Here is a 144,179-nt window from a genome sequence, read left to right on the forward strand (position 1 = left end):
ATTTACTGCAGAAGAAATCTATTGCAAAGAAAGTGTCTTCTGTAACAACCTATTCAAAAGCACAAAAGAAAGACAAAGTAGCAACCCAAAGACTTAATGCATTGTTTACAAGGCACATAGGATGAAAAAGGATTAAACAGAAAGGAGGAACAAGGGGACAGAATCACAGAACCGCCAGGGTTGGAAGGGACCTCAAGGATCATCAAGCTCCAACCCCCCTGATACATGAACGGCCACCAATCTCCCCATTTAATACTAGACCAGGCTGCCCAGGGCCCCATCCATCCTTGAACACCTCCAGGGACGGGGCATCCACAACCTCCCTGGGCAGCCTGTTCCAGCACCTCACCACTCTCTCTGTAAAGAACTTCCCTTGACATCCAACCTAAATCTTCCCTCTCTCAACTTAAAACCATTTCCCCTTGTCCTGCAGTTATCTACCCTTTCAAAGAGTTGATTCCCCTCCTGTCTGTAGGCTCCCTTTAGGTACTGAAATGCTGCAATGAGGTCACCCCACAGCCTTCTTTTCTCCAGGCTGTCCTCCAGAACAAGCCCAACTCCCTCAGTCTATCTTCAGAGGGGAGGTGCTCCATCCTCTGATCATCTTTGATTAAACAGAAGGATGAACAAGAATTTGTTCAAACAAGCAACTTAAAGGTTCCAGCCCTATCTACAGAGGTACAGGTCATCTAGTTACTAAATAATATATTTTAAAAAATTCTGAATATCGCTCAAGCCTTTCAGGAGTATTCTAGAAAAGTCATGATGTTATCAGACTTGTATTGTAAACTAACAGGAAAACCAACTGGCTTCAGCCCTAAGAGCTCATAGCGTGCGAAGCAGCACATAAGTAAATAAGATTAAGCTTGACTGACGCTGCAATATTATGACATGTACATAATACTATCTGATTTTTCAGACAGCCATCGTTGCTTTTTTACTGTTCCTTAAACTCCCTAAACCATTAATAAGGCATGATACCTAGTAAAAGCCTACCACAAAGTACTACATCACATTAAGCAGAAAGTTTCCCACTGATCTATTTACAAGCTGGTCATTCAAACACTTCTGTATGAAGTTAGACAGTGTAGCTCTTAAAAAAAAAAATAAATCTATAACTGTTGGACACAGTACAGCTTAATAACAGAAAAACAACACACAGTTTGCTTTTCAGTCTTACCTCAGCCCATTTAAGAATACAAGTCATGCAGAAAGCATGACTACAGTTCTCAGGAAAACCAATCTCCTGTTCCAGAAGGCAGTTCAGACAGATGGGGCACGTGTCACCGTCATGTAATAAAGTAGAACAGGAACAGCTTTCTTCTGTTTCTTCACCTGGTATTATTAACATTCACACTTAGAATTTTTGTCTGTTTTTGAAACAAAGTCCTTGTAGATTTCAGTAATAAGGTAATAAAATACAACCATATTTTATTAGAGAGAAGAAAACTAATCAGATTTTCAAGTCTACTGCAGTCAATGTGCTGACAAGAGGAAAAGTTACAAGCATATATTCCAGGTGAAAAATATCATACAACATTTCTTAGAATGCTGTGCCATGATTTGCCATTAAAACAAAGGAAAGTTAGCCCTAGGACTACTACAATTAGGAAAGCATCACAAAGTATTTCCCACTGATTATGAAGTCATTTACTTACTGCTCTTCTGAAAGCTCCTCATATAATTCACTGTATTCACAAAATACATTACTCCAGCATATCATCTATTCATCTCTGCATATACATTCTTTCCCTTCAGTTTTCTACTTTAAGAACTACTTTAATCCAAACATCCTCAGATATTTAATATCTAATAACGTACATTTAACAAAAATGGAAGCATTTTTTATTTATATTGGAAATAGTTTTATAATACCAACTGTGACAAGAACCATTCTTCAATGGTTTTCACTCTAAGTTAATTATTTTTTTAATAACAATTGCCATTCCTATTTTTGCCCTGCTATTAGAAATCAACAAGTGAAATCCAGAATTCACAGGAAAGGACAAGTGCACTTCAAAGGCTGAAGAAAAATATTATGTTGAAGCAGTGGTTACGTTTACACAACTTTCAGAACAAGCAGCATACCAATTCAGGAACAAATTCAAAATCTAACCTTTCACAGCTTGAACTTGAATAATACAGCTCGGATGCTTTTATACACAGACTTTACCTTCCATGCCTTCGTGCTTTTGACCTTCTGTATCTTGAATGCACTGCTTTTTGTTCCTCATCTTCTTACAAAGTAGTCTGGAAAACAGAAACAGTTTACACAGTTCATTTATGCTGCAACTTGAAGATAAAAATGCCCACTATGGAAATAATGAGCGCTCTCAATTTCATTACACTTTGTAGAGTAGAAACACACAACATTAAGAGTCAGATACACATCATTTACACTGTTTGCCTTTTATGAGTATCATTAATGCTGTCTAGCAACTGATTCTTCCAACTTTAAAACTGTTTTTTGTGCAACAAATGCAAAATTTTTGCACATTTTAAGACTGCCAACGCTGCTTTAACTTTTGAAAGTTAAACACATTACCAAGATTCTACGCAAATCACTCCGTTTAACATTGCAGTAAATAACCTACTTAAATTGTCCTTCATAAATGGTCGAAGCAACCAAATTAAGTGCTGAAGAACAAGAAGAATTGGTTGCTTTTCACCCCTAGCATCACAGCAGTTGTTGCAAGGGAGCAAAATGAAAGCAGCTTGTATTTGCTTCCTTCTTGCTTTTGTTTGCATTTGGAACTATTAACATCCAGGAAAGAAGGGAGAGCTGTAATATCAAATAAGAGACCATTTCACCTGTGTTTGTCAGTGAAGCAACAGGAAAAGCAAGGACCATCCTTTTAAGAGGTATCCAAAGGAGTTGTATGGAAGAAGAGCATGGACAGAAGATCCTTCAGATCCATTTCAAAGAGGTTGAAAAAACTTGATATACTGCTCAATTAAGTAGCAAGTGTGTGTTCTTTGGATGACTTCTCTACAACATGCAGAATGAAATACGCTTGGAAAAACATTTACACTGAGGTCTGAATCTCTTGCATTTCAAACCCTGTGGTCACACTGGACATTCTATAAGCACCTGAAGTTCCCATCCAACAGCTCTACAGGACCAGCAACTTTGTTCTGAACTTTATAAAGCTTTTTATATTTATTATTTAAAAGGACAAATTAAAGCTTCACAAATGACTGAATGACAATGAACAAGATTTACTATATAAGCACTCAGACCTGAGGCAAACTTACTGGTATCTCAAGCCCTGCCCTTTAACAGCTTTACCAGAAAAAGCAGGAAGAGCTGAGAGCATCACCATCACATTTGTCAGCTAAATCTCTGTTGCATAAAAGCTACACTGGTTTTTTGCTTTGCTACCTGGATATCTGGTAGTGGGAGAGGCAGAATTTGCCTCCTAAAACTTTTCTTCTGATCGAATCTTTATTGTTTGATCTTTGCAATAGCAAGTGTTTTAATGATCCCTCTTAAAAAAAACAAAAAAACAATTGAGAAATGAGATGATTACAGATAGCCATTATATCACACATTCCCTGCTTTTGTAGGCAGTCCAAGAAATCAGGGCTCTAATCTATGTGTCCCAAACATAGTTCACTAAAGAAATGGTCAGAACTGTGAAACTAATTAGAAATCTGCAGTTTGAATCCTAATACCTAATACCATCAATGCTCCCACTACAAACTACTTCTGAAATTCTCCCCCAAAGGATCACGTTATTCAAGTTGGTGGGGAGAAGGAAGGAAGAATAAAACAAAAAAAATCTAAGGAAACGAACAGTGGTGCATTTATAGTGATATAACAACTGACACATGAAGTCATCATACTTTTGTTTCTTTTCAGGACTTTCTCTACACCCAGTAAACAAATTGCAATAACTAGATATAGACATCCTCCAGTAATGGTCTATGGACCCGTCTAGACAAAAGTAACGCTTGTTTATTTTAGAAGGAGGACAGAAATCAACATGGCCCAACAAAATCTCCAGTAAGCAAGCACAAAATGATGCCCAACACGAGTGTATTCTTGCTGCCTTAGGGGACAAAACTCAGGAAACATTTGTATATGATCTCTCAATTTAGACACATGATGCATTTGAACTTAGAGGAGTGATCTGTTTTGACTGCTCTGTTTACATAAAACATTGTATGTTAAAGAGAATGTCTACTACCTCCATTTTCATTTAATAACTCAAAACAGTTCCAAAGCTGAAACAATAATCAGACACTCGTGCAATGTATGGGAACACACTTGGTTTAGAAGATGACAGTAACATCCTCTACTTTCATCTTTTTTTGGGTACTATGAAGCAGGGCTCTGTCCAGCCCTATGCATTTTGATGGTCTTTAAGAAACCTTGGAAGGTTTAAGACTCTTCCCTCAGCAAGCATATTTTTAATGGAAAAAGCATCCTGATAATTAGACATGTGCAAAAACAAAGTTCAGTAAGTCATGATAGGACACAGAGCATCCTCTAGATATCTCCATATGGACCCACCATGATCTGCGGACCACTGGAAGGCTGACATCCAACTGCTGATGAACATCTTAAGAACTTTCGCCCTGAACCATCCTAGAGATGGGCTGAGGAAATGGCATTTCCAGTGGCAGCTGAACATTTGAAAAGCTTTTCACCTATCACTTAACACTACGTATCCTGTAAGAAGAAACTATTGGGTGTTCCCAAGCATACATCAAGAACCTCCAGTTCTCTTTTATTTGGAAAAACTTGCAAGTTGTCTATAGTACCTGGAAGGTTGATGCGTTTCAAGTGACACCACAGTAATGTTGTTTGCCCTTCAATAAATGAGGACTGAACTGGGAATCCGGAAGCACTTATCCTGGATTTATTCCTTTTTGCAGAACTTCTTAAAAACAGAACCAACAGGCACTCTCAAAGGAGACCTTATAAAGAGGATCTTTACTTATGGTCTGTTTGACTTGCACCTTGCTTTCATTCACAAGAGGAATGTCACAGAACCAACAAACACAAAGAGAAAGCAAGAAACCAACTCTAACGAAGAAACAGCCCTTCTCTATAGGTGGTTTAAGCCTATTTATGTAGACTCAGAGTCTAAAGAATCAGAGCTATTCAGGCAAGGAGACACTGATGATTTAAAAAGTCCATCCAAACCCTCTAAGGATACAATTATCCAAGACAATTAATCTAAAAGCTGGCAGCCACCAAAAGAAGCAGCTCTGTTTCTCACCAACAGTGATAGTGAGCAGGCTCAGCTAACTAAGAGCCAAACGTGCCAAAGAAACAGCAAAGAACAGAATGGATGAGTGAAAAGATAAAACAGGACCTTCTCTTCTGATGGCAGCAAGGTGCTGGAATAGCTAAGACTTGTCCAACTTTCTCCCTAGAAGGATACACCCATATGGCCAACTCAGTCAGGAACTGCAACGGGCTCCCCAGGGCACCGATCATGGCACCAAGCCTGCTGGAGCTCAAGAGGTGCTGCTCAACAGAATCACAAGCATTAACATAGCTACTGGGACAATCCACACAAACACTGGCATTTCTGCAAGGTAGGAAAGGTATCATGTTCGACCAAAATCCCTAAAACCCATTCTCTTTCAAATATCCATCAAAAACACACTGAAGAAAGTTACCCTATACACCAGTACAGACTGTGCTATCACACAGCTGAGCCTCACTTTATGAGGAAGCTCATGAAGTTAAAAAAGTGCCAACTCTGCACCACTGGTACATTCAGGCTGACCACTGACTACCAAGATGGCCAGTGCTTAGCTAAACCTAGTTCACAGTCTAAGAACTAAATGAAGCTAGTCCTGTTAGCCAGCAAGGAAAAAAAATAATTTTGGAAGTTGTAACAGCACAGTCTCATTTCATTCGATGTATATATTCACAGCTAATACCTAACTTGTAATTCAGAGCTACGTTATATCCCTTCTGGTTCTTCAGCCAAACTTCTCAGGTTTGTAAGAAAAACCCCTTTCTGCTCTGACAGGCAACAAACCATGCTGTAGCCAAGTCTCTGGCAGCTCCTGAGGATGCAGAAGTATTGAGGACAAAAGTCACAGATCTTCCCTAGGCACTGGAATAATGCTGCTGCAATAAAACTGCCATTCATAACACTGCTTTCCAGAAGTGTTCTGAATCAAAGACAAATCTCTAATCTTCACAGAAATTTACAGCTTGGCCCACATCAGCTCTAAGACAGAACAAATGCTCCCTGGGTTTAATGCGTGTCATGGAGCCACAGTTAATTGCCCACATGCAGAAGCGGGCTCATTTAGAGTAACAAGGATGAACAGAAGGTTCTGAAGACTAATACAAGATGATGAAAACTATATTCACAGAAGTTAAGACTGTTCCATTTTGCTTTCCAAAACTATTATTTTCAATACTAGGCAATAAGCATTATACTTGTTCCATATGCTGCTGACAGAACACTCAAGCACAGTGATAGACATAACAGAAATAAACAAGCAGTAGAAAACAGGCCACGTAACACTCTCTTGAAGTGTACAAGTCAGCAATAAGGAGTTTCTGCTAAGTAACCTATGACTAAATTGTGTGAAATTGAGATTTACAAATAACAGGAACTAATTGCATTTAGATACTACTGTTATGGTGCACATAGCTCAAGCAACTACACCAAATCAGCGCAAACACTTAAGTCTGTCTCTTGCTGCTGGAGGTCCTTAGCCACACGTACACTTCTGCACCCAGCAGGGTTAGTATTACATACCACAGCCAGCAGAAATGGCTCAGTCGTTTCCAAGAGCAGTTAAAAAGTGCTTTTTTTCTACCCGCTTGGAAACATCAATATTTTCATGCTTTCCACCAGAGAGCAGATACGTGGCAGTAGGTCACTGAGGCCAAGTATATTCTTGCCACACAAGCAACTCTTCCAAACCCAGCCATGTCAAAAACCTGGAAAAAAAATAAAAAAAAATCTACATTTACTCAAACTTCGTTAGTCATTCTATTTACTTTTCCCCCATAAACTAGATCCGTGTTCAGCATACACTACTAACTTGAAGTTCCTGTCCCATTGCTACACTGCACACGCAACATTCCCACAAGATGAATGAGCATACTTCAGCCAGTGCTATGGCAACACAGCAGGACTTGCTGCAATCACTTCTCTGATGCTAAAGAAACCAGGAAGACATCTTTATGTTTCTTAATAACATCCTGAACACACCCAAGGAGCTGGACTTAAACTGCAGGCACGCAGGAGATGAACTAAAAAGACCTTGCAAAGACAGTGAAAACTGGAAAAGCTAAGGCCTTTCAGCTGTAGAAGGAAAAAGGATTGCAAAATTCATACAGACACTCACACATAAAGCTAATACAACACACTAGAATTATGAAACCCACCGACTCACGTAGCATTTTATGGATTTACTTCAATGGAAACATGCAAAAGACTGCACAGAACCATACCCATGCTCTTGTTAGAACTATACAGAACTGAGTCCCCCATTAAAAGTCTGCTGCTCTTTTATTTTAAAGATCAGATAAAGCATTTATGATACCATATGCTCTTTTAGTAGCTATGAAAAGCTGAGTTTCTGTAAGAAGTAATTTCAGCTTGCAAGTGTTCAGACACTGATTTAAAAGCAAATCAAAAAGACAAAGAAAGTAACATGGCCATTCAAACACACGTTTTGCCTCACAAAGCATGCTCTTAGAAAAATATTATGTGAAAGCTAAGATATCAAAAACACAGCCCTCAAGATCCTTTTCACTTTGAATAGCAGTATTTTATAAGCATAGGTCAAAGACCTCTTATAAATCTTGCACCAGAAATGCTTTGCTTTTGGGAATAGGTGTAAAAATAAAGAGCTTACAAAGGTTTTTATCATGACAATTGAAACGGCTTTGAGCACCACTGTATTTTGCAGAAAATCTCCTATGGTATTTGTAGAACAAGGCATTAGATGCCACTTGAGAAGTAGTAAGACAGATGGGGAGTAAGCAGTTGCAATTACTGTTCACTTGCTTTCACGGTTCTGACTCAGTGATCACTTTCAAGATAGTTAAAACAAGCTAAAAAACGCAGCTGAATAGAAGGAGTGTGAGAAGGTTTCCTTGATGCTGATAGCGACAGACAAAATGTAACAGGAACTATTTGCCATGCAAGTGGGAAAAGCCAGACCTGAGCATAAAAATCTACATTGAAGAATCACAATTATATTGATCTAGAGTGAAGGACATACTTTACCTTCTTTGCTAAGATATCTTAATTTGGCAACATCTTGAAATCCTAGGGAGTTCAGACCTAACAGACAGCTTTTCAATTGTTTCACGGGACTTGCAATTACTTTCTGTTACACCTACCTGTCCACAGGGGCCACCACCTTTTGTGTCACAAGTAGCAAACTAAGAACATTCAAGAAAAGCTAAAACTGCACAGAAGCGCTTATTCAGCAGCTGTATAGAAAGCAGAGTATTTCCTCCTCTCCTTCCTGGATCTTCACAATCACCCAAGTAATTTGTTCAAGCAGTCCAATTAACACTGCTCATCTGTTGTGAGAACACAAGCACCGAGTATCATTATGGCTCCATTTCATTTCAAGTTTTCCACTTCTCCTGTGGAACACCAAGGGTAGAAAGAAGCGTTCACTGCTGCAGCACTGTGTTGCTGATAAAGGTATGGATGGACTTATGTGAGAACTTGAAATCCACCAGCATCTGGATATATCTTTGTTGTTAGAGCTGCCAGTCAAACAAAAGCCAAGTAGGAACACAGGTGTTAACTCACTTGATGCCAGCAATAATTCCGAACACTAGGAGCATCAGCCAAGTTGACTAACTCACAACAGTACTTCTGAAGGAAAATCCACAGTTAAGTGGTACTTAAAGTCAGAGCAAGTGCATTTTAGTGGGAGCTCACCAATCCTTACATCGAGTGCACTAAGACAGCCATTACTGCTAGTGCCTCACAGAAGTGATCAGATACTGCAGTTTGCCACAGCACTTGGCTTCTGGAAACTGCTTCTAGAAGACCTCTTCAGCATTCTACTTGATACCACGGGAGTGAAGAAATATGAAATAATCTCAAATGTAAGAATGCCACCGGCCACGGAATGAAATTAAAACATTACCTGCACATGTTTGCTGTGATGGTAGACACTGCACACTGGTTGTTCCATATACCAAACTGTGACCTAATGCACAGACCATTAACCAAGTTATCCTCAAACCTCTTTAACCACAAATACACCAGAAGCAGACAAAAATTTGCTTTACAGAAGACCGACCAAATAATACCCAAAAAGTTAAAACTCAAACTGTGCGCACTCCTGGGGAAGAAGGGTAACACCAGTGTTTCATCAAGACAATTTGTGAGAAAGCATTGCTCCATAAAAAGAAAATGGATGAAAATATTCACGTCAGCACTACATACACAAATGTAACATGCAGATACTCACATACCTATGGCTGCATGCATAGTTGTTCATAGCTGCATCAAATATAAAATATATTCTAATTTTGCCTACTTCATAGATAATCAAACACAGTATTTTGATCATCCTTTGTCATATCAGTGAACAATTCTGCCAGCCTAAAAATGACAACTTCCACATTTGGTTAAGTTTAATTAGCTTCTCTTAAGAATTTCAGTTGGAGAAACAATCAGAAGTGTCATAAATATAAGCTGTAGGAAAGCAGTATGTTTCTAGAAGTAATGGGTTTTAAAAACAAACAAACAAAGAAATAAAACTCCAAAATAAAAACCTCCTCACAGGGAAGAACTGTTGGTTGGATCTGGTACGGGCTACTGAAACACAGATTGTGCATATTCAACCTTTGAGAGTCCCTCCAACAGTCACTAGGCCTCTGGCACACTGCCTAGCCTATGTGTAGAGATGGGATGGATAGCTGCAGAATAGCAGAGCAGCACCTTCAAGGAACACAAAGGCAAACAAGCGTTCACCTTCCAGCAGCTGCAACCCTCCAGTTTATTTCATGACCACAGCCAAGTTCCTACCCAAAGGAACCATGCGCGTTTGGTCCAATCCTCAGAGCCAGCAAGAGATGTTCACAGCTTGTAAGCTGTTTCTGTAGCCTCACCACTGGCTTGAAAATAATCACCATGCTCATATCCTCTCAGCACGAGCTCACGACTCTTCCAGGTAAGGCAGATACATACAGATGAAATAAAGTGTACCAACGCTGCTGAAAAGCCATGAACCAGCCCTTGTTCTGAAGTACTCTTTATGTAACATGCACATTAGAAACCTCTGAGATTTACAGCTACAGGAGAAACTTTAAGGCATATTATCTCCACGTTTGCAAGATAGGCAAATAAAGACAATAAGAACAGTTCTGATATGTATAAAAGCTATTTTCCTCTTCAGCAGTTTGGCAGATAAACCATTTTAGAATTCATTCATACAAAATGTTGCACTAAAGAATCAGTTCAGATGTCAGTAGGAATTAGAGTGCAACTTATTTACAGCAAAACTGAAGTGGAAGGACATTATATAGCAGACTTTAAATAGGTTTTACACATTTTACTATGTTCAGCATGATGGAAGACTGAGAGCATTCCACAAAGAATTCCTGTAACAGGTAAAAACACGTTTGTAACCAAAGCACTCCATATCACGAGCAGAACCATCTACAAGGCAAAGGCCAGAACTCACACACATGATGCTATTCAAACTTCAGTCAGGTGAGAGCAAAAGAATCTTTATCTCCTGGATGTTTCAGAAGGGACAGCTATATAACCACAGAACATAAACTTACATCTTCATATTGAGGCTAACTCAACAACCATCACATACTGTGCTTTGAGCACTGTACACTAAAGCACAAAAACCTCACTAAATTCCTAGAGAAGCATTCCCAATCTTGAATACGATCTGAGCCTGAGATAAAGTAGTGATTTCAGCTTTACTGTTTACAGAGAAGGTCTGAAAAACACTCTTTCTTGATCTCTCTCTCACCAAAGTAATTTTCTGTTTTTGTAAAGACAAATTTACTGTCCATTCTGCCTACTCACGAGTAACTTTAAAGCAAGTGAACCATGGAAAAAATCCTGTATATTTCTTATTTGATCCATTTACCACTCTAGAACTTACCACATTAGCTATTGAAGAAATGTGCAGAAGCCCAACATTGCGACTTCATGTAAAAGCCTAAAAAGCCCTTCCCCCTCCCACATTTCATCTCCTCTGAGGAAAACAAACAAAAACCTTAATATTCCTAAAATCTCTAAAAGAAGTCACTGGAATCACTTCCAACTCCTCTCCACAGGGCAGGAGCATTTTTGTGCATTTCTAAATACGGCTTCCCGGTTAAACAACAAAAATAAATGCTTAAATTTTGATTTAATCAATTAAATCGCAGCATTTTTAAGTCACTTTGCCATTTCATTCAAGGAAATCACTGCTTACGTTAAGAAGGAAAGAAACTATGGTGAACTGACTAGAGACTTTCCCATTGCTTTCCCGTGACAAGAAGCTTTGGATGCCCGCCGCTTCACTAAGCTAAACTACCGCTCCCTACGATCCAAAGGAGAGTTAAGCACTCACTACATTAACGATTCAGAAGTGTAACACGAGCCACGAAGCTAACAGGACTTCCCTTTAAGGTCACCCGAGCCCCAAATCCTTAAGAAGGGTTATTCAGTCAGCAGAGCCGTTCCGATCCGTTCAATGACTACGGCTTGAGCGACCATATCGGTTTGTGCACGTTTTCAGGAGGCGGTTCTTCCCGGCGGCAGAGCCCAGGCACTGCTCTTAACGAACCGCTCCGCCCTCCCGCCTTATCGCGTTCTCATTAACAACTCGCGGTCGACTCGCCGCGTGACACAAAAGCATCATGGGAGGGAAGGGAGCGGGATCGGCCTTACCCGAATTGTCCCGTTTCAAAGTTACCAAGGCGGAGACGGGCTGTCAGCGCGGAGCTCCGTGCAGCCCGCCGATGCCGCTCAGCGCTCACGAAGAGCCGCGAGCCGCACACCGCGTTCCCCAAACGGGTCCCGCCGCTCCGCACACAACCGGAGGAGCCGCGCCGATGTCGGTCACTCCACGCAACTTCCGCCAACGCGCGCTCCGGGCCCGCTGGCGGCACACTTCCCGCCGGACCGAGGAGCTTTGTTCGCCGCTACGCTCCACGTGAACCCGCCGGGGGCCGCTCCTCCTCCTGCCCCGCCAGCACTCCCCTCCGGCCGCTCCGAACAGGCAGCCCCGGGGCGCCCCTTTGTCCTCCCGAGGTCGCGCGTCCCGTCCCGAAGACCCCGAGAAGGTTCCGTCGGAGCCGTGCTCGGGTCCCGCCCCCCGGGCCGCGGAGGGAGCGGGCGGGCTCCGAGCGGCGGTGGAGCACCGGGATGAACCCGCCGCTGTTTACCTGGCACCGCGGCGTCCTCCGGGGCGGTCACCACCATGGAGCGGAGGCTCCGCTTCCCCCGCCCCGCGGAGGGCCGGCAGGGCCGGGGCTGGCTCAGCGGCCGCCGGGACACATGTCCGCGCGGCCGAGGGGCAGCGCCGGCGGGGGCCGCGCGGGGGCGCTGTTCTGCCGTCTTCCGCTTCGGGAGGAAGTGAGGAATGAACAGCGTGGCGGCGCGGCCGAGAGAGCATTATGGGAAAGGTCCTCCAGCGCCACTTGAAGGGGGGAGGGGCGGGGGACGGAGGAACACGTGACTCGCCGCCTGGTGGCGGGCGGGGGCGCCTCCTGCTGGCGGCGCGGGTTCGGGGAGCAGTGCAGTGCGGAGCAATGCAGTGTCGGAGTGCAGTGACGTCATCTGAGCGCGACGCGTGAGGGGCGGAACTGCTCCTCCTCCGTGCCGAACATATATATGTATCTATGTATATGTATGTATGTATATGTATGTATGTATTGGTATATGTATACGTGCATTTAATAACAGCGGATCTGGGCAGCTGTCTGATGTGGCAGACTGGGACGAAGTCCCCCTGGGGATAGCGGAGGTCTCCATGTGCTGAGTTACATGGCGACGGCTGTTGAGGTACACGAGAGCTGTGACAGGCCGGGTACAGGGGCTTTTGGCTGCCAGGCTGCCGGCTGTGTGGTGCTAGGCAGCCACCTGTCTCCGTGCCAGCGTGCTGGCGGCCCCTGGCGTACATACAGGGCTGCTGAGGGCATGCTGGACACGTGGCTCCTGCCCCATGCCTCCCTTGCTGAGAGCATGGCATCGTCAAGCAGAGGGATGTCCGAGCTGGTGTGGGTCAGTGCACGGTCCAGGGCACTGGTGTGTCCCGAATGACCAAAGTAAGGTCTGCACTAGTGTATGTCCATTGGCGACTTTAGTTGCCATGATTACTGACAGAATATTAATTAAGGATTATCTCAGGAGAGCTTGAGTTAAGTCACAGCAGCCTGCAGGGACAGTGTGTAAGAAGAATTACAGAATGAAAGGAAAAGACTTTTCATTAGCAGGCTGCAGAGAAATGTAATAAGAAGCAAGACTGTAGTGATAAGTAGGAAAGCACAGATGGAAGGAGAAAGATAAAATGTCTAAGGTAAATTTGACTTTAAGGGTTATTAAGGTTAATGAATGCTATCATTTAAATAAAGGAACAAGCTATTTTGAAGGATGGGATGAAAGAAATCCCCATTGCAGGTTAAGAAAGATGACTTTCAGTACTGCATTTTGAATAGACTGAAATCTTGGAAGACCCTCAGACCAGGCACTGAAGCAATTAAGAAAGGGGAATAGTAGGGGAAATCAACTATGTCTTTGATTAGTTGGTCACTGAGGTGAGGTTTGGTTGTAAGGAGGGCATACTATACAGAATTGCTGCATGTTTTTACTTATTGTTGAATTTTTTAATTAAAATTACTACTAAGTCACTTGGGATTCAGAGATGCGTTGGAAACTTTGGTATTCACTGTTTCTGTCCCAAGTCAAAAAGACCTTGCTGTCATCTGCTCATGGTGCACAGATCATATTGCACAGAGGAGTCAGGGAAACTGAAGAGGGGTATCTGTGTGAGAGAGGAATGCAAGAACAAACACTCATCATGTCTAAGGTGCTATCTGTCCTTTTTTTTGATCTTTTGATTGTGTATCTTACATGTGCAGAACACAGGCATCCCTATCCTTTCCAGCACTGACCTTCATACCTACTCGTACAACTTCAAAATATATTAGTTGAGCTGCTTTGGCCCTTTCTCATCCACCTTTGGAGGTACGTATTGCACATACACACACAATTTACAATTGACAGAAAAACCTGGGACTTTACTGCTGGCAGCCTTGACTTTTTATACATGTCCACAAAGTTCCAGCCCTCAGAGGTTTCCAGTCCTGCTGGGGCTGAAAGATAATGCTCTTTATTTGGATGTCTGCTTCCAGAACCAACTTGTCAAGGGTGAGAAGGCAGTCAGTTCTGCTAAAGAAGGAAAGAGTGCGAGCTGTGGCTCCTTCTGCCTGCTCTGTGCATGACAAAAAGTAGAGTGAGTAGTTTAGGTTTTGTACAAGTAGAGGGTTGTGAACTCTGATTTTCTACTAACTCGTGCAAATCTTATGGTATAGGCACATTCGTAAATTTATCAGACTGCACTCATTCAGGTACTTGTTAGTATTTTTCTTAAAAATTGAGAAGGGAGAGCGATTTGACCTGAAGGGGTAGATACAATAAATTGGGAATAAAGGTGGACAGGAAGAGAAATATTAGGCTAGGACAAAGTGAATAGCTACAGAAGTAAATCATTACAATTTTGATTAGTGGAAAAACTGGGAGCACCAGATAATTAAGTTGTGTTACTAGATGTATCTTTTATTAAAATGAGACTCTTACTTCAATAATCTTATGATTTTTTAGCCAAGCTTATGGTTTTTTTTTTACAATTTCATTTTCTTTTTCACACTTCAGAAGTGGTAAAAATGCAGTTTCTTTAGTATGTTTGACCTGCTCTAAGCTTAAAATATTCTTACACTGATGCTAGAGATTGTCCGTAATAAAGGTAGACACCACAACTCATAAATCCTTTCTTAGATTGAAGCTGGGACTAGTGAAGGCAGCTACTACTACCAATTGTCTTTTGTAGCTAGACTTGAGTATAACTGTTTTTGGTCATATTTTCTCCCCCTGTGTCTTTCTAAGAAGGATGGGGGGAGGATGTAGGATGTGAGAGCAGTTTGGTAGTCATCTCATGCCCTGCCAAGGTCAACCCAGCATAAGGCACATATTTTTTAGAAGTAGGAGTCCCCTTTTGTTTGTCCTGTTTTGGTTGGAGTATGTATTCTGGATACATTTTCAGAATTTCCCTATAGAAACAAGAACTAGGAACTTGCCTGAAGCTGATTTTCTTATTGACTGTTCTCTAGCAAGGACAGCTTTGTGTGGAAGATTAAATGGAGCTGTACTCATGCTGCAGTTTTGAGAATGGATAGAAAGCAGATCAGTCAGAAGGACACTGGAGGACATATGCAGGGCAGACTTTGTGAATGATGTTATGACCATTTGGAGAAATGGACAACAGTAAGTGTTTCTAATATATAGGGTGACTCTTTCAGAAATAAGAGTGGTATTAGGAGGAGGGAGGGACATCAATGATGGCAAGGAGATTTTGATAATAATATGGTATATCAAGAGGAGGTGGTGCATGAAGAGAGCAAGCATGAAGCAGGGCATGGTAAAGACTGGGACTCCTTGGACAAAGTAATAGCTATGCATGAGTGCAGAAATTAGGATTAGCATGAAGAGCAGAGGGGAAGATGGAAATACTTGTATTTTTGTGTTGTAAATTTGAAATATTAACTTTAAGTATTCTTTATAATTGAAACAATCCTGTGCCGCTTACCATTTACATACTGTTGCAGGAAAGGCAACTGACCTTACTGTTATTACTTTCTCAGCGTAATAAAACAGAACGAGCTTGAAGTGGTATTTTTGGAGACTCAAAGCTTCCAGTACTACACTGTGTCTCTGAAGGAGATAAAGTGAAAAAGATTTAAAATAACAGATCGTTCTTCCTTTTGAGATTGATTGATGAAAGCTAACAAAATATTCCATATCCAGGGAACGAAAGAACCATTGATGACATATTGTTTTGGCTACCTCTTTTCAGATACTCATTCGAGCAAAGAACGTTTCATCTATTTGGCACTTGTATTTGAACTTTTGAAGAGTGTAGATATATTCAAATGACATTAAGAAAATAAAAGTCTGTAGTGGACTTCGAGAGTTTATTCAGAGCTCATTTACCCTTTCTGCCCCCGTGTAGAATCAGCTATGATTGCTTCTCTGGTTGCTTCTCTGTTCAGTTTGTGCTACAAGACCTCTTGAGGTGGACTCTCTCTTTCAAAACTTCATCAAGCGAGCAAGTTCTCTGGTTAAAAATTTCCACTTTCAGACTAATTCATAACCTGGGTCCTTCCCTTTGCATCTGAAGCCCAAAGTTTTAGTCCTGTTCACGATGGCCACAGGGAACAGATTGTTCCTTTCTCTTTGTAACAGATTTTTACCTGCTCTTAACTTAAAATTTCTTCTCAGTCTTCTTCTTTTTATTTATTTTTTTATTGGCTAACTGGCATGGAAAGGCCTACTGAAGTCAAGTACATCAGTCTTCTGTCTCTCCTGTCCAGAGGGCCTCATACGCTGCTGCATAATGAATTTGTCATTTGCGTAACATTGTGTGATGTTTGTTTGTATCTCAGTATCTTTGCAGTACTTACAAGTGGGTTCCCTGATGACTTTTTCCAGACATTTTCTGGAAATCTCTTTTCTTCCACTTTCCAGGAATGAATTTGGATCATTGCTTCCATTTCAGGCTCAGCTTTAGATTGCAGTTAGATACCACTCAAACAAACAAAGAAATTAAAAAAAACCCCAGCAACCCTGGAAATAAGCAAGGTGGTGTATCTCATTTTTCTACTAACGTAGTATTCTGAAGTCTTCTGAAGTATTCTGTTTCTGGTACTTGAATTCTCATTGCTGCTTAGGGAATTTCTAATTTTGGTGTTCTGGAGCATATGTGTATATATTCAAGTAAGTAGGTTGTGTGTTCTGTTTGTCAATATGCCTTGGATGTTTGGCTGCAGTGAGAAAAATATTTCAGTTATCATTCTTTACTAGTACTGAGCTTTTGTTTGACTGAGATACAGTGGATTTTATTTATTTATTTATTTATTTACATGCAGCATGTCTTTGCTTGTAAACTTTGTTGTTTGGAAATATAGCATAAATATTCCATGAATAAGAGAATGAGTCAACACATACTAATGAGGAAATAAAGACTTCTGCTTTTTAGTCAGCAGGAATGCAAAAGGCTGGCTGGTCTGCAAAAGATAGGTCTAAAACCCAAAAAAATCTTTTTGAGAGAATAGCTAATTTAGTTAACTTTATTTCCTTGTATTTTTTTTTAATAGGGACTGGAAACATTTTACAGTTGACAGAGCTATCAAACCTTTGGTTCACTCCTCATTACAAGCCTCCCATCTCACACAAAGTACTCATCCCTTTCAGACACTGATACTAGACTTGTTTTACTAGCACAGTATTCATTTTCCTTTTTTTTCCCCTTTTATAATTTTTTCTTATAACTCATTAGAATGGACGAATCAGCTACTTTTGATTCTACTATTCGTATTTGAACCAGATATGTTTACCATTTAGTAAACTCAATACAGAAACTCTGTTGGTTTAATCTTGGCAACATTCATCTTTAGAAGGATCTGATAGGTGGGATAAAATCAGATAAGATTTGGCAGTACACATTTCAGGTTCACAATATTTCTGTATAGAATCATAGAATCACCAAGGTTGGAAAAGACCTAAAAGATCATCCAGTCCAACCGTTCACCTATTCCCAATAGCTCCCACTAAACCATGTCCCTCAACGTATCCAGGAGCCACGCACTGGTTCCTTAGAGTTTTCTGTTCAATTAAAGTTATATTCTGGCTCTGAAGCTGAAGAGGAGGATCTTGGACAAAAACCTAGAAAACAAGACTCTCCCAGTTCTCTGTGGATAGCAGCAATCCTTTTATACAGGATCAGAGGAATTTTGTAAAGCTGTTGGCCAATATTTTCTTCTCTGTATGCCAGTCAGTGATCACACTTCGTCTGTACTGTGGAGACGGATTGGAATCCTCTGGAATAAACTCCACTGTAGAAATGAAAGATATTATTAATGGCAAGATTGAATATCGCAAAGAAGAAAAGGTTTCCTGTGTTTAGGGCTATGAGGAAACAGGATGTGAGATAATTAGCCATAATTTATAATATATAACCATATTGTTTCCTCAGGAAGAAATGGGATGGGTGCTATCCTGTCATGGAGACACCATTCTTTAATTATTCCAAGAGTTCCCATGAGCATTTTACAAATATTCTGGCAGTTAGCTGTGACAAACCACATTCATTCACAGTCTTGAAACAAAAAATGCGTGGAGCTTTTCACATTAGCATCTAACATGTACATACCCTGCAAATTCTAACAAAAACCCAACAGCGCACATTTTAGTGAAAACAAATGGCATTCTTATCCTCTTTCAAATCATGTTTTCTAATCTGTGGGATGTTGACCTGTCTAAATTAGCATGCCGGACTGAAGCTGAACCCCTCAATGCAATGCTTCTCCCTACAAACCTGAACAGGCATACTGGTTTCATTCAAACTTGCTCCAGCAGGTTGTGATAAATGTTATTGAAAGCCGTGGGTGTGACTATCAGCCATCTCTTGGAAGAACCATAGGAGATAGCTAAGCAAAAGCCAAGTTAAACTCAAATCAAAGGCATACATGGACTTGAACTCTTTGGGTGGAGAGGTTTTGCTGTGCTATGTTTTGAACCGAGCCCAGAGTGTGTGTGTGAGAGTGAAATGGTGGTTGAGTGGGAGCAGAGTTAATCAGGAATGGCAAGGAAAAGCTGAGAGTACAGCTGAAGTATTTAGGGAAGCAGAGTCTTTCACATTTGTGCAAATAAATGGAATAAGCAAAAATGTCACACCAGATTCCTTACTCCTCTATCAGCCTCTTCTCACACAGAGTTGCAAGATCTCACACTGTTATCCACCCACTTTCATCAAATTGTATAGCAGTGCATAACGCGTGGGTCAACCACGACGTACTTCAGGAAAGCCTGTGATAAATCCGGCATGAGACACATGAGCAAGCTGTACATTTTGAAGCTACAATATTTACTAGGAACTGGGGGCACTACCAGCTACAGAGGGGGATTGCACGTTTCAAGCTGTAACTGTGATTATGATGACTTTCAGATATAGCCCAAGAATGAGCTATGTGACTGCAGCTGCATGGGTCGCTCCTTCATAAAATTCGCACTCTCAAAACATTGAGGAATGCCACAGAATATCAATTTCTGCTTTCTTCATACTCCTCTTTCTAAAAGGAGTAGTTCATATTTTATGTTTCTAGTTTCTTCTCTTTTTTTTTTTTTTTTTTTTTGCATTAATCTCTGTGTATTATTTACTTAAATAGTAGCTGATTAGTGTTTTTAAGATAGATCTTTGTGCTTTATCATTTAATACTATTTAGATATGCAGCCTGGTGAGAATTGGAAAAGGAATACTCAATTTTAAATGACCAATTCCTAATATACTTCATATAAGGTTTTGTCTTTCCCTTTTTTTTTTTGACAGAGGAAAATACACTTTAATGTTTTGGTTGATGAGGGACTAGGTAAACTATGCCTTCCTGGTGTATCTTACAATACTGCAGCTATCTAAAGCAATTGTTAAGTGTCAATTCATCATTTTTACTTCTTTAGTTCATGCCTTTATTAGAAATGAGTAACAAATTAGTCATGTCTGGGTATTACTATGGAAGTGACTCCTTCCACTGGTTATCTGCACTCTCTTACATCGATAAACTTACAAAACAAAAATTTCCCCCCTTTTTTCTCTTTGTTTATGTACCCTGAGGGATGAAAACATCACATCTATCAAGATCTGAATCATTACTGGATAATATTTTAACACTAGAATTTAATAGCTGTTTTACTTGAATCAGTATTTTTGTACTCATACAAAAATCTACATGATTTTACATTTTAAACAGATGCAAAAAGGTCAATAGTTGATATTCTACATCACAAGTCAGGGGGGGTTGATTTTCTGATCTTTTTTCTTAAATTAACTTCAAGTGTTAGGAACACTCTTCTGGCCTTTGATGGTTCTACCGCAGAAGAGCACCATACACTTCATTTAAAATGCTGAATCTTTAGCACAGACTTCTTTTCTCCAAAATCTTGATGAACTACTACAGTTCAAAGGTGCTCATAAAAAGAAAAATAATAATCTGAGTTGAAATTGTTTTCTTCCTCAGTTGTCCAGCATTTTGAGTCTTGCAGTATGATTTGCCCTTCCTTGAGATTTTGACTGCACTCGACTTCTTCAAGTTTCCTGCTGTTGCAGTTCCCCTGTTGAGGAATTCTGTATCTGTGGCTCCAATTTTTAGCAACAGCAGTAACTGCAGGCTGAGTGGGAGTCTGTGAAATTCAGCATGCAGTGCCAACTAGATCTTGTCTAAGGGAAGTTACAGAATCTGATGTACAACCATGTCTCCAGAAAATATATCTGATACAAAACGTACCTTGCCTTCCTGTCTAAGATGTCTGTTCCCCTACAGTATCCATTTCAGGATGAAACATCAAATCAAATCCCAAACTGTTCAACATTTTACGTTAATATACAGTGTGATTAACAGGTTGAAACATTGATTCTGCTGACTGTTATGGGATGATAATCATAAAATCATAGAATCCTTAGAGTTGGAAGGGACCTTTAAATGTCATCTAGAGCAACTCCCCTGCAATGAACAGGGGCACCACAGCTAGATCAGGTTGCCCAGGGCCTGATCCAGCCTCACCTTGGAAGTCTCCACGGACAGAGCTTCAATCACATCACTGGGCAACCTGTTCCAGTGCCTCACCACCTTCACTGTAAAAGAATTTTTTGTTGTATCCAACCTAAATCTACCTTCCTTCAGCTTGAAGCCATTCCTTCTTGTTCTTTCACCACAGACTCTGCTAATGAGTCTGTCCCCTTCTTATAGTTCCCCTTTAGATACTGAAAAGCTGCTCTCAGGTCACCTCAGAGCCTTCTCTTCTCCAGGCTGAACGGTCCCAGCTCTCTTGGCCTGTCCTCATAGGAGAGGTGTTCCATCCCTTGGATCATTTAGTGGCCCTCCTCTGGATGCTCCAACAGGTCTATGTCTCTTTCTCTTCTGTACTGAGGACTCTACATCTGGATGCAGCACTCCATGCCTCATCAGCGCAGACCAGAGGGTTAGAATCGCCCCCCTTGACCTGGTGACCACATTTCTTTTGGTGCAGCCCAGGATACGGTTGGCTTTCTGGGCTGTGAGGCACATTGCTGTCTCAAGTCCAGCTTCCCATCCGCCAGTACCCCCAGGGCTTTTTCAGCAGGGCTGCACTCAATCTTTTCATCCTACAGCTTGTATTGGTAGTGCGGGTTGCCTCGATCCAGATGTAAGATTTTGCATTTGGATTTGTTGAACCTCATGAGGTTCACCTGGGCCCACTGCTCAAACCTGTCTAGGTCCCTCTGAATGGCGTTGCATCCCTCTGGCATGTTGACTGCACCCCACAGCTTGGTGTCATCTGCAAACTTGCTGAGGGTGACCCCACTGTTAGTGTCATTGATGGATATTGTAGAGTATGGATGTCAGAAGAAGGAAACACCAGATAAATAGAGGTGGTAATATCCTCTTTGCATGCTTCACCTGAGTTGCCCAGCTTTATCTGGAGGTTTTTGGAAAAGGTATTCCACGTTCACTTTTGGTAATGCTGGTACAGGTGGTGAGGTAGTAACGAGGAAAAACAGTTGTATTACATTGTTTCTCATCAGAGATGGCTTATTTCCTATTTTTACTGAGTCTGAGCCTCTGTAGTCAGGCTGTGGATTCCCTTTGGTGATTGCTTGGGTCTTTCACAGAGAAGGCAGAAAACACCTCTAGTTCAGTGTCACACCACTGAAAAGAGTAGCTGTTCTGAGAAAGCAGTTCTCAAAGGACTAAGAGATCATTTCCTAAGTTAACTTCTAATAGCTAGTTTTAAAGTGGTGCATGTGCCTTTAAATTCATTCTTTAAATGAATTCAAATGCATTCTGCAGATGTCAAGTTCTAAGCACAACAGGCAGCAATCCAAATTGCTAAGTTAAGAACAAAACTTGGCTATAACTTTAGCAAAAAATAATAATCAGTTCAGACTTTGGATTGTTTGCAAACAGTTCACGTGAATATATCTATGCCAAAACCACCATCATCACATTTTCCAAACAGTCTTTATATCATTATTATCAAATATTTTATGTTGATAACTTAATTCGACATTAATGATTTACTGCACCAAAACTGGGCTGTGTTATTGCAGTCCCTAGGCAATAATACCCAGATGATCACCCATAAATGGCAGTAGAGTCACCCATGGGGTTGCTAGCTAATGGTCCAACACAAACTGAAGTGCTGTTAGCTATCTAATAAACACATTTTTCATAGCAGATTTGCTAGTAAGTACAGCACTAAAAAGAACATTCCTTAATCATATATAATACCACCAGTATATTTTTAGAGCAAAATAACCTTTATACTCAAAGCATTTAAGTATCCACTCAACTGAAAGTACAACTCATTTAATACACTCTAAGAATATTAGTACAGTATGTTCAAAACTCTGTTGAAATAAATAATTTCTGGCACTTCCCCCCAAATAACTCTTCAATGAGTCCATGCTTGTTTGCAGCTGCTTGTGTTGGCATTATGGAAAACAGCAGCTAGGTGGAGGAGTTGCTAATGCTACAGTGATTGAGCTAAAGCAGCCAGCGTCCAGGGTGGAAGAGGTCCCTAACTTTGTGCACTGCAGTTGTGTTGAATCACTGAGATTACTCACAGGATATAAAATTGAACACCTAAGTAATTATTTGTAGGTCCAATCACCACAAGCCTCAGGGCTGTTCTAGAATCTTCTGTGTTTTTCTGCTATGGTTACAGACAGCAATGATTAGCAATTAAGCTAGCATTTATTTTCTGTAGGGCTTTTTCCATCTGAAGTATCTGTATCTTTTGAATTTTAAATGCTAAGAGATCTTACCAAATCTATGAGCACACGTACACCTGTAACTAATAGCTAAAAGTGGTAAAATAAGAAATCCATAGAAATTCAGTAAGTTGGGCACCTTCTGATGCCCCCCTCTGCTGTAGCCCTGGGGGCCCCTGGAGCCAAGGCTGCTCCATGTACTGAGGGCTCTCCAGCTCTGCTGCTCTCAGCTCTGCACAGGAGAACAGCAGGACTACCAACGTACAAACCTAACACCCAAGCAAGTTTCACAGGACCTTTGAGAGGAAAAATAAATTCTGGGGTAATGTCTGAATGGAAAAGTTTTTTTCTTCAGTGGAACCAGGAAAAAAAAAACCACAACAAAAAGCCAAACCAACAAACCAATACACTCCTAGGTTACAACTACTACGTCATGTCAAAAATCAGAAGGGATCTGAGCTATCAAACCCTGTTAGCTAGCAGCTATCAAAAGAACCAGAGTTATCTGAGTTATTTTCTTAGTCCAGAATCTTGCTGTTACTGCAAACCTTTTCAGGTGGAGTGTCTACCTGCCCTCATTGCCTGCATCAGTCTCTTAGTGAGACATTGCCCTTCATGATCTGATCAGTACACTGAAAATATCCTTCTAACATGCACGGAATTGCTGTGTATCAATTTATTTCTTAGATAAAATTCCAAGAATTGTGGAACTGGTTGAGGCTAGCGGAGACCTCGGGGACCAGTAGGTCCAACCCTGTTCAGCAGGACACCCAGAGCAGGGTGCCCAGGCCACATCCAGGTGGCTGCTGAAGATCTCCAAGGAGGACATTCCACAGACTCTGGGCAGCCTGTGCCAGTGCTCCGTCGCCTGCACAACACAATTCCTTATGTTCAGAGGAAACCTCCTGTGTTCCAGTTTGTGCCCAGTGCCTCCTGTCCTAGTACAGAGCAGCAGTGCAAAGAGGCTAACTTCACCTTTGAACCCTCTCTTCAGGTGTTTATGGACACTGATGAGACATCCCATGAGCCTCCTGCTCTCCAGACTGAACAGTCCCAGCTCTCAACCTCTCCTCATGGGAGGGGTGCCTGTGTTCTTCATCATCTTTATGGCCCTTCATTCGGTTCTCCCCACTATATCCATGTCTCTCTTGTACCGGGGAGCCAAGAACTGGACCCAGCTCTTCAAGTGTGACTTCACCAGTGCCGAGCAGGGGAAGGATTGCCTCTGTCATCCTGCTGGCAATACTTTGCCTAATGCAGCCCAGGATACCATTGCCTTTCCATACACTAAGGGCATACTGCTGGCCTGTGTTCATCAGAACCCTGGGGTCCTTATCTGATTTTGAACAAGTACAGGAAAAAGAAAAAGCCATAAAACTAGATGAGCGTTTTTATAAATTTCCAAATTGGAAGGCTGGATAGCTAAGTAGATCATATAAATGCCAACCTCTCAGGTTAGTGAGAAGGAAATGTTATAAGGTTTTAATAAAACAGAAAGCTACATTTCTGCTGAGGGAGCACATCATATATTTGTAGCTGTTAATAACACTAAGCTGTTATGGGAAATCAGTAGGGACTTGCTCAATTCAACAATAAATATGTGGTTGAGTCCATACTGTAGGTGCAACAGATCTTATGTTTCAAGCACTGAAGTACGCTGCGCAAAAGGAACATTTTAAGCACATAGTGTTAGAGTGATTATTTTTACCTACCAACCTTTTCCAACTGCTTTAAAACCTGCAATAGAAATGTTAAGGAGACTCAAAATACAACTTTGTACCTTTTTAACAAAAATGAGATCCAGCACTGAGACTGCACGTCCCTAGCAGGAACAGGCTGGCTGCTCTTTGTTCAGCCCACCCCTCTGGAATAACTGAAGTAGGTTGTAAATTTTCTAGCCCTGCAAAGGCTATGTTTTCTTGATGTAATCTTCGCTACCACAACAACAAAGCATGAGCTCACATGGGAGGTGGGTGGGATGCTGACTGGAAGGGCGCTGCTGCCTGTGAGAGCAGTTATTGTCTTGTTGTCCACGTTTCCAAAAGGATTTCAAGAATGGATAGGGAACCAATTTAAGGATGGAGTTAATCTATCAGAAGATAGCTGTTAGCTGCTGGGTGCTCCCTTTTTTTTTTGTTTGTTTGTTTGTGGTGGGAGAGATGGGCAGCTCTGCAGCTGCTAAGCCATTCACTTGCTCCTCGGAGGTGTCAGGGAGTGATCTGAGCAAGCTGCCCAGTTGTAAGTGAGCTGCTCCAGTACTGGGGGATGCTGCCTAGAGTGGCAGCATGCAGGGATTTCTAAATTAGAAATGCTGTTCCCTCAGGCTCTGTTGCTGTCACAGAGAGCACTGCTCAGCTCTCTCCCTGTGAGGAGGTGCAGCCACCATGAGGCCTTCCCTCAGCTCTGCTCTGGGCTGAGCACACCCAGGCACCTCCACTGTTCCTCACATTTCTTGCCCTCTAGAACCTTCACCATCTCGTTTGGGTGCTCTCTAACAGCTTTATGTCCTTCTTATACTGTAGCACCCAAACCTGTGCTGGAGGTGAGGCTGCACAGTACAGAGCAGCATGGACAGCCCCTCCCTTGCCCAGTGGGCCTGGCGCAGCCAAAGCATGGTTGGCAATGCACAACAGTGTATGAAGACCAAATTGTTCATTGTAATTACTAAAGAATAAGATACTTTCTATTCTGAATGTCTTGATTTCTAGCTCTAAAAATGTTGTTGAAGTAGCTTGCTAGGTGTGAACATTTGTGCCTGGAGTCCTTTGTACAAGCTCCATTCTGCTATGGAGTGCACAGCACAATCAACCTTGAACACTCCACAAATGCTACACAGCACTCTGGGGCAACTGCTCAGCCTTGAGGAGTTTTTTAATTGTGAGAAAAGATGCAAAATCCTCTCTGAATAGGGCCTTTTTTCCGGATGGGTGTCAAGATGAGGTGTGGGAAGCCCCTTTCAGACGATGTTTCTGGGTCAGCTCCCTCAGATCAGTTAGAAGCAGCTCATCGCATGACTCGTTACAGCAGCTGCAAACTGACCGCATGGTGGAGCCAGTTCTACGGAGACGAAGGGCAGAGCATGCCCTGAGATGTGGCGGCGTGCAGGACAGGCTGCCTCCTGAGCTGTCGGCAGGTATCCTGCTTCGTGTCTCCCACAGTAAGCGACCACAGGGCCTTCGGCCTTTGATTTTGCAAAACCAGTCTCCTCTCCTTTCTGGCTTTCTGCAGGCTGCGCATCACTCATCTCTGTCTTTCCCTTTTTCCACACTCCTTTCTCTCCTCCTTCCACCAACACTTCATTCTACAAGAGGGACAACTCTTGTAATTGCTGGGGTTTTACTCCATTTATCTTAAAAAAAAAAAAAAAAAAAAGATGATGGTTATCTTTTAGACAGGGTCAAAGGCTGCAAGCTGTGAATGAGCACAATGAGCATCCCTTAGGGAAAGGGAGTAGCGGAGATGCTGTCAATTCCAAATAAGTGGTGATGCCAAAACTTCACAGGGTCAGGCTTTATAGGACCAGACATATTTAGCATTTCAGCAGTACTGTAAATGAGGATGTGCATCATTATTTCCTGTGATTGTCAACCCTCTGATGGAACTCTTGGTATGTGGTGAATAATATTATTACAATACTGTACTTTCTTAAACGCAGAGAACATAATAAAGTCCCACCCACAAAGGTCAGATACATCTGACTTGCTATTGTTAAGAGTTAAGAGGCTTCCATTTACACTAACAATAACTTGTTTAGAAAATGAAGTCAATGAATTTCTTGTTTTTGTGGAAGGTGTCATTTTACTACAGCAGGAACAATGGAGTTTGTTTCAGGAGTCAAACTAAAAATAGAGGACAGATACTATTGGACCAGCTGGTCATTTAAGACATCACAGCCGCTCTGATGAAATCAGTGTAAGTACTATTTAAATTGGTCTACTACTGGTTCTGTATATTTAAAACAGGTCTATGTATTTAAGGGATGATTGCTAAACCAATTTTATATATGTTATTATGAAGGAATTGAATTCTAAAATTCAGTACTATTAGATGTTTGCTTGCTCATTTTATCACAGCAGATCAGCTTAGGCAAAAATCTGTGATTCATTTTTATGACAGTTTTGCTGTCTGAAGCTCTTGTAGAAGCCCAGTAGTGGTCCACTGTATTTGTATCTAGCATTGCATTGGAATATTTGTGGGGGTCAGAAGAAGAGTTTGAACTGTCACTACAAATAACAACAGAGTAATTATTCATGGAAGGGATTAGGAAAAAGCAATCTCTATTTTTTTAACTGATTGTTTGAAACACTTTAAAGCCCTCTGTCTATAACTAACTGTCTATAACTCTGGGTTTTACTGATATGGCCACTTAGACCCAGATCTTGATGGAATCATAGAATCATCAAGATTAGAAAAGACCTTCAAGACCATCAAATCTAACTATCGACCTGACCTGAGTCCCATCGCTAAACCACGTCCCTTATTGCCATATCCACATGGCTCTTGCATTTCAGTTTTTAAATCTAGGGCAAGCCCAGTGTCCATGTTTATTATTAGGAGCCTAAATCTCCTCGTGGAGTCAGATGTTAGTCCTGGTAATGCAAACACATTAATCTGTACCTAATTCTGTTACTTTGAATAGTCTGGTTGTTGAGCTATGAAGGAAAAACGGTAAAAAACAAAACTTCTTTCTCACTCTTTAAATAAGAAAAGTAGGTTGAAAGCTTACAGTGAGCAGTACAGAAGATGTCAGCCAAATCCAGACTGACTTATCACTGAACATCCTGTGAGAGGATTTAGGAATCTACTGTGGCTGTGTGTGCATTTTATACAACTTTTCTTTCATGCTCACATGTGAGAACCACATCAGCTCACATTACTGTGTGTGGTAGTGATGAAAGTGCTGTGTATAACCAAAGCAAAAGATTTCAGCAGCATCTGGCAGCGTTAACAGCAAAGCTCAAAAACAGAGGAAGAATGAAGCCTGAAAGTAACTTCCATAATTACTGTACAGATCTCTGCCCTTTTTCTTCTCAAGCTGGAGGGGAGAGGGCAGGGTTCAGTACAACATTAGAATGAATCTAAATTTTGTTCGTGATTGATTTTACTGTCTTACTTACATAACGCACCTAATCCTGCCTCTCAGCTCTGTAAATCACAGCCCACAGCCTTATTCTTAGGCATCAACTCAGAGGATCATGATGAAAAGAAAATCTCATTACTGATCAGCAGAGCAAATGATACAGAATGGAAAGAGAATTATAACTTTGCTACCTAGATTGAATTGGTTTTATCTTCATTTTTATCCTGTATTAATTCCTACACACAAAAAACCATAGTGACTGAGGGCAGGGGAATGAGGTGGAACTAGGATAAAGTATTTTTTCTGACCAGACGAACCCAGATCTTACATGTAAGGTGTGGAATTAGGGAGCAGGGAGCCTGAACAACATGTTTATTCCCACGTCCCTAGCTAAACCCACAAATAAATAGATATTTGCAAAGAGGTATTAAACTCTCTGAAAGAAAGGTCTTACGAATATGTCATGGCCAATAATAGCAATGTGAGGCACTTTAAAAAGATCTACTCTTACTTATTGTCCTAAGAAGGAGCTGAGCTCTTCTGACAATTCATCCTTAAAGGGGAGAGACAGCCTTTGGGCAGTCTGACCTCGCTCACACTCCCTTGTCATAGGGGAGGTGCGGGTTTGTCTTTAGCTTTTTATGTGGAAAACAAAGGCAGTTCTGAAAATACTCACAGGGCCGGGGACTGGCCTTGACTGAGCCATCCCTGCACTGAAAACAGTTGAGGTTTTATGCAAACACTTGTTTTCTGAAGGCAAATTTGCGAGGATAGATGGTGAAAGAGCATGTGGGGAGGAAGTGGGATGTAAGAGAGAGGCATGGCGATTGTTCGCAGGACCCTCAGAGTGTTTGGGAAGTGGTGCTGGCCAGGTCTCTGCTATCCTCCAGCCATCTGCACCTTGAGAACAACTCCCCTGGGTGAAGCACTGAGCTTAAACATCCTTTGCAAACTTCAAGGGTAAAGGAAAGGAGAATCTCCTAGTGGTGTAGCACCGTCTTGTGCACGCTGTCTTTCAGTGAGAGCTTCATCCACCTCCTGGCAGAACAGGGGCATGAGACCATTTCTCCAGCTGGCAGAAATGGTTGGAGGCAATGTGACAAGAGAATGTGTGGCTCCATCTCTTTTTAACCATTAGGAACCTAGTGTTTTGGAGCAGTATCGGAACAAATGTAATCAGGAAGGCCACGTGAAATTAATTTCTGTTTAATTATTCATTGTGTATCTCTGTGCTGTACTGAGGAAATCATTCAACCTCCTGCAATACCGAGTTACTTTCAGCTGCCTTCCTGAAGGTAAGCATGTGACTCTGCTTTCGATTGCTACTGTAAATATACAATTATTTATAAACTACCTCACAGGGACCATATGGTCCCCTTTTGAATTAAAAATGCACAGACGGAGCTGAAAAAATCTGTGAAAGAGAGGCATAGTAAATTGATACGTAGCATACCATCTGCTTGCATGTGCGAGTGATGTTATAGCAAACTGCAGGAGGCACAGCTAAGGCAACAGTAGAGAGCCAACTCCTTTACAGCGTTTGAAGATCTGCCGGTCTTCTTCCTACTATCAGTTTTGTGTTGTCATTTGCTGTGGCGCTATACCAAGAGGGCCATATTGGCTAACTTCTGCACACTTAGACTAATACCCATCTGTGGTTTCCTTTGAGTGTCCAATGAGCACCCCAGAATCAGGTTTCAATTGCTTTGATTTTTGCAAGGCTCATGAAGCACACTGGATATCACCAATCAACCAGGCTAAAATGTAAGATACTTCTGACAGTGCTTATTCTGTAGAACAGCAAGAAAACCAACGTAGAACTTCTGAATTTTTGAGCTATTTTCCATACAGAACTGAAACTTCTTTTTTTTTTCACAGATGTTGTTAAAATAATATTTGCATTAGTTCTCACTTTTGGCAAAGGACCTGTAAAAGCTGCATTTCTCTGTTTTTATTATTGTTATTTTGATGTCATGGTACTATAAATGCATGTGTCAAATGGAAGTAGTTGAACAGAGACTTTGCCATGGCCATTGTTTTTGACCACACAAGCTGTGGTGTATGATCTCTTGTGTGAATTGCTGGCAGTGTAGGTAGGGGGTGGCTCAACAAAAGCAAAAGGGCGTGAAGGAAACGGATGAAATATTGTGGCTTTTATTATGGCAAGCAAAGAATGGGTTGGTTGACCAGCAGGACAGCCTGCCCTGGCACTGGCACTGCACACCTGGCCATGGTTTGGTGAGCTGACTCAGCACTCATAGCACGTCACTTCTGCTCTTGTGTGGGTCAGAAGTGAGACAGGGGCCAAGGAGGCAGTACAGCCTGTCCTGCCTGCTGGGAGACATGGCCCCAGTTTGTGGCCATCACTGGGGTCTGCGCTGCCCCTGCGAAAATCCAGCCGTGGTCATGTCTCCCCAGGGAGGGGAGGTGCAAAAGCATCTCAGAATTTTTCATAAAGGCTTAAGAAAATGGTAGTTTTCAATAAAAAGGCACATGGAGTACACATTTCAAGATAGCAACAGTGCACATTTAATGAGTTACAAAAAAATATTATGAATAATGTTAACACTGATATTGTTCAATTTCATTCAAGTTGTTCAGGTTTTGACACTGAAATTCCAACCACAGGACGGGGGCTGAGTCAGACAGAAAAGAACAGAAGAGTAAAAAGGGAAATATAAATAAATGGAGCTGCCTTATTCTCTTCCACTGCTCTCCTTGAGTCTCCCAGCCGCAGAGCAGCATCCCCCTTGCCTCTGGGCACTTTCCTCCATTAGTGCCTCTCTGCAGAATACAGCATACATGTGGGCACAGACTTCACTATCTCTACTGCCTGTGCACTGAAAGTGGTTTGAGACCCTGTGCTGAGAAACTGCATCATGAAGTGCTGAGAAAGGAGAGTGGCACATTACTAAAAATGAAACAGTGTTCATCAAGAGACCCATATTTCTATGCGTAGCTTTCTGACCCTCTGCCAGTCCTTCAGCCAATATTAAAGTTATGCGTGCACCATCATTTTCCTTTTTCTCCCTTCTAGGCTTCCCAGGTGACAGGCTGCTCACTAAGGCTCTACAGGGCCGGTTGAGCTCCTTTGGCCCTGAAGCAGCCAAGAAGGAAGACAGCCCTTCTGAAAGTACCATCTGCTGACTTGAAATAAAAAATGCAGCAGGCACCCACTGTCTTGCGGATTGGTTAAGGCCTTTACAAGTAACATGAGCTGGGCTGCTAAATGACACGCACGCATCAGAGTTGTGCTATGACTGGGTTTTTTTTCAGCTGTCAAAGCAAAACTCTTGATGTCTCTTATTCCAGACCTAATGCTATGAAATATGCTGTGTGTACCTCTGAGGACTGCACTCACCTCTAGTTTCCTTTCTGGGCAAGATGGGTTTGTCCCACAGTTCAGCAGAAAGTTGTATGCTGCACTTCCTGCATGTTCAGATACAGAACAATAGTGCAGGAGGAGATGCTCCTGGTGACCTAGTTTAATCAGTGCTGAGGGCAGAAGCATTTTTCTACAGCATGCAGCACTGTGATCACCAGCCTTGTGATCTTTACACCCACACTTCCTCAATAGAGCTTTGGAATAAAGTTGCCCTAAAAGATGTGGAGGGAGCTCCTTCATGGACTGGTGCTGGTTTGCATTCCTTCTAATATTTTCCTTAGCAATGCACCGCTGCTATCCTTTTCTGATCGCTATCCTGGCATTTGTTGATTCTCCACACCTCTTACAGGGTCAATTTGGATAATTTTTCATTTCACATCAAGGTTGAAACCAATAAAATATAAATCCTAAGCATCAGTAAAAGACACGAAGACTTGACTCCTATCTAACATTTCCCTCTCCCCCTCTAAAAGCAATTTGCCTGTACCTTAGCTCTGAAACCCCTTATGGCAGTTCTTTGGCAGTTCTTTAAAAGCCCAGTCCAGGGCTTTTAATCCAATCATGTAAAACTAAGGCTGATTCAGCTGACCACAGCAACATCAACCACTCTGCAGCAGGCTGTGTACCTTGGGAGGTCTGTGGAAGTGATGCTCAGGTATAGCTCTGTGGATTTAAATAACAAACCAGACTGATCCCTTTCAGGAGTGTTCTTACCACTTTGGGGTGTCTGCTGGTGGCTTTTGTTTCATGAGCTCTGTACCAACACAGCATCTTTGTGGCTAAGTTTCTTTATTACTAAAACTGAATACTCGAAGTCACATCTTTGTTAGGACCTAATTAGCTTTCTTTGAAAATATATAGCATTTGTACATGGCTGCTGTACAGCTAATCTGGTTTGTTGTAACTAGATTATGGGTTTTCTGCCTTTGGCTAATCCTGATCTTCCTGAGACCAAAAGTTTGCTGGGCAGAGCAGTGGTGAGGACATGTGAACTTTCTTGCAGTTTTCAGCTGCTGGACATCCCAAAGTTAGTACTTCCCCAAAAGGGCTGCAGAGGTATTATGGGCTGTGTGCAGGGACAATGCTTCCTTTGGTATCCTTCAATGACATAGTGGGGTTGGAAACACTGCAGGTTCTTCCGTGTGGGTAAATACCCTTCCCTGTGGGTAAATGCCCTTCCCTGTGGGTAAATGCCCTCATCATGTCTGTCCCCTTGAGAAACACACAGCTCTTGGGGCTGGCTTCAGTGAATCTCGCTCCTTGTGGGTGTTGTTTACATTGCTCAGCTGTGCTAACCGCAGTGTTTTCTCAGAGGTATGTAAGGAGCTTATTGCAAGAGGGTTTTTTTGGCTGTTAGTTTTGACCTGTTTTGTTTACTGTCATCTGAGCTGTTTGTAAATACCAAAATCAAAAAAGTCTTTCCAATTTTAGACAGATGAGCCTAAGCAGTGCTTAGATGCCCTCAAAGGAAGTGTAGGTTATTTCTGTAATAAACAAGACTAATGATCTCTTGTGCTTTGTGCTTGACAGAAGGTTGTAATGTAAATATGGATATGTTACTACCTGAATGAACTGATTTATATTTGACCTCTCTTTTTAGCACACTTGTCCCCAGACAAGTCAAAGACTTGTGTGCCTGTTGTGCTATAGGACCAGTCACTTGCTTTAGGTGCCTGCCTGGGGGTTGCAGATCCCCAGCTGGCATGCATCTTTTGCTTAGCAGGGCTCATGATTTGCTCAGTTGCAAAGAGGAAGAGAGAAGTGCTGGACTCGCCCTGGTGTGCTCCAGAGCAGGCAGGGATGCATGGAAGCACCAGTCTGTGGGAGATAAGTAGGTGGTGTCTGAGCTGCCTTCCTGCTCACCAGAGGCTACTCTGCATCTCAGCAAGACCTAGCTGCCCTGCATGAAAGAATTCTGTTCCTTAGCTCAGAGTAAAGGTGAAGGTTTTATCCCCTGTCTGAATGACCTTGCTCCTGGGTGGTATGGTCAGTGATCAGAAACAAATTAATATCCCAAGTGAAGATGAAATTTCTGCTTTTGTGGTGATCCCGAATCCATACTGAAATAATCAACACAGCTAAGTGTCAGTTATTCAGGCTTTTTCATCAAATATGATTGGTTGCCCTGTACCAGAACTCTTTAAGAAATCAATTTCTCTTAGTACCCCTGTTCCCCACTTTTGTTTCATTAGCAGTAGGGCTTGTGGCTTCTGGTTAAAATTATCTGCCTGCGTAAAGCAAAGAGGTTGACCCTGTTTGTTCTGCCCAGAAAGGTGCCAATTAGTGCTCCACTAGAGTCAAAATTTAACAAAGGGTTGAATGTTCCTGTTCCTGTTGCTCAACAAGATTGTTTATCAATTTACACGGAGGCCACACTGCCTTTTCAAAGTGCTGCTGGAGGGCTGCCAGACGTAGTAAGAGAGACTGCTTTCATTGTTTAAATGCCACTGAATACAAGAATGGCAGACTGATGCTTGTTTTCCTTTTATTTTATGATGATCTAATTGCCAGATATATATAATTCCTCATTACGGCAGGGAAGTTGTTTCTGCAGCATCTGGTACTTCTCTGATTATCTACAAACGGTATCTGAAAATTAATAGGAGATCCAGCTTTCCTGTAAAAGTACTAGTGGGAGCTGTTGCCTGCACAAAGCCTGAGGAGACTTCAGAGTGCACGAACTGCCTTTGTCAGGGAGCATATAATTTTTTTTTTTACATCCTAGGAAATTACAGGCTTTAGTTACGGCTTCAAGAAATGTGTTCTACAAATGTTGTAGCATCTGTATGTTGCTGTTTTTACTGCAGTCGTTGTGCAGGTCATTAATCTGATCTCACGTCGTAAAAATTTCTCCACCCTCTTTATGAGTTTCTTTGTTATCATAACACTTTCCAATACCTTGGCGTCTAGCTCCTCTATACTCCATTATAATTACCCAGGGTAGAACAATGCTTTTTTATACTTGTCATGTATTTTATACATGTCCCACTCCTTCAGTGGAGCTGCTGAGTGCCATGTTTGCCACATTGCTGCTGTGGGCTGAGCATCCAGGAGCGTGGCTAAGCTCTGCAGAGCTGCTCCCAGAGGCTGGGAGACATTTGGCCAGCAGATCCTCCATGCTCTGGGCTGTGTGTGGAAGCTTGGCAGTGCAAAGCTGCCGCCTCATCCTCTTCCTACTGCTCACTTGCAGATGGAAAGGGGTTGGGTGACAGCCATGATGTGGTGGCAGTGGTGGTGGAAGTGGGAGCAGACCAAGGAGGGAGTAAGCTGTGTTACAGAGCATACAGACAAGCAAGGACAAGGGCCCTTTGTGTGCATGTTAGGAGAACCCACTTGCATGGATGCCAGATGCCCACCAGTTCCACTACAGCTCCCAAAACTTGCAGCTTATTTCTGATGGCTGTGTGTGCAGTGAGCAGAGGTGAGACCAGTTTCCATAGAAACACAGGGGAAAGATGAGGCAGCACATTGGAGGTGAATGCTGTCTGATGGAGCATTTTGGAGCTCTATCAAAGACGCTGGTCCTGCTAGGCTGTACCCCATTCTGCATGGGGCCATGCATGCTGAAGGCCACAGCGAGACCCAAAATGCATTATGCCTGTGATGAGGCACAGGTCTGCTTCTTGCAGATCCTGGGAGCAGAGCTGGGAGAGTGGTGCCTGCATGGAGCCCCTCGCAATCCTATTCTGGCCATCCTCCATTGTAAAGTGGAGAGAAAGCAGTATTTGATGCTCCTACAACTGGTACATCGCTTTCATCTCTTCCATCACTGCCAAAAAGCTCTGCACAAAGCTTGATCTGATGCTGTGTAAAAAAGAGAAACTGCAAAGGGGAGTGTTGAGCAACCTGAGCTGTCACAGAATCACAGAATCAAAAAGGATGGAAAAGACCTTCAAGACCATGTAGTCCAACCATCAACCTGATCTACTGAGTCACATCCCTAAGCCACGTCCCTTAGTGCCATGTCTGCACATCTCTTAAGTACCTCCAGAGATGAGGGCTCCCTCTCTTCCCTGCGTAGCCCATTCCAGTGCTTGAACACTCTCTTTTTGAAGAAATACCTCTCACACCACTTCAGACTGTCCTGGTTAAGGCAAGGTGGTGGCAGCTCTGCCCGGGGTGCAGGGCCAGACTATAACAGGCAGTAATGAGACAGTGCAGGGCTGCAGCCTCTGCCTGAACAGTCCTGTCTGCCTTGTGCCCAATGCTCCCTACAGTGGCAGGTGAACTCCTTCAGGCTGCCTCAGAGTGGGACTAAAATTTGTCGCACGTATTCTGTCACCTGCTGAGATTTTGTTATGCCTGTGGCAGCTGTGCTTTTGTATGTTACGTGTGTATGTGTCCTTCCAGTAGGATGGGAGCTCACTGAGCCTTACTGGAAACTCAGCAGTTTTTGGGAACATACCTGATCACAGGTCCCCAGAGGTGTCTAGGAAGGAGGAGCTCACAGGACATGAGCATGATCAGAGCCTGGTGCATTCACAGGGTATGGCCTGCAGTGATGCTCTCTGCCACACATCAGACAAACATCACTAGCTTTTCACAGCTGCCAGTGGGGCTTGCCTTCTGCTGAGCCAATGCACTGCCAACGAGCCATGACAAGCAGGGAGCCAGAGCTATGGCCGCCTCTGAGGAAAGAACTGGAGGCTTCAAGCTGGGAAGTATATTCCAAGGAAGGGACGTGGTTCTCGTCTCCAAGGTATGTTTTGGTTTCCAGTTCTTCAGGGCAGCAATGCCAATGGGGCCAGGCCCTTCAGCCAGGCAGTGCCATGGAGCAGCTTTGCTCTACAGACGGGCTCACTGACGTGCTGCATTTGCACAGGGGTAGGCACCCAGCCCATTGCAGTCTACTTTCACAGCTCTATTGTCTCAATTTTGGTCGAACTACACCTTTTTCCAAGAATCCCACTAAGCTCATGTTTTTCAAGCAGTAAGCCATGGCAAGGATGAGGCCTGCTAAGCCAACAGCGCTTTCTCTTGCCAAAGCTGTGGCATTTAGCAGTGTAATACACACAGGCTTCATTGTCTCTAACAGTAACTTGAAAGTGAAATGCATGGTAGGTAATGTCTGTGAAAGACAGGTACTAGGCTGCCTGAAAACTTGTGTAAGAGCACTGTTAATGTTAAGTAGGGCCTGTTTCGACCAAGGCACAACTGAACACGAAGCAAATGCTGCTGCAGTCCTATGGAGCGTGAGAACAAAAGCAAAGACCACATTCAGTTTGTCATGGGTTTGTGACTAGATAGGTTGGAAACAGGCCTGTTACTCTTCTCAGCTTCCTCCACACTTATCAAGGCTGGTGTGAGCACTTCCAACTCTGGGCACAGTGAAGAATGAGATGTCTTAATAGTGGCTGAATTTAGCTTCAGCCTGAAGACCAGCTGCATGAACATGAACTGAAGTAAGACTTCAACCAAATGGGGGGGGGGGGGGGGGGGGGGGGGTGTCTCTCCCTTCAGATGGGGCATTCTATGCCCAGGGAAAAGGTAATTTTCCTTACTTTTTGTACCCCCAAGTAGGGAATGGTTAGATGAACTCAGACATCTGGCCAGCCACAGGGATTCATAAAGACTAAGGAAAAGATAGCAATCAGTGGCTAGGAAGGAAGCTGCGTTCTTTGGTTTTGGGTGAACTTGAGGCAAAGCTGTCAATCTGCACTGCAGAAGGTGACAGATGCTTGCGCTCTTCTCTACAGGCAGGAAGAATAGAAATACAGCTTCTTCACTCCCTCTACTCCAAAAGCCATTCTCCTGAGCTTTAAGGCATAGTTCTGAGGTGACTGCTTTGGTGGGTAGAGAGCAGAACCGAATGGTATGCCTGAAGGGGCCAAGATATTGGACCAGGTCAGACATTTCCCTGGGTTTGTGGACCAGGCAAAGACTTGTCAAGGATCTCCTGGAACACAGATCCTTCCATCATTTGTCAGAGGGGCTGCGCAGGCTGCATCACAGACACTGACTCCTTCAGACTCAGGGCCAGGGCTCCAGCCAAGGGCTCGTCTTGTAAGTGATCACTATAATCTCAACACTATTTAAAATTTGTGGTCAAAGGCAAAAAGTTAGCATTTTAGACCTCCTTAGGCTGTGACAGAGGCACTTTGGCAGATCTAGTCAGAAACACTCAGATATCTTCCTCATCCTTCTGCTACAAGTTTCTGCCTCAGTAGCACAGAACTTAGAGCAGGGGTTGTTCTATTCCAGACACTGTTTTGGCATCTAAGCTCAAACCCAAGTACAGGAGCCCTTATAGCTTTACACTGGAAAAGCCTGGTGAAAGTGTGGATATCCTTCAGGGAATGGACAGAAGGAAACACTGATCAGTAACTCTGTTCTGTGGTGAATCTAAGTCCTAGCTTCAAATCCCTCTAAAGCTCTGTCAGAAATGCTGATCTCCATCGCCATGTATTGTTGTGCTCTATATTCTGGTCTTATGGAATTGGCTTTGAAGAGCTGCAAGCCCTGAATTCAGTGGAAACACTTGCATAAGAGCTGGGAACACATCCTGTTTAAGGGATTAAAACGATACGCATTCATCCCCTTCAAAGAATGACTATAGCCCAGACGTTAGCTTAGATCACAATTTTAATGTTCAAAAACTATAGAGGTAACAGAGAGATTACAGAACATAATACATTTTTTTTTTTTTTTAGTTTATTTACACACTGAAACTGAAAACTGCATCATTTATTTGAACATGAAGAGCACAAAGTATGATGATGATAGCAGGAGCAAAATGTTACCAATCACTCACTTGAACAATCTATTAGAGATGAGCTCGTATTGAATGTACATCACTCAAACTGTATAGTTAACACTGGGTTTGGGTGAGCCTTAGCGTACCTTGGGATGCTATAAACAGATTTCTATAAACAAGTTCAAGTCTTGTGGAAATATACCTTTACAGTTTGTATTTTGTTGGCTGTAACAGTGAAAACAAAACGTACTATTAATTTGAAAAGCTCCATAGAAGTGACTGCATGTAATTTTTTCCTCAAATTTGTGCTCACGGTGAAAGCAAATGCTATTTCAAGTTTCATTTTCATCCAAGATAATAAACTAAACATGGAAAGAATACAATTATTTTTAGACGCACGTCTCAAGCTCTGCTTTCCATCAATCCTGAAAAACACATTTCCATGTTTTACTAGCGAGACTCTATGCCTGCAGCACCAAGGCTGCACTCCTGTGGAGGCACTCTCAGGACTTACACAACTGTGGTTTCCTTCCACCCCTGCACCCCAGACACGCAGCCATCCCCTGAACAAAATGCTGGTGTCTGCTTCATTATACATACAAAGCCATCCCTGTGCAGCTGATATCTCCCAGCACAGGAGGTGCTAGTGTTGTGGTCACAGATAGCAGGTGCCTGAGGCCGTGGTGGGGAGCTGCGGGGCACAGGCTAAAACTGCACCAGTTGCTGTGATTGTCACCTACCCTGGTATGTGATACTTCATGTCTCAACTACGTTTTTGCTGGCTGAAAAGGAAGTGCATAAGTCCTTGTCTGACTTCTATCTGTACTAGTTGTCTTCCACGGAATATAGATACCCATGCCTGAAAACCAAAGTGACATAATGTTAGGGCAGGTTGCAGGCTGCAGCTTACTCTGCTTTCTGCATAAGGCTGTGTCAGCGTGCTGCTGCCACCTGACCTCAGCTCAGGAACTGTGGGCACTAAATGTGCCCTCTGTGCTAGGAAAGACTTGCTATGGAGAAACCAGGGAGATGTGCTGCAATTAGGCCTAGCAATTTCATTGGACCTTTTCTGGTTTTGCTTTTTTTTTTTTTTCTTCTTTCTTTCTTTCTTTCTTTTTTTTTTTTTTGGTTTGCTGTTTTTACATTAGCAATGTAATTATAATTTCAAGTTCAGGATTTAAATTGCCAACTCTTGGGAGAAAGGAAAAGATATAGATTTTGCTAAGTCTGAAGCTAAAGCACTTGTATTTCTATTAAAATTATTCTTAATATGCAGAGCCTATCTCAACACTTATATATCATAGGGGATAAACAACTGCAAAAATATACAGCATCCTATTTATTTACAATATATATATGTACATAAAAATGAAATTTCCTACAGTAAAACACAACTGCATAGATTTGTCTTCAGAAACACAGGCATGTGTACAATTTGTGAATTCTAGACCTTTCCAGCCCTGTACTTTTTAATAATCCATTATCTTTTCTTTTTTTTTTTTTTTTCACAGTTTGTTACAGAAATCCTTACATTAGATACAAATAAAACATTCTTTGTGTACCTTATAGGAAATAAGGACTTTCCTGATGCCAAGCTGTTTAAGCGAGCAGCCTGGTACCAGGAGGTAAAGCCATCTCATGGAACTGCTGATGGACCTGAATACATTCTGCTGTGCCTCTCTCCTAAAGGCACCGGGGTGAGACATTAGGACTGGAGGTGGGATAACACCACATGGAAAGAGTTTTGTTTTGACCAAGATGCTCTTTAGCCTTAATGTAAGGTTCAAGCAAAGAAACGTATTAAATTAATGACGAGCTAGAGATACCACTGCTTGCAATTGTTAATACTCAGAATCAGAGAGACCTGTGGTGCTTCTGCCTCGTAAGGCAGATGTACAGACAAAACCCATGTAACATCAGAACTGCATTTGCACAAATGACTTGTTCCAAGGGGAGCATAAGCTATGGATCTGTATGCAGCTCAGGACAACAGCCTTCAAGGATGGGTGGGTGTCCCTGCCCTCACAGGATGGGGCTGGCCCTTCCCCCTCCAGCTCCACACAGGGGTCGGGCACTGCTTGGGTCTGTGTGAGCCCTACTAAAGACCTGTGCTGGTGCACAGATTTGGCACTGGCTCTCTGACCAGGAGCAAGCATTACCCAGACAGATCTCCACTTTCAACAAACTGTTCTCCAATAACAACCCACTGTGTTTTACTTATTAGGCACGTTTGCTGCCAGCCAGAGAAAAGTAGCTGTATTCTGCAACTGAAAGGGTGGTTTAAGCTCAAAACTAATTTCTTTGCAATGTGCTGTGGATTAGGAGAGGCAGCAAGTCTGTCTTTTCAGTGTAGGATTAGCTCCCGCGATCTTACTAGAAGCCCCTGCTCCTAATTACTCCTTCCTTGTCTCTCACCACTCAGCTTTTGTTATTAAGCAAAAGAGAAGTTTAAAGTATTTTGTTGCACTTACTAGGAGCAATTTTTCATCCCGTCTATGAAATTTGCAGTGCTCACGATAGTGATAAACTCTCTATGAAAAGAAAGCATGCTACCACCTACTAAGCAGATAGGGTACTCTGGATCCTATTAATTTAACAACAGAGAAACTCCTACAGCATTTCACTGTGCTCTTTAAATCCTAGCTAAAATGTGGGACTCGTACATTGTTGGCTACAAGTTCACTATTCCAAATGAACTGAATAACAGCAGTACATTTTACAGATAACCTCATACAAATATTGTCATCCATCACTGATGTTGACAGTTACAGCAGGGTCTATTGCATTCTGTTAAGAATGTATAAACCTGATGAGAAAACAAAAAGCACGTTATTTCACGTTCATTACCACAGACATCAATAAACACATGATTCCTTTCCATAAATATCTATAAATATGATGCCAGTAATCAGCCTAAGCAAAATTCCCTCTTTTTTTTTTTTTTCTTTTTTTTTTTCCACAGACCCAGAAATAAAGCCTACTTGAAGACTCAATATTTCAGGTACCTGTCTTTCAGTATCTAAAATATGCTTTGATGGTACTGTACCTTGGGTAATTTCCCTCTGTGCACACACCCAGATCATTCTTCTCCCTATTTATCCAGTAAAACTCCAGTATACAAATAAACCAGGAAAAGGAAGAAGGCTGAAGAACAAAGAGGGGGGAGAGGGATTGTCATGGAGGAGACTCAGGAAGATGCAAGAAGCAATCAGTCATCCAACAGCTCTTCAAGTCAAAGTGTAGTACACAAGATTACATAATATGGGGAAGGGACAGAAGGGAAAACATAGTTGTGACCTTGCTGGGACTCTGTGCAGCAGATCAGACCTCTAGATCCTACCTGGGTGTTTGAAAATCACTCGAGGATCTCCTCTTTCACAGCCCCTCAGTGCACAGAATATCACTGCTCATAGATCAGTAGTAGAAGGATAAAGGGGGAATGAAAGCAGAAGGGCCTTGGAGCATTATGAGGATAACACTATACAGTATTCTCAGGTCTGAGTTAGGTTTATTGGGATGAAATCTAGAGAGATTATAAGATGCCTTGAATCCTGACACGTGATTACAGCAAGCTAATAATAGCATGATCAAATGGTTTGGGCTGGAAGGGATCTTTAAAGATGACCTGGTCCAACCCCACTGACATGGGCAGGGATATCTTCCACTATAGGCCAGGTTGCTCAAAGCCCCATCCAACCTGATCTTGAACAAAGCCAGGGATGGAGCATCCACAACTTCTCTGAGTAACTCGTTCCAGTGCCTCACCATTCTCATCATGAAGAACTTCCAATCTAATTCTAACCTTTTCTAGTTTAAAACCATTGCCCCATGTCCTGTCTCTACAAGCCACAGTAACACGTCTTTCTGATTCAAAGTTAGAAACCATCCTCCTGCTATGGCTGCCTTTGTGGGTGCCTGTAAAAGGGATGCCACAAATGACATCTCAAGCTGGAAGACACAGGGAACGAGCTGAGAAGAGATGGCAAGCACAGATTCTTCTCTCTAGACTTTCACTAGGACCTGGACTTGTAGTCTACAGTGAATGAGGGCCCACCTGATGAAAGTGGTCCCTGATGAAGAGGGGACTTCCAGTTTTCTTCTTGCTGTCAGGCTGCTCCAAGGACCTCTCCACACATTGATGCCTAAAGTCCAAGTAAGGCCCCAAACTAACCTCTCTGTATGTTACCCTTAGAAACCAACTCTCAAGGTCCTGAGACCCTCTGTGGTCTCAACTCTCAGTGCCTTCAAGCCACGTAGGACAAAGTGGGGGAACTGAGGTAATTCAATAGCTCACAGAAATCCCAAGACCCTGAATTCTCCATCCCTAACCTTAAAAACAACAAGCTGTAATGACAGTTTACTCACAGGCAGTGCTGTTAACTACAGGCTCCTCCCACAGCTACAGTGGGAGCCAGAGGGTCACTGTGTACTGACAGGTACATCTCAAACTCAAATTACTTAGGGCATTACTTAGCCCTTGGATGTGACCTACGGCTCCCTTCAGCCTTCAGGTTTTTTTCAGGAGCCAGTTTCATCTTATGAGAGCAAAACTCAGACACATTTTTAGCTCACAGGATGAATGATAACGAAGTGAACACAATTATGCTGCTGGCAGTGCACTAACAGATGTCTGCTGAGTATGGTCAACTATCACCTGCTTAGCATTTGAATCTCTACAAGTAGTTCTCTACACCAGCTATAAGGCATTAGGCAAATACTCTGTGGACAACAGATACAAGTTACAGTGTTTCTGCTAGTAGTAATTTAATGTCTGTTCCGTAACTGTTATAAAGAATTGATGTGAAATGTAAATAAAACATTTCAATAATGCAAAGTGTTTATGTTATTTGAAAGAAATATTACAGACTTCAAATTCCATTAGAAATCTGGTGCGTGAAATCTTCAGTAGGGTAAGATTCTGCTCCAAATGCAGTCAGAAACCCTGCTGACTTCAGCGGGAGGGGGGTGAAACACGAGAGGACCAAATCTCTACAGGGTCACCCTAGGTGTGTACAGATGAATCCAAGAATGCAAAAGGCATGAGGTATAATTAAATGTGCAGGTTTTGATAAAAATGGAGACTGCCATTGTTTTCTGGGAAGAGCAGGGCATTAGTGAACAGTTTGATGCAGAAACTTCCTATGGAAATCTCTGAGCATCTGCTTCTCTTCAGGTTCAGGTACTCATTGCAGATGCTCATTGCTGAGCATCCTGGCTGTTGGTGGCCAGGCGCAAACTGAAAGATAGCAGGGAAATGGTGGCTGACGATGATCATCCTACTCCAGCTCCTTGTACCCCTTTGCAAACATGAACACACACACATACACACACACACGCCTGCTTCTCAAAGCAACAAACGAGCCAAGCCTAAGGCTGGCTCCTCCACTGCAACATTACAGGAGAAGCACCAGATTTAGGACCTAAGTTTATACAGCGCTCATTTATGCTCTGGTGGTGCTTTTTGTATCCATATCCAGAATGCTACACTTAGTTGGTGAGGCAAATGGTGTACAAAACAGCAACAGAACAAACAAACAAACAATGCATACAATTCGAGAGCAGTTTTTGTTAAAACGCAATGGGAAAGGGAGTGTACTGATGGCATTTGGGATAATCACTCCAGCTGGAATTGATAACACATGTTGCTGCTCTAAAGGAGCAGAGCTCATGGTTCAAGGGCTAAGAATAATAACAGAACAATGCAGTTCATGGGTGGAAGTGGAAAAACAAATTGTGATGAATTTCTATGAGCAATACTCTATATAGTCTTGCAGACAATACAGAATTTATGCTGATCTGATAACTCAGTACTGTGGGACAGAACGATATGCTTGTTGGAATAACGGGTCTGTTTTCTGCAAGAAAATACACCCAAAACAGCATATTCAGTACTGGAAAATCATTATTTGGATTTGATTTGAGTAAACTCACAAAAGGTAGAATAGATAACAGAATGGATGGTTGCGATTTTGGTGTGTAGCAAACAGGCATGTCTCCTTTTCAGAAGGTCAACTTCAGTTGCTGCCTTCAGTACTACCTCCTGACTGCACCCAGTCGTAGATGACCAATGGGATGCTCACTAGGGAAAACATTATTCCCAGTGCCAAGAAAAGGGAAGCCTGAAACAAAAAGAAAAGTAATGAACAAAATAAAAGACAATTAATTCAATTGTGTTAACTTTTCTTCTTAAGGTGATTTACAAAGTGATGTATCAAAACCATGAGCTAAAATGGGATATGTCTTCTGGTGAAGACAAGACCCATAGATAATTAAGCAGATTACTGTCATTAATAATTACGTGCTGAACATCAAAAACAATTTTTCCCCTTTCAGTTCACTTGTTAGATGCCAACCATCCCTAAAAAGGATTGAATGAGTCTGCCTTTAGGACTTATCAGCTCCATTCTCCTCAAAGCCTGGATGTGGAACGTGCTGTATGCCTTCTGATTCAGCATACTGAAAGGACACACACATCTTGGTTAAAACTGTGGCTGCTTGCAGAGCTTCTGCTCCCCCAGAGGGAAGAGTTCCTCACTCCACAGAGAAGAGCCCTGGTGCAAAGGGGAGCCCAGCACCAGGAGACACACAGAGCAAATGAAAAGGCTGCTAGCTAATGGAGGCAAGAATGGAAAGTCAGGAGAAGCAGCTTACACACATTCAGATTAAGCAGGCTTTCTATCTAACTCATTTTAAGGAATGACACGCAAAATGCTTTGCATAGACCAGAAAGGAATGCATACCCAAATCCTCTGAGTAAATTTTCCTCCATCCTGATGTGTAATTTTTAAATACAATGACGAAGGAAGAATGAAAATCAGCATATTGGCAGAAGTGACCCCTGCAAAATTCAAATGAATGAGTATTATTAGTTGCCCACACCATAATTATTATGTTGCTAATTAGCAACAGTTTTTTACCGGTAGTACGAAGACAGGATACTGTACCTACGACTCCAAAAATATCCTTCATGGTTGGGATAAAAATGACTAAGAGGTTGATGATAACCAAAAGAACAAAAGTAACCAAAACATGACGGCATAAGTCAAACTTTGTTTTTCTTGCCAGCTCAAATAATGACGAACGCACCTGTAGGAAAAGAGAGTTCTCTGTTAGGAGCAGTCCATCAGCCAGTTCAAGGCCCCCCATGATTATTTTATCCAGTTCTTCATGTGACAATGAGCTCTACATCAATCTGGCAGAAAATTTATGCACTCAGATGTACAACCTTTTGAAATAATCCTTGCAATTATTCTGGTGTTTCAAAAATGTATGTGTAAATGCATCTGAGGGATATTCCTCCCTTTCTACCATGCCTTTTGGGATAATGAACTTCACCTCTCAGCCTGCTCCAGTGAAATCATGCGAAGGAAGAGAGGGCCCTTGTGGATTCAAATTACAGCTAAAAGTGATTCATTTATTTCCTGCAGGGAAAAGCTCTCCAGAAGCCACTGGGAATCTGGTGTGGGAAAAGACTGATCCAAGCTCAAGTTGTTTTGTAGCTGCAATATTAGTGACTAGCAAATGGTTGGACTGTTCTGAAAAAATCCAACGTGCGCAGAGATCACTTGCTTCCAAATCATGTGGAGTCTTTTACTTACAGTGAAAAACAGCACTGGCACTGTGAGTATAACTGCAACAATCACAGCCAAGCGCACCGTCAGGATGAGGATGTCATCTTTACTCTGGTACTTGTGAAGCAGATCTGACTGCACATTTTCTATGGAAAAGACAATTAGGTAAGAGTTCTGGCAAGGAGGCAATTAGTTTACAAAAATCACTGCTTAACAACAGACTTCTTGAACAACAAGTGATTTATCTGCAAACAAGAGTATGGAATGAACATTCTTGAGTTAAAACAGCATTTTGAACCAAATCTTAATGATCTCATTATTCCAGATTAATCCTTTGGAGGACTGATTAAGGAATGCATCCTAATTCAAGACAGCACATGCTTAAGTCTAAGGTGATTTTCACTGTAGGAAAGACAACAGTGAGACATACACCAAAACTTTCTTAAATATATGCATATATATGAAAAATACTTAAAGTAATATAAGCTACTTCTAGTCAGTTCTGTGGACTTGTTTTTAAAGTTTTAAAGTTTGAAATGATATGCACTGCAATGGCTGAGTTAAATATACATTACAGGGTTGAGATCAATTAATCAAAACAGCCAATAAACTCCCAGTACAAAGCAGTGCCTCTGTTTCCAAACAAGAACAAAACCTGTCTGAGGTCAGCTCCCTGTGGGATGTTTTGACAACTGCACTCACACCCCTGGGCAGCTCCACAGAGGGCTGCCCTTCTGAATTTTCTCTTAAACCTGCTGCCCCTTACAGTGCCCACAGCATAGCCAGTGCGTTCTGCGCAACCAGCGTGCCCAAGGGAGCACGCTGGGCTGCTAGCGGGAAGGCAGTGGCCATGCTTTAAAAAGCCCTCCTGCAAAAATGCTCCCTTTGCACTCCGTTTAAATACTGATAATGGGCAGGGAAAGCAAGTTGCTGGGGGACCTACGTGCTTGCTTTGTGTCTTTCTAGTATTTAGGCACGGCAACTCAGGGAGGCGGCTGTGAAACACACCACAGAACCACACTCGCTGCCCTGTTTTAGAACAGCTTGTATTTTGTTTCTGTCTGCTAATCTTAGAAGGCTGACAGTAAACTCTTAAACCGCTCTTAAACCGAAGTCCTTAAGCGGAACTCGGTGGGCATGTGTAGATCAAAATCTTGGTACAACCTCCTCTATTCTTGAAGGCAGAGAGCCGCCCTGCAGCGAAACTCCTGTGCTCCCCCCGGGGCATCCTCCTGGGGCGAGACCACCTCTCAACACCTCTCCGCAGCGCCTGAATTCCAATCAGGAGAAAAAAAACACTCTCCCACCTCCCTGCAGGTTAGGAGTGGGATTTTCAAGCCGGGCACATGCACAGCTTCTGCGACACAGAGCTTACTCTGCTCCTGCGAGCACAGACTGCAACTTCTGTACCGCTCACGGGCTGCAGCCGGGTAGGAAGTGAAAGGCAAGGCTTACAGTTGAAGGTCTGTTTTCCTTTCAGCTAGATACACCACAGAGCCCAACCACAGTGACCTTTTAGGGGAAGAAAAACACCTCTTTTCTGTAATTCTGCAATGTAAATATAGTCATAACTGCAATACTTTCGAGAACACAGCAAACAGACAAGCACTACTGGTGTAAAAATGAAATGGACAAAATAAAAACCCTGGTCTTACCCAGCTGGGGAAGAGGTTAGAAAACTAAGTGCACATACATAAGGCAAAATCTTAGTCCCAAGGGCAAGTAGGAGTGGAGTGGAGGGGGTCAATATTCCCTAGGCTCCTCTCTGTGTTGTTTCTTGTGGCACTAACCCTGAGATCGCCAGTGTTTGTATGAGCCCCAGTGGAGCTGTGTGGAAGCACATGGTGTCCATGTGCAGGGACGCCTGCTCCATGAGGGAAATTCCTCTCCCTCCCAGGGGTCAGGAGGATGCAGCCTCTGCCTCCTCCATGGGGTGTGAGAGGTTCCCAGGTCCCTACGGGTATCTGCCTCCTTACATCCCTGGGGTGACCTCACCAAAATTTCCTTCCTGCCAAGACAAAGTGTCCATGGGAGTGGGTCCATGCTGATTCACTCCCACTGCCCTCCCGGGGCTACTGATCTGATGTGTTTCTGTAAGTGTTCTAGCAAGCAGCAGACAGATGAGAACAGCTGCTGCTGCTGTCACTTGTAGCAGATACTCTCTCACTTCCATCAGTTTTATTGGGAAAATCACAACTGAGGACCTCAAATTACTTCAAGACAAGAAGGCTCAAGGCGTTATAAGCCTGAAAAAATCGAGATAGGTACACCTTTGGAAAAAAAAAAAAGCCAAATTTCATATTTACTTATTTTCTTTCTCTTGCAGTATGTGGCTCACAATGAATGGTGTCACAAATGGGGAGACTGTAACAAAAAGGTCACTTGGGATATAGAATATACAGTGAAGAAGACTGATGACCTTTAGCTGACTCTGAGATAAAAGACAAATGTCAATTGAGTCATCTGTCTCATAACCCCTTAACGGCCTATGAGCAAACACACTGCGCTTCAGCTTTTCCACTATACTGGGAAATGGGAGTAGCTTCCTGGGCCACATTCATTTTTTATCCTATTTACTTAATAATTGTATCTGTTCCTTTAGGACAGCAATACAACACAGTTTGTTTGTTTCGCTAACTTAACCAATATTTTAGAAGAGACGCAGTGCAAGTCCCAGACACTGCAATAGCCACGCTTGGCTGCTGAGCTGGGACAACCCTCCGAGCTTCTTCACCCTTTGCAGTCAATTTATGTAACCAAACACTGAAGGGGTGAACCCCAGGGACACAAGGAAAATACGTGGTGTTTTGTCTACGATTAAAACGTTAAATAAGAAAGCAAAAAATCCTGCTTCATTTGATATCCTGACTTATTTGATATCCAATTCCTAGGACTTGTTTTCAAACCTTCCTCATTTTATACAGTCACACATCAGTTATTACCAATGCATACAAAAAGAAAACAACCCAGGTAAGGACCGTGGAACAAAAGTCTTGGTAGGGCCCAGCTAATCCCCAGTTCCGCTAAATAAATCTTCCTCATACTTTGAATATGCCTTCTGTAAACACTATTTTCACTTGTGTTTCTCATCTCAGGGGGAGAGAGGAAAGGGTTTATACCTTCAGTATGAAAACCCTAAGGAAAATTTTTTGAAAAAGTATTTTAATGTAAGTGAATGGGACTTTCCAGTTGGGATTCACTATCGATTTCATGTGTATTCTCTGTCTGCATACTTACCATAGAAAGTCAAATAGCCAAATATGGCAGTCATAAAGTACATCACAAACATGGCAAAAAATGAGATATTTGAAACCAACTGCATTTTTTTCTGTGAGCGGCTGGAAAAAGAAAAAAAGAAGGCATATAAAATGGTTGGATTGCATTTCTGAATAGCTGTTTAAAAATGTATCAAGTCTTTGCATAAACATATCAATCCTGGAGAGACCCATGAATTCATTTTCATTTAAAACAGGCATTCATTGACAGCTGCACAAGGAAGAGAGAGGTGGGAGAAATTGATCTTGGAGTTTAAGCCCAGCAACGGCTCTGCTCCCAGTCCATACTCTTGTAAACAGAGGGAAGGGAAATTTGAGTGGGCAGGGAGAGCCCTTAAACACATCAGTAATTAAATTAAAAGGGCAAAGTAAAGGGAGAGTAAACATACACACAGGAAAAAAAAAAAGTTCCAAAAACAACATTCTGAATGTTTGCAGAAAAAAATGTGTATTGCCATGAATAGAAAATAATGGATGCATACACACCACTGCAGATCCACAAAATAGATCAAGTGTAAATATTTCATTTTTAGATATTTGCTGTGAAATAGTATATATATATATATACATAGAGAGAGAGAGAGTTCTAAATACATGCGGGGATACCCTAAAAAGGGCCAGAGAACCTGATGAACTCAAGTGAAATACAAAGTGCCCAGCTTTGAGCATATCCTGAGGGTCCCCATGGGTTTGGCTGTTCACAACCCTCCCTTTGGTGCCTCCTTCCCACTTCCAGGGCGCAGGGCTCCACACCAGCCCCATGTTGTTCCCTGCCCCAGCCAGGCTGCAGCAAGGCCAAGCTCCAGCTCTGCACAATCCTGCTCAAGACCACAACAAGTCGGCCATTCTGGTGAGAACACAGTAGCATAGGCAAGGCTGAAAATCATTTTTGTTTCTGGTACCACACCAGATTTTTAGCTACACTGGAACAAATGCCGTGGGCTGAACACACGTCTCCTTCCTATGCAAAATAACAGCAGTCGGCACAACTTGGCTCTCCCCAGGCTGCCATGTACTTCCAGAGAAAACTCCCCATGTATTGCATTATCCTCAGCTTTTCTCCACCCCAACGGCACCTCTGGGAGTCCAGCTTTCCTAGCTGACAGCCACACTCATTGACTTGTTTGCTTTTATTGAAGCACATCTCCTCTGAATGGCAAGAATGACTCAGAGCACCTCTGCACTAACATTTTCCATGCAAAACAGTGAAAACAATTAACAGGAAAAAAAAAAAAAGGAGAAAGGCTTACTCTTTAAGTTCGCTGTAAATTGGAAGGACTGATGGGTGGCACACAAATGCAAAAGCGATGGTTGGCAAAGCATACACAGTCTGTTCAGAGAGAATTTCAGACAAAAAGTTAAGAAAAATAAGTATTTTTCCCAGCAGTACGAAGAAATGGTCTGTGTTGAACTACCTCAGCTCCCAGCTATCTGGGCTCTTCAAATGAATGTCAAGAACCCTTTTCAGAGAAGGCAGGAGACCTGTCAGCTGGCACATACTTAACAAAATATGGAGAGCAACACTCTTCCAAGAGGAGGACAACATCTTGGTCTTGGCCACCCAAGCCCAGTCCTGACCTTGTCCTCAGTGCACAGCAGTGGATGCCATGTGGCTGTGGGACTGCTCCCAGGCAGGGGTCTCCCTGCCCAGCTACTGCCACCGCCACCAACACGCTGCCACGTGTAAACAGGGATGTACGGTGGATCAATGCTACACTACCCTGCCTTGGAATGGAGAGGGGTGCACACCCATGGTGCTAAGGCTGAAGTCCTGGAGATGAAGCCCATATCCAGACTGTAAGAAAAGAGAAGAGGAATGCAGAACTTACAAATAAATGGATATTTCAAGGTACCAGACAGAGCCCCTTCATTTCCCAGGCCAACAAAAGGGCTAGGAGGACTGTGGAGGGAGCATGCTTTTCCTTGGGGAAAGAGAGAGACCGTTACGTCACTACGAAGCACAGAGGGCCTCTGCAGGGAGCCTCACCCACTGCTCAACCAAAAATCTGAGCAGGTTTCAGTGGTCAGCATCTGGCCAAACTTTATAAATGATCTCAGAGCTCAAGCACTTCCATTCTCCCCTAGGAAACTGGTATGAGCTGAGATCACATGAAAAAGGTCCTCCTGGTAAAAGGAGTCGATTCCTACAAGCAGCTCTCCCCACTGCTCAGAGGTTTCCTCATGTTGGCCACAGGACACTTATCACCACAGAAGCCATCCTAGGGTTGCCCAGTGGGGTGGGATTCAGAAAGCACACTGGTTGCTCTCCAGTGGGGCCTTTCCACACCCTGACCTGTGCTGCCTTCTCTGCTTCATTCCCAGTGCACTATTGTTGTGGAAACTCCATCCCTAGAGATACACAAAAGCCATTTGGACGTGGTCCTGGGCACTCTGCTCTGGGTGTCCCTGCTGAAGCAGATGGACCAGAGGTTCCTGCCAGTCTCAAAATGGATCTCCTCTCATGTACCAAAGTTGCTAAAGTGATTGGCAAATTGTTGGCCCTGAGAACAAATCTCTAAAGCTTAAATACAGTGCGCCTAATTCAGATTGATTGCTCCTTCTGATGGGCATTCATCAGCTCTGAAGTAAACACTAACACGTCAGGAGAACAAGACTGCCCTTTGACACTGCCTGAACTGTACCTACACCTATACTGCTACTGCACACCCAGCTAACTGCTTCTTGGCCAGTCACATTGGATCTGGGCTGATGGCAGCCCCCAGCTGAATGAAAGTGCTCGTGTTAATTCAGGTTGCTTCTTGCACTGAAGCTGGTAAGATGAATTAAAAAAAAAATAATTTTTTGCATGCATATACTATGCATATGTGTTCTCTATGAATGCAGTGGTGATACCCTGAGAAGCGTGCTCTACTGGATAAGGTGCCATTCAAGAGCACTGCAAACCAGCACAGCTGGAAGAAGAAATCCTCTTGCTCCCACAGCTACAGCCAGTTGCCCTTTTGCACTCTCTTGGCACAGCATTTTGTGCAGCTGCGCAGTGATCAAGGAAAGCATCCAGCTGAAAGGCCATCAAATTTTTGCTTTCAACTGTATCCTTTTTCCTCATCTTGTTCACCATATGGCTACAGAAACACATACCCTGTCACAAAGAAGTGGTTTGTGTGCAGGACAGATGGATTACTTCTGGCTTTTGGATGCAGGCATGGTTTACAGTTTCTGCTGAACCACAGCCTCAGCACTCAGTTGCAGAATGGAAAGTAAGAAGCGGTAGAAAGGAAAACTCTCATAAAGAAAGCATTTGTTATCTGGTAGCAGCTCAAGCTCACAGCCTCAGCGTGCCTGCTACCAAGGCAGCTCACTCTGTCTCAGTTTCCTGAGGAATGGAGTAGCAGAGCAAGGCTGCAAGGAGCTACAGGCATCACGGCACCTCCAAAACACTGGGCAAGGACACCTGTCATGCATTCACCATCAGTTATGTGTGGAAGCACAGAGGGCAGGCCTTAAGTGGTGCTGAGCTGATTACGATATGGGGTGTAGGTGCATATATTATGTGAATCAAAAATAAGTATCATAAAGAGAAACATACCTTGGAATTAAAGATAACATACTTTGGCTTACACATATGCTCATGTGCTGAGCTATTTGATAGGATAGGTGATGTTGTATTTAGCTCCGGTTCGAGACAGGGAATTTGAAACTTCTTGTAAATAACCTAGAACAAGACTAACTGTTAAAAGCAATATTGAAAAGCAAATTAAAATTAAATTCAGAAATTCTGCATATCCTATCAAGTGACTAATCCAACAAACAAAACAAGCTGAACTTACCACTATCAGGAAAAATACCATACAGCTTAATGAAAATCCACTGGTATAGCCAAGATACCCTGAAATTAAAAAAAAAAAAAAAAAAAAAGTTATACAAAATAATTTTTATTCAACATATATTGCTTCTTAATTATCTACTCAAAGGAACAACTTGAATGTATTATATATTTAAAATATACTACAGGCTTCTGGGCAGGACAAAATGATCTTCATTTGGTGCCTTCCGTGCTGTAGGACCCTGAGATTTCAGACAGAGCAGAGTTTTAATCCAATCAGCGTGACTTGTGTTTTCCTTCCTGAAGGTCACTGGATGGCACTTTAACTAATTTTACATTTGTAATAATTGAAATAAACTGGAAGATGTGAGATTGCAATCAGAATGTAACCCAGGTTCCCTGTGATGCAGAAATGTGAGCTTACTACAGGTTAATTTCCCAAAAGGAAATTCCCAACAGGAGTTCAGTGCCAAAATCTGTTACATGGTTTTAAAAAATACATTATGTTCCCACTGGTACCCCCGTGGACTCAAACACATTTGAAAATGTGGTTCTCTATACGCAACTTACATACAATTTTCAACTAAGCTAATCACTGAAAAATTCAACACTAACAGAAAGAAGAGTATTTTTTTTGCAATCTTCCTTTATGAACATGTTTTTACGTTACACATTATATAGAGTCACCTTATCGAATAAACACTGTCCTAACTATATATTTAAATCAATTTCCACAATTGCATGGATGACATTGATTTATACTGATTTTGATCACTCCAATGATTTAGGCCTTCTTGTTCCAAGATGCTCAAAACAAAGCATACTCCCAAACCAGGAGTAGACTCTCATAACAAGGACAGCACAATTTTTAACTTTTATTTGACTTGCCAGTGTGGCTGTCAGAGGTGCAATGTCTGGGCTCCTGTATTTTATTCCTGCAACAGCATTTGCATCTTACCTAAGTTCTTAAGGAGACATAAAGGGAGGATGATACCAAACGTCACTGCAACAACAAGAATCCGCCCATCCACGTACCATGCCCTGTATAAAACATTTAAAAAGTACCATGAACACACCCCAGAACCTTTCTGGCATTCCTCAAACTCTGCTGACCTCTTTGATCGCTGCAGTTACAGAAGTACCTTTTCTATCCTTACACTACGGCAGGGGAGATGGGGACCATGTCTAAACTTTGCAGAAGAGTACCAGAATCTCTGAGCATCCAGCTCTTAAAACATGACACTGCTATGACTCAGATGCAGCATTAATGATGTTCTGTGTGTTGCATTTCCACTGCTCTGGCCAATTTAGTATGGAAGCCTGAGGAATGGGATCTCTATTTTCTTCTGGTTCTCTACAATACATTATAAAATCCAGTGTAAAGGATATTTACCACTATAGAAGAATACCATCCTTCTATAAAATAAGCTGGTAAGTGTCAAGTGACAATTGGCAGAAATCTAAGAATAATTTTCTGCTAATGTCATATATTAGTATAGAAGAATTTGAAACTATTGACAGTGCTTCAGGGGCAAAAAAGGTCCTGTAAGATGCTAAGAACACAGGGAAATATGTTAAACTTGCACTGTTCCCAGAATCTACAAATGTTACTAACACTCTGAAAGATGTAAGTCATAATCCTGCACTAAAATCTGCTGTGCAAAGAGTAACTGTTGATGACTTCATCTTTCATTTTCTTTCCATTCTCTTTTCCTTCCCAAAGTTTTCTTGTTTGTTTTTAACTCACAGAAATATTTCTGTGAAGATCTACTGCTGTCAACCCTAAAGAATACTTAAGAGTTTTTATAAATGTTTACTTAAGCTTCCTTACACAACATTAAATTCTAAAACCACCCAAATGAATTTAACTTACGAAAAAGTTTCTTCTTCTCCCATTAGAAACTTTATGGCAGAAGGCAGCTCATTTTTTACTATGAAGAGATAGCTCAGCATTGCTGAAGGAAGAAGAAAAGCACTTTAGGAAACAGATGAGATATTCTGCAGAATAAGAACATTTCTTTTTCCACTTTTTCCAATCTCAGCCTGTAAAGCTAGAAGACCTAGAACTGTAACTGACTATAAACTACTGACTATTCAGTAATAAAGTATTTTTAAAAGGCAATGTGCAAAACGTAATTGAGATCAAGCATGAAAATCCCAAGACATTACCAGGAGAATAGGGAACCTGCCTAGTTGGTAGGCATAACTTTATTAAGGAGCTTATGGCTTGTATTTTTAATATATTCCTCCTTTACCTCCAACATTTTGAAGAGATGTAGATCCAAAGACAATCATTTTCCCAGGGGTACCAAAAACCTGCTCACCAAGCTTTTCATATACCATGCAGCCTGTATTAAAAGAAATGAGGAGAAAGGTAAAGAATACAATGGCATATGCTACTGAGTCAAAACACTTGTGATTTGCTCTCTGCAATCATATCTTCCTGTTGCAACTGAATAGAGAGCCCTTTTGTAATTGCAAGGGCTGAAACTTAGGGAGGAATGTTTTCTTGATATCTGTACATGCTGTCTTTGGCTACCAATCACTTATGAGATTCCTTTAATAAGTCCATCTATACCTTTAGGGGCACTTTAAGTCCTGGTATCCCCATCCTGGCATATTAGTTTTGCAATCTCAATGAGACAGAGGTTGAACGCCTTCTCTCCAGACCAAATTCAGTACAACAGGGACCACAAACTGGCACTGGCAGCCTGGCCACAACAGACACCAGACTGTAATTCTGTAATTTTGCCTGGTTTGACTAAATGACCCAAATGAAGGCAGCCTCTGTTGTACAGGATGATTTACAGTCTTTAATGATGGTGTTCTTGTGAATTCTAGAATGTGGTATGTTTTTGGTAAAAGCAGAAAACAGTGTAAATTATAACAAAAGCTTAAATTTCTGTCAAGCTTGTGAAACTCCACTATTAATTGGATTGTGCTTCTGTTAAATGGTTTTTTTTTCTTTTTGTCTCTTGGCTGTGATTCAGGCTGAGAAAAAAAAAAACAAAACTGGACATGGTGAAGCTGTTGAGACTCACAAGAACAGAAAGAGAAATACTGCAGATGTTGCACTGCACAGATTGTTTTAAAAATGGATCTCATTGTTTGTTTTTCTCTACGTTTCCTTATAGCTGACATTTCTTCTTTGAAGCCTGTATAAACAACAAGATTGACCTTAAATGTAGTGTTGTGTCTGTGATCTGGCAGCACAGAAAACAGGGCTTAGATTCCAGGAGCTAAAAGGCCAAAAGTGTTCACAATTAGGCCTGCACACCTAATTAAATAGGCATTTGCTGCCATTGTACACACCATAATAGTAACTCATCTGCATCCAAATTACACACTTAAATACATTGGCGATCTTATGTACAAATAATCTTAAAAATCTGGCTTCAGTGATTGTTAGTCAAGGAAAGAATCTCTTGGATTCAGAACACGAAGTTATTTAACCCTGTAGATAACTTCTAACTTCTGTGTTTAAAAATACATTTTGCTTAGAGATACACTTCCTTCTGAGGAGGAGATGTTCCCTTGTATTTTCTCCAACATGCAGGCCATCAGGAATTTCACACTAGCCATTAACAAACCTGCATTTGCAGGTAAGCTTCGCTGTAGGCAAAGATTCATTATATTTCATTTCAAATTGATTTTGTAATGCTAATAAACTATCTGAGCAGTTCTTTTTACCTTGTTGAAAACAACATTTCACTACAACAGTATCCAGTCTTTGGTATATATATATATGTATATATATATACTTTCTCTTTACAGTGATGGTCATATGCTGTTCTCCTTTGCCATGACATAAATTATTTCAAATTCCGGGCTTCTGACCCAAAATCTGGTAGGACCTTCTTTTATGTCAGCAAAGTGATGGAAACCCTGTGTTTCACAAAGCACTTGGCTTTATTCTGAGCACTTTTCACCTCTTCTTTACAATTCCATTGAAATGGTACAATAAAATCTTAGATTACCTGTTTCCTTTGAACACACCAACAGGAGATGTATTGAATAAATAGACAGCAATGTCACAGAAACCAAAAGCAGCCTACAAAAGAACGAAAGATAAAGCTTACTGTAAGAACAAAGTTCTAACGTTACAATATTTTATGTGTTGGGTCATTACCCACTGATGCCAAGATATTTTTTATAATCCTCTGAGAATGCAAAAACCTCTATAAACAAAAGTGATTTACATGCTTTTTGCAGTTCTAACACACTACAGAGGAGGTACGAAACCTTGTATGCAGAGGAATTCAACCAAGGAAAACTCAGTAGAACTACGTCCTGCTATTTAATTATACCCTTCCAAGCCAAAGGAATGGAGATGTTTCACCATATAGGAATTAGGATTTAATCAGAGCAGGAATGAGTTGTATACGTTCCTCACCACACAGTCTAAAGCTTTTTTTTTCCCCCCCTGGAAGCAAAGTGAAAATTTCAGATGGAAGTCCTCTATTTAAGGATTTTCATGCCAAATATAAGCATCTCTCCCCAAGACGTGCCACCAAAAGTAGTCTCAGTGCCCCCAGAATGGGGATAGGAGGAAGGCTAACACTGCGCAGAGCTGTCTTGTTCTGGCCAGCTCTTGATGTGTGAATGGGACCTGGACATGAACTCAACTCACTAAGTGAAGAAGGTGGTCTCTAGCTTCCATTAAGACCCTATGCTCACAGTAAGTAATCATGAGACTTGAGGACTCTGAGCTTTAGGTGTCGGGCACTAAGGCAGCTGAGCAGGCTCCTGACCCTTCACCTTCATGGCCCAGACTGTCTTTTCCTGGGAGTAAAGGCAGAAACCAAAGGCTCGTGCTTCACCCAGGCAGGGACAGGTGCTACCTCATTGATGTCACTCCCTGTTTTTCCGTGACCCATATTTTGACTTTGCATGTAGAATTGCAGGAAGTAACGACCAAACTGTTTGTGGAGGGAACCTGCTGGCATAAATGATAATTACTCAGTGCCAGGGGGTAAGTACATAAAAATAGTTTAGTTCGTTGCTTTAGGTCTTTTAGCCAAGCACGATGTGTGTCTTCCCCTCCAACACTGAACACATAAAGGCCTGACCATGTTTTCATGACGTGTGTGAAGAGCATTCAGACAATCTGTTGGCAACTCCTCTTTTTATTATGACAGCTACCCTTGGGACACCAAGGAAAACAAGCCTAAAATTCAAAAGAAAACTGTGTATCTATTGCCATAGATAAGCAGAAAGACATCTCTTTTATTGGAACACATAGAACAGAATGAGAAGCCTCCTCCCTCTCCTTTTCTCTTATTTTGGACTATAAATATTTTTGTGTCAAATAACGACCTACGGGTTTCTTGGAGCCAGAGGAGGAGGGAGAAACACAGAGATGGCAGGAAGAACTGCTTCTTTGCCAAGAAAGAATGATGGTTCACAATAACACGACACTTTTCGTACAGGCCAAAGGGTGTTTCTCCTTGGGGAGGTGAAGGGAAAGGAGACTGCATTGGCTGCTCCATTTTTGAAGACGTGCTAAGCTCTCCTGCTGCCCTGCTTCCCCTGTCTGTGTGGAGGCATGGTGCTCACAGCTGCCATGACTCACTCCCAGTCCCAAGTGGCTCTGGTTGCACAGGCCAGCATCAAGGCTATTTTAATATTAAAAGCTCCCGTTTTTCAGGCACTGAGCTCATGGAGCTTTTGCAGTGGTAAAAATAACACTCTCGAGCAGCCAGGTATTTATCTGATCTGCTGTCCTTAGCTCCCCATAGGATTAATACAGAGAAGCTTGGCATTTTCATTAACACTGCATGAAGAACTTGTTTGTGTCAGGACACTCATGCCAGAACCACCCCTTGGAAGGGAATGAGAATGTCCATACCACTCATCCTGTGCAAATTTGAAACAGAAGTGGGGAAGCTCATACTGCCATCTCAATGCTTATTATTTTGCCTAATTTTAAAGTAGTGCTGGCAGCTATGCAAGCAAACAGCACACGAAAAAGTTACCTCCCTTCAACAAATCCAGAATAAACAGCTTAGGGCAGGAGACTGATACAGGGCTATGAAGAACAGACTGTTCTTCACTGCTGTTTGCCAACAACTGCACTACCAAAGCAGCTGAAAAGGGTACTGTCCCCAGCCCCCCGTGGAGCCCAGGCTGCATACTCAGAAGAGCAAGGATTGTGCAGTCCTCTCTTCACTCACTGAACCCCTGTGAGGCATCAGATGGGGAAGAGTGTGAAGAGAAGGGTCATGGCACTGTGTGGCTGCAGCCCAGTGACTGCCTCCAGCCAACCTTAGCACAGATGCCTGCAGGGAGCGGTGTGAAGCTCCAGTTGTCACCTCACACTGCACCACATCCAACAAGCCCTGTGTCTCAGAAGAGCTTTTCAACTCCTTTGCAGAGCCAGGCTAAACGCAGACTGAAGGCACCTTGTGCTTGCCAGCCTGTCTGTCTCTGCAACATCATCTGCCACTCTGCTACTGGGACTTGGGCGAAACCACAAGCAGAGTGAACTACCTACAGGTGCCCCTGCTTTTCCCAGCTGACCTGGCCCAACTGAAGCTCCTCAACCTTTTGTGCCATATTTCTGCAGTACAAGGCTTTTCTTCCCTTTTTCATAGAAGAAAGGATATTCTTTTCTGATCTAGGTTATAATTATTAACAATATCAGGATGAAGTTCCTCTGAGTTTCTCAACTGTTTGCCCAGAAAGCCTGACACTTCACTGCATCAATCAGTTTTGTGAGTACCATGGGAGAGCACACATCCATCTCCGTATTTCTTTTCCACAAGAATTCAGGATCTGAACTGATCTACTTCACACTGCAGAACCACAAAAGTTGTGAGAGTGGAAACCAGTTTTGGTCTGCTTTACTAGCCCTGAAAACGATGCTTTAATTTTCACTCCTCTGCTTTCTACTTTTCAGAGATGTCGCAAGCAAGTACTGGCAGTCAGACAACCTGGACAAGGCAACCTAGAAATCTTCTACAATTCTGCTATTCATGAGTAATGAATGTAAGTGCTTTCACACGTGCAAAAAGCATCTGATTTTTTTCCAACACTTTATCACTTGTAAAGAAGAGACAGTTCAAAGATATACTTGGAATAAAGAGCAGGACTTTGTCAAAAAAAAAAAAGAAAGCACTGAATAAGAGTGTGACCAAAACTGTAAAAGCACTGGTCTAACTTTAACTATGAGACTAAATTTTCAGGCATAACTACAGAAAGCACATTAGGATGATCTGTCTCCAGGCATCAAAAGCAAAATCTCAGCCAGACTGGTCAGCTAGGTCTTGCTAGCTTCCTTACCTTTCATCTCAGCAGGCTGATCCATCTCCAAGCCAACAGGTCTAAAAGCATCATAAAACTATCTAAAACAATTATCTACTTTTAAACACAATCTGATTCTCTAGAGAGTAGCACTGTTATTTGCTGTATAAAACTAACAAACATTTTTGGTTTTGGCAGATTTTGTGCAGTTAGGTGGCACACATCTACACGCTCACTACTCAAACCAAGATGAACTCAGTCTCCACCACAGGTTGTTAGAAGTTTCCCCAGTGTTCACACCACTGGCCTGATCTTGAAAGAAACTGCCTTTCTACACCCTTGAGACCAAATGCATTTCACTTAAACTCTCACAAAAAAAACAACTGTTCACTGAAAGAGATAGAAGAGAATGAGATTACTTACAGAAATATAAAGCAATTGAGGGCGAAATTGAAGATGCCTATGATGCCCTCTTAAGAATTAGATACAGAAAGTACTACTTTTTAGCTGAGACACTATTATCTCAGAAGAGACAACTAGACTCAACTTTTTTTGGTTGCAAGAGTTTCTGCAAACCTCTGTCTGTGCCCTCAGAGGTGAACATATCAGAGCATGGTGGAGTATCATAGAGAGTTTAGTATCACATGTTGGTTCAAATCAGCAAAACTGAAGTAAACTCAGTCCCTCTGCATAAGAAAAATCTAAATCTGAGTCCTGCTACTTTATTGCCTAGCTTAGTTGCAACACAATAATGAGGCTTTGTACATTCTTAATGTAAGTGGATTAATTCCTCGGATTATTCCCAGATTTTACCCAACCACTGCAAACTGTACTCTAGCAGCATGGCTGCAGCTATACTGGCACAAAATCCTGGAGCAGATGGCTGTGCATACCACTTTGGCCATTCATTCTGCTATATGCAGAGCTCATGTTATAATTTTTCAAAAAAAACCCTACGAAATGTTAAGTTCTAAATTTTTTAGGCTCTGATGTTTAAGAAATAACACCTCTGTACAGTGATCTGTAAACTTAATAACCGTGTTGAGCAGTTCTCAAATACTGTAAATTATTGTGTTTCCTCCCTCAATGAACATTTATTACTGGAATCTGCACACAATTCCCAACTGATTTCTTAACAATCACTTTTCACAATGAAATGCCTCATGCTGCAAACCAAAATAACACAGTATTCTGTGTCTTATTCATTCATTGGCACAGTTTCATTTTTAAACTATAAAATTCCGTTTTATGAAATGCTGCTTTTTTTTTTGTAAAGTACTGTACCTCAGCCTTTTTTTTTTTTTATAATCAAATCTTGGCTATATTTATGTTGCTTTTAAGGACTCTCACATAAGAAACTGAAGAAACTGTGGGAGTGAGATGAAAATATTATATCTGACATTTAAAAGAGTATAAATATTCCTTTTTCTTGCTTACAAGATTAGATATTGCATCATGCTTTGCTGAAAGCTACAGAGATTCTGTGACACAAGTAAGAATTAAGTACTGTCACACTGCAAGTATTACTACTGAATAAATTTGCTATTTTCAATGTATGTGCAATTTGTAGACCATAGGAAAAGTCTCTGGCTAGGCACAGGTCAGCAGTTGATGACATGAACTTAATCTGCTCTAGAAGCACAACTAGTGTTTTTTTTTCACGATTACTTTGACTGAAAAATAAATGTCTGAAAAACGTAGCTGACCTTTTCAGCTTGAAAGCTGTAGTTTAGTATTTGAGTTCATTTTTAGACAGTGAAACAGCTGACCCATCCATCAGTACCCTGAAATCCAAACCACTTATACAAGGTCGGCTACTTCACGCGATGAAGAAGAACATCACATTTCCAATGGACCATCAATCACTCCACTCACTCACAGAGCAGAGATCAGCTCCTCAACCCATTCACACTTACGAAAAAAGGAAGATTCCTGTGTTGGCCAATGCAAAAGCGAGGCCTAAAATGCCACTGCCCATGATGGCGTTGCTGAGGTTGAAGACAGACATTCCCAAAGAAGTCGTACCTGGAATCTGGAGAAACAAAGGTTTGTGTGTCAGCAGGAGTTTGGAACAGAGCACAGGAATGCCCCTACACCCCAACCTGCAGGCTATGTGGTAATCAGATAGAAAGAGCTATTGCTGTGGGAGCACTGTCAGGTTGGAAAGAAAAAAAAGGACGCTTCTCTTTTTTCACGCTTATATTCTGATCGCTGCCCTACAGATTTTGTAAACTCACATCAATACAATGGGCAATATACAACTCATACTTACAGTCTGAACTTTAAAATCCATCTCTTGCCACGCCTGTGAGACATCTTTGGTGTGCGAGTGATGCTTTATAAGGCCTGGGGAACAGTCATGTCTTCTGCCCAGCAAGGGTCCAGAGGACTCCCCTTGCCTGAACCAAAATGTTTTTTTGGTTGTTTGGATTTCAGTAACAAATGCCTGTACTCAGCTCTTTTGAAGACTATGTCTAAGGGCTCTCCATACATGACAGACAGTTCATATTGACAAAGGGAAAGCCTGCAAAAATACTTACATATTCATCGCATTTCTTCTTTTCCAAGTGGCTGTTTGTGAGACTTCTCCTGCTTTCTCGGTCCGAAATAAACTTGCTGAAAGAAGTCAGAGGATTAATTCCCAGCAAAGAGCCATTAGAAAATGCAAGCAAGTTAATTCCATGAGCAGCATGTGATCACAAAATACACAATGTATACAAGCTGTACACAAGAAAAGGTCAAGCCTGTAACTGTTAAAGGAGCCCCATTCTGCTTCCCTGATGCCAGCACAGACTGAGTGTCAGTAAAGGTACCACTAGATCAGAATAAATGTGTAGGGAGAGGTATTTTAGGAGATCCAGTAAGGTAAGGGCACCAACAAGCTGCTGAGTACAAGCCCTTTGTTGCTACCGTGAGGTTGGTGCAGTTGGAGCTAAGAGGAGGATGAGGTGCTGCAGGCAGCAGCGTTGCTGGGGCCATTCTGAACCAGGCCATGTGCTCTGTGGGTGTGCCTCAGGTTGGGGCTGCTGTATGGTCAACAAGAAGCCCTTCAAAACTCAGTATCAAATTCACCACACTGTAAAATCAAACATCTCTGAGTAGAGGAACATGAGCTGAATGTTTTTTTTTCCTCTACAGCTTTACTTGCTCTCTATCCCTAATACAGACAACGGATTTACAACACTTCTGACTAGGGCAAGCTGCTAGTTTCTCCCAGACCCACTCTTCAGCAAACAATTTTACTTTGTTTAAAGCATTCTATCAGCTATTCCATCTTCCAAAAGTTTATGCACAATTAAGTCCCTGGCATCTCTGCTAATTTACAGAGGTTCTCGGGCACTGCCTATAGCAGCCATCGTTTGTAACACATACCTATCCAGTGGTGGTTGTTACCAAGCTTCCTTTTTCCTGTAGGCAGGTTACAGTGACTCTTCTTAAAGCAGGCAGTGAGCTGAACACAAAGACCAGCCCTAGTGGCCCTTTCCCACAGCTGGGAACATCTCCTGGCCAAAGATTCACAGTTCTGATTCTGACTGTGCAATTATTGCTGTTTTTGTGGCAACTTTGATTCCTACCATCATTCTGCTTTGATTTGCTCTGTATATAAACCAACCATAGGATTCTCCTTTATTTTTTGAACGGTTAACTTCAAAAACTAATTTGCTGCAAAATACAGATACCGAGCCAGTCTCTAAAGCCCTAAAGCAGTTGGAATATGTGGCTGATCCTCCCCCAGTGTTTTAAGGAGTGAGAAGCAATCACGGCTAAGGTGAACTGATCCAAAATTAACTTTCTGAATCTCACCGGGAAGGCATTTCACTCTGATGGAATAAAATCTCAACCTGACCTTCTGTAGATTCATAGTATATGGGTTTTTTTTTCCTTCCATGTCTGTTTAAAGCTGAGCACAGGCATCTGAGTGTGAGCGGCCTGACAAAGACATTCCAGCTCCCTCTCGAAACACCCTGCAGGCAATTTGTACAGGCAGGAGCGCAGAGAAAAGTTTTGTCTCTTTTGTGTTTCTGAGCACTGCTGGGAACATCTGTGGGCTTTGCCTTCTTCTGTCAACCATGGAGATCATGTGTCATTTCAGATTTTGTCAGAGTAAGGAGAAGTCAGCTAGTTCGCTCCCCCTGCTCCTGCTCAGCCCCACGCATTCATTCTGTTCAATAATTACAAAAATAACAAATCTGTAGATACTACCATTACTGCCACTGGGCATTAAAGATCAATGAAAATTGTTGTTAAAGAGCTAGTACATGACAAAGACCACATCCAAAAGATATTGCTCAAATGTAAAGCAATTTTGGAGTTTTTCATTTCAATACTTGCAACAGAAATGAGTTTTTATATAATTGGTATTTTCAGTAGAACAAATGCATTATTTCCTTCCAGATGGGCAGCGGAGAAAACATCTGGTTCGATAAACTAATCCAAAGTACTTTCTCTGGAGTTAGCCATGTTAAAATCGTCTCATCTTCTATGACAAGGTGTGTTACTCATCCACTCCACATTCACCATGTTGCAGCGCACACCTTTTCTCTATCTCTGCTGCACAGTGTGAATGGGCAGGCAAAGTCAGACACAGGAATGTGGCCATCGTGACCTTCTGGGAGAGGCAGAGCATTGCCCAGCTTGCACAGGGCTCTTCCTGGCCTGCCTGCCAGCTGGGGCTGTGAGATGCCCGTCTGCCTGTCTGCGGCTACATGCCCTGCTGCAAGCAACGTAACTGGCAGGCCTGGACAGGAAGGTTGCCTTGGGTCGATGCTCAGTAGGTGGCATGGATGCATCGTGGGACACCCCATGCTGCTCATAAATGGAATGCGTTGCTGCACTCAAATTCAAAAAGACAAAATAAAAGGAGAAAATAAAAGAAAGTAGGCAGAAGGCAGACAAATGGAGTCAACAGAAACTAATCTTCCCAATATATGCTTTTTTTTAATAAATGTTTCACTTTTTTTTTTTTTTTAAATCTAAGTTCAGGATGTTTTTTTACTACAGTATGTAAAGGAGAACATAGACTGGAATACTATAATTTCTTATTAAATATGCCTTGCATCTGCTCTGCTCAACAGATGCGCTTAGAAAGCGAGCTACACATTGTCACAATGATGTATATTGAGATTTACAAATCTGACCTGAACAAAGCAATACGACTGTTTGCTGCGGATCCTCCCAGCCCACAGAAAGATAAGAGCCAGTGACAGGTCCTACAGAAATGCACAGTGAGGCAACCCATGCCTCCAGTGCCCTGAGGCCCCTGACAAGCATAAAATCCATTTGGGCTGCTTGTTGTCTTCATTTTGAATGCTCTACTCATCATACACAATCATAACTCATTCTTCTATGTTTCTGATTTCCTGGTGTGCTTTCTACATCACAGTCAAGCATGAACAGTTTATGCAAAACTTTTCAGATGCATTTATAGAATAACCTGGTCAAAAGATGATCAGCTCATCCTTGTGATGAAAGAAGCCTCACGGTTGGTTTGGAAAGAATTCTGTAATCCAATTATTTTTCTGCCTTGTTTTACTGAAAAGCAGAAACTCAGTCTTATTGATAAAGTGGTTTTAAAAGGACCGTACTTAACCACAGTCTCCAAATTTAATTTATTAAAGGGCATAAATGAGAAATATTTGATAAAGGTGATATCCTGGAGCTAACCATTTTGGCTAAGCAGAGTTAAAACCATTTAGCCATCTTAGATATGTTTAAACATAATTAACTTAAACTGATACTTGACAATGCCTTAAACATTTGTTAGGGAAGGCTCACTTTGCCAAGATGACAGAACTCTATCCTCAGGCGGTTTCTTAAACGGAGCTCCAGCTTGAGCGATGGCAAAGATTTCCAGGGCAAGCAGGAACAAGAAATGCAGAAGAAAGCTTGCTCTGGCTTGCACTATGAAACTTTGACCAGATCTGGGTATAGCTACTAGCAACCTTGTCAACCAAACAAGGAGCGCTCATAACTTACCCATAGCTGCAGACTAGGACAAGCATCCAGCCAGCAGCTTCCTGACAGCATCATCACAGGTACAGATCCAAGTCTGCTGAACAGCTTAGCAGATCTGTCCTGCTATCACAGGAAGCAATAGGTCATCTACGCACTGATTTATGTCATATTCAGCAATGGCAAAGACGTGTACCCAGGATAAATAGTTAAAAGACAGCAAACCCATGTCCAGAAAGTATTTCACATTTGCACGCACAGAAAAACCCTCCCAACAGAGCTCCTCCCAAATAATATAACATTCCTGTATATACAAATACATATTCAGGCCCAGAAAATGCTGGAAATCTAAAGGGAACTAGAGAATTCTTTTCTGAGATCGGGAAATATTTGGGGTTTAAATCAGCTCCTTACTGCTGCATTGTCCCCAGAAGACTCTTAAAAATGCTGTTCTACATTCTGCTTGGAAAATTATGCACTGGGAAAAAAAAAAGATTCAAAATGAAGTACAGAGTGTGGAATCAAACAAGCGGAAACAACTGCAAAAAGTCAGTTGAAAATTACACATCTAATCTAAAGCTCAAGTGAAATCAACAAAAAAAGCCCCACTGATACTGGTGGACTTTGGCGTTTCACAAGGCCTTACGCCATGTGTCAGATGGCACAAAATATGAATGTCCATACACCCCTTAACCTCATATTACACAGCCTGGGTGTTTTCTGACACAGCTATGGGATTTCTATCAGGAAGTGAAAACGATAGAATATACTCATGTGCTTGAAGAGCCAGAGCAGGATTTAGAAATTTTGTCTCAGTTCTGACACTTTCCTCACCCAGTTTTTACTCCAACTCAGCCCTGCTCAGACGCTGCCACGCTCACAGTGCAGCTCCATAGAACACATGGTGAGCACTGCGTGTCACACGCATGCAGCACACTCCCTGCTCAGCCTCTACAAGTGCTCAATGAAAGATGATGGGCTACCAGGGCTTTTCCCCTGACAGTTACCAGACAAGAGCTCAGGAGGCACAGCTACCACTCCTCCTCCTATCAAGGACATAAATCCTCAGTAGGCCGCAGGGAATGCTCCTACCACTGTCAGCTCATGAGCTCCAAGGAAGCTAGCAGCAAAGCCAGCAGGTTCATACAGGAACTGTTTTGTTTTGACAAAGTCTGAGTTTTGTTTTTTTGCTTTTTGTTATTTTTTTTTAAAAAAAAACAAAACAGAAGTAGTTTGCATTTCGCCCTGGCACCTTCCTTCAAAGTGGTTGCATCAGAAAATTCCTGATCAACCCTAACCTCCACTGGCGCAGCCACACTGTGGTCACACTGCAGCAGGAGCAGCTGGTGGCCACCCCATAGCTTTCCCAGCTGGGCTGGCTGTAGGCCCAGCCCCTGCCCCTGCCCTTGCCGTGCAGCGCTTTGACAGGAAGTTTGGTCAAAAAGCTGCCTCTTGCTTTGCAGCTTGCAAAACCCAGCTGGAGCACAGCAACAGACCCATGGTGCACGCAGCAGAGTTCAGCACCTGTGGGATGCTGGTGCCTGGCATAGAGGCCTGGAAGATGCACCATCATGCAGAACAAGTCTCTTTGGTAAACTACTATACCATAGGAAAAGTGATTGTCCAGTTTTCACTAGAATTGACAAATAGCTGCATTCCTTATCTGGATACAAGTTAGGTGCAGGTCTCTGAGCAGCTCCTCACCCTCTGTGCCCTGGGGTGGAGTGGTGCTGCTTCTCCTCATCCTGCCCAACTTCGAGCAGTGCCAGCTGCAAATCCCCACCAGCCTGGGGACGCGGATGTGGCCAGGCAGGTTTCAGCTGTCATCGTAGGGTCAACAAAGCAATTTGTTTCAAATTATTCCATTGGTCTAATTGTATTTATTATTATTGCTTCTCTGCTTTGTGCAAGTAGACGTTTCAGAATGTTGGGCTTTTTGCTACATTATATGTTTGTGCATTTTATTAGACTAATTTGAAAGATTTGAAACGATGAATAAATTGTCACTCTCTTTGCTTTATCTGCTGTTGCAGCCTATGCCCAACAGATGTCACATATGAAATTCAAATTACGTCTTCAAATGGAGCATGACTTGGTAATGAATAATTCAAAACTTACACTGAAAATTAGAATGCTGTTTTTAAACAGCGTGTTTCTTAGCACAGGCAGTGTCAATGGAAAAATACTCACCTATTTATCTGGCCATTTTCCACCTCTGTGAAATCATTTGAATCGTTGCTGATGTTATCATCTTCAGGGATAGTCATATTCTGTAATTCAGTCAGCTCTAATCCAGCTTTGAATGGCATCTTGGGTGAGGAACTGTACGTATCCAAATGTTTCTTGAAATGTTAGTGTTTGGTTGGGATCTGGTGGGTAAATGGCAGCCACAGTATCAGCAACCTAGGTAAGACAAGAAAAAAGCCCAAGATATACACACCAACAGTAGGTAATATCACCACAAGAATACAGTGAAACCTGGACATGAGGGATCATCCTCACCAACCTATCTGGTATCATTAGAAGCAGTTCAGGTTTTAACAGAAGTCATGCAGTCCAGTAGTGATGTTTCATTCTCCGTAACGGGATCAACTCCACAAGCCTTACAGATTTACCCAGTCCCACAACTGACTGCAGAAGATGGTGCCTGCAGTTATAAACTAGGGAGCAAACCTATCATCTTTGATTCAGAAGAAGAGACTCAATGACTTACAAATTAAGGAATAAAACTTATTCGCTTGCCCACGAACCACTAGTTATTCAGTGTTCATCTTCAGTACATTCTCCATATTGCTCCTTACTTAAAAATATAAAATACCTCAAGTTCTTGCTGCTGCTAAATGGAGGAACAGTGGGGCAGTGTTATCACAGCACTCTGTTCTACTGATGTCTGTACTCAAGGTATTTGAGTATGTTAGGTTTCTCTTTGGTAAAGAAGAGGTACAGAGGCTGCTCTGTGTACGGCTACACTTACTGCAAACAAGGACAAAACCAGACAACAATAAATCCCTAAGAACACATCTCATATGAAGAATGAATAACATACATCTTGTATCAAGCAGTTATTACTTATTGACCAGGAGGCCTCTCTGCTGTTAGATGTGTTACATAAAGGTGCCAAGAAAAGCACCAAAGGCAATTTGGATAGGGCTGCTATGGTGGCACGTTTCCTTGTTAGAAATGTAAATCAGCTGAAGGCCAACTTTTTCCAGAGCCTGACAGACCAACAGTGCCTGCATGATGCAGAGGCGCCAGAATGTTATTCAGAAACAAGCACCCACACCACAGTCATTACATTCCCGTTTTGTGAATGAATGTTCTGCTGCATTGCCAAGCAATAATTTGCAATTTGTCTTGGGGTACTTGGTGAATGCCCACATGCCACATTTATTTGGGGATATTTCCTCAAATTTGTGGAACCACCTCAAAGCCACCAAGCTACTCTCACACAGCCAGGGAAGCAGCAGTGTCCCCAGACTGTGACATCAGCCTGCTCCAAGTAAGTTTGCAGGGCTCAATACTCCTGGCTTACACCACTTCCCCTCACGCAGAGGAGGGCTTTGCAAAGAAGCCCTTTTCCCTTTAAGTTTCTGAGCAAAGTACATTCATCCTCAGTCTTCCAAAAGCTTCCCCATGAGCCCTGGCCATGGCAGAGGCACTGTGCTGGTGGTGGAGCGGGGCCCACCCTGCCTATGGGAGCAGCACATGCCCAGATATGGAGGCATGAAGAGGGCACATGGCTGCCAGGGGAGGACTGTGTGCATGGACCCTGGCCAGGCTTTCCTCAGCTCCCCTGCACAGCAAGTGCAGAGCACAAGCACCCACGGCAAGTGCCCTGTGTTTTATAAGGCTGGTGCACGGCAAAACGAGAGTTGGCTGCAGACAAACAGCTGCAAACCGGTGAACGAGGGGTGGCTCTGGTGGTGATATTCTGGAGCAGTCCTCCCAGGGGCATAAAGTAGTCTACTTATTTTGGAAGGAAAGCGTGATCTTTTTATAAAAGGATAAAGCCACAGGAGGCAGCGGCTGTGAGGTGGCAAGGAGTGAGCATGCTGAATCCTGAGGCTTCTTGTGACCATCAGTCCCTAAAATAAACAGCACCTTAACAGAAGTGGCAATGTGTACTGAGATCTGTATCTGGCATTTTAAAGCCAAGCAGAGGCTCGTCTAAAATTCAAGCAGCGCAACTTTCCCTGTGGAGGCTCTTTTGCATCTTTGTCCCCCAGGAGGATTTTCCCAATCACTCTGACACTGCTTGTGCTTAATAAATTCTATGCTGAGTGTGTGCAAAAATAGGGGCTGAAATTCACCCTTCTGTGAGGTAAACAGCTTGTTCGAGAGTGGGCTTCATGGCTTGCTGGTGTGCTGCTCCTGCTTCCCCTTCCTGCTGCCACGCAGCTGCTACGCTGTGAGCTGGACCTACAGGAGAGTGTCTGGCTGATTTATCTGCAAGGAATCTTTGGAGTGCAAAAGCGATGACTTTTCTGTTTGTTTGTTTGAACTAAAGCTCACATTCTACCAAAAACAGTCTGAATGAAGATGCTGGTGCAGCTGACGCCAGCTGACCCACCAGTAACAACTTCAGCAAATTCCAGATTTCAGACAGATGAGTGGCTCCTGCAACAGCATGACAGCATCTTGGAGTCTGTACCGGGTTCTTGTTAGGTTAAGTGGTTTACTAAAACAAAACAGAACCCTGAAACTAACAACACTGTGGAGTGAAATAATACATTGAACTTCCAAGTATGAAAAAACCTGACCTCAGTGCCAAAACATGAGGGCAGCAAAGAGAGAACTGCGGGGCTGGGGCCTGAAACTTCGACTGTCACAGCAGGAATTCATTCCAAGGCTTTGGCAAAGGATAACTACCTTGTCCTTAGCACCTCCAACTGTAAAGCTGGAGTGACAATAGTGACCAAAGCATTCAGTGAAGTGCTTGAAAATTCAGAGAGAAAGAGCGGTATGTGTGATACCCAGAAAAAAAAATTCCAAGTAAAGCTCAGAAATTTTGTAAAGATAACTTTCCTTCAGATATACACAACACAAACCCTTCATCAGAGCTAACCACTCTTGGTTCCCTCCACAGGCCTGGGTACAGGTGGTCACATGCAATTCACTCCAAATTGCCTGTTTATGTTGCAGGTGATGGAAGTGACAAATAGCACATAGCTTCTCAAGAACACCCACAGTCCCTAGAGGTAGAGATCCCAGCTTTACATTCCTCATGCTGCATGCTGGCTCTGCAAAAGTATGGAGAAAGGAAGACAGATGTGTATCTGCTGCTGGTGCCACTGATGCTGTAGGAAGGAAAAAAAACAAATGCTTCACCTCACAAGAGTCATTGTATGTTGATTCTGAGCTGGAAGATGTTTGTATTTTTACTGAAAACCTTTTCGTTCAAACAATATGATAAGGTAAATGCAGATAAAAATGCTATGTTGGCAAAAATTGCTAGACTGAACTTGATTATTAATTGCCTTTTAATGTAAATTAAAGATAATCTGAAAAGTGACTGCAGCAATCCCTTTGTGCTTGCTACTCTGCCCATCTTTAAACCTCATAAACAGAGAAGTTCCAGATCCCTGCAATCAAACCTCTCTCCAGACACACACAGACTAAAACAGAAAGAAAAAAATTAGAATCTTGCCCTTACTTCCGACTTTTCCACTCACATGGGCAAATACTTCTTGAAGCATGAATTGCCCCAAGAGAAAACCAGAAAAGGGGTAAAGACACTTCTAAAGGAAACCTCAAAAGTCTGTGTTTGGTAGCTGATCCAGGCCTCCGGTGCAGCAGAAAAAGCCCTGCACTGGCCTAGGAGCTTGGTTTTCTCTTTAGACATCCCATGACATGTCTTGCAAATCCCACAACGGATAATTTATTCCCTGTTCCTTGTAGAACATGGGAAAGATTTCAACTGGTCACAGACTTCAGAAGGAGGACTGTAAGATGACACAAGAAGATAAAACGAGTTTATTTTTCTCAAGGATATGGAGACCTTCACAAGCCATTAAAACACATTCCAAGAGCCAGGCTCTTTTTCTCTGTTGCCTTCTGAAACATCAAAAGAAAAATAAAAAGAGCCCTGCCACTCCTCTCTTCCGGACAGTCAAAAGCTCCAGACTGGTAGTAATGGGCTCAAAAAGTTTGTATTTGACAAAATATGTTAATATACACAATCTAACTTTATTTCTTTTGGCTCAAGCACGAGTTGGAAGAGGTATAATACATGAAATATACCTTTAGAAACACGTTAGAAGCAGCATATCTAAAAGTAACATCACTCCTGGTGGTAACGATGATGGCATAACTCACAGGTATTTTTTTTCATATCCTGTGAAGGACATAATTCAAGAAATGCCATCTTAGGATGAGACACTGCCCAGGAGCTGATCAGGGCATGGAGTGGGGCTGGACACCATTATGCCCATCCTGAGGTATGGTTTTCCTCACGTCAACTTGCACACTCACCGCGTGTTCCATTCACACTGCATTTCCTGCAGTCTTTGGGATGGCAAATATCCAAGACACACTAAGCAATTTTAACTACGGAATTCAAGACAATTTACTTAAAAGAAATATGACTCAACTTTTTGCTCAGAAGGAGTTCTGCCAAGAAGTCCCCCTTCTTAGTCGGTTAGGAGGCATCAGAATGCAACACCTGAGTTTTGCACATGCTGTTTCATTCTTGCAAAGCCTGAGATATGATACATCTTTGCTTGCACTTTTGAAAGTTCTTTCAAAGAACAGCAATGTGACCAATAAGACTCCATGGGCATAAATAATGAAAGGCCAAGCCTGAAATGCTGCGTATGGACTATTCACTTAAACGACAGAAAGCAATAATAGGTTTTAGACAGTATCACACTGAAAAGCCAGGAAGCAAACCTCTCCTTTCTGCTAGAGACACCTGACATCTGGAACATCAAGTTCCCGTTTTACTCCTAACCTACAGGAAGGACAGAATTGAGAGATGAGAGGAGCACTACTGAGATAACAAAGAGCCTGGAAATAAATTAAACACTGACTCACATCCAGTGAGCAAACATCTGTGGAGCTGAAAATGTCACTGCCTCCAGCTATCCGGCACTGCTCCTCTGCAGCCCAGGGAGCTGGAGGAAGGAAGCAGCCTCATCCCATTTGATCCTTGCTCAATTGATGCCTGTGTCACCAGTGGCAGCACTGCCAGGCGTTGTCAGTGCGGTGACCATCAGCCCTTCCAGCATCTGCAGCTGTTGGCTCAGTGGCTACAAGCCACCACCTTTCACATCCAGGCTCCTCTATCACACAAGGAAGGAACAGTTACAACACAAGATGGGGGGAGCAACCAACAAGTGAGACAGAGGACTCGATGAGGAAGATCGGAAAAGGATGTGAAGGCAAAGGAGCAATATGCACACGTGTTCAGCCATCCTCAGCACTGTGACCTTGTGTTGCAACAGAAAAGTGTTCCCCACTGCACCCCATGCTGCGCTTCCACGCGGCACGAAGGAGGGGGGGTCAGTCCCAAATTAAGTCCCGACAGGCTGCTCAGTTGATTAAAGGCAGGCAAATCAGAAATCATAAAACACTCGCCTGATTCACCCAGTGATTCATTACTTTAGGCAAAACACTTAAAGATGAGCCATAAAGGAAAATGGTTTTAAGTACATTTCTGTTCTGAGCCCTTCCCAGTCAATTTAGGGAAGGCATTTGGCAGAGGAATACAGCCACATTTTTTCCTAATTATATTTCTCTGTGAAATCCTCTTAACAGGCTGGGTTTTGCTGAAGAGGTCCCAGGACACACCACCACAAATGAACGAACTCTTGTGCTGCACAGGGGCTGTGCTGTGAGTGCTGCAGGATGAGCCACAGCAAGCAATGAGAAGGAGTCCACAGGGCTAAAAAGCAGCTTCCATATTCCAATCTGAAATACACTGTGTACCACAGAAAGACGATTTTGCTTAGGTTCATATGTAACTCATTTCTTCTTTTTCCCCCAGTTTACATGTAATTTCTTTGTCTCAGTTTCCTTTACTATAGAAGACTCAGACTGATATTTAGCTGATAACCTTACACAAATATTATGAGTGAACTGGAAAAGGGCTGTAAAGCACTTCCAACATGAACAGGCTGCTGTTTTTCCCATGAGTAGCTGCTCAGTCTTCTTGGGTTGGATTAAGGTTACAGTAATAATTACATGCCAGAAAGGAAACTTCATTCAGGCTTGAAACATTTAAATACCCCCACAACATCTCATTTGCCTTCATCATATGAACTTTTAAAGCAGCAGTAATTGTTCTGCTGGGTGTTAAGCCTGCTTCTATAGAAACGAGCCAACTAAGGAAAAAAGCAGCGGGAATGGACAGGGCGCAGGAGGGAGAAGTGTGCCATTTCTGCTTGGTCACCCTTCTGCCTCCTTAAAGAATGATGAAAATCCACATGAGAAAATCCAGATGAAAGGCAGCACAGAGACCTGAGGAAGGGAGCCCACCATAAGAGAGCTCCCATCCTACCCTTCAGGCATTAAACCCTGGATTTGGCCTCAAGGACATGGGCCTGCCATGGTCTCCAGCAGGCTGTGTGATGCCCCATAGCCAGGGGACAGGCAAGGGCCAGGCAGCCTCAGTGACAGGCAGGGGATGCTGCTGCTGCAGTGTGCCTGGGGCAGCGTGCTCTGCTCTGCCTTCTCAGCCACAAGAGCCTCCTCAAGGCAAAGTCACACAGGAGTCACACAGTGCGGCAGCTGATCCCGTTGGAGTCAGTGAATTTCCACCACGCCACAGCAGCAGGCCTTGCTCGCTGGGAGCGAACGATGCCCGGATTTTGGACAGGTTGCTACCAGCTGATTTCAGTGCCATGTGGGAACAGCAGCTACTGACTATGTATATCCTTCAGCAACAGATGGAACTTCCTTTTGCAGGCTTTTTAAACGGAGTTCATGCTTCGGTGAGGAATGAAGTTGCATGGAGCAATGATTTCTTTTTCTTCCCTTTACTTCTAGACTCAGAGTATATACACGTATTTCCTCCAGAATGTATTCAGTCAACTCAAATGGGCTTTTTCTCGTGTTTGTGCAGCAATGGTTGCCCTCGTGCAGCATCAAACCCAAGGGCGAAGCAGCACCAAACGCGGCTGGCAGCAAGGGCCCCGCGCACACGGGGACCTGTGGGCACAAAGCCCGCTGCCGTGCAGGGCTTTTATTTCGCCTTTCTACCGCCACATAAACAAAGCACAGCTTTACAGCTGCCCAGTTCCTCTTTCACAAGGGTGAATAAACGACAGCTACAGGTTGCAAAGCAAACTCGGGGAAACAATGGGGCGCACCCCCCTAACAACGGGCTGTATCCACGCACACGTGAGCAGATGTACACACTCGGACATGCCCCACTTTTATCCTCGCCTTTGGCACGTTAAAAACGAGCAGATCGCCTGTTACACGCTCACATATATAATACATGCACACGTACGCACAAATACACACACACACACACACACACAAGCAAACGCGCGCGCTGCCCGGGCCCACCCCGCATTTTCCAAATGCCGCACAAGTTCCCCACGGCCCCGGCTGTGGGGCAGGGCCGGGCCCGGCACGGGGGGCTGCGGCACACTGGGCCCCGGCCGCGTTCGCAGCTATCACATTCTGGAGCTCCTAACCCAGAAAATGATCTTTTTTTTTTTCTTTTTCTTTTTCTTTTTTTCGCATTGCCGTCGCCTCATTGCCCCAATCCCCCTTTAATATTTTGCTTTTCATTTTGCCGCGGCTCAGCATCCCGGCGGCCCCCCTACGGAGGCGGATGCCGCATGGCAGCTACCCCCCCCCCCCCCCCCCCCCCCCCCGCTCCCCCAGGCCGCCCCAGCACCACGCCGCCGGGCTCCCCGCCGCCGACCCCGCGCGTTCGCAGGGCTGGAAGCCGGGCACGTTCGGGGACAAAGCGCGGAGGGCCCCGGCCAGGCTCTCCCCGGCCATGCGTGGAGACAAAGGCAGCGCGGGGCGCCGCGTCCCCGTCCCCAGGATTGCATCAGATGCCGCCTACCTTGCGAGGAGCCGCGGGGAGCCCCCGGCGCGCAGCGCAGCCTCTCCCAGCGGCGGCCGGCTGGAGCAGCCCGGCGGAGAATCGTACTGAGAAGAATACGATGAAAAACAAAATAAAAATAGTCAGGAAGAAGCGAGAGGCCGGGGGAAATTAAATTGGAGAAATGAGGACGGCGAGAGAGATGCCGCTCCTCCCGCCGCGGGTGTGTGCATGTGGAGGTGGACGGGCGGCGAGAGCGCGCGGGGCGCGCCGCCGCGCTAGAGCGGGACCGCGCCGCCAGGTGCCGGGGCCGCGTAGCCCCCCGGGCCGCCCCTCGAAGCGGGGCTGCGCGCTGCCCCCCTACCCCGCACCCCCTCCCCGCCGGGCATGCACACGCCGTGCCGTGCTGTTCCACCACCGTCGCCGCCACCGCGTTTCTGAATCTTTTTTTTTACGACAAAAATCGTTTTTCTTTATGTTTGCTTTCTTTTAACTCTGGGGCTCGCCCAAAGGAGAGCCTCTTCTGGCAAGGAGGGCAGATTTTGGTGGGTCTGTTCCCCGATATGGCCACGGATCTGGCATCATCATTGCCGATTTCCTGTTTCGTTATGCAAAATGTATAGAGTGGAAATGCAGCAGTTGGTGCCAGAGGTCAAAGCATTCTCAATGGGAGAAAGCCACGGTTTTCAGACATAAGAGGGGGATTTACTGCATAGATTATTTACTGGAACTTCTTGTTCCCAGAGTTATCTCTATAAAGTACTGTAGAAGCTTTCCAGCATGGGAAAAAATCCACCAACTTTTAAGAACAAGCCTGAAGCAAGATGGCTTTGCGGTTAACAAGAGAGACCGCAGGCCCTGGTTCCACTCTGCAGCACATGGCCTGCACAGGATGCCTTGTACCAGGGCAAAAAGGAGAAGGATGCCAAGAGTGTGCTTTGATAAGCTAGGAGACCTTCCAGAGTGTCCAGATTGTCAGGCCCAAAGGCAGATGTTGCACATGAAAAATTGTGTTTTTCAAATCTGCACGTGCACAAATTTGATTTCCTTTATGATGATTACAGTGACTTTTTGTTTTCACTATGGAAGCTCTTTGGATGTGAAGTACACTGTGCTAGCAGTGAGTTAGTTCACCCCACTGTACCCAACAAGGACAGGAGCTGAACACCCTCCTGGTAAAGGGAAGTGAGCAGAAGGAGCTGCCCAAGGTCACTGAGCCAAGGGCTCCACCAACACTTCCTCATGGCCAGGAGCCTCTCTATTGCTCATGTATGGGGCCCCATCAAAACTTCAACCAAGAATACACGGTCACAACCAAGTCAGGGGATCGGCTCTGGGTCCAGCCCTGTGTGCAAGGCACCAGATCCTGCCAAAATGTAGACCAGAAAGTACATGCCACCCTCACTCACTAAGATGTGTTTCTATCTAAAGTCCTCCAATTACTAAATCAGAATGTACATTTCATACTGCATGGGGTCAGGCAGTACTGGAGCAGGGAGCTGATCATCCCTCTCTACTCTGCACTGGTGAGGCTGCACCTCGAGTGCTGTGTTCAGTTTTGGGCCCCTGGCTACAAGAAAAACACTGAAGCCCTGGAGCACATTCAGAGAAGGGCAGTGATGCTGTGAAGGGTCTGGAGCACAAGTCTTATGGAGAGTGGCCATGGGACTGGGATTGTTCAGTCTGGAGAAGAGGAGGCTCAGGGCAGACTTCATCACTTTCTGCACTGACCTGAAAGGAGGCCGTGGCAAGGTGGCGGTCGGCCTCTTCTCCCAGGTAACAGCAATAGGATGAGAGGTAACAGCCTTAAGTTTGTCCAGGTGAGTTTTAGGTTGGATATTAGAAAAAAAAATATTCTCCAAAAGAGTGGTGAAGGTACTGGAACAGGCTGCCCAGGGACATGGTGGAATCACCATCCCTAGAGGTGTTCAGGAAACACGTAGCTGTCACATTTAGGGCCATGGTTATTGGGCATGGTAGTGATGGGTTGGGGTTGGACTAGATGATCTTAGTGGTCTTGTCAAACCTTAATGATTCTCTGATTTTAAAAGAAGAAACTTACATATGTTTCTCTAAATCAAAACCTGTGTCACATGAGCAGGTGTTGATTCCCTGTGTTTTGTACTTGTGAAGACACACATTTTCTGGTTTACAGCTGATTTGGTTCTTACCCGATCATGCATATTTTTAGAACTGCAGTGATTAGCTTTTGTGGAATTCAGAAAAAATCTTTTTAGCCCATCTGAATGCACCTCCACAAAAGTGGTTGAACTCAGAAATTAAAAATATTTTACGGTGTGTTTTACAGCATTTTACTTGCACTATTAAGATTTCAAATTAATGTTTCGCACTTCTTCATTCTTCCTCACAACATCTTTTTGATTTTGTACACTCTGGGCTCTATTTGCCCTCATGTTGTGTGAAACTTTGATGTCTGTGGCCAGCACCTTCTAGTTCTAGCTTTTGCAATTCTTGTAAGATCTTTTCAGTAGGTTTTCATGTTATTCACTCCTTACTGACCTTAGTCACTCCTCATGGACCTTTATCTTTCTGTGTATAATCTCCCTTCTGTACCTGGTTTAAGAGGTACGAAAGTTTCAGGAGTTTGCTTTTATATTTGAGTCCTACCGTTTTTCTTCCTGTTGTCAGCCTAGAACTGGCAGTTCTCTCCTTGAATGACTTTCAATGCATCTTTATCTTGTAAAAAATGGATCCTCTTCCCTTTCCTCTGAAGTAGTCCTGAGCCTTTCCCTGTCTGTGGTAACACCATTTCCATCTTTCCTTTTTTCAAACCTGCAGCCTCCGAATGCTCTTCAGATTATATTTCTGCTGCCTAAAATGCATCAGCAGCCATGCTCATTTCCAGAACGACTCTCTGAAGTACAGTGTCCTTTCCAGAGCCTGGATAATTCCCCTCTGAGCTGTCCTCCAGCGCTCTAGGCTTACTCACTGACTTAAACTTAATAGAAACCGCAGGTATGCAGCGAAGAACACTGCATATGTAATGAAGGTGAATTTAAGTCAAAATACATGAAGCATTTCCTTGCTTGATTGCGTTGTAACACATGGCTTACTTCTCCATGCTTATGAATGCTGTGTGATTTGGGTAGCATTTTAAAGTGAGATTTTGTTTGCTTCTCTGCTTTTCTTTGCTCCTGCACTGCAATGATGCCTGCAAGAACAGGGGAGGTAGGAGGAGTCATGAGAGTGCCTACAGAATTCTTTTTACTTTAGTGCACCCATCACTGGAGTGCTTTAACTTACGTATTAGTGCATGTGTGAAAGAGGGGAATAAAAGAGACAGGATCAGAAGCAGGAAAGAAGCTGAAGCAGAGAAATCCTTTGTGTCATGGAAAAGCTGCTTCCTGCCAGCAAGTGACCTTGGACATCTCTGAGGTCCTGGCAAGCCTTCAAGGTTGACCAGAGCTGATGAAGAAGCACAGGGTATAGGCGATGGACATTTTTGCACCTCTGTGCTACATCTACATCTTGTGCTGGTTGAAATAAAAAGCGCATCGACTCCTTGGGGCTTTTTTTTTTGTTTTATTTCTTTCTTGCTTTTTTAATTAAAAATATTTTTAATAAAGACCCGGCATGCATTTACTGCAGAAGACCCATGTGAAAGGCAGTGCTGAAACTATTGGGCTGCTCACAGGAGGGGGCAGTACTGACCCTCTTTTGTGGAGTGGCTAAACTTGATGGGAAGGCTTCCCAGGCTTCCCCCCAAGGCTTCACACAGACTGTGTGCCCTAAAAGTGTTGCAGATGTGCTGCAAGGAAGAACAAAGCGCTGGTACCTGCTTGGGCTGAGGGTGGTTTGAGCGCTTACTCACCACGGGTGTGCTTGGAGTTGGTGACTGAACCCTTTCAGGGTTATTGCACTGCTGCACGAGACTTTCTGCTTGGAAATAAAAATTTCAGCAAATACCTTTTGTGTCTCCAGTCTGGGATACCAGGATTGTCTATCAGACAAAAAGAAAGATTTCTTGGATGTCTACCACCATGTTAAAAGACTGCTGTTGAAAGATGCAGTGTTGATTCTCTGACATTTCTTGACAACGATATTTGGTCTAAAATCTGATTAAGGTAGACCAGCACTGAATAATGGTGAGATGTGTACATGATTGGTCTTGCATGACACTTGGTAAAGAACTGCCCGCACTTGCCATGGAATTCATGAACGCTGATAGCATCAGCTGTGCTGAAACTTGTTCATCCTCCTCCAACTCTGCATGTTGAGGCAATTGATTTTCTGAGGGCTACAAAATGTTGCGTTCATTTCTGCAACTTCATGATCACGAGACAGTACCATCTGTGGGTTTTCTGGCCAAAGACTGGTTTATAACTGCCATGACTAACCTGACTTAGTAGGAGGAGTTCTCTTCAGTCCTTCCTCTTCAGATGCAATTCACGCAATGAGCCAGAGAGTGTTGCTTTTTCTCATTGCTTCTGATCATCTGCTCTATCATTTCTCTGGTCTGAACAAACATCTTGCTAGACTGTGAAAGCTTGAGACTTCTTGCACGGGCCCAAGGAAATATCACTGACTAAAGCAAAGAGATTTACAAGTACACTAGATGCCTATGGTGATAATGAAAACTTCATTAAAACACACTTTAAAGCTATGTATAGTGAAATGCTCTTTTGTTTATGTTCTTTTAAGGTGTTGCTTCTTACTGTGAATTTATAGTGCTATGGACCACTTTATGTGGTCTGGCTAGGCTATAAAACTTTGATCTTTTGAGATGAATAAATTCAGCCCGTAACCATGACACAATGCTGAGCCACAACACAAAGAGGAGATTCTCTCTCTTTTCCCCCAGAAAAGGATAATTTTTTGTTGTTCCATTTGTACAGAAAAATGTTAAAGGCTTGCTCAACATGTAGAGGGGTATTTTTTGGTATGCTGAAGACTCAGAAGTGGCCCTGCCTGACACCTTGCAGCTCCCAGTCGCAGCGTATGGAAGATGGGATTTCAATGGAATCATGAAATCATGGGTAACGGTTGTGAATTAAATCATACTGAAGATAATTTCTTTAATCAGTGCCTGACCTGTTAGTGCACAGCCCAGTAATTGAATTCCTCGCTGTTAAAGAAGATTTATAGAAAGATACTTATATAAAAGAATGTGAGAGTTTTAGTTCAGAATTCGGGTGCCAAATATTATATATCTAAATTAGAAGCATTCAGTGTTATTGAGCATCTGTTAATGCTTCTTGAGTCTATGGGATTTGATGGCACCCTAAAAATCAAAATGCTTACTTATCTGATTATATGCAAAATTAGATGCTAGCCTGCAAGTGTCCAGGTCGCACACACTGACTGACCTTATTGTAATCCTACAGTAATGTGTTCTGGATTGTGAAAAATCACAATGTTAAAAAAAATGTGGGGAATTTTTATTTTTGGCCATTCCTACCTAATAAGATGTGCATTGTTTCAGTATGATGGTGAAAGGAGGAACTTATTTTTGGATCTCCACGTTAATCAACTGACCAATGCAGGCTGGCTTTAGGCACAAGAATCTCATACTCATGTCTAAAAGTAGTTGAACAGGTTAAAATGAAGTCCTTTTAAGAACATCTCAATTGCTAATATTTTTTAAAGTATAAAACAAAGAAAGCTATTGACATGCCTTAGGGCATGTCAGGAAACATGTCTGCAATGCAGCAGAAGCACGGATCCTGCGTAAAAGCTGAGGCTGTTAGCACATCTCTAGAGCTGGGCAGGTGTCTCACATGGTGTCTGGTCCTTATCTCATTGCGCTTATGATGTCTATATTTTCTTTTTCAACCTTTCAACATGCAAAAAAAAAATTTTTTTTTCTTTTTTACTTCACTAAACCTAAATGAAAGCAGTGTAAGCAAAATTTAATCTATAATTTATGAGACTCTGGATATCATGTACATCAGGAGAGTCCTTCCCTAGAGATGGTGAAGGTGCTTGAGGCCAAAGTGGTGCAAATGCACTCCGTGATTATCAAATACGTGTGCATTTAATAATGTGCTCATGGAGGAGTCAAGTTCTGTGGAAAGTGTGTTAAACAGAAAAATGAAGTGGAACTTCTTGTTATAAATATACCTAGACTTCCTGATCTGCTTTAGCCAGGGAAGTAGGCAGCATCCCCTGCCCCTCCTCTGCTGCATGCTGCTGCTCACCCCCAGCTGCCCCCTGATGTGGTGCTGAGCTCAGGCTGCAGTAAGGGAAAAGATCGCACAAAATGTTGAACCATACAGTTCTCTGCCAGGAGTCACTGCTAAAAGCATTCAGAGGTACCTGTGGGTAAGTTGCTTCTCTCTCTGTTTTTAGGCTCCCAGTGGCAGCTGTCATCACAGCAACAAAGTGATTAGATCTGCTCTGTTGCCTAATCACAAGACGAGAAGTGGCATGCATTCCTGCAATCTACTTAAGTACTCCCTATCCGGATCCTCTGATTTCAAGCATAGTCTTTGGGAAATTATCTTTAGAGTAAATCTTTTTTTTTTTTTTTTAAGTGCACTTGATTAAAGTGAGGCATCTGTCATATCACAGAATTATTGATTATGATAAGCACTTTGAACTTACCCAGTGTTTTTCATCTCAGAATCTCCTAATATTTTGTTGCAAGTGGAATGGAGGGAAACTGAGACTCTACATGATTCATTGAGGATACTCTATTGCATGGTGAAGCAAGACCAGTGAGCTCACGGCTTTACTGTCCTTGAGGGCATCTACAAGTGAGAGGCCTTTTGTTGCATTTGTTTAGGATGGAAACCAGAAGTCTTCCATGCAGATTTTGTGTTCAACACAGTTTCCAGTGCACCTGTAAGTTTTCTGTTTGAGAATCACTGCCTTCTGTACAGGAACCGGGAAAGGAACAGAGTATTACAAGGGGGAAGAGATTTTAAAAGACTCTATAAATCTTACTCATCACTCATACTGATGGTCTTATTCGACCATCAGTATGTGCTTCTGTTGAGGTATGTCTACCTTCATGTCAACTTCTTCTTGTCAATAATCTTCTCCCTGCCAGTGCCTGTCTTAATGCCTTTCAGCAACTGTGTATTTACCTACTTAAAGGTGTGTTGCAGAGCTGTGGGCTTTCCCTCTTCTGGACCTGGTCTGATCTGGGATGTGTGATGTGACCAGAACTGGACATCCAGTTGACCAATCCCTGCCTTGTCCTAGCACCTCTTCTGTTACGTGAGGTTTGGTTGGAGGTGCTGCTCATGTAGACACATTCTGCATACATTCTCACAACAGACAAGAGGATGGTTATCAGTGGAGCATGCACAGCTCCACACATCAGTAGAGGCCCACCGCACCAGAAAAGGGATTCAGTGGTTCTTACTGCTTTATCTCATCTGCACATCCCTCCGACTTTTCCATCTGTTTCACATTCCTTAGTTGGGAGCTAAGAAAGTAAGTAGCATTTTAACAAGGTTGGATCAGAAGAAAAGTGTGGTAAAATTTATGAGATCCATGTAGATGGTTAAATGTTGGTTCAAAAGAAATTATTCGAAATTATTCCCACCCTTGGGAATCTGAAAGGGATCATGTATTTCCCCCCCATTCCATGAAATGTTTGGTCAAGTACCAGGAAGCCACAAAATGGAGCAAAAAATCCAGTGGTCAAGAGCAAAGGGCAGTGACTGCAATTGCACTGTCCCCTCCTCCTCTGGACCGGTGGACTCTCCTGATGGTTTGACAGAGATCAGCCATGGTACTCCCTGCTCTTCTCTGGATCAAGGGATCTTCCTGTGCTGAAACCCAAATCAGGACTTTAAACAAAAGGAAGATCAGGCTTTGGGGCATGCCTACTACCTATAGTAAGAAAAACCCAAACAAACACAGCAGCATGTGCTAGAGAAACAAGGAACTAAAAGCATGACATACCAGAACTTGTTTCATTTATGCAATTTTGTTTGAAAATGTTCTGGGTTGAGCCAAGGGCTGAGTGATAGCGAATTGATGGGAACCTCACCCTTCTCTTGGTAAATATTCAGCAAGAAGAGAGGTGGAGTCCATAAACAATCAAAAAAGCTCTCGAATATTGCAGCATTATGCAATTATTACAGTCTGAGCATTTTTTAAGCAGTGCAAACATTTGCCTTCCATTTCATGGCTGGCTGTTGCTGACGACGTACGTGGCCTCTGGGGTCACAAGAGCCCCCCCACTCTGTGTTTGCTTTTTGGTTTTCACGCAAGAGGAGGCTCAGCGCCCGCGTGTAGCGTTGCATGCACAAAGCTATTTGCTTTTCTCTGACGTTCAGGTAGCTTTAAATGGTAACTGATGCTTTACATTTAATTTCTCACGTAAGTTAAACAAACACGTGCCACTGACAACAAACACCGTGCCCATGGCTCATTAAGTCGTGTTTCCGAAGCAGGTAATCCTCTGTCTGAACACACAGCTGCCGTGGGGTTTATGAACTGTGCAATGTGAAGAGGACAGGAGCGCAACCAAAAGCCTCTTCTGGACTTTTGCATGCAACAATACCTATCAATTTAATCTGTGGTTCAAAAAATGTCTGTATTAAAATTCATGGATTTTCTCCCATGCTTTTTTCGTTCTCTTTCCCCCTTTCTCCTTTATTAAGGGCCAGGGTCTGTCATGGTAAAGGTGAAGCGACATCATTCTTGTGGTAAAAGTGTTTGTTTTCTCCAATGCTAGTGATATGAAGGTATTTAATACCTTGCACATCACAAATGTTGATACACTAACACTTGGGTTATTTATATCCTTGTCATGCTGCTGCAGTAAAACTTGTCCTTTTCTTGTACTTGCTCGTAGTCCTATGGCTTATTTTGTGTTAGCACAGTGTGCTAAATGGCAATAACACAGGATGGTGCGTGCTGACAGCGTGCAAGCCAAGGTGTGCAGGCTGACTTAGAATCATGGAATCGTAGAAAAATTGGAGTTGGAAAGGACTCATAAAGGCCATCTAGTCCAACAGCCCTGCAATGAGCAAGGACACCTACTAGGTCAGATTGCTCAGAGCCCTGTCCAGCTTGACTTTGAATGAGTCCAGGAATGGGGCATTTACCATATATCTGGACAACTTGTTCCAGTGCTTCACTACCCTTATTATACAAAAAATAGGTTTCTTATTTCCATTCTAAATCTTCCCTCTGTAAGTGTTGCTTCCAAGATAAACGTTGCTTCCAAGTTTAAGGAATATCTCCTAACAAGACAAAGTTTTGAGCTCCCAATACCATCTTCAAGTACGAGGTAGAAGCAAAATTCCAAGCTCAGGAGAAGTGAGTGCAGCTGCTTGCAGCTGAACAAGGCATGGCTGAGTGAGTCCTCACAAGAGAAGAGGTGGCAGTGGGGCTGGAAAATGCTGGGAGGTCTCCCGAATCATCAGCTGCGCATAGGGAGGATGAAGGGAGCCAACGTTGTAACGTAATGTGCAATGAAGCTCAGGTTCATAGCAAACTTCATTTGTTGCTTCAATTCCAGACCTGCAGAAAGGCTTTTGCTCCTTCAAACTTTCTTCTATTATTTCCCCCCCCCCCCTTTTTTTTTTTTACATTTCTTTTTGTATTATACTATTTAATTTAGAAAAAGATATCATCTCTACCTGCAATTCTTGCCTCATAATTTTACTTTTCTTTTTTTTCCTTTTTTTAACACACTTTATATATACATTGAAAGCAACTTACTTTGATCTGTGATAGCATAATCTGTTTTTTCATTCCACAGCGTGTGAAGGAGACTGTATACTCTTGTGGCAAAGTACTTTGAGGAAAGGAACGGAACTACATGATGATTCTTGCAGGGCATCCCAGACTTGGGAACAGACTTTTCTGAGAACATACATCCCACTGCTGCTCTGCAGTTTTTCCAGAGTCCTTTTGAAGATGTGTGGAACAATTTCAGTGTTAGTTCTTTGACACAGACATTGAAAACTCTTTAGTTGAGCTCTGTTTTCCACATCAGTTTAGGTATATGTTCCATTTGGGATATGTGATCTTGTCTCTTTCGCCTTTTGCTGTTCCAGGAGATAGGTGCATGCCTTGCAGAAAAGCACAAGTGCTTCACTGTTGTAAAAATGTGTTGACAGATAACACACTTATTGATCTAGAGCGGTGTTGTCCTCAAATGTGCTTTCCTTTCACAGCTATTTTCAGAATCCACAGTTAAAAAATGAGCAGCTGAAGTTCTGATAATCCCAAGCTAAATCTAAATCGTGCTCATAAATCTAAATATAAAATGAAAAGCAAAATGTGATGAGCAGGGCTTGCGTATGTCAGCTTCATATGCAAAATCAAACAGGAAATGGAAAACAAAATCATCCTCAAGAAGATTCTAATCATTCTGAAATTTGGGTTTCTCTCTCTCTCTCTCTTTTTTTTTATTTGATCCTCTTAAAGGATTAATATAGTGCATCAGGATGGTGCCTCCTAAACAGGCAACTTAACAGACTGAAAACAATGTTAAAAGGTCTTATATCACAGTGGAATGATAACACTGGAACAAGAGGGAGAACAAAAAAGATAGATTTAACAGTGGTTGCTTTTTCTGTAACTACAGAACTTGATAACATCAGACAAGAATTATCCTGACTTTCTCTAAGGTCTGAGATTGACCTGCAATTACCATTGGGAAGGAAACACAGAAATGCCATCCCACGCTGGGTCATAAGATCTCCTTCCAGGAATGCTCCTGCCTCAGTGCAGAGCTTGGAAAGTACACATGATGATCACATGATACAGTGGTGGTGGCCGCATCTCCAGGCAGTGCTAATTCTGTAGATGAGTATTCAAATACGGAAATAAGTTATCTTAGCCTCAAGTTCTGGCAGCTGGAACGGGGCACTGCTTCCTGCTCTGTCCTCACCAGCACCATCGTCGTGCTTGATGTACAAATATTTATGTTCCCATAAGAAGGCAACCCTTGGACTTCAATGGCTGCATTCTGTCCTGAGATCATTTTTAATGAGCCCAGGCCTAGCAAGGTTGATCCGAAGAGGAGCGTGTGCCTTCGCCATCTTCTGGAGGGAATTTGCAGCTTTGCTTCTTTATTGCCTACTAATCCTCGTTAGCGGTTCATTCTGCTTTAAAACGTGTGAGCTGCAGTAGGTGTATGTCAGCTGGTAGCAACATGGCAAGACCAAAATTCTTCAGAGCTAAAGATTTATCTCCTTTAGATAAGTAAACAGCACGATAACAGCATAACAGCTCAAACAAATGATGAAAAATCCAAACAGCACTCCATTTCCATGTTGCTGTATTCTTAAAAACAATTCACACATGCCATCAAAATATTTCTTCTCCTTGTCATTTTTTTTTTTTCAACAGACAAAAGTGATTCTTCCTCGAAACACAGCCACAGCTCACATATATATTTTTTTTCTCCTGAAAACAAAGACACTTCCGGAGTGAGTCAGGGCAAATTCCTCCCTTCAGATGAGAACACCTTATCAATCTCTCAGCCCAAAGAAAGTACTTCCCCCCTTTTCCTTCCTGGAAAACTGTATCAGACCTACCATTTTCTGTTGATTCATTTTTAGGAAGTTACTAGCTCATGGCCAGAATCTTGTTTGTGACTTTGCATTCTTTACATGGCCTTGGTGTTTCAGAGTGTTTTAACTGACTGTGTGCAGTCTTGGCATGCTTTGGCGCTGAGTGGGTCCCTTGAGGCTGGGGGCCAGGCTGGGCATTTCCCTGCAGAATGAGTCACTTCAACTCTTGAGTTTGCTGTATCAAAAGTCATCATTGCAAAACTTTCCAGAACGACAGAGAATTTTCTGGATGTGTGCACAGCTGTGAGGCTTCCTTTAGAAGGAGGAGGAACCACGAGCAGGTGGTGATCTGGACATCCGTGCTGTTCATACAAGCTGATTTCACCAAGCACGTAAGTGCTGGCAATGGCTCAGGCAGCAGGAAAGGGCTCTGGCTTATGCTCATTTATTTTATTGCTGATCTTAACATGCTGGTGGGATAGAAGACCATCCTGTGGGCACTAAGTAACCACAGTTAAGTAATGACTCAGGATTCCCTTGGAGGCTGTTAGCATGTATGGTCTTCTCCCCTTTTTCACATGATTTCAAAATAATTAATTTTAAATGATTGGAAATACCTGTTAAGGAATACCTGCTCTTTAGGCTGGACTGGCTGAGGTTCAGTGCTTCCCAATTCTGTCCTATGCATCTTGTATAGGATCGCTTCCACAAAATCCTTCCTCTCTTCAAGAGAAAACACACTGTAATATTTACCATCACTTTTTTTTATCACTGAATCATAAAAATTCTCCCTCCCTCCCTCCATTCCCCTCCCCAAATCCTGTATAATTTAATAAAATCCCCTCATAAAACTGTCTTAGAATGTTTGCTAGGCTGGGTGAGAAGGCATATCATTTCTCTTTGAAATGAGATCTTGTTTGCAGTCTCCACGATCTTTGTACGTGAAACTTTACAAAGCAAATGAAAAATAAAATCATTTCTCTGTGGAAAAAATTCTAAGACGTCTGCAAAAGTTTGCAAGTGTGCGAAAAGTGAATTCTTTTGGATGTCTGTGGTGGAGAAGTGAAAGCTACAATGTATTAGTCTGAAGAAGAAAAAAAGAAATGAAACCAGGAAAGACCTTGCAGAATAATGCCTCTAGTTCTATCTCTGGACTATTACACTATGTAATAACTGACTGTCCAAAGAGAGGGACAGCAGCCATGTCCTCACTGCTGGTGGCACAGAAAGAAGCAGCCTGAGACACACCAACAGCTCTGCTCAGTTGGAGAACAGCAGACCTGAGAGGAAAAAAAACCCAAACATCCATGGAAGCACTTTAAATTCCATGTGTTTGATTTTTCACTGTATTTACAAAGTGAAGAAAGCAATCAAAATATTTAGAAATATTGTTATGCCTTTTGCTAAACTGGACAGTTTTCAGAAGGATTTTTGCTATTTGGAAGCTTCTGGATGGCAGAGATGGGATGTGGTTCTTTCCCACACTTGGCCATACACAAGTGAGAAGGAAAATACTTCAGAGGTTTCTTTCTGGTCAGTTTGCTGCTGGAAAATGTGGAAGAGAGGAAGAGTGATTCTGCTTGCCAAACTCGGGGGGATGGGGGGAAGAGGATGAATGGAGATCCTAGCAGTTAGCCACACTCAGACAGAATAACCGTCATAAGGCTTCTCCACTGGGACTCACAGATAAGCCGTATGTTGATCCAAGATATGGATTGTTTAAACGGGTTGAGAAATTTAACCACAAGATGGAAACTGGCTCTGTTAAGTGCAGGAATAGTGAAATGCTGTGTTTCGCCTCCCATAATGGCTGGAAATCTGTGGCAGCAAAGGATAACATTTGTTTTACATTAAAGGACAGACTGGGTTTTGAAGCACAGCTCACAGCCCTCTGTTGCCCAGCTGGTGGCATGGGCTGTGCTCCTCATGCTGTGCCAGGAGGGCTCACGGCAGGTTTTGGTCTGCCTCCTGGGAAAGGAGAGGCTGCTGCATTTCTGTTCTGTCCTGAGTCTGGGGGTGGCAGTTGGCTGCTTGAAGGTCTGACGGAGCCAGGTGTATGTGGTACACCATACCCAAGGTGAAAGCTCTCAGAAGGGTCAGAGTGAGCAGAGGGAGCTCAGACTGCAAAATGCGCAGCGTCGGGAAACCCGGACCTTTCTGGGACAGTTTAAGTTTGGGAATCAATACTTGCTCATCCAGTTTGCTCTAAGAGGGACCTGTGGGCCTTGCTTTCTCATCTGATGTCTCGTTGTCTTTCCAGGTGCCTCCAAGTAGATAGGAGAAGGCCTTATGCCCTCTCTCCCCTGAGCACATACACTGGTCTGTGGCCACCATCATTCTTTCTCACTTGTATTCTCTCCCAAGAGCATTTACCCTGCTTATCACCGCTCTGTCCCATGCCCAGCTCCTCGGAGGGGACTGGGCCTCCAGGTGATGTTGTGAGACCAGGCCTCTTCTCTGCTGCAGGGACTGCTGGAGCTGCAGCATGTAGCTGCACTGCCTGCACAGTGTGCCAAACGAGGTGACCCTGTGAAACACGCAAGGGCAGTAACGCCTGGTCCCCAAATGGCCTTTACCTTAACATGAAGCAGAATCCTGTCTGACCACAATCACCCCAGCCCTCTGATGCCTGAGCATTTGGGGATACCCACAGCACTTTGCTTGTCTCTGCTCCGCTGTTCTGCTGCAGCCTGAGCTGTTTGCAGAGGGTATATAAGAAACATGAGGACCACAGGAAGGTTGTTATCTACGCTATGCTTTCATCCCACGACCCATAGTGAATTTTTATGTTTTGTTAGTGCCTATCCGACACACAATACCTATTAGTTTATGTTTTGCAAGTGGAAAATCTAACTTTTTAAATATATGTAAGTAATAACTAAAATAGAAATCCCACTTATTTAAGTAACATATTCAAGCATAGTTACTGATGGCACCTAGTACAGCGATCAGCTGACATTTCTCTTTTTGGACCATATTTCTGTTCTTTTAAACTTTACCTAACTTCAGCTATTTGTCCTGACAGTTCCAATACGACATTTCAAGACACGACTGCTGTTTGCAAGTGGCTAGCTTGATGCTTAGGGTTCTTGTTTCAAGAGTGATGATCACTGAACACCCTTATCTTACTGAACACCCTTATATGCATTCGGGATATTAAATTGTGGGCTCAGGTGCATGGCTGCTTCACAGTGTTGTCCCCACAAGTGTAGCCTAATTAACACCTTCTCACAGCCCTGAAACACTGAGAAAACAAATAACTACTTACATTTTTACAAAGCTGACTTGAAAATAAGAACTGGAAAGAAATGAGGATGTTTGTCACTCATCAGAATGGGCTTTGGTCACTGAGAAACACATAAATGCTGTGAATGCACATCCGACATGATAAAAAATAACAGGTAGCTACTTGGTGGGGGGTTCTGGCAAAAAACTCTAAGTGACCTTGTAGTTAAAGCAACCTTAATTGAGCAATTTCCTAATTTCAGGGTGCTTACCTAGACATCTTTAATAGTCCTTTCATACAGTGCTTTGTTATACACACAGCACACTACATTACACCTTTGGCATCCTTCTTTCAAGCCCAATTCTGGTCTGGAAATAGGGAGATTCATGTGAATTGATAAAAATTTCCAGGCAACAAAGAACTGATGTATCACACTTCTGTTTTGGCCATTGGATATAATTCAATATAAACAGAAGCCCCAGTTTTGGAAAATTTTAGAGAATCATAGTAACTATCCAGGAGATTTAGCTGCAGAAAAATAGCAGCCATTCATTTATTCACACTTAAATGACTCCCAGTAGAGCGTCTGTGGCTATTGCTGCCCGTAATGCAAAAAGTGACAGACTTCTGGATGAACTTAATCCCCTTTTCTTTGATGTTCAGACTTGTTCTGGATACTTCAGGAGTTTCATCAATTGTAGACTTCAGTGTATGCAATTCCAACCCTTTCCCCCCCACGTAGAAAGTGTTCACAGACCTGTAAATCATGCTTGAAATTTAAGATGCAATATCCTCTCTATAGAAAATCCTTCAAACATCTCCCCCCAGAACCACAACAACATTGCTTAGCATTATCTGTTTATTTAAGTTCAGTTAAAACAAACATACAATGTTTCATTGAAACTGTGTTGCACTCTGCCAACAGCTGTAGCTCCTCTGCTGGCCTCTAACAATACAGTGACTACTTACATATGTACAGGGATGTACTGTAGGATGCCTGAATCTGATGGCCTAACACGTCTGTTAGAGCCTAAGAGTTGTTAAATTGCAGCATTCAGGAAATCATAAACATCCATGGTAAATTTCAGAAGCAAAACATACACAAACCTGAACTATGCTTTTTATGGACCCAAGTGACATTTGTGTTTATTGCAACATATACATTTGTAATAAATACAATCTCGGCGTTTGCTTACACCCTTTGGTGTAACACACTACTTCCGTTTTGGTAAGCATTACATTTTGTTGTGGAAGGACCTTTCCTTTGACAGTTGTTATACAGATGTACAACATGAGCAACTCATTGAAATGATGTAATTTTCAGTAATGAGAGAGAAATATATACATAAATCCCAAACCCCGAACCTACACTATATACATTATACTTACAGTATATACACACATACAATTTTATGTACATATAATATCATAAATATTGAAAAATAGGTTTAGGCTTAATGGATTAATGTTTTATAAATAACATATTACACTTATGACTGAAATATCATGGAAGACAGTAATGTCTAACTGAGGTGACAGAACAGTGGTTTAATACTGAAGCTGCTCTTTCAGGTCATTTGTTATGTAGGCAACTTTAGACAGACAGGCTTCCAAAAATAAACATGACTAAAAACAACAACTAACCAAAAACATACATTTGAAACCAACCCAGCCAAGTGGAACTCAACTGTTGCAGGTGAAGAGCCAGCCATCAGGTAATACAATGCTTAACACAAAATCCAGAAATTGCTACATTAAAAGAGTTAGATGACATACACGGTAACAGCATTATGAGGTGCCATCACAAAAATCTTTCTCCTCTCCAGGTGCAGAGAGGGACTGCGTAGTAACCTCTAATTTTGTTCTCTCCTATCGTTCTGAGAGAAAGAAGATTATTATTTTTTTATAAAGCTGGCAAGGGAAGTGCTTCTTCCCTTATGTGCTACAAATTGCTCAAAGGTAGACATTTTAATCCTCTTCAGTTGTTCTGTGTTTGCAGAGGAAGAAGAAGAGCTGCCGAAGTAGAGGCACGCGCTCAGCACTGCTGTGTATCAGGTACCAAGGGGTAGATACCATGGATGTAAAGTACCTGAGGCAGAGAAGTACCTAAGGAGCTTTAGTCAGTGCTGACTTCAGGATCGTTCATCGCCAGTTGAGTACCACCAAACGAATGATACAAACACCACAAAAGAAATCTAACTTCTCATTACAGTTTACATTACAGACGTAGCAACCAGCACTTATAGCCATGCAGAAGTATCAGTACAAAATACCTGCAATTTTTTTTTGTGGATTTTAAATGGCTGGGCAGAGCTTGATGTTATCTGCCAAACAATGGCTGTAATTTAGATTTGTTCCTGACCGATTCTACAAGAGCAAAAAAAGTCTCAGGCACTGTTTAATCAATAGATTACAGGGCCCTACTTGTTCCCTCTGAGAAATGCTGAGTGGAACATCGTAAATCAGACTTTTAAAACATGGTGTTAGATGAAGAAAACTGACCACATTGCCATGATTATTTCATTAATAATCCCTATCGAGGCTTTTGTACCTAATATTGTGTTTGAGAACCTCTTGTAAGCCAAGTACGCTGTTACATAAGTGTTATTTCTCTTCACCCTGGGATAAGAATGAAAGAGTAAACATGCACTAGAAACAAAACAGCTATCACAACCATACAGCATCTGTTTCATCAGCTAGCTAGGGTTCATTAAAAACTTACCTATTTCTGAAGCAAACAAGTATGAGATGACTATTCAGTCTATGAGGTTATCTGTAATACTACGATACACTATAAATTGGAAGAGGAATCCCATTGTGTGTGTGAAGAGAGTTTGTACCAAGCATGAAACACTGGCGCAGTTATTTTGTGGATTTGACTCAGAAACAGAATAGTCAAGTAATTAAAAATCCAATAATGGATGAGTACTTTGAGAAATACTGTACAGCTTTTGAATATTATACAACCAGTAAACTACATTAGGACCTTTTTCTTTCCCTACTGAGTGTTTCAAGACAGGACAGAAAAAAAAACAACCAACAAACATTTCTACAACTGACAGTGGACCTTATTGATGAACAGAACTCCATGAAGGAGTCTTATATTAATGGCATAATTATATGCTCCATTGCCATTAAGTTTTTATCTACAACAGAAAAAACAAACAAAAAAAAAGAACAAAAAAAAGCAAAAAACCCCAAACCCTGTTTTACCCAATTGCACTATTGAGTACTTCAAGAATGGAAATGTCAATACCATCACTTTGAATTCCACATTAACTACATTTCTCAAGTGGACCCATTCTAAGGGGTACATACTTTTTAAAGCTTGACAATTTGGGTTTCCACATTTTTTTCTTTTTTTTTTTTGAAACAAAGGTAAACTGTAGTTAAAATTTCAGTATAGTAAAAATTAATTTTTAAGGGAAACATTTGCAATTTGAAGATTTTATTTGAATTGGTTCATCTTCTGTTTTGGTCATCAGAAGTATTTTTAACATAAAATTTCTTCTAGTTAGGCCTCTAAAGAGAGGCAAACTAGATTCAATCTAGGACACCGATTACTTATTTTTATGCGCATCTTTCTGTTTAGAAAAAAAGTTTCTTAAAGTCAAAATAGTGCTTTTGAGGTCCATAAGAATTTTTGGTACAAAAAATAATAGTGTTGTTCTCTCTCTCTCATTGGTTATTTAAACGCTTTGCTGTAAATTAAGAGTCATTTCTCACATCAAATGGTTCCATTAGGCACATTCAAGTAAAATAACAAAATATCCAAGTAACAATGATGAAAGCCAAACATGGCTTGATAAAAGTCTACACAGAGTTCTATCCATTCTCTGGAATGGAATAAAGTTGTCACTTCCTTCAGCCAGACACTCACATGGTTTGATGTTAATATCCATTTCCATCATGCAGAATAGTTCCTTAAAGCCAGAGTTCAGGTATTCTACAATCAGAAGAACCATCAACAAAGAATCTGTATTTTAAAGGAAGGAAGCTGAATAGCTCATTTTCGTTCTCAGTAGGTATCTGAGTGAACACTGGCATTTGAAGTGGAGTATTACACCAGGACAGTTAATGCCCATCAGAAGCATCAGTATGGATCCAGTCTAGAATAATCAGTGTCATACACCCAGTCATCACAAGTATACCACTTAGAAAGAATAATGCAGCCTGAAAAGAGAGAATATAAAGAAGCGGGATCAGTTTCTGCTACTGAATCTATGAAGTCATGCATATATACAGCTTGAATGCCATTGCTCATGGAGGAAGGAGCAACTAGTAAAAAAAGACAAAATATCACAGAAAGCAATAAGAAGTTGGACATTTTTCTTGTAACTGAAATCCTTTTTCAAATAAAATATATATATTTTATAGCAGACCTGTCCACAACTGCAGGAAATCAGTGTAGCTCTGCTGATAGCAGGCTGCGCCACACTGCACTGGATTGGCTCTGCATCAGTGAAGTCTAAGACCAGGCAGAGCACACAGATCAGTCAGAATGACTGAAACGACAGGAGCTAAGCTCCTGAAAGAAAATTTAAGGGAGAACTGCAAGGCTTTTTGTACAGAGCTTGTCAGTAATCTTTTGAATACAGAACAATCTCAACGTAGCACTGCTGTTGAGATGGGGAGAAAGAAAAGCCACTAAAGTGAACTGAGCCTCGTGATGGCAGTGTCCTCAGTTCTGAGTACTTACATAAGTTCCACATGTTAATTACAATAATATTAGATCTCTTCATCGATTACCCTCACTAGGATTTCAAAACCCTTAATTTATGAAGAAGGAAACTAATTTTTTTGCTCTACATTAGTAAGCAAGTGTAATCTTCGTATGTTTGTCTATACATACCCCAATCTTTTGCACCGACTTCATTGGCTCCTTCTTGACTAGCTTGATATAGAAGGCAGAAGGAAGAATAAAGATCAGCATAGCTGCTGCAGACGCACCTGTTAACAAAGCACAGACAAAAGTTTTGTGAACAGGTAAGCATCATTCCCTTAGACCATCACTGCATTTTCCAAGATTTAATGGTCTACCTGAAGTGCTATGAAAATGCTTACCAATGAATCCAAAGATGTCTCGGATAGTAGGGACGAAGATAACGAGCACGTTGGTAAATGCCAGAAGAACGACTGTGATGGCACAGTGACGCCACCAACTGAACTCCTTTCCTGCCCACAGAAGTTGGGTAACGGAACTGCGGATCTTTCAAAGAGAAGAAAAAAAAAACATGCTGATTTCTGTAAGCTGATAACCTAACAGTTCGAGTTCTTTCAGAATCAGGAAAGCAATATAATTGGATGACTTCACGTTAACTGCTTTGTAAATGCTGCCTATTTATTTTTATTAATGGCATAGAAATATTTCAAACTTAAAATAAACTTATGGTTTTTTTTCATTTAAGAGAAAAACTCTATCCATCAAAAAAATGGAAACTGCCACATCAGCAGATGAGATAAAAAATAATTGTATTAAGATTTAAAAAAAACTACTTACTGGGAAAATAACCACAGGCACAGTGAGAGTTACAGCCATAAGTACAGCAAGACGCACAATTAGAAGAAGAATGTCAGCACCCAGAAAAGCAGAGTAGGTATGAAGTAGTTCTGATTCAACTCTTCCTATAAAGAAAATAAGACTTTAGTTAGATGTAGTTGGCACGCTACCCAAGATAACTCTTTGCTCAAAATACTGTTACAGTCTGAGCAGTGCACATCAAAAGCCCCACAGTTCCTGAAAGCACATCTCTATTTTACTCAAGTATAACTTGGAGGCAATTAATCTGTTCTCATCCAGTACCCTAGGCCTCCTTCCACTACTGATCTGTTTTTGGATATGCACTTTGAAAATATAAAAAAAATGAACATTACAGAACTTCAGTTTCTAAACACATACTGCAAGCATTTGTTTGCTCTAACTTGAAAGTACTACTGCGGTTCTGCAAAACATAATTCATTTAAAGGAAAGCAGAGATGGTAACACTCACCGTAAAACGTTAAGTAACCAAAGAGAGCAGCCAATAAATACATCAGGAACATGGCAAAAAAAGATACATAGGACACATTCATCATTCTTTTACGGCTTCGGCTGCAAGAAAATTAAATATTGTTAGCAATGAGAAAACACTGGTTTATACTATTTTCTTTGAGCAGTGAAATTAGGGGAACTTATCTAGTATTTACCTTTTCAGTTCTTCATAGATAGGAAGAATTGCAGGATGACAGACAAAAGAAAATGTTAGGATTGGGACAGCGTAGACAGTCTGAAAAACATAAATGTTTTTTTTTAAGCATCTCAACAGACATTAGAAATCGAGTTTTAAAAAATTCATCAGTAAGTTCCCAGTCTGGAATTCGGGATTTCTTTCAGTTTTCCATTAAGACCAGCGATCCTTTGGAACTGGCACTTTGGCAAAAGTAAAACTGTTTTATGTTTCTGTTTTTCAGAATTCAGATTGAGGTATGAAATACTCTCACGTCTCACTGAAGTCCATGCTGAACTGAACATATTTTCATTCATAATGTCTTCTGCAACTCATGGGGCTGAGCCGTGATAGCCTGATCTTGGTTACTGTGTGAATTTCCACCCCATGTCTTAAGATTCACCACTGTTATCAAGCTAATTTGAGAGTCAAGACTGTGCTTGAGACCTTAAAGTCTATTTCAAATCATGGCATACATTTCCCAGCAACATGCTTCAACTACCCAATTAGTCCTCTTTATGTTCTGCTTTTTTGAAGTACTTGACTAAACTAACAATGGAACCTAAGGAAGCTCGAGAAATGCTCTAACCAAGAATGAGACCTGAGCATATGACATTCTTCTCAGTTAGACACCTCGAGCTCCTTTAATTTCTATGCATTTCTATGCATGGGAACACCTAGTCTACAGGAGGTAAACTGTGTCCAACTCTACCATAAGAGAAATTCTTTGTACATATCAAGTTTGTAGAGGATAAGAAAAAAGGACCTGATCTAGAACTTATTTATATGGTCTCTTTTGGCTATTTTTAAATGCAGAATCTGATTCTGTCAGTTACCTGTGAATTGAAGATGAAATATTTTGGCTTGCATGCATCATCAACTGTTATATTTTCATCTGTGAAAGGTACCAGTGTTGCATTTATTAACGTTGCGTTTATGATGTCGCTGTCCATAGGACAAGGAATCTGAAACATCTTCCAAATTACCTGGGAATAAATGAATGCATTTATGTTACTTTCATTAATGCAGAATGTGAAGCCTCTCAGAAACTCTAATTTCACTTCAAAAATGTAGATGGAAGTCTACAGAATAATACTTACAACAATCAGAAAGAAGACCATGCAAAGTAAGGAAAAGCCGCTGGTATAGCCCAAATATCCTATGTTCAAAAAAAGATTAAAAAACAAAATCTAAGATACAGTATTCATGTTGTAACATCATTAAAGCAGGATATTTTTGGACTGCAATCTCTTTGGATTGCCATTTTCCTTTACACTGAATAAAACAACCACCGATTAACTTCCTAATCTCAACCCAGATCTGAAAGTTCTCAAAGACATGCAAGAAAAATGCAGCACTGAGTCTGTAATAATAAACTTTGTAACTTTAAAAACCCTGTTTATTTTTTAATTATATACTGACTATAAGAATCATTCTAAAAAAATACACTCCGTGACAAGTCAGCCTTCCTTTTTGTTTTTATTGTATCATTTAATTTGTAGGAAGTAATGACTTCAGAAAGTAATTCACATTAAGACTTCCAGTTATCAAGGTTCCACCACAGAATTCTCTAAACAGAAAGCATGTTATCTAAGTTACTCAGATACATTACTGGATTACAGACATTTTATGTAAGGCACCTTATATAAATATTTTACTGCTGCTTGGCAACCAAAATGAAAAAGGTGACTTCTATTTACACTGGAAATGCCCAAGACTAGCACTGTTTTCTTTGGAGACTGCCACAGGACAGTCAGTAACACTGTACTGCACAGCTGATCAGAACAGGTCAAACCTTGCAATTGCAACACAAAGTACTGCTAATTCTTGTTCTAAAGCTTTCCTATCTACAGTCCACAACCACATCCCTACCCTTTCAGATTCCCACCCCCATCCCTTCCCTCCTCCCCCCAGCTCTCCCCGGTCTGGGGACAGCTGTCATTTTAACAGAAGACTCCTAAACTCACACATCCTATCAACCCATTTCCTCACACTATTTTCAGTACATTTTTACTCTGATTCTACTTTATTTACTGCTTACCTAAATTTTTCAGTAAAGACAGGGGAAGAATGAGGATGACAGACACCATCAGCACTAAATAGTCGCCATTAAGATACCATTGTCTGCAGGATAAAGACAGCATGTGTAAGTAAACAGAATACTTAAAAACTCACAAGATTTGCAGTTTAGTCTTCAATCTTATTTTTTCCTACCACACATGGTTATTTATAAAAACGCACTGTCTGGTATCATGAAGGATTAGCACTCGACTTACTCTATGGTCCTAAAGCCCTACAGACCTTCCTGTCTCACCCCAAACCTATATTGTGCCTTTCCTTTAGTGTCCTTTTGCTAAAATTAATATGCATCTGGAAGTCAGAAGACAAAAAAATAAACGATTGGGGGGAGAAAAAAAATCGGCTGGGATAAACCATGAAAAATAGTAATTTGCTTAGATGTTGATTCCTGACTCTCCAGATGTATTACAACATAACAGGGCCCCAGCAGGGTGATTATCCACTTTAATGACAATAAAGTTCTGCTGGGTGCCCTGCGGGAGTTAAAGAAAAACAGATGAGGGCTGGAATTAAGGCAGTAGCTCAAGCCCACTGGCTGGAAAGTACTGGAAGAACAGTGGGATTCTACTGGAGGCATGATTAGTCCCTTCTAGTAGGGAACATTGGTAAGAAAGAAACATGGTAGATTTTTTTCCCTTCAGATCATTTTTTATTTTTCCATTTATTCTGTACAAGGCAGCAGCTATTTTATGATGCAATATTTTAGAGTGTAGGAAGGTGACCATCTTCCTTGGAAAGATGGGAGAACAAAACTAGACATGTGTAAATGGAATGTAATTTCATGGAGCTAACAGGACAACTGATCTTCAGTAGTTTTAGCACAGCAGAGTAACTGCTTTCTTCACGTGACTGTACAGAAATATCTCATATTTTTCAAGTAATTCAAGTAACATTAAGCACTTATTCCCAAATTAACATTTTACTTTTTTTTTTTTCACAATTACTTGAAATACTGTTAGCGAATACATACAGGATATATTTCAAAATGAACTGTCTGCTATTCAGATAAACAATGAAAATTGTATTACTCCATTGGAAATTTGTGCATTCAAACATAATTTCTGAATTACAAGCCTACATGCTAGTTGAAATATGGAATACTTTTAACAAACTTGTTCTGGGTTCATGTAGCAAGCGCAGAAATAATTTTGTTCTTTTTACCCAGTTTTATCTGGGATAACTAAGCATAGACATCTATTTTAGGAAGTCCATGTATGTAGGACATGAATGTGGTGTGCTCTTCATTTACTTATTTAATGCAATCGTCTCGTGGTGAATTAAAAATAAATCAGAGCAGACTTCTGGCATTTGGCAGTCGAAAGAATGGGTGCTTTCATTGTGCGTGTACAACAAAAAGGTAATAGGGACTTTTAGATCAAGGACATAAAAGTTTTTCTGTTCTGAAGAACAGGACTGCTCAGCTTCAAAACTCAGCTGAGTACTGAAAAAAGACAATGCAAAATAAATTGTAAAAATTGAGCTAGTATTTGTAATACTGTATCAGAATTTCAGAACATTTTTTTTCTACAGTGAGCGCTATTTTGGGACATTTAAACAGGTAAGTGCTTACATTTTATGCACCAGGCTGCCAGAGTGGAATCCATGCCAATGGTAGCCACCCAGACTCCCCTAAGCAATGCATGGAGAGAGTCAGTTAAACGGGGTCCACAATTGTTAGAGCACTGAGAAAAGACTTGCTTTAAATCAGTGAACAGCCAGAAAGAGAAAACTGAGGATATAAATCTCAATTTCTGAATTTTGTCTGTCAGACACCGCTGACTCGTTCGTACAGCAGTAGCTGTATCCAGTGCAATTCACAGCCCTGGCCCTTCCCCCCGAACTCCAATTGATTTTGAATGCCCTTCTGGAGATGGGACAATTAAAAATAACTTGTCTCCAAGCCCCCTTGTAAATATCACCAGTTCCAGGGGCTTGGAAAACAAGGCTTGAAGAATTCAGCCAAATGAGGGAAATGAACTGCCCCAGGAAAGAACTACCCTAACAATTAAATGAGGTAGGTGGCATTCTTCATCCGAGTACATTAAATAATAATAATAATTTAAAAAATTACTGTTAGCCTCATGACAATATCTATCAGCAAGCTGTATGAACTGTATGAACACCAAATGGCTTGAACCCCTTGGGGAACACAGGCAGAAAAATGCCTACCTTCTGAACTCAGGCTTAGGTGTAAGTTGGAGTCTTGAGCTGCTCAGCCCTCTCAAGACTGGGACACTTCAGGACAAGGCACAGAAGTACAACTCTGAAGAGTGAGATTTATAGCACTTAACTCTATCCATCTGAAGTCAGGTTTCTTGTTTTAGATAGCTGTTTTTACATATCCTTTCAATACAGTGATATATCACTCATTGGAGATGCCCAAAACAAGTGTCTAAATCAAGGACGCTAAACTGACCACTTCAGAGGATTGTCTCTCTTCACAGATTATGTATATGCAGACCAGAGAATGATAAGCTCAAAATCTAACTTTCAGACTGGTAGATGTAGGTAAAACAAACTCCACCCAAGGAACCCCATCCCCTTTAAAAGCCAAGCAGAAAAGCCACAATGGAGTTAAGGTGTCTCCAGGACTAAACAGCATTGAGTTGATGACTTTTATTTGGGCACAGAAACTCCCTTAAGTTCAGCATTTAAACCCATGCCTTTTTTGAGAACGGCTCCTGAAATTCATTACATCACCTTACTCTTATAGTCAACCACAGTATTAACATGAAAAAAAACAAAACAATCAATCCAAACTAGTTGGAGTGTAACTGGAAAGCAAACAAACAGAAAAACCCCAATACATAACCACATTTACCTTTCCTTATCAAGAGTGTATTTACATACATATCTTGTATGTACATATGTTAACACTTACCTGATTTTCTTTAGAGAACAATTTTTTGTAACATGATACAACACCTGTATTTCTCTACCCTTTTCCCAGGACAGGCTGGATCTAAATGAAGTGGAATGCTTAAGGGAAGGAGAAACTTACTGTATCTCTGTCTGATAAGAAGCTACCCTATGGTGTATCGAACGTGGTCTCCAAATAAAAATATATGCAGTCTCCGTATTTGTTTCTCCTAATAGTTTCTCTGATGAGGAGTTCTAACACCTACCCTGTGTTCTCTTCGATGTTCATAAATGTCTTGATGACCAATGGTAACTCATATTTCACTATGAAGAGGTAGCTTGACATAGCTGTAGGTGAATAACATCATAGATCATTACAAATACAGAATATGTCACAAGATGCAAGAATCACATAACATGTTTCATAACCTCACTTGAACACAAGCAGTTAATGAACACATGTTGTGTGAAAAAAAAAGTCTCCACAAAAAGTAGGGAATAATTATTACTGACAACAAAGTCATTTTAAGATCTTGCCCTCACCTCCAATGTTCTGCATTGTAATTGATCCAGAAGCAGCAAGTTTTCCAGGCATACCAAATGCCTTCATTCCCAACTGTTCATATAATAAAGATCCTAAAAGAAAACCCATCAAAACAGATAATTGGAACGGTGTTATTTTGAAAAAAAAAGACATATATTAAAAAAATAGTACAAACACCATGCTTACAAAATAGAACTTTGCCATACCTCCTTCGTTGGCAGTCTTCAAAAGGAGATGCACTGAATACAAAGAAAGTATTGAAACAACTAGCAGGAGTATCCTGGAGGGGGAAAAACATAAATGAGACACAAATGATTTTCTGCAACCTTATTAAATAAAAGCAAACCAAACAATAACACTACACTAAATCACTACCTGAAAATAAATTATAATTCTAAGGCTGAGTTTTCAAAATGCTTTCAGCTAATGTCTAGTTTGAAAGGAATTTATACTAAAATGCATTTTAGAGGAACCCATTTTAGAGAAATTCTAGAGGAAAATACAGAAAACAAGCATTGTTTAATAAGGCGGCAAAAGCACAGGCGACCATTAGGACACTGCAGTTGGAATTTTGTTACATTATTTATTTTGTTACATTATTTAAGTCAACAGGATGGTTTTTGTATCAGTGTAAGAAACTGTATTTCTCCTGTCCTCCTTCCCCTGTTCAACAGTAAGTCTTGAGTGCACCATCAGCTACAACCACAGTCAAAGCCAAGATTATCTCTCACTCATCAACAGATCAGCTTTTCAGCTTAAACTTTTTTCTTTTCAAATGAAACTGTTAAAGCTTTTAAGGACTGAAAATTAAGGTATGTTCAGAGCTGCGCACCTGGTCTTCAAAAGGAAATGCAATTGCAATCTATTGCAATAAAAAAGTATTTACTCAAAAGTTAGATTTCGTGTGAATTGCTTACATGGAATTGCTAGCGGCTTCTCTTCTCTGCAGCTTTCACAGGCAGCACGTATTATTTCCAGAAACACAGTTTTGATACATCTAAAATTCAGGTCTAAAATGCAGGTGCACTTCCTGGAGTGGCACGCTAGGGGGGACTTCTTCACAGCTAAAGACGACTGTGGAAAACTACAATATATTCAAAAATGCCTTGGCCCTTCTTACACCGACTCAGGCATACTGCTTTCCAGTATACTTAATTAACAGCACATCTGCTGAAAAATACAAAGCTTCATTTAGAGTTCTCAGTGTCATCTGCCTGTCTCCTTCTGCAGCATTTTTAGCGTTAATGAAATTAGTAAACACTAGAAAGAACTGGAAACAAGAATATCTGAAAGATGAATTCGCCCACGGAACACAGGAGACTTGTGTTAGTGTGCCAATTCTACCCCAGTGCACACACACTAAAAAATAAACCTGTTTCTGAGAGGTACAGATTTAATTTAGGCATCAACTAGAAACAGTACAGTGAGATGCATTAAGGTTATATTTAATTACACTTAATGCAGGTTCTGGATCCTTTAGTGTCAACCTTGAATAGCTCTGTAGAGGAGTGTTGACAACATTAGTCAGCAAACTCGTCTAAAAGTTAACTCTGCTCCTGGCTTCAGGACTGTATCATTCATTTCCTTAGCACAGTGCTGACACCAGTGATTCCACACAGCCTTCTAACAATTTACTGTCATAATCAACTGTATTTGGATGTGAATCTGTAACCTAGTTAGTAAAAGATGCCTGCAATGCCCTCAACATCACTGGTGAAGTTCTGCCTTCCTGCATCTGAGCTATACCAGTTATGTCAAGTTTAATAGGTTAGTTTACTTTTGAATCAGTGTTACTGTAAAAAGATTTGAATGCACCACCTGGAAACAAAAGATAAGTAAATTATCTCATCACCTAATTGTTGGATTCACAGCTTTCAGCACTTTTTCAAATTTCAGAAAAAAAAAAAAAAGGCCTCCCTGTCAGGTACACACCTACACAGACACCTAACCTTACATTTATTTCCCCCTTCATTTCTTTTCCATTTCCCCTCTGAGAAATTTTCTCATGTGCGTTATGCTGTTTATCTTGTGTGCTCTAAAAATTAAGAGCATGAAGCTGATGTGTCAATAGGTGAAGTATCTCTCTATTCTGAACACACAACTGTTTAGCCAGTTTAGTATTATCTAAGTCTCAGAATCCCCATTTGCACTCAGCTGCACTTAGTCAATTTATGCATTGTGTGAGCCAAACTGCCTCCAATATATGGAAGATCTTTCTGAAGACCTTCCAAAGAGCTGTACAGAACTGCTTCCTCACACAATTTCCAATGGTGTCACCGCAGCCTTGTCCTATACCTGAAGGCTTCTGTCCATACACACAGAGTAACACAGATACGCTGGTTATTCTACATCCCTCCCTCACAGAAACAGTGATTTTACAGGTGTGGGCTCAATCAGTTCCCTGAATTGCATAAGAGCACAGCAGCAAAAAGGATTTCTTTGCTGATGCAAGTACACTACAGCTTTACAGTCATACAGTCAATGATGTCAGCGGAGGAAAAGCAGCATTAGTCCTGGTCCAGACATACAAGAGTCAGAGAAAACAATCCTCTTTATCTTATGCTTCTCTTCTAACTCACTACAGATTCTGTGCTTTTTGCATAACCATTACAAGAGCAATTTCTGTGTTAGTTTCCCTTTGAATGACAGACTTCTCAAGGGAGGCCTGTCACTCACAAAGAAGCTACAGAAAACATAGGAAACCTCAGTGTAAACTCTTTTTATGAGTGAAGAACTTGCAATTTATACATTTTTACAAACCCTTCTGAATTTATAACAATCCTTTCATTGAAAGCAATCCATAAATAGTGCAATACAATTCCATACCTGCAGCAATGACAGGTTATTTTGCAAAGGTGCAATTTTTACCTAAAATATCTATCCTTTATTAGTTACATAGCAGCAAGTTTGCTTCCTAAAAACAACACAAAAAACAAAACAAAAAAAAACCAAAAAAGAAACAACTAAGGATACTTACACAAAAAGAGCAATTCCAGTGTTAGCCATGGCATAGGAAAGTCCCAGGATGCCACTGCCCACAATAGCATTGCTCAGATTAAATACTGACATCCCAAAGGAAGTGGTACCCGGATGCTGAGGAAAGGGAGACAGGTAATGATTAATGGAAAGTTATCACTATCTCACAATTAAAACAAACATCTGTTTGCCAGTAAAGCCATCTTCCTGGACTGCAGATATCACGACTGGGTACTTACATACTGAGTTTCGTATTTCTTCTTTCCAACGTTGGAGTCAAGTAAGAAATTCTGATTTTCCGGATCCATATCTGCATAGTGGCTGTAAAAGACATCGCATCGTCAGAGTCCGCTTCAGACAGACCCTCGCTGCCACTTCCCCCTTTGCATCTCTGCTCCAGAGGAAGATGACAACGCCGGACCCCAGGGGAAAGCTGCCCGCGCCCCTCACCTCTTCATGGCGGCCGGCTTGGTGGGGTAGGGGTAGCTGAAGTCGTTGCTGTTGGAGCTGTAGCTACTGCTATCCTCGTCGGGAGAGATGTTGAACTTGCCCATCTCGGCGCTGCTCATGGCGCAGGGGCCGCTCTTTTGTCCTTGGCGGCGGGGCGGCCGCGCCTGCGGAGGTGGGAGGCGACGTCAGTGCCGCAGCGGGCAAGGCGGCCGTCACGTGGCCGGCGCGCGCGCGCCCGCCCGCCCGCCGCCGAGTGGAAAAGTACCAGGAGCGGGCGGGGGGCGCGCGGGGCGCGGGCACACAAAGGTGGCGGCCGCGGGGCCGGGGAGCCGCCGAGCCGCGGTACGAGCCGCACCGAGCCGCGGGGACGGGCTGCGCCCCGCCTTTGAGGAGGCAACCCCCGGAGGAAGTTCTCCCCACGGCAGCCGCGCGGGGACTGATGCAACACCGCGGCTCGATGTCACGGCGGCCGCAGCCCCGTGTTTACCTCCCGCACCCTCCCACCCCCCCCCACACACCCCAACGCCGCATTTTTTAAGAGAAAAACGCAGAGCGGGCACGGGACCGCGCCGCAGTACAGCAGCGCACGCCCGCTCCTTGGTTCCAACTGCTATCCTTCCTGGGATGCGGCAGTGTCCCCACGCGCCCCGCCTGGGCATCCCCGCGCGGGGCTCCGCACACAGCACGGCTCCGCGCCCCGCAGCCCCTCACCTCCTCCTAGGGCTGTGTGGCGGGTCTGTCCCGGAGTCCCGGCGAGACGGAGCGCTCCGCTCTGTGCTGTGCTTCTCGCAAGGATTAAAAAAATAAAATAAATCCTCAGCTACAGAGCGTCAGCGGAACGAGAGGCGAAGAGGACCCGAAATAAATAAAGGCGGGGTACACAGTCACTGGGAAAAGCCGTCGGCGCGGAGGGAACACAGGGGCAGCGTTCTCGTAGCGGAGAGGCGCACGGTGCCGGCTGCGGCGTCGCTCCCGGTCTGACGGCCCCTCGGGGCGCCGCCGCTCTTCAGGCAGGAATGCAGCGCGTCATCGCGAGGGGCGCGGCGCGCACTCGCCCGCCCTCCCGTCGACGCCGCCGTCCCCTCCCGCTTTGCCCGACTGACCCCCTTCCGCCGCATGGGCTGCGGGCGGGGCGCGGCGCCGGGAGCCCCGAGAGAGGAGGGGGCTCCGTCCCCCGCCCCGCGCTTGGCCGGGGGGGAGGGGGGGGATACGAGCCGGAGCCCGCCCACCCATCGCACCTCTAGCCCTTCCGCGGTGTTGTGAGCGGGGGTTGCGTGCACGTGCGTGAGCCCGGACCCGAGGCTGGCACCGGGAGTCTCCTTAGGGAGACGAGAGGGAATAGCGGCCTCCTACTGGCGATGGAGAGTGGGGTGATAGGGAAATACGCCTTCTCCCCCGCGGGGCAGCTGCTTCGGGGACGGCGGGCACGTGGCGCTCCGCTCCGCTCCCTCACGCACTGTGGGCCTTGGCCGTCAGGCGGTTCTCGGGCCGCGGGCGGGACGGCCCCTTGTCCTCTCTTGTAAGGGCCGGGGTCTCGTTGGCGGTCGTGCTGCCCACGTTCGAGCATCTCTGCCGCCTACGTCGTGTCAGCCCCGCTCGGTGCTTCTCCCCCAGTCTAGGGCACGGCGGGCAGCGAGGCTCCCCTCGAGCGGAGCTTCACTCCTCCACACAGCCCCACCGGGCTCCATCGCTTTGGACCCCACCGGGGCTCCCGCGTTCTGCCAGGCTGGGGCACGGCCGAGCCACCCGACAGCGCGTCGCCCCGCTGACCGAGCGCCGGGCCCGCCGTGGCGGCGCGAAGCGAGGCGGCACGACCGTTAGAAGTACAGAACGTTCCAGAGCGCCTCGGCCCGGAGAACGGGGTAGGGGGAGACGCGGCGGCGAGGGGCGGAGCGGGGCCGAGCACGCGCAGGAGGAGCGAGGCTGAAAATTTTCCATCCCGCAGTTCTTCCCCCTCCCCATCCGGGCGTGACATCACCCCACCGCAAACGCTCACCCCCTCCTCCCCCCCCCCCCCCGTTTTCCCTCCCCCTTCCCCCCAGGGGAGGCGGGCGGCAGCTCTGCTGTGCGGCGCCCCTCCTGCGGAAGCGCGGTGCCGCTGCAGCGCGTCCGCCGCTACCCTGGGCGAGGGGCGCTTTGCGGGGGGGCGCTTTGCGGGGGGGAGCTGCTCCCGGCGCTGCCTCGGGAGGCGCCCGTGAGGCTGAACTCGCCCCCGCCTTCACTCCTGTCCGCCCCGGTGCCTCGGGGTCGGGTTTCCGCAGCTCCCGAGATGCGCGTGGCAGTGCGGCGACGCGCCCGGAGCAGCTGTGGCTCCCGCGGCTCCGACTGCGTTCCGGCGGTGCGCTGTGAGCGGGGCTGCTGTGGCTTGCGCCCCTGTGAATCGATAATGGGAATTTGGCAGTGCCGTTCTGCAGGGCCGAGCTGTTGTGCAGAACTGCACCGCAGAGTTCAGGCTGACCCGTTTGTTGCCGTTTCTGCTGGTTCCTCCGGACATCCCGTGTGTTGTGGGCAAGGTAACTTGGAGGTACCGATGGCAGCGTCCTGAAGGATGGCTTGGTGTGAATCTGATAAGCACGGGGAGCTCTTCACAGATGTGAAGCAGTTGCTGTGAGCAGCACAGCTGTACCGTTGGTTGTTTTTTCTTCAAGCCAAATCCTAATTTTATATCTTGATAGATGAGTGTTGGATTTTTTTTTTTCCAGAACTGTCCTCATATGAAACCAAAACAACATGATGAGATTTCTTTCCTCATTTATGAGGATAAAAACTGTCACAATGCACTTAGAAAAATGGCACTTTCTGAACATAATGGCCCCATTATTGGGAGGGTCAGTGTGTGGCACACGGAGTGCTCCTCGCACTGCTGTGTGATAGCGAGTCTGTAACATCTTTACCCATTTGGGGCTATTAGCTAACTGAAATGCTCCACTTTTTCAAGCGGTTTTAAGTTATGCCTCGTTGATTGAATTATAATTTTCCTGACTGTAATTACCAAGAATGTACTTGGCAAAACGTACATACAATGTGTTTCATCCAATTTTGAAACACATTTTGCAATCAGAATAATAAAAGTTAATATTCATCAGTTCCTCCCACCATAGTTTAAGCAATTCGTTTGTTTTCATTGGGACGTTGCTTTTCTTGCTCCCCTCACCAATGTTATTCTTCCCTTTCAGCCCCTTTGCCTTTTATCTGTCCATATTCCCTTGTCTCTGTACCTTCCTTTTCTCCTGCTTCTTAAGTTTTTTGTTCTTTTGTCTGTATCCACTTATTACAGACTCCCTTACAAACTTTGAGCCCTTAAGATAGCTAAGAAGGAACTCTTTGCACAACACATTTCTGTATTTACTTGGGTGCAGAATTATGGTTTGTTGGACTCCCCCCACTCTCATAATCATTTTGGGGTGAGTCTTTGCACTTTCAAAACAAAGCAAAACCAGATCAACAAAAACAAGATACAGAATTGCAAGGGTGTTGTAAGAGAAGCTGTGATTTGTGATTGTTAGGTGCTGAAGAAACTGGGTTAGCTTCAGTTATGTAGGTAGAAATGGAGATTCCCGTATGTTACTCAGGAGTGCCATGGGTTCTTTTGCAGCTGGAGAAGTGCATGCAGTGCACTTCCTTATTTCAGTTTGCAGCTGTGTCTCCCCTGTAAGTTCACCTCGTGCTCTAATGCACCCTAATTTCTTAGCCTGTGAAAGTTTTTTTCTTTTTTTTTAAGTTGGGTTGTTTGTTTTTACGTGTAGAAAAAGAAGTAGCTGGCAAATGTGAATTTTCTTTGGTCATGTTCTGGCCTTTTTAGCATGGGAGGTTCTTGTTTTGTACTGTTTCTTCCTACATATATAAACAAACCTTGCAGAGTACTTCAAACTACCTGTAGCACATGCCAGTGGAGTAATTTATGTTTATGGTATGCATCAAAATGTTATATGTATGGTAATGTAAAAGTCAAACCCATCCACGTGGTTTTTAGGTGATACTTCCTACACTGCCCAAAGGATATTAAATAAAATATGTAATATATCAAAGCGATTTGCACTTGCAGCTACATAGTGTTCATTTTGCCTCCGTCTCCTGTGAATAACACATTTCTTATGCCGTGTTCTGTGTCTGGTGAAATCCTGGAGGCTGCAGAAGGATCACAGTGTGGACAGTGGCAGAGGCCTGAGTGCTAGATTGTGCCCTGATATGGCACTGCACCGTGGCCTCCCCACAGGCACGGTCATCACAAGGAAGCTGGAGGTGTGAGCAAGAGGGAAGAGCACAGGATTCGCAGTTTTGCTGTGTAGACTCAGTGGTCCACAAAGATGCAGGTGGGGCTGAAGATTCCAGTTTCCTGTCAACCAGTTTGGTTCATTCTTACCTCACACTGACTGCCTGTGGCATGCAATTAATGAAATTATAGGTTCTGATTATATGCTTTCTCAAACAAAACTTCCACTGAAGCCAAGAGGAATTACTAGTGTGTAAGGAATGCAGTATTGCATATCTTGCCTCTTGGGCTTTGTGATGGTGAGTTGGAGCTACATATTAAACTTGGTTTAAGCCCTAATTTTTTTCACTCTGTATTTATCCTAGCCTAGTTTCAGTTTTGCAATATGAAAACAACAAAAACAGTACGTTAAGAACATAAACAGCAGCTTTTTTTTTTAATTTAAAGTACATTTAGTATAATTATGGCTTGGATTTAAACAAAAAATAGGGAGAGATTCTGAATCTGAGTTTTAAAGCCATCTGATTATGCTTCTACACTGCAGTAAATTCCAAACAGTGGGTGCTCTATATGATGATGTGTACTGCTACTCATCCATAAGAAATTGTCAGCCTTAAATGGACATTGCCAACTGCTACAAAAACAATTTTTACTTTATGTTTTTAGCTCTGTAACATTTTTAGGGGGGTTAAAAATAGCCTTTCTTCATCAATCCTGACTCATCTTTTCCACTCAGCAAACACTGATTTTTTTTTTTCCTGCGTAAAATTAACATGAATTTTGAAATGTATCTTCTTTTCCTCTCTCCCTCTCTTTTCAGTATGAATCTTGAAATATTTTGGGAATGGTATTTGCTAATTAACTGAAACTATCATTTTCTATAAGCCATCCCACATATTTTTGTTTAGACCCTTATGGGAATAAAAGCTACTATTTTTGTTCTTCTGCTGTTTGCTGGTGGCAGAGAGTATGACTTGAAGACATACATTTAGATTCCCAGAGATGTTTTCACCATAATTACAGCAGTCTGTACATCAGTCTCACTTACTGTGTCAGCAGATCTTTGAGCATGTTATCAACTAAATAATGCTTCAGATCTTGGAAAAGTCACTTGCATTTTTGCGGATCCTTTAAAAATAGTGTAAGTTCAAGAAATTTTACAGAGTTCTCCAGGCAAGGCCTTATGCAAGAGCTGTGTTCAGCAGGGAAGAAAACCACATTAGCTGTGCTTCACTCATTAATGGAAGTGTGAATGTACTGATGGGTCACAAAAAAGCAAGCTAAGGCAGATCAGTAAGTGGTGCACTCTGATGGAACCCCAGAGAACCAGCAAGATCAGCCCCCCCATTTAGTATTTCTTGAAAAAAAATAAATAAATTGAATCTCCATTCTATAAATACATGTGTGGATGTATATGTAATATTTTTTGTAAATTATTTATTATTTTTAGGAAAATTGTTGGCATTCCTAGATGTTTTGAGGATTGGATCCTCAAAACAATTGTAGGCAACAGTTGTTATCTACTGAACTTACAGTTCTACTTTTCAATTACATCTGCTCAAAGTATGGCTTTTAACAGTACCACATAAGGTCTGTCAAATCCAATACTTTTTCCTCAGCAGTGGGCAATTGAAGAGTCTTTGTGAAGAATGCAGGATGAAGCATAAAAGTAGAGCCTTGCAGTTTATTTTTTAGCAGTATTTAAGGTTTTTGATACGCATTTGCATGCACTCATGCAGATGAATGTTGAACTCTTGTGTAGTCTGGTGTTTAGCATAAGCAGTGCCAAAGCTTATTTATGCATTTACAAAAACTTCTTCCGTTTGTTGATCTGAGATCCTCATGTTTTGCACATTAAGAGTTGTTTTTTGTTTATCTTTATTACACTTCACATAGTTGTCTTGCTTGAAGTCAAGGGGTCAGTCCTTCAATCTAATTGAAACTTTCATATCTTCAGCTCCTCTGGGTTCCTTTACTGGAGAAATGAACATTGCTACAGGTGTTATAGATGTGCTCTCATTTGGTAAAGATGAATATTTAAACCTAGACTCTTACAAAATGGCAGCATGCAGATTTTATCTTTGCACTTTTTTCTCTCCTGCGTTCAGTCTGATGCAATATTTTTGTTGTCGATCTGAATATCCTAAGTTGGCTGGTGTCCACGTGTAGACAACTTGTGGCTGTTTATTATTATATTCTGGATTTTTTTTAAAATATGTATGAACAACATATGTAAACATTTTGAGTGTGGTGAGAAAAATAATTCTACTGAGTACAGACAGTTTTTAAAAGGGCAAAATGCACATCTCCACTTGTGTCAGAAGTGGCTCAATTCCTGGCAGAAATGAGAAGCGGTTGGGTAAACCTGTTTATGCAGTCTCCCTTATATACAAGAGAAAGGTAAATGAGTGGGAAAATGTTACATCCAGCATTGTGGAAAGGACGTGTTTGTTTGTATACGTACCCAAGAATTTTGTTTCCTGTAAGGACCTTGCGCCTTCTGTTTATCACCTGTGTGCAGAGTGCTTTTACCCCTGCTGAGTCACGATTTGCTGAATGACCTCTGCTACTGCTTCAGTTGGAGACCTCTGCTGTGTATCAGGCGAGGAGTGCCAAAGTCCCTTATTTGGGAAACGAAAGCATGACACAGCATTACAGCTGAGTTCATTGGAAATGCTATAAGCAGAGAGAATGGAAATGCACTTATGCAGCTATGAAAAGTAAATCCTCATTTATCCTTTAAATCATTTACTGGTAGTAATGACTCATTGTTATTTAAAAAGAATAGTAGTGTTCATTCCAGTGTGCTGAGTTTGGCAGTTTTGCACTGTAGATTTTACCTGAATATTTAAATAGTGCTAAACCTGAGGGATAGATGTTACTCTGTTGGCTATCTTTTCTGAACAGAGGAAATATGTACATAACTAAAGTGGTTAAGTCTAAATCTAGATAATCCTCGGTTTATGGTACCAATATATAATCTATACTGAATAGTTTGTGAGGCCAAATAAGTTACCAGAAACTGTAAGCACTGACTGCCTTTTCATAAATGTAGGAAGGTTTTACTATAGAGCCATAAAAGTATGTCCATTCCATCCGTTTGCCCTTCCTATGTGATGTTTTAAATTTGAATGTGTGAGCACGTATGGACTGTGGAAAGCAGAATCCAGAGTCAATTTATGGAAATATCTACAGCTATTACTTACATTAAAATCCTTTAAATAGCTAGTTTATGTAGCTGCTGGAAGCATAATTAGCCCATAAACAGCTTCGTACTTCACATTTTGTGTAGCTGTTTACTTTCTTTGTAGAATGTATAGGTATAATATTTTAACCGAGACTGAAACTTACCTTTGACCATTAAAGGCTTTACTATAATTTGTCATATAAAACTTCCTCTTTTGGAGGCTTATTGTACTCCCATGGTATGCAATAAACCGTTTTATGGATAAAAAGTTTTCTCACTGTGTTCAGCAGGGGAATAGTGGTTGTTGCTGCGGAAGTGCTTATTATGCTGTTCTTTTGATAGCCTTGTTCAGATTAAAACAAGAGTATGGCAGGAACTTAAAGTAGTTCTTTTTTTTCTTGAGACCCACTGGTGCCACAGTTACCATAATGCTGAGATGTCGCTGTGTGGGGAAGTTAGCCATCTGAACAGTGTCATGCAGTCCCCACAGGTATGATCTTGTGCATGTACTCAAGCTTTTGCAGGACTGGACTTGATGGATTTTATGTTGCAGTATTTCTGATAGAATATAATTTGCTGAAGTAATAGCACAGGAATATGATACTTTTTTTTTTTTTTCTTCTTGTTGCTATACTAAGAAATCTTCACTTTTCTTTGTGATATGACATGGAATATCATGAGTTGTACAGACTATGCTATAAGTTGTACAAACAATCTGGAGAATTTTAAAACATCGAATAGTTCTATAAATAAGATGTATATAATCTATAGTTCACTTGTGGTTTAACCTTTGATCAGTACACTTGTGAAGCAATCCTAATACCTCACAACCACTCCAAACTAGGAAATGAAAAATGTCTACATTGCAAAATCTCCTTTTTATTCCACATAAAGTATTCTTGCATGCATAGGTTAGCACATGCAAACCAGGTGATCTGGACTGCTGCTTATGAGCAATGAAGCTACAGGAAGTAATGTAGCATGGAATCTCTTCACCAGGAATTAAGAATAATTTCTGATATTGAGAAATATCATTAAGTAGATCCACTAATTAGTGTGGAAATAGGTAATATTTTTAAAATGAGAAATGTGCTTTATTATAGATTTTTAGAGTTAATTATGGCTAGCGGATGCTATTATTAAGCACATTTTGTTCCTTTCTGTTCTGATTGCTAAGTTATTTTTAACATGTTAGTTTACAGAACTCCTCAAGGTCACGATCTAGGTTGATCTCATTTTCTAACAAACAGCCCCAAATAGAAAAGTCTCAGAGAGAAATGCTATGATAATGCCAATGAGAATTTGGCTGCAGGAGATAGAATTTAAATGATAATTACTACATTAGTGTGCTAGACATAGAACCATAGAACCAGAGAATGACTTGGGATGGAAGGGGCCTTAACCATCCCTTAATTCCCCTTTCCTGGGAGCTGAATAGATTTGTGTATTTATTCTTCCAGCGCTTTTTAAGTATTCTATAATATTTGATTGTATGTAACAGATACCACGAGTTGTTGAAAAGAAACTGAAACTTTAATTGTTACCAAAAAGGACTTAGAAAAACATATGAATTTAGATGAAAAACAAATAAATGTGACTTTCCTTTCTCTTAAAGAAGACATGTAAGGCAGTATTACAGTAGAGAGAATAACTGACCTGGACAAAATCACACAAATAGAAAATGAAGCAAATGAACAGTACTGCCTCTCTACTCTTATCCTTGTAGTTTCCTTAAGTGCAGGCAAGACATTTTTGTTCCATTATTCTTTGAGTGCTTTGCTTCTCACACTCTGCCTAGTGTCCATGAGCCAGATACCTGAGGTCAGATTAATACCTTGCAAAAGCTTAATGATAGAAAAAAGACTTTTCTGTGGTTTTTAATTTTATGCAGACTTTTGAAATTTACTTGTAACAAGGCCTTGCAAGGAAAAAAAAAACAACAAAAAAAGACTAGAGGCAGAGGAGAGCTCATTAGAAAGAGTCACAGAGAAGCAAGAAACTCTTCAGAAAGGCCAATTCATCTCTTATTCACTAAATTGCCATCAGGAGCCATCATGGTCCTTCAACAACAGTTTGCCTGGGCTGAGTTATCACTTGCATGAGTATTTTGTTCCTGATCTGTGTATGCCACCTTCCCCAAACCTGAGGGACTGTTTTATGTAAGGGTACATATGATTAGCTCTTTGGCAGCTTTTTTCTCTTTTTTATTCTTTTTTTTTCTGATAGCCCTAAAAATCTGTGACTGCCAGGAACTGTGTATATCCCTCTGTCCTCGCAGTCTTTTGCTGTTGTAACAAAATCCCCAGAGCTGCTGGGTAGATGCGCAGAGTGGGACTGGGGTGCTCACCTGGTGTGAGCTAGCGGCAGGGGTTAGCGTGCTGCATGATGATCAGGTCCTGAGACGCATTTCAACAGATGCTGAGACCTGCTGTGTCTAATACCTCCTGCTTAGGCCTTGCTCAAGGCTCTCAGGCCCCTGAGGGCAGTAGCAGGTCTCAGCTACCCTAGGCAGCCTCACTGGGGACAAACACACTGCTTGGTTAAGCACAGATCCCGTTCTTTCTTGTGCTGTTATCTGTGTCCAGCTCTTGCAGCAGGGTTTGCTGGCTGCCTTTTTGGCCGGACCTTGAACCTGCATTAACGTCAGCTATGTCTCCAGCCCTTTCCTGGCTAGACCTTGGACCTGTATTACAGGTAGCCTGTTCTCAGCTCCCTCCTCAGGAGCACCTGACTGCACCGCCTGGCTGCACTGCGGACCTGGGGCAATACTGCGCTTGGGACTGTGAAAGGATTATGTCCTTATCACCACGCTGACCCTGCCTGCGTGCCACAGGACTGGCCTATTGCTGGGGTTATCTCAGACTCCTGGCACATCCTCCCCTGTGACACACATGAGACTCGGTGAAACAATTGTGTTTCTAGGTAGCAGAGTGGTGTAACTAGTTCTGGCAGACTGAGAACTTTCTTTTGTGGCTCATGGCATTTAGCTTCATCCTTCTTGCAGGTGCATGCAGAGCCGTTGTGCTAATTTTATATTTACAAGCTACTGTAAAGTATTTAAAAAGAAAAATGGATCCTCTTCTTTTCTTAATACTCCCCATCCACTCTGAAAGCTCGTGAAGAACACACCCTCAGCTGGACCCCACTCCCTAAAAGCACCTCGATAGGCTTCTGACCTTCATGACTCCTGGTAAGGAGGTCCAGCTTCATGGTAGCCAGCTGGATCTCTTTTGACAATTTTCATTACCTGCATCAGATGTAAATATTTTCTTTCTCAAAGTTACACCATTTAAGGGCACCTTTTAATACCGTGAGGAATTTTGCATTTACGTAATATTATGTTGGTTGTAGTTCAAGACATTCAGTAAGAATTTGGCCCCAATCCTGTAGTAAATAAAAGGAAGGTGTGGGAGTCTCTCTGTGTAGAGTCACTACGAGCTTCCATGGGTAAACAAAATAGTTTATCACTGAGTACTATACATTTTTTGGTTAAATTTTAGCTTTAGTCTTAAGTTCTAGTTGCTTGTAAATCACGAGGAAGACAGTATGAGACTACGATGATCTGTATTTGAACACATAGCTTGGTTAATCATTAGGTGAACATCTGAACCCCGTATTCAGGGGCCATCCCTTTCATTTTAAAGTATATCTGAATTTTCCTAACCAGTAAAAATCTGAAATCTGAATGTGTTGTACAACAGGAACAATGGTAAGATTTTATATTAGTTACAGAGTATAAAACATGCCAATATATTTATTAAAACATCTTCTCTCAAGATTTTATATTCCTTATTATAAAATTATTTAAAAAGCAGCATGCTACCTCTATAAATTACAAGGAGGACTGTACAAATGTAAGTATTTTGCAAAGTGTGTAGATTGTAGTGCTTCGGAATACTGCTTTATCTGATTTCATGCTTCTATACACACAAATACAGTCACACATGCTGCCATGTGTAGATGATAATCCCCATGCAAGACCAGATGATTATTAAAAAAGTACTCTGGCAGCAGAAATTATGAATTTTCTTGTTATTGTGTGCCCACACAATGTATGAAGTTGATGTAATCAATCTGTGACTCTTTATCAGAACTTGTATGAGTAATTCAGCCTTTTGTCTATCCTTAGCTAATCATGCAAAAGCCAGGAATGGAGGAATGGTGAACTGGTAATATAATTGGTTGTGTAAATCTGAGTGGATAGGCAGCTGGATTTTCTTCAGTCAATTCTTCCTAGCCACTGTCTTTGATTCTGTAATCCTTTTGAGCCAAGCATGGTCCCAGGTTCCATATACACATTAATGCCACGGTAAGAAACTTGTTGCAGAAAGGTTGTGCTACCTGAAGCATTACTGCTCCCTCAGCCAAACTGGCAGGACTGATTATGTGAAGTTTCTTCTTTGGTTTCAGCGCAAAGTCACTAGATTTCTAAGTTATTTTTAAACAACCCACTCTATTTTACATGAAATGCATAAAGCATGCTCACGTGTCTTTCATCAGCTCAGCTCTGGATGTAGTACGTTCCGCTAAATTTGTGATCACAAACATCTGGTGGATGATAACTGTTCTTGCAGCTGGACTGAGTGCAGGTACACAGTGTGCTCTGCAGTGCAAAGGAGAGGAAGAGGAGAAGGAACACAGGATGATGTGCTCACCACCACTCTTTTTAGCTTCATTCTATGGGTCACGATTAGCAAGGGCAGTGGTTCCTTCACAGACACATGGACCTGAGGTCTGGAGCCCTAGATGCATAGTCTTTCATTCCCAGTGCTGTGCAGAACATTTAAAACTTTTCTTTCTGTTGAAATAAATAAAAAAAAAAGTCTTCTTTAAAACTTGTGGAGCTGCAGTAGAGTGAAGGGTAATACAATTCCTGTCTTTCTTCTGATATTTGAACAAGTGCTGCTTATGCTAGAGAAGTAGAGAGATGTAGGAAAAGACCATCAAGAATTGTTGTTTCTATTTCTTACTTTTATTTGTTGCTTCAACCAGATGTCTTTAATGCTGTGCCATATAGGTAAAATAGTTTCAGAAGTGTCCTAACAAGCTGACATAGGGTTTCCTAACAATATATGTAAGTATGCTATTTCACCCTTTTCCAGGTCTTTAAATAAAAAAATTATGAGAGTGGTAAGTGATATTCTTGACTTTCTATTTTAATAAATCTCCAATTTCCAATGGAATTGGAAAACTAAGTAACTAAACTTTGATGTTTCTGTGTTCTAGAAGTGATTATTTCTTCTTCCTGCCCATTCTGGTATATTATTGAGGAAGATATTTCAATTTCAGATGGTGTAAATACTGACTTTGAGATTTCAAGTTTATTTACATGTGCAACGTTGTACAGAGACTTGTTCAACCAATTGTATATTCACTTTTGGTTACTAGACAGACAAAATCAGAAATTCGCTCAGCCAACTCTGGTTTGGTTGCTCTTTCTGTCTCCCTATTCTTTGAATTTAATATTCTCCACTGTTTGACATCTTGCATGCTTTTGTTTCAATGTCCAGCTCTCTTCTTTTGGTGCAAAGAAAGCTATACTTTTTTGTATAGTAAAATGATTTTGTATATTATATTCTTTTACAGTTGTAACACGTGAAATTACTCTGATTGTATGGTACTCTGTAGGTATAAGATAACAATCATACTAATTAGATGCAGGTGTTGACTAACATCAATGGCTGCCATATGATACAAGCTGTGCAAGGCAGAGTAAAACACTGAGGCAGATTCCCTGTTATTATGATATGCATATGATGTGATATGCCTGCATGTTATCAAAGAATTTAGTCCAAACTATCTGTAGAATCCTTCCCCTAAGTTTAAAAAACAGTTTATGCCTTAAATATTTGACACAAAACATCACTTTCTTATCTCCTGCCAACTTAGACAATGCCAGAAAAAAATAGGGTCAATGTTCTCACACAAAGGGATAATTTAATTCAAGCCACAGTTAGAATTCATCTAGGCTGGGAAAAAAAAAAAAAAAAGAAAAAAAGGAGGGGACACTGAACCCATTTTGGAGTCCAGAGAACAAATTCTTGTTGACTGGAAGCCAGGACTCCTTCCTATTGCTGCTGGGTTTACAATAGTTAAAATAATCTGTTCCATCTCAATACTGCAATTATTCTATTGGGGGGGGGGAGGGAGGGAAGACTTAGAAGAATGAATTAAATATTTCATTCTAAGATGTATCTACAGAAAAAGCTGCATTTTGCTAAAGCCTGATGATCTGCTTTGTCATGAAGCAAGTCTTTATGAAAGTCTTTAGCATTCATTTCCTTTTGTCTGGCAGCAACTCATTCATGAAAGTTCTGAATACTCATCTTGTTACTATTGTTTTTCTTTCTTATAGAAAATACTTCAATTGGTTCCCCAAAAGCTATTTTTCTGCTTTGTATCTTTTCTCTCCGTTTATGTAGAGATGTTGGTTTTGGATTTTTATTTTAAAGGCGGTCATTTTTGGTGAGCAGTAGATATGCTGAAAAAAAAAAAAGATGGTTATATTTTGCTTCTGGAGAAATTCAGAGGTTTTTTTGAATGTTGAATTAAAGAAGTCATGGTGAACAGACAGGGAAAATAGCCCTTGAAAAATCAGCTTGTCTGTCTTCTGCTCTCAAGGTATATTTAGGGAGGCGTGATCCCTTCTTGGCAGAGATGTGTCCACCGTGTTCTCAGAAGTCTCTTTCCAGCCTTTCCAAGGAATCAATTCCATTAATTGCTCTCCTGATAGCAGGCTCTTCCTAATGTCTAACCTAGCAATTTTAGTCCACTTCAGTCTGTTCTCTCTGCATTAGCCTTTACACATCTGAAGATCATTGCCACGTTTCCCCACAGTGGTTTCACTTGTAGATGAAGGGCTGGGTTGTTCCAATGTTTCCTAGGCTCGGAGAGCTCTACCCGCTTTCCTCTGTACTCTGTCCATTTGGTTCCTGGTGTTCCTGGAATTGATGCTTTAGGCTGGACAGGGTACTCCATCTGAACAAAGCCTTCCTATTGACACTTCTCCAGGACACTGTTTGCTTTTCTTGCAACCTAGTAGCATTGCTGACGTATGTCCAGTGTGTGACCCCTGATCCCTTGTGAGGAACTGCTGCCCAGTCAGTCCTTCCCCGTCCTGTATTTTGCTCAATCAGTTACTCCCGAGCGCTGTGCTTTGTGTTTCTCCTTAGTGGAATGTGTTCCGTTTTTTTAAGGCCCATATGCACACCTATGTGTGTTTCTGTAAAGTGTCCTCTGTTTCTTCAGCTCATCTTTCTGTCAAATCCTGCTGTCTTTGTAGGACAGGACTTGCAGCTTTTCCAAGCGCTGCATCCTTTGCAAAGCTTATAGGAACACTATTGATTCTGTTATGCAAATCATTAACAAAAATACTGACAAATACTAAGTCTGCTAAGTATTGTAGAATATAGGGGGCATGGAATATCCCATTCAGTGACTCCTCATTACTGTGGCTTATAGGACAGCCTTGGTGGGGACAGAGCTATTCCACTGAAATGCCAAGATTTGGCAGAGGTGGGATGAGGTTTTGTCAAATCGTTGTCCTGGGAGCACTGAACACAACGCTGCTGAGGGAGATCCTCTTGAACTCTGAGGCAGAAAAGCAATAACTTGGAATATCTGTGCTGTCCACACAACCAGGGAATTTGAATTTGTTGTTCTACAGTGGTGGTCTGAGTGTATGGGGCATAGATCTGTAGATATCCATGGTGCATATATTCTTCTGTTTGTGGAAAGGTTGTTAATAACTTTTGAAAGAATGAAACTTTCCCCCCCCCAACTTAAATGCTGTCTATTTTACATTAAAAACCTACTTTTTTTTTTTTTTTCCCACAAAATATTATGACTAGGATTTTTTAAATTTCTGTCAGGACTCTTCCATGAAAATGACTCAGTATTTGGGTTTCACACACAAGTTTTTCAAAATCTCATGGGTTTTAAACTAATGTTTCTATTATAGTTATTTTTTCAGTAGCTTCCAATAAGCAGATGCTTTATAAAAGTGATCTTTTGATAGCATGAAAAGTGCTTTTCTTCCCTACAACTTCCCATAAAATCTTTCTTTATCCAAACATGTAAAGATGATGAATTTGCTGTTCTTGATAACAATGACTGCACTCTTCTCCAAGGCCAGATACAAAAAACACAGTTTGAGCTGTGCTGACTTAAACTTTCTGTTATTTAGCTCAGCAGATGAAAAAGTAAAGATCCACCAATAAACATTTTAGAACTTTGTGCCTGTGCACCCTTGAAATTAGCTGCAAAAATAATTGAGACTTACTATGTTTTAAGTATGGTAAAGCACGATTTCTGAGGCCAAACTTACTCTACTGTATGGACTTGTAGAAGTATTTGCTTATTTAATGCAAGGAAAGTTAGCAAATACTACACCTGATGCATATTACAAGGATTCTAAATTATAGCCCTGCATTTCATTTGAAAGGAGTCAGACAAGGAAAAATAACATTAAAGAATGGTGTGCCAACCAGGTAATTTAAGACATGAATGATTCAGACAGGCTGATTCTTGATACTGTGTTATTGAGTCATCAGCAGTGCAGCCTGGTATAAAGAAATGTTTTGTTTTTTATTGCTTTATGTAGTTGTTGACTGAATGACACTGCATTATATCAGCAAAATATAAACAGAATCACATCCATAGTAACTCATACATTAGAGTAATTGGGAGGTGATTTTTGCCACTGAAGGGGTCCAGCTCTGGTGCAGCCAAATTCTGAGGAAACAGATCAGGACTTAGCTCAATACTAGACCAGCTCAAAAGAGAGCGTGAAGTTACCTAATCAGTAACACATGGCCAGAACTGAAACATATTTATTGAAAAAAGAGCTGGAGAAATACAACACGAGAAGATAAGGCAGTGGTCTCTCCGTGGCTTATTAAAGTTTGGAAATGTGCATCCTAAAAGACTAACTTGCCCCATAATTTTGCAACTCATTCAGAGTTGGTATTTTTAATTTCAAGGAGCACTGTCATTTGAAATGAAAAGTTGAAACATGAATAGATATTTTTAATTGTAGTGCTTTACAATGCATAAACAAATGGTCAAAATTTACTTAAAAAAAAAAAAAAAAGTTGATTTCTTTTTGTTTTTTTTTCCACCAAAAGGAAGTATAAAGCCAAAGGGCTCGGGCACTGTTGAACTGGTTCATCTGGCTTGCTCTTGAGTAACAGATGCTGTTGCCTGACTGAAAATAATCAGTCAGGATTGACTGAAGGGTTAGGTCTGAGTATGACAGCCAGTGTAAGATAAGCCTATGTATGGCAGCTGCCATCACACTGAAGGGACGGACTTTCTAAGCCACTGTCACTTGCCTGCTTTCTTCTAACCAGAAAATTTTGCCTCTTTCCCTACCCCAGCCTCTAGCAGAACTGAATGCATTGTTACTCGTTAACAATATCCCGTTAAAACCATTTGAGTGAGTTTAAGTACTTCATAGTAAGGGATTAAAAAAAAATAAAAAATGTCTGAATCAATTTTGACAGAACTGGGTTAGAGGAGACGGGATCTGCAGTGATGCCACCAGATGGGAAGGTGCAGCCATCTCCCTTGGGATGGGTGGTGAGGCCCGAACAAGCAGCCTGGGGACATATATGTGGGTAACTACTGACACTGCCTTAGCCAGAGAAGTCTGTCTGACTGGACATCTCTTTAGTCCTACCCTCATCTTCAGTGCATTTCTGAGTTAACAAAGATGTGTAAGATAATCGCAGCATCAGTGAAACAACAGCATCAGAATGTCTGAAGAAAGAAGCAATTGCAAAAAAGCATAGGGATTGTTACTGTACTTTGTAGACTTTAGGGGTGAGGAGGAGCAGCTTTGTAACCTCTTCAATGCTGTGATTAATTTGACTTTGGATGTCGCAGTTGCTGTTAAAATTCATTTTCTTCCTTTCACTGAAGGCATCAGGAACTCTTCACACCTCTCCATTGTTGTTACTGAGCCACAGGAGGATACTATTCAGGGTATCGGACTGTGTTGCAAAGATAATGTCATCTGAGGGAGTCCTTTCTCCTTCCATGTTCCTCTTCTATTTGTCTCCCATTGCCACCCCTACATCGCTGTACTTCAGCGTCTCCAGGGTCATCTGAGCCTTCCTGCAGTCCAGCTTCTTGTGGAGCCCACAGACAAAACCCCATGGGTATTGCTGAGGAGGAAGCAAACTGGTGTGGTGAAAGAGAAGAAGCCCAGGCTTCTGGAACTGGTTTTGCTGCTGAAGCCAGTGGGAAGTGAAGCAACCACTGAGACAATCATTCCTCATATTATTCAGATGTAAATACATTAAAATGTTCTAGAAATAGTTTGGAAGAGTGGACAGATGATTGAGCACAAGTATGACAAGTTCAACTTTTTTCAGGATGAATAGTCTGAGAATATTCACACTTTTTTTGCTTTTAACCATGACAAAACAAGAGCAACCAAATTTTGCCTTTGGCTTTAAGATTCATAGTACATTGCTGTGCCATGTATTTAATCTAATTACTGTAGCCAATTACATTTAAAAATTTCTGTTTATATGCATGAGAAATAAAGCATTTGCGTAACGTTTTAGATCCTGTAGAAAAATTGCTCTTTTTAAAAACCAGCTGTCTTGTCATTGGCCAAAAATGCCAGAGCTGTTACAACATTGTTCTTTAGTGAAAGTCACGTGCCATTTTGAGTTTTAAAACCTGTATCGTTTGAGCAACAGCAAGTCTTTTGGTACTGTATCCTCCTGTGTTTGTGAACAGAATCTCAGGCATTCGAGAACAACGGCAATATGAGAAATAGAGTTGTTTTGGCTAAGCACTGATATACAGAATTCCTTGTAGGCAACAGTTCCAAAGACTTCAATGGCCCTAAAAATATTTCCAAGAAACTGTTGGTTTTAATAATGACTGTGCAATTCACAGTAAGCATAAATGCAAGAGGTGAAGAGATCAACAAGAGTTCTCAGCCGCACTAATTTAACAAAGGAAGTGATGGTGAAAGTCTAAGGTTAAGCTGTTCAGTTAAAGCCAGAACGGAAATTGGGGCAAGAAAAAGAAAACATGGTGTCATAAAAATGATGACATCTCTATTTACAGTAGGAAGATTACTCACAGTACAGTTGTAAATGCTGGGTACAAAATGTTCTAATGGATTCTAGAAAGTAAGTCAGATTTGGTAATTGTGTCATATTGTCACCACAGATATATCAGTTTCTTTTGATTAAATGATCAGGCATTCAGGTAAAGCATATGGCAAATCACATGCTTAGAATATTCAGTGTAGTTATGAAATATAGAAATGTGTCAATGAGTTCTCTTCATGGTAGGTAGAGAAGGGCTTTAATGAAGGTATTTAATAACAGTAAAAATCAGACAGTTTTGAGAGAAAAGGAAAGCAAGTTCTAACTTGCTTTAATCTAGAATGCATCAGTTGGTTAAAACAGCTGAAGGAGGTGTCAGGAGTGTATAGCTTCAAGTGAGTGGAAATACAAATGCTGCAAGGAGTTACTTTCTCTGGCTTTGGATCATTAAAGCTCTTAAGTGCATTCTTTAAGTGCAAACATTCCCATGGCAGTGATTGGGTGGTGACTGGACAGCTTGCAAGATCAGTTCTTAAAATGTTTATTTTCTTTCATTACTTTGCATATGTTTGGCAGGTTCTCCTACAGCAAAGCAGCAGCAAGCTGCTACATGTCCCTTTTAACTGTGGGTACAGAGGAATTTACAATGTCAGCGTTCTGTAGTGTGTTGTAAAATCTGTGCCACTACCTCAAGTCTTCTCTGTAGATTTATTGTAGCACAGAAATAGTGAGAAACAAACACAATTCAGTCAAGGGGAGTGAAAGATAGGGCCTTTTTTAATCATCAAAAGACCTTTTTTTGTGAGAAAGTTCAAGGAGCCAGAGCCACGTATCACAAGAATTATTACCTCACATGTGAGGTTGGGTAACTAATTAACAGAACTGTATTGTGTACTGACTGAAGTCCTGGCATTTGGTGCACGAAAGGAACCTCCTATGAAGTTCATAGAGAAATATTCTGGCTGTCATCTTTGTGAAGAGAACAATCTGCTTTTATTTCTCAATAATAAAGCGTTTTGAGATTATGCAAGTTCACCAGTGCAAGATGGTCATTAACTGTTTAAGTGACAGTCCAACTACTGCGTGTTGTTTTTGTTTAAGTTCTTTCTGTTTCATTTGCAATTGATTTACTATTAGATTGCACTTAGAGCCTCTTCTGTGCTTCTGGTGAAGAAGGAACAACCTTTCACATGTATGCAGGTTACAGCCTGAATTATGTAAAGTATAACTTCCCCTAAATTTCAGTGTAGCCTCTGTCTTTATTCTGTGTTTGGACAAAGCTTAGTGAAGTAGAATAACATCCTCTTCTCCATTGTTTCTATTGATTCTGTGTCTTGGGATTTTGACAGGAAAGGGGCTCTGGTTTAAAGCCAGTTGGATTAGCAATCGAGGGTTTCAAGAATGCTGACATTATCACAGAAGCAGCCAGAGCAATGAGTCTGCATGTGGGTCCAAGATTTTCTTCAACTTTGCTTTGAGCAGTGGTTCTGGTTACAGCTAACTCTAAAAATTTCAGTTCATTCTGACCTTCTTCACTGAGAAGACTTGTTTGCAGCACCTAGACAGCTGAGATCTGCTTTGTACCAAGGACTTCCAGGCAACGTAATAATAGACAATTCTTGTGCTAACACTGCTGTCAGTAAGAGGGAGTTTGTAACTGTTCTTTGAGAGAATGTAAGTGGAGAATAGAGTGATTAGCTGTTGGATGTTTCCTTAAAAATGCTACAAAAAGGTAAATTCCAAAATCTACTTACTTGGCATCTGGCAGTGACTCTGCTGCATTATTGTTACTAAATGTATACATGTGCAAAAATAAAATGTGCCCAGAATTATTGCACACCTCCCCATTTCTCTTACCTGCATATTTAAAACAATGCCAAGTGGGCAACACTGCTTGTGTCTGTGCTTTTAGCATCTGGAGAAGGTCTGGGAGCTAGACTGAGGAGGCTGTCCAGTTTGCTTTGGAGGTTATTTAGTAAGTCTCTTTCGAAAAATATTTTTTCTCTCCAAGAAGGAATATAATTTCACAGATGAGATGCATTAGGCTGATTTATTTTCAAGATTCCTTTCTTGTTTGTTGGTTTTAGTTGACTATAACTCCAGTAGCTGAAAGCAGGTGCTGCTTGGAAGATGCTGTACGACTTGGAATTGACTGTATCTGAGGAAGGAAGCTTTTTAGATGCTATTGGCTCTTGCTGCCTCCTTCACATGAATATTATGATGATGCTCCAGTATTCCACAATGAAAAATATCAATCAAATCTCCTAGATGTGCTCTGTGGGAGAAAATATAAGCAATAAAGTGTGTGCCACTACTGGTTGCACGCATGATGGTGTGCCATAATAACAGAATCTCTTGCTATGGATTAGCTGAATGAACCATTAATTCAACCTTCTGGAAAGAGAATACTTAGTAGTCATACTGAGTATTGTACTGATACTTATCTATGTAAAATACTCCTTTGTCCTTAGAGAAATTCCCATTAATTGTTTACAGCTAACCCAAATTTATTCAAAAAGCTTTTGTGATACAATTTATAAGAATTCTTTTGGATCTCTGGGTGCTTGCCAACTGTTGAATTGTTTATGCGTTTTGTTAAACTTTACTTCTTACTCTAATCATCACTTCATGTATTAACATATTCATGAATGCAAAAGGGAACACGAAGACAAGGAACACATTCAAATATTAATTTGAGTGAATACTTTTCGAAGATTTGATCTGGTGCTATTCAAAATGCAGTGCTTCTGAATCAGGAGCAATAAAGTCACAAGAGAGAGCACTGGAAGTAATCCATGGACATCCTGTTCTTATTTGAAGTGGACTAAAGCATTCTGACAGATTTCAAACCTGCTGAAATATTGTTCATTAATTTTTTTTTCCTTTTACACCAGCATTATTGAGAGCACATCTTACTTATCTGTTCAAGGGTGGCTATGAAAAAGAGAGAAGACAGAAATATATTCATGAAAAATAGGGTGAGAAAAGAAGCAGAGAGTTGACTGTGTGAAGAAAGAAAGAGACACCCTGGGAAAGCAGCAGAGAAAAGGGAAAGAAAAAAAATCCTAATTTTTAAAAATATGACTCTTTAGAACTGAGACTGTGCCAAACCCTGGACTTGGAGGCTGTTCTGTCCTTAATACATTGCACATGATTGTCTGTAGCTAGAAAAACATTTTTTGTGGGTTTTAAAAAATCAAATTACCCTTATATGAAATAAAACAAACTATGAGTTTATATGACAGAGTAAAAAGAAACCAAATTCATTTTGCAAGCCTTTAGAGAGTTTAAAAATCCCTTAGGCTCACAAAAACTCAAACTCCTTAGCGTTCAAATATTCAAATATTGTAGGAGGTACAATTGACTTAATTCCATTTACTGTAATTAAGTTTTCATCAGACTCTTTCTATTTAGTTAACTGATTCTCCTCTCAAAGCATGTTTGTATTAAAGGCAAGATCCAAAATACCATATGGATACTTCCTGTGCAATCTAGATAGACATTAAGTAAGGAGATTGGTTATAAAGCCTGCGTAACTTTAAAAGCTATAAGACTGTAGGCAGTTTGGTATCCCTCAGGAATGCCTTTCTGCTCCATATATGAAGTCTAGGCCTCTAGCTTAGCATCTTGACAGACCAACAAGGTCCGTTTTCTGATGCCGCGCTGCCTACCTAAGCTTATGACACTCAAACCTGAAATGCCAACTTGTCTTCTACAAAAGTGATACCTATTGATTGGAAGACATAGCTGGGATGTACATGGAGTTATATACTGAAACAAGGTAAGTGAAGCCTCTGATAGCCAATAGGGATATGATGCAATTGAGTGAAGGTAAGAATGGCTGTCCAAGATCGTGACAAGAATTCACCCAGCCCTGCTACTTAACTGGCAGGGAGGTATGTATCATGGTCATGAAGGTGATTTCCAAGGTTGAGCCTCATTCCTTGCACTTCTGGTGACCTGACCACTGCAAATTCTGTGATCTAGGGAACTTCACTGTAAAATTGTAATGTGAGGTACTGTATATGTATGTTCTCTCAAATTAAAACACAATCCCACCTCCAAACTCCCAGTAGTCTTAAGTGGATGGCTAGAGTAAAACACAGTAAAAAGTGATCTAATTGCCGCTTAAATCCGTATCAAATCCGTATCAATTTGGGACATCTTTGATGTTCCTTGTAAGGAATTGTACCCATCACATGAAAACTTTATCTTTCAGTTCTGTTTGAATTCTCATTTGGAGCTTCATCTGATATCCCCCACTCTTGAACTGGAAGATTCAGTAAAACGTTGGTGCCAGACTACCTTCTCCATGACATGACTTTACTTCTGCCACATCCCTCCTCAGCCATCCGTTTGCCAGACTGCAGAGTCCTGAACTGTCTGATCGTTTCCTGATATGGAAGTGGTTGCAGACCTCTGAACATATGTCCTTGCTCTTTCCCAGTTTTTCTGTGTTACGTGCCTTCACTGTTGCTCTATAGAATAACGTGTATTCATTTTTCTTAGGATACATTTATAGATATATATGTATATAGGTGAGGATATGTAAGTACTTCTGATGTTTTTCACCAGTTCTCTTATCATGGATGTCTTCTTCCACAGATCTGTTTATTTATGATTGTACCTGGACCAGATTTGGGAATTTGGGTGCCACAGAGTCACAGAATTGTAGGGGTTGGAAAGGACGTCTGGAGATCATGTCCTTCATTCCAGGCCAGTATGTGACCCCTTGACCAGAGTCACACAGTCTCTTTTGCAGACTCATTAAATAATGAGATCAGCAGTCATGCAGTACAGCTCCTCCAAAGCACCCTTACTGCAGCGTGGCTCCAGCCCTACTGCTTTAGGTCATCTCTGAGATGACAGAGCTTGTGGTCTATTTGGAATTGGGTGCTGGTTGTCTATAATTGCTTAGCTGTTATAACACTTTGTTTCTTCTTCCTCTAACTCAAATAGCATCTGCTGTGATACTTCCTCAAGTGCTTCCTCCTATGGATGTATTGAGTGTGTCCATGTACCAGACAGTGTTAGTAAGCATGAAGAGTGGCACTGCAGGTGTTAGAGGATACGGGTCACAGAGCAGTTGTGTGCAGACAGTGACCTTGAGCCCCCTACAGACAGGTACCAATCTGTGTTAAAAAGACAAAAAACTGCTGACAAAAATGTAGGGGAGAGGATATTTCAAGATTCACAGTTTGTGTTTAAGTGTTTAATGTCTGCTTACATCCAACTTAGATGCCCAGGATCTCATGAGAAGCTATTTTTTAGCCTCCTTACGCATTAGTATTTCTATCTCACAGAAGTAGTTCCCCGTGTGAGGTGGTTGCATGGACATAGGTAGATGAAACATGCACTGACACTATCTTATTTGGGACTGAGTAAGTCCACAGTTTGACTGAATCTGTAGTAGATGTCACTGAATTGCACAGAAAGTTGCTGATAACCTATTACATCATCACAGTGGCCTACCACATTCAGCAGTTTCAACCTGGATATGAGGTCAATAATGTCCTCAGTGCCTGAGGTAGGAGGCAGAGGTTACAGTAAGGATCTGTCTCTACAGTTTCACAAAGATAGCGTTACTGTTATCCTTGCTTAGCACATTGGCTTGGGATACAGAGTGATTTTGCGTTATCTAAGCCATGATCACTCAAAGTCTTCGACTGAGCCAAGAGGTGACATCTCTTCTCCTGCATCCTAGTACAGTAATTGGCCACCAAAGCCCTTTTTGTTCCTTATTCAAATCTTTTGGAAAAATTATCACTGTTCTTATGTTTTCTACTCTTCTCCTAAGAGCAAAACAAATCCTTCGTAGGGAAAAAGGTAGGCAATGATGGTTTGTGGAGCTGGTGAGGATAATCTTTCTTTCAGTGACTTGTTTTTTCCTGTAAGCACCTCCAAATGTTATTTCTCTCTGTGGGACAGGTTTATAAAATAATGGGTAAGTCATACTAATTATCCTGTGAGCTGTAAGGGCTGTCTGCTTTTCCTTTAGAGAGGAAGTCAGCTTTCACATCGTTGCTAAAATTCATAGCAAGATAGAGAAGGAGCTCATTTCTCACTGCAGTAAAGGAAGAAGGAAAGAACATAGAAGTTTGTGTCTGAATTTGCCTATTTCAGTCTGCAAATACAGTGATTTGTAAATAGAGTTTTTGGGTGATATTTTCTCTACAGATGCAGAAAGTTCTGCAACCATGAGCTAACAACATGCTGCTCTGTTCGGCTGCTTGAAACAAATATAACTGATGCTGAAAAGTGAAATAAAAGCATCACTAAATTAGCTGCATAATGTCCAGATCAATGTATCTTTCTATGAGCAAAATAGTGGGTGCTACTCTTCTTTGGGTCATAGCAACTGGTTATCAATGTCAACAAGTATGTTATAGCTCCAGATTGAGCTATGAAAGTGTCAGGGTTAGATTTTGTTATTTGGTACTTCATCATGAAATTCCAACTTGGCTGGATTCCCCACAGGAAATCTTAAACTAGAAATTCAGATATATCTGGGAATAATGTTAGTGAGCAAAAGGCGATAATAATAAAAATAATGTGTACTTTCTATAGAGGAATATAAGCCTTTTTCTAAATACAAATCACTTCCAGTAATATCCCTCTCGTCCACTTCATTTCTTATGGTCTATATGAACCTGTTTGTGTTTATGAATACGGAATGAAGAATTCTGCTTTCAAAGCCTTGAAAGCTCTATTACTAGTGAGCTCATGAGGAAAATGGTGCTGATAAACAAACAAACAAACAAACAAACAAACAAATGTATGTTTGACCCATTGCCTCTTTATCCCCACTTAAGTGACTAGCGTTAACATCATTGTCCAACTATATTCATGCACAGGAGCTTTTACTTTGCTTTCCATCACTGAGTAGCTGTGCCTGCATGAAAGCAGTTGCTGTCATGTTAAAAGCATGTGAGATGACCTGCCCAAGTATTCTCTTGGTGATTCTTCTTTTCTGGAGCTTATTCACTAAATGTTCCTTCTAAGTTCCTTTGTTTAGTAATGCATAAGCACTTACATCCTGCTATTGAAATTATTTTTTGCTTACAGTTGAAGTGATGTCATGCATCGTGCACACTAATATAATGTATATTATATATAGGTACTCATGCTTTTTTAGCCACTGTTTTATGAGTAGAGAAGAATGAATGAGGACATATGAAGTTATATAATTATTGACGTCTGCCTCGAGCACTGTAACCTGTTAATGTCAAAATATAAACCTGCATGATTATTATTGCAAAATAAGGTCACAAGAGTAGAAATACTCAAAATGCATTGGAATATGAGGAAAAGTATATAATCAAAAGTTACTGTCAGCTATATTAAAGAAAATCATAGTTGATTTAACTTAATAGTACGTTCATCTCTGAAGTAAGAAATAAGTTAGTTTTGAAGAAATTTAGCTGTAACTATTTTATAGTGCAGAAAAAATTTAAAACATGAATTGTACAGTTCCTGGGTCAGATTTTTTTGGTATTCTGTTTAGAGCTCCCATTTGAATGATTTGTGAATAACATTCTGCAGAGTATATTTTTTCATTCTTCTGCCTGCAAAACAAGAATTGTTTTTATTTATACAAAATAAATCTTAATCAAAACAGCGTATAGCATAGTTCTGAACCAGGTAAGGATGTAATATGTTTTTTGGAAACAATTATCTGTTTATTAGACAATAAGGGTTGTCCCGTAGTTTTGTGTTTAAGTGTTGTTTTCTCATTTTCCAGAGATGCTTCTTTAAAATGCTGTTGATTCTGTTGACACTGGAGGATAAATGAATCTGTTGCTCATAAATAGAAACTTGTTAAGAGTTATAGTTCCTACCAAAGTTGAAAATAAAGTCTCATTAGATTACAATGCCTGATGTGAGGAATCATTAAGACCATTTAACGATCCTATGAACGACCTACCTTTCATCTGAGAGAACTGGGAAAAGGCAAAGGCAGCACAGTTTGTTTTTCTACTGCACCCCATTTGTAGGCAGCAGTACTGCCGACGAATGTGCAGTAAAAAGAAACAAAGTCTGAAAGTTAATACCACAGGCGCCAAACACATGTCTGTGAAAGAGGAATGCAAGCAGACATTTCTACGTGCAGTACATTAATTCCTAATAGGCTCTTTCTATTTAACAAAGGTCAGATTATTGGATGGAACAGAATCCAGTCTCATACTATGTACATTACCTTCCTTAGTGTGTGAAGAGTAACAGCACAGTTGTATTTCCTTGTTATGATTAATAGAATCACAGAATCATAGAATTACTGAGGTTGGAAAAGACCTCTAAGGTCATCTAGCCCAACTGTCCACCTACTGCCAATATTGCTCACTAAACCGTGTCCCTCAGTACTATAACTACTCATATAGAATCATAGAATCAAATATACTTCCACTTGTAACACAGGACAGTTCAGTAGGTCAGACCTATCAGAGCTCACTATGTGGAAATCTGCCTTTTTTTTTTGACAAACAATTCTCTGTGTAAAGTGCTGTGTGCCCCAGAACAACTGAAGGATGAGATGCTGAGAAAGACACGTAGGGAAAGGATGTTGAAAACTGGCATTTTCTTCAGTGCAACACTCCTTCTTCAGACTCCTGCTTCCCTTTTTAATTGCTGATGATGGGATGGGAAACATCAGATTGAAAACTGATGTCAGACAGCAGGGCATGACACGAGCTTGCTGCAGTCCCCAGTGAGACCAGGATGGCATTGCCCAAGCCACAGTGCAGAATGGAGCTTTGTCTTTTGGGGCACATTTTCTACCTAAATTTGTGCTCTTAATTTAGATTTTGGACAAATTTGTATGCCTGTTTTTGTATACAAATGACCAATTGTGTAGCTTATGACTGCAGGACTGTAGTTAGTTTTGTCAACATTCCTCTTGGCTTCTAAAGTCATTTTTGTCAACTAAGAACTACAAAGTTTGGTCATGAAGCTAAATTTACGCCGGATATGAACTTTACCAAATAGTGCAGTATTATTAGATTAAGGGAAGCAATATTGAAGAAGAATAGTACAGCCTGGAATTTTTTAATGCCTTTGGTACCCAAAAACTCAACAAAAATCAAAATGATTTCTGCATGAATAATTCATTTTTTCTTTTTTTTTTTTCCCCCAAGAAAAATTGCTCTGTACTGTGTGAATTTGTATTTCAATGATATTTTATGATCAGATTTCTGTACAAATATGTAATTAGTATGTACAGCTTGTCATTAGCATACTTTGAGCATTATAGATTTCATAGAATTGTGATTATTATTTTCCTTCATGTTGTCCCCCTATCCTCTCCAGAACTTCTTGAGAATCCTAAATGATGATGAGTATAACATTTTTCTGCTCAGGTCATTCTTGAAAACACAATATTTGTTATGATGTAGTGAGAATAAAAGTTGTGAAGAATGTCTAATAAAACTGTGGTTGTACCAGAGCATTTGAGTCTGCTGAGACTTGTTGACTCAAACCATACCACAGCATTGTGTAAATTTTAGGAGAGGAGAAGAAAAGCAGATTCTAGAATTTTTTTCCGCTTTCTCACTCCCTCACCAGCCCTTTGGGAAAGAGTGAAATTTCTTCTAAAGGTGCAGGGTGTGAAATCTCCAGATGCTCAGAAAGACGTATTTTGGTGTTACATAATGAAATCTGATGTGTGGAAATGCCCTTCGAAGGCTATTTCCTTTCTTTGAACAACACATGCTGTCATCAGCTATTTTTGATTATCCTGTGAATTATGGTCCTGTCAAGGCAATGGCTCTGGTTACAAATGCTCCTTCATGCGTGGCAACAGACGTAATCGTGAGCATAACTTGGCCACTTGCAGTTGCATACGATGCTACCAGTGGCACTTGTTGGCATGGTCCTTGATGAAAAGCTGGGTCAAGACTATGTTTGTAATGTTTCTGTTGCTCAAAGACAACATAGTAACTCCTAAAACACACAGATTGGAAATGTGAGAAAAGCAAAATGACAGATGTTCAATCAACAATAAAAAACTTCTATTCTTGTTTCTTGGCTACCACATACGTACATGTGGAGAAAGAGTGCACAAGTCTTTTAGGGTGGCAATTCATTATACTGTTGTGATGCGACTGCAGAAAAATAATTGCTCTAATCAGTAAAAAAGTGAAAAGCTTAAACATAGGAACAGCAGATTTGAAATCCAGTCCCTGATTTCCACCTTCAAATGAAACTACACAGTACACAATGTTGATATTTCTTTAGTAGTACAATGAGTAGGATAAGTTACTATGCTTACTTCCATGCTCCTGTAGCAATCTAAACAGTTTAATTCCTTGCTGTTCACACTTTTGTAAGAGTTACTATATTTTACTTTTACCCTCAGGCTATGCATTAAACTATTTTCTCTCTCAACATATAATAGTCTCTACCTCCTTTACCTGCATTGTTGCTCTTTGCTGAATTCCTTCCAATCTGCAGATGTCATTCCAGTATTGAGATATCCAGATCTGTACACAGAGTCATACAAGACAGATCAATGTATCCTACTTCTCTACCAACACTATTGAATTATAAATTTTTAAGCTTATAAACATCTTGACATTCAGTATCCACTCAGTCTTTTCTACTAAGGCTGCTCTTTCTCAAAGGTTTAGAGTTATTATTCCCCATATATGTATTTTGTTTCTAAACTGAATCCCACTCGATTCTTTTTCCACTGGTAATTTTTTTTATCTTATGGTTTCATTTATGAACACTGGTTCAGTTTCGATCTTTATCTGGCATCTCATCACTAGAAAAGCGGCCTCCTTTGATGAAGTCAGTAGCTAACTCTAGACTTAACGCCATTTCCAAAGAGAAATTCAGTGCTGTTACTCCTTACTTCCATGTTTTAAATTAGAAAACTAGCTTCAGCATAGCTTCATGCTGACTTGTGGGACAGTCACAAACCACGTGCAAATTCAGCGTCTAACTTTGTACTGCTTTCTATATCAAACCATGGCAAGGGCCAGTATGCAACTCAGAAAAGAAGATGGAAAAAGAACTGCTCCCAGCTCTGCATAGTCTCCTGTTTCAGCTGCCAGAGGTGACAGACCCAGGCAGCAGTCAGAGCCCCCACGTGCAGACTGATCCTGTCCTTCTGAGATGATGGAAAACAACCCCCATAAAACCCACATGGGTCACATGCTGGCAGTTGTGCCTGCACCACCTTTGCCAAAGCACCACCAATTCCCCTGCAATAAATAGTGCAGGTGTTTACTGGCAAGGGGAAAAACCACAGGCACAGGAGACGGCTCTCCTTGGAGTCACAGCTGCACAGTGAAACACACCCCCACAATATGCAAGCATGGCCACCAACCTCCAAATGCAAACCTCCTTCCTTTGATTTAGTGCTTGCCTCACATTCTCTTGTACGCAACAAACAAGTTATTTACTCTAGTAGCTGGAAGGGGAGAAAGTGGATTTGTGTTTTCCTAGGTGTTTTGGTAGTACTTTGTTATTATGGTTGAGTGGGTTTTATGCTACCTAAACAACCAGAAATATTCCAAAATAACCTGGTTAACCAAGTAATTTAGTTAGCTCTTCAGTGAAAGTTTAATTTAACTCCCCCTCTCTGAGCAAAGCTTTTTTTTTCTACAAATTAAATGACCCCATTCAGTTCCTTGGTTGATATTTCAGGACAGCTCTAATCTTGAAGCCCACAAGGAAGCATGGAACATTTGGTTGTAGGGCTTATTGCCCCCCGCTCTGTGCTGCCTGCTCTGTGACCACCGGGATCCTTCCCAGGGCGCTAAAAGCATCGGGGATGCAGCCTTGCTTTGTCTCCCAGGCATGCCCCTACCTGGGAGAGGAGAGAGTGAGCTTACGTTTTTCTTGGATGATCAGACTTAAGGGCAGAGCAGCCACTCATATCTGAAGAACTGTTTTCCTGCATTCTGGATTCTGATTTTGTTGTGAGGAATAAGGATGATGCAACTGCTCAGAAATGTTGAAGCAAAAGAACAGTCTTTAAAAATAATTGCTTCCTCCCTTTGTAAAGTGGCTACTCTAAGCATTGCGAATAGTTGTAATTAATCCTTAATACAAGTTATAGTATCTGTGTTACATTGTTATGTTTACTTAGATGTAAAATGCCTTATTCTTTGCAAGGTAATGACATAAATCCACTTTAGTCTCCATGACAGGCATGGGCAGCTCTAAACCAAAACATTAGGGGGAGTGTTAAAAAGCTAGCAAAATGCCAATATGTTAATTAATTAATCATAGGCATGTTTCAAAGCATTCTTTACACATCAGGTGGGGCTCCTGGGCTATTATGAAATGCCAAACTTCCCTCAGGGCTTTGAGGATTGCACTTCTGAATTCCTCAGAAGTTCAGGGAAGTAAAAGGGTATGTTTTTGGTATGAGTCACTGAAGTGAGGTTGGAGATAAAGATTTCTTATTTTGTTTTATATTATGAGGGAGCAGTAACCAGCTAGCATCTCAGGAAGGAACAAGGTGGAAAGCAAATATGAAGTTTTACAAACCTGTGAGCCTTTTGTTCTAAACTCACTTAACTTTTAATTTAGAACTGATTTCATTTTTCTTGACTCAACTTCAAGTTCAACCCCCTGGTACATATCAGCCAACCTTCTCTCAAGTTCTGGGGAGAAACTTATTGCTTGTGCCATCTCCTCATGTAATGGGTAAGTGAACATACGTGCTTTTTACTGCTGAGTACCAAATATCCTTGTTTTCTCCCAGCTTTTGGCTGTGGGTCTGGGAAGTACTTGCATGGTATCAATACACACAACTCCACAACTCCAGTGCCTCTCAAATAATTGCATTCAATTTCAATCAAACTCTGGACTGAGCATGAAATATCATGAGATTTGAAGAAAGAAAATATCTAGCAGAATTGATGGTAGGTAATTTGCTTTATTTGTTTTTTTTTAATCCATAGGTGCCAACATGACAGCTGGGAGGCATCCTTGGAAAGGTTCAGTCAGATAGCTGGATGGGCTGGAGTGTGTCAGGGGCCCAAAAAGAGCTCTCAGCATGTTGATAGTATAAAGTAGGACTGTCTGAAAACGGTGATGTCTGTGTGCACAGATAGCAGCCTGTGCTGTCACCCACTGTCTCATCGCAGCTTCTTGGCCCAGAGAAAATAGGTGGTGAATTGTGGGACACCTGCTCTGCCTAGAACTTTCACTTTAACTGGCAGGAAGAGTAAGTGTAATGGAATTTTTTAAAGGGTTGGGCAACTCTGTTTACATCTGACTCACGTTGCATGTAGATTCATGAAATCTAAAGCGATTCCTGGACTAGATACAGAAGAGAAGTGCCTCACATGTCAGGACAAAGCTAGCACTGTGCGGCATGTTAGTGCTGACGGAAGGTCACTCGGTTTTGAGTTTTTTCTAATTAGCATTCTCACTTAGTATCTCATGCTTTACCTGCGGCAAAGTTGTGTAACACCCTGGGAATGCTTGTCTGCTTTCCCAGCGAAGGTGCAGAGAAGAGACAGTGTTCAGAGAACCCCTCCTAGGTCCTGCACAATTCAACCTGGAATATGTTCAGGCAGGACTTTGGGATTGCATCCAGTACTGTGGAGATATCACCGATGAAGCTAGAAGATATCCACATTGTTGGATATGATTCAAAGAATTTTCAGTCCACTGGAGAAATGAGAAGAGCAGAAAAAGCTTTTCTTCATTTGGAACCGTCACAAAAGCTCATTCTAAGATGAGTTCAGTGTGCAGTTAAATCGCTTTGTGAAAGGTGCCTTGTTTCCCAAGAAAACAGAGCTTCAGCAGAACTTCAAATATTTTGGTTGAATTCTTCTAGTTTGTTCTAAGACTTTGGTTGATGTTTTAAAAATATGTCATCAGGAAAGGAGAAAAGCTCAGATGAATGTTGGTGAGAAACAAGAGCAGCCTTTCACCTGGATTTGTTCTGCAATAATCATGGGAATACAAGCATGAACTCAAACAAATATGGAAAGGGAGTGGCTTACTCAAAGCCTTATAAATAAAGTACAAAGTTATCACAATGGGATCTTTAAACTTGGTTGAATGTTTGGTAACCAGGAAAGATTTGGCAAGGATCTCTTATTTACATTCTCCTGGATTCAGCTGTTTTTAGCTATTTGCTTCTTGCTTTCAGCTAAAATGAAAGCGCACAGGAGAACTCCTCTTTTACAGATTTAAAATAGGTATTACTGTGCATTCTTTTGTGTGGTAGGAGAATATCTTGGATTAAAACATTAAACAAATATTCTAATAAAAGAATTTATTTTTTTTTCTTGTTAAGGCGATCGTGAAATAAGTGTGCCCCAAACACAGCTCTGACACAACTGAAGAAGTGTAAAGGGAAGGCATTAGAATAGCTGCAAGTCTTGACTTTTAATAATGTTTTGTATTTAGTTTTTCTAGAGCTGCACTGCCAAGTGGCCCGTGATTTACAGAGCTGTCATGAACTTGAATACAGAGGAACAGCTTGTTTTGAAAGAAGCTGCAGAACAAAACTTGTTTTTTTGTTACTGGAAAGATGTGTGCTTTCTTTCAGTATCAGCAGGCAATTAGAGTTTCTATGGGCCTGGTGTTAACAGAGTTATAACAGCATGAAACTCGAATAATACAGTGATGAATGAGCCTGCAGATTTGGGATGTGAGGGGGAAATCATGTGCTCTGGAACAGAAAGATGTTTGGTAGAGAGAAGGATGCTGCCACTATATATGGTCACTCCTTTGTTCATGTTCGTTCAGGAAGAGCCACACCTTGGACGCTTGATGGTTGACACCGCAGGGTGATAACCGGCTGTCACTTCGCTGTACATGTGGGAAGAGAGCTGTAATGCAATACAGCAATTTGGACATGCCCGTTTGCTTGTTGCAGCTTGTGTTATTGTTGTCTCATGCTTGTGATCACAAATACGAACCGAATTTCTGTACCTCTGTCCACTGGTGTGCATGGAGTGGGGTTTCTCGGAAACCATGCCTAGATAATTCTGAAAAGATTTGTTTCTGCAGCATAACTACATATTTACAGGAGCTACTCCAAAAGTAATGCCTCCTGTTTTATACTGTTGGCCCACAGCGTCAGAGGCAGACGGTGCTGGTGTGGCAGTAGAGGCTGAGTCTTCCCACCAGTAGTCTGTTACATGTTGTTGCTGTGCAACTGATGGCAGCAGAAGAGCACTCTGACCTGATGATGTCTGACATGGAAGCGCGTATGAACCAAAGGTGTGGAATTGAATTCCTCTGTACAGAAAATATTGCACCCATTGCCGTTCATTGACCCTTGCTGAAAGGTTATGGAAACCAAACAGTGGATGTGAGCACAGTGAGGTGGTGTGATGCATTTCAGCAATGGTGACAGTGACATGAAAGATAAGGCATGTTCCATATAGTCATGCACAGCTGTCACACCACAAAATGAAGAATGTCTCAAACACCTCATCCATGCAGATTGGCTAGTGGTGATGACTATGTTGAAAATAGTGTTTGGTAGCTGAGAATTTTATCAAACAGAGTTATTGTGCTCTCTTTATCTTTTAGTTACCATGGAAATGAATAGCAGACATCACTTTCGGAGCAACCTTCTTATATTAATAAATAGCCTACTTTTATGTCTACATCACATCTTTTGTTAAATCAGTATGTTTTCTTTCCATTGATAAAGAGAGGGTGTCACAAGCTTCCTGAAAACTAATGGAAAATACCCATTGATAATAAAGGGAAGTAATGTGGTTAACCCACTGTCTCTAATCATAGAGGAAGAAGCAGATAGACAAATGAATAAGGTGGGAAAAGGGCTACATCTGTTTCAGGAAATGAATTATTATATAATAGTTGACTCATAAAACTCAATTAATTAGTTAGATATTACATAGATATCTACATTGCATTTGAAAAGTGGCTTTTCAAGAGCTGCTGCCATTTTGTTCTCTCAAACATTTTCCTGTGCTTGATTATTTGAGCATGGCAGACACACTGGGTTCCGCATGTCCCACGAGGAACCTGCTGTTTGCTTCTGAGCTGGGGTTTTGCTCTTTACCTGGGCCATGAATGTTGCACTGATGTTGCCTCCAAAAACAGCCTGTATTCCTTCACCTGTTATACTTCCCACACTGATGCAAGATGAAAGCATGGAGGAGCAGAAAGCTCATCTCCTGTTTTTACGCTCCTGCTTTACCACTTGCTCTTGGTCTTACAGAAACCAAGCAGTGGTACTGAACCACTAAAATGAAGCCTGAGTCCATTTCTCCAGCCTTCAGCTAAGGGCGACAGTAGAGTAACACCTGGAATTAGTAAGTTTCTGCCCTGGAGACTGAGGATCAGAAAATCTGAGTTTAAAAAGATGGGTGAAGCATTCCAACAAAACTTGATTAGGTTGTGGTGACAACCCTGCAGAAAGCAGCATAAGAAGGTAGGCTACTTCTCTGGATAATATTTCAAGTTCCTGACGAGACATAGAAACAGCTCAGTGATTTTCTCCTGCCTGAGTGGGTATTTTGTGAGAAATGCAACAACTGTATGTCTTCCAACTTGGATCAGAGCCTGTATCCAGAGCACTTCACAAACATAGCTGTTCAAGGCTGACTCAGTCCTACTTGCCTACTATAGTATGTAGGTCACTCTGAAAGTAATGTTTCCTATCTTTTTCCATGGAAACTACAACAGATACAAAGAACACTGTCTGATAGAGCAAATTCTCAGCTACAGAATACTATTTTTCAACATAGTTACCATGGTTAGCTATGCCTTTTTTCTAGTGATGAACAAGAGCCTACACGCTGTGCTTGTAAAAGTCTGCAGCAGAGGAGACCCACTGTTGCTGTCACCACTGCTGAAATACACCACCCACAGCTCCACTTTGCTCACATCCACTGTTTGGTGTCCGTAAGCATGGCCTGCCTGTCAGTCCTGGTTGAGAAGAGGTTACTGAAATCTGTCTTTCCCCTGGTCTCAGTTGTATGATGTGACTAATTGATTCAATTAAGACACTGTTGCTTCTGAATTGATCATGTAGCTCGATATAGCCTGCATAAATTCTTCTTTTATGCCCATATGTTTTCTATAACCTCTTCCTGGTTCAGAATTTCACCAGAGCAATTTTTACCCAATATCACATCTCCCAGGGTATCCCCACTTAGCATTTTAGTTTGGATCGGGAGCACTTTTTGCAGTAAACATTCCCATGCAAGTTCTGGAGCACGCAACTTGACTGAATTTCTTTTGCACAAAGCATTAATCCTGCTGAGTTCCTCAGGAGCACATCTAATGTACCACAGGGTCAGATTAGAGCTTATCCAAAGTAAACCTTGAAATGCACATGGTGTAGTTTCTGGGTCCTTAAGCAGCAGCTCCCTTGCTACAAGTCTGGGGCACAAAGCATACAAGGAGAAATCTCTCCCCCTTGTTGTGTCCTTTCCTACTTTCAGCAGCTCTATTCTGATCATTTCAGACTGCTCCTTCCTTTCTCCAAACCTTTCTTCAAAATGGAACTTCTTCACATTTCACATTCACTGTTGCTTTCCTTTCTCAAACAGGCTAGCTCTGAACGTAAGGAAAACATCAAGCAGACCACAGAGTGGCCAAGAAGCCACAGGCCAGGTGTCTGCATTATCTGGCTGGAATTAATAAGCTGGACAAAGGTGAGGGCTGGGTTCTTCAGAGTTTTTCTGTCTCCTGTTCTCATTCCTCACCAGCCATGAGATTCACTATCTCAGCTGGGTGGATGTTTTTACAATTCCCCCCCCCCCCCCCGATGTGTGTATTTCGTTAAATTTAAAAGAGCTGATTTAAAGATGGGATATAGCACTCTAGGCTGAGATCTCTATTAGCCAATATACACACAGGAGGGTGTGTATGTGATTTTCACTGTCCCACATCACCAAAGTGCGCATGTTTTACTGAGGGAAAAGCAGCTAATCCAGTCATCTTGAAGATGCTTATAACTCGATTTCTGCTCCTGAAAATGCTGGGGCTTTTTCATCCTTGTGCCTGGGAGTGATACAGATATATAAATATTACCTACACACATGTTTTGTGACATTCAGGGAGCAAGGTGCTTAGCTAGTTAAGGGAGGATATGCACATAGAAGAAGAATGACAAAACTTGGCTGCATGAAGCCCTCTCTTGGTCCTTCTCCTCCTCCTCCCCTAAATCTTCTCTCCAAAAGTGCATTCAATGATTTCCAAACTGACTAACATGCTCTAGGGATTGTGACTATGTGAGATTTCTATACTTCCCAAGCTCTGGAGGCAATTATTATTTGGCCTCATCCTTCAAAGTTTGCTAGCTAGCTGGGTACAGTGCTCTTATAGCTGCATGCCTCTGGAATATTCCTTACATAACTCCCAAGTTATGAAAATACAGTCTTTAATTTTTACAGGCAATGAAATTGTTTGATCTATTGTTTCCTGTTAAATACACCATCCCAAATCCCATCTCATGGGAACTGAAGCCAGTCAGTAACTGAGATGAGGGTTTAGCCCATTCTCTTTTGGCAAAATCAAGATATTTCACATCCTTTGAAAGTGCATTTGTTTAAGGACAAATTCTTGTACAGTTTGTTGGCCACTACTTGTGAATTAAAATCTGAAGTGCATTAGATTTTCTGATTCAAACTTGTTCAGTGAATGAACTTATCAAACAGAAAGAAATATCTGTTTTTCCTCTGCTCACTGATGCTGCCTTTTGATGCTGTGCCCATTGTGCTACAGTGCATCTGGAAAATAGCCCATGATTTTTCTCAGGGCGGAAAATAGTTATGGCTGCACAATAAGGTTTTAGATTGAAACTGATCAAAAGATTACCAGCTTCATTTTCAAATCAAGTCCAAACAATAACAGAATCTATCAAGCTACTGTACTTTGTTTTATGGCTTCTTGGGAACATGCCCGAAATTCTGCCATCCTTAGGTATGTTTCCAACACCGGTGTCTGAACAGATGTGTGGCAGCCTGAGAAAGCACAAAACAAAGTGTAAAATGAAACAGACCTAGCAGTGAAGTACTTTGTAATGAATGGCATTACTGGATACAGTTCTGCCTATATGTTGCCCTAAATAAAACAATACATAGAGTGAGGGTGAGCAGGAGTACTTGTACATCCTTTAAGCGTAAGTTGTATCATTTCCAGGTAGCTGCATTCATGGTGGATAATCAACCAACAACTTTTTCTTATAACATGTGATTAGACAGTGGCGCTTGCTGCCAATGTATGTTTTAGAAAATAATAGATGTCACGATGGAACAACTCGTGAATATTCAGATAGGCAGCTGCCATATATCAGTATCCTGAGAGACTGTAGAAATCAGTGTTGGAAAAACCACAGGCTCTGAAGTAATCTGTAGTTTTTAATGGTTAGGATAACTTCAATGGTAAGCAGAGACTAAACCAATCTATTGCAGGGAAGCTTATGGATCGTTTTTGCTTAACGTGGTAGTGGTACTACTTGGGAATAATGAACTACCTAGACTAGAGAGCTGGTTGTATATTGACAAACCCACTGTTTTTCTTTTATCTTTCTTTCCTGGCTGTCTACAAAACTGTGTCATTTCATTTCTGCTGAGAGGATGGTTTTGTGACTGTTCCATAATTTAGCAGCGTAGTTTCTGAGGGACGTAGTTATATGAAGATTTCATCTCTTCAGGAGGCAAAAAATTCAGGACTGACTTTCATCTCTCAGGCTTTCTTACTGTCTGTACAAAGCTACAACTAAACCACACGCAATATGGCTTTGATTAAAGCCTCTTGAAATATATACTATCTGTTCTAGAAGGAATTTGGTTTCTTATCCCTTATTTCCATAATGTAATATTTACAGACTTGGAACAGTTTTAAAATAAGATATCTATACTGCCTAATGTCAGTAACTGACTGATGCTGAAGCCATTCCACTTATGGAATGCTTGGGAAGTCAGTGGACCAAAGTATCCCAGTGTCCTCTTTTTCCATGGTGCTGTGGCAGCAGGAGCATGCTTTTCATCTGCTG

General features: G+C 41.8%; 3 protein-coding genes across 8 annotated transcripts in view; all 3 read right to left on the reverse strand.

The window, feature by feature from the left end:
• Positions 1 to 12,484, reverse strand: part of SCAF11 (SR-related CTD associated factor 11) — a 41,861-nt gene extending 29,377 nt beyond the window's left edge. The window contains exons 1-4 of one of the 5 annotated variants that reach the window (XM_048947617.1): positions 12,356 to 12,484; positions 6,738 to 6,922; positions 2,174 to 2,250; positions 1,181 to 1,335 (exon numbers count right to left, since the gene is read on the reverse strand). In XM_048947617.1, coding sequence (XP_048803574.1) covers positions 1,181 to 1,335; positions 2,174 to 2,234 — 216 coding nt within the window. In that variant the 5' untranslated portion in view covers positions 2,235 to 2,250; positions 6,738 to 6,922; positions 12,356 to 12,484. Of the gene's footprint in view, positions 1 to 1,180; positions 1,336 to 2,173; positions 2,251 to 6,737; positions 6,923 to 11,858; positions 12,265 to 12,355 lie in introns of those variants that run through there. The other 4 variants (XM_048947655.1, XM_048947627.1, XM_048947634.1 and 1 more) reach the window with 4 other exon arrangements.
• A 27,144-nt stretch (positions 12,485 to 39,628) lies between these two features.
• Positions 39,629 to 76,247, reverse strand: SLC38A1 (solute carrier family 38 member 1). 2 transcript variants are annotated; one of them, XR_007377593.1, is made up of 17 exons: positions 75,994 to 76,247; positions 68,163 to 68,375; positions 62,561 to 62,636; positions 61,937 to 62,052; positions 56,756 to 56,829; positions 55,034 to 55,126; positions 54,652 to 54,733; positions 53,737 to 53,819; positions 52,783 to 52,841; positions 52,542 to 52,667; positions 50,245 to 50,324; positions 48,957 to 49,057; positions 45,747 to 45,865; positions 45,093 to 45,234; positions 44,889 to 44,986; positions 44,080 to 44,267; positions 39,629 to 40,954 (listed from the first exon to the last, which is right to left on the reverse strand). XR_007377593.1 is itself a non-coding variant. In XM_048947896.1 (16 exons), exons 2-16 carry the CDS (start codon positions 68,279 to 68,281, stop codon positions 44,163 to 44,165), a joined length of 1,473 nt encoding a protein of 490 aa, XP_048803853.1. In that variant the 5' UTR covers positions 68,282 to 68,375; positions 75,994 to 76,247; the 3' UTR covers positions 39,629 to 44,162. The 2 variants fall into 2 exon arrangements, 1 of the variants encoding a protein (XP_048803853.1); XM_048947896.1 differs by having other exon boundaries at positions 39,629 to 44,267.
• A 15,239-nt stretch (positions 76,248 to 91,486) lies between these two features.
• On the reverse strand, positions 91,487 to 106,763 carry SLC38A2 (solute carrier family 38 member 2). Its single transcript, XM_048947887.1, has 16 exons — positions 106,471 to 106,763; positions 105,760 to 105,923; positions 105,549 to 105,630; positions 105,311 to 105,426; positions 102,540 to 102,613; positions 102,333 to 102,425; positions 102,056 to 102,137; positions 98,893 to 98,975; positions 97,952 to 98,010; positions 97,688 to 97,837; positions 96,832 to 96,911; positions 96,636 to 96,736; positions 96,146 to 96,270; positions 95,710 to 95,854; positions 95,498 to 95,595; positions 91,487 to 94,818 (listed from the first exon to the last, which is right to left on the reverse strand). The coding sequence occupies exons 2-16, from the start codon at positions 105,876 to 105,878 to the stop codon at positions 94,720 to 94,722; spliced, it is 1,506 nt and encodes a 501-aa protein (XP_048803844.1). The 5' UTR covers positions 105,879 to 105,923; positions 106,471 to 106,763; the 3' UTR covers positions 91,487 to 94,719.
• Positions 106,764 to 144,179: the final 37,416 nt, after the last annotated feature.

The sequence above is a fragment of the Lagopus muta genome, chromosome 1 (assembly GCF_023343835.1).
Source record: "Lagopus muta isolate bLagMut1 chromosome 1, bLagMut1 primary, whole genome shotgun sequence".
Lineage (NCBI taxonomy): Eukaryota > Metazoa > Chordata > Aves > Galliformes > Phasianidae > Lagopus > Lagopus muta.

Coding starts and splice junctions, on each gene's coding strand:
- SLC38A1 (XM_048947896.1), bottom strand. CDS start 68,281: ATGCCATTCAAAGCTGGATTAGAGCTGACTGAATTACAGAATATGACT. Junction 52,668..52,782: donor TGGTATTTTTCCTGATAGTG/GTAAGTTCAGCT, acceptor GTCTTGTTCTAG/GTTATTTACAAGAAGTTTCA. Junction 49,058..50,244: donor ATTTACAGCGAACTTAAAGA/GTAAGCCTTTCT, acceptor TTCTTTTTCCAG/CCGCTCACAGAAAAAAATGC.
- SLC38A2 (XM_048947887.1), bottom strand. CDS start 105,878: ATGAGCAGCGCCGAGATGGGCAAGTTCAACATCTCTCCCGACGAGGAT. Junction 102,614..105,310: donor ACTGGAATTGCTCTTTTTGT/GTAAGTATCCTT, acceptor TTCCCCCTCCAG/GATACTCCTGCTAGTTGTTT. Junction 102,138..102,332: donor TACAATGCAGAACATTGGAG/GTGAGGGCAAGA, acceptor ATTCACCTACAG/CTATGTCAAGCTACCTCTTC.